General features: G+C 34.9%; 7 protein-coding genes and 7 pseudogenes across 7 annotated transcripts in view; 5 read left to right on the top strand and 9 right to left on the bottom strand.

The window, feature by feature from the left end:
• The first annotated feature begins 3,502 nt into the window (after positions 1-3,502).
• LOC120206646 (probable steroid-binding protein 3) lies at positions 3,503-4,718 on the top strand. Its single transcript, XM_039206228.1, has 2 exons — positions 3,503-3,938; positions 4,359-4,718. Exons 1-2 carry the CDS (start codon positions 3,664-3,666, stop codon positions 4,624-4,626), a joined length of 543 nt encoding a protein of 180 aa, XP_039062159.1. The 5' UTR covers positions 3,503-3,663; the 3' UTR covers positions 4,627-4,718.
• Positions 4,485-9,588, bottom strand: LOC120206645 (annotated as a pseudogene).
• A 4,985-nt stretch (positions 9,589-14,573) lies between these two features.
• LOC120206647 (protein MOTHER of FT and TFL1-like) lies at positions 14,574-16,988 on the bottom strand. Its single transcript, XM_039206229.1, has 4 exons — positions 16,750-16,988; positions 16,588-16,649; positions 16,450-16,490; positions 14,574-14,791 (listed from the first exon to the last, which is right to left on the bottom strand). Exons 1-4 carry the CDS (start codon positions 16,936-16,938, stop codon positions 14,574-14,576), a joined length of 510 nt encoding a protein of 169 aa, XP_039062160.1. The 5' UTR covers positions 16,939-16,988.
• A 7,306-nt stretch (positions 16,989-24,294) lies between these two features.
• On the bottom strand, positions 24,295-30,663 carry LOC120206648 (annotated as a pseudogene).
• An 8,809-nt stretch (positions 30,664-39,472) lies between these two features.
• Positions 39,473-40,991, bottom strand: LOC120206560 (protein C2-DOMAIN ABA-RELATED 4-like). Its single transcript, XM_039206181.1, has 3 exons — positions 40,797-40,991; positions 40,433-40,528; positions 39,473-39,790 (listed from the first exon to the last, which is right to left on the bottom strand). Exons 1-3 carry the CDS (start codon positions 40,905-40,907, stop codon positions 39,494-39,496), a joined length of 504 nt encoding a protein of 167 aa, XP_039062112.1. The 5' UTR covers positions 40,908-40,991; the 3' UTR covers positions 39,473-39,493.
• A 2,137-nt stretch (positions 40,992-43,128) lies between these two features.
• Positions 43,129-55,231, bottom strand: LOC120206643 (surfeit locus protein 1-like). Its single transcript, XM_039206226.1, has 7 exons — positions 55,037-55,231; positions 54,841-54,941; positions 53,481-53,719; positions 47,036-47,210; positions 46,667-46,950; positions 44,744-44,831; positions 43,129-43,528 (listed from the first exon to the last, which is right to left on the bottom strand). The coding sequence occupies exons 1-6, from the start codon at positions 55,197-55,199 to the stop codon at positions 44,762-44,764; spliced, it is 1,032 nt and encodes a 343-aa protein (XP_039062157.1). The 5' UTR covers positions 55,200-55,231; the 3' UTR covers positions 43,129-43,528; positions 44,744-44,761.
• Positions 55,232-63,865: 8,634 nt separating this feature from the next.
• Positions 63,866-69,285, top strand: LOC120206565 (EH domain-containing protein 2-like). The gene is made up of 5 exons (XM_039206183.1): positions 63,866-63,945; positions 64,053-64,253; positions 65,118-65,402; positions 69,168-69,205; positions 69,249-69,285. The coding sequence occupies exons 2-5, from the start codon at positions 64,119-64,121 to the stop codon at positions 69,283-69,285; spliced, it is 495 nt and encodes a 164-aa protein (XP_039062114.1). The 5' UTR covers positions 63,866-63,945; positions 64,053-64,118.
• Positions 69,286-73,361: 4,076 nt separating this feature from the next.
• LOC120206644 lies at positions 73,362-78,025 on the top strand (annotated as a pseudogene).
• A 27,042-nt stretch (positions 78,026-105,067) lies between these two features.
• Positions 105,068-106,926, bottom strand: LOC120206642 (annotated as a pseudogene).
• A 3,540-nt stretch (positions 106,927-110,466) lies between these two features.
• LOC120206639 lies at positions 110,467-112,330 on the bottom strand (annotated as a pseudogene).
• A 3,267-nt stretch (positions 112,331-115,597) lies between these two features.
• LOC120206638 lies at positions 115,598-117,697 on the bottom strand (annotated as a pseudogene).
• Positions 117,698-118,505: 808 nt separating this feature from the next.
• On the bottom strand, positions 118,506-121,384 carry LOC120206641 (annotated as a pseudogene).
• Positions 121,385-134,648: 13,264 nt separating this feature from the next.
• LOC120206637 (NAC domain-containing protein 86-like) overlaps positions 134,649-137,955 on the top strand; it is a 12,393-nt gene continuing 9,086 nt past the window's right edge. The window contains exon 1 of the mRNA XM_039206225.1: positions 134,649-134,654. The gene's annotated coding sequence lies outside the window, so the exon portion shown is untranslated. The remainder of the gene's footprint in view (positions 134,655-137,955) is intronic.
• Positions 137,416-137,955, top strand: part of LOC120206636 (short-chain dehydrogenase TIC 32 B, chloroplastic-like) — a 2,697-nt gene continuing 2,157 nt past the window's right edge. Inside the window, exons 1-2 of the mRNA XM_039206224.1 lie at positions 137,416-137,762; positions 137,843-137,955. The exon at positions 137,843-137,955 is cut by the window's right edge and continues 122 nt beyond it. Coding sequence (XP_039062155.1) covers positions 137,552-137,762; positions 137,843-137,955 — 324 coding nt within the window. The 5' untranslated portion in view covers positions 137,416-137,551. The remainder of the gene's footprint in view (positions 137,763-137,842) is intronic.

The raw sequence follows: 137,955 nt of genomic DNA, 5'->3' as shown, positions 1-137,955 counted from the left end.
ATGACTAGATTGATAACATTTAAATAATTAACTGATAAAATTAATAGATCGATAATCAAAATCAAAAATACTCGAAACTTGATAATTCTTACATTATAATCGAAACATTTTACATAATATATTATTAATTTATAATAATAATAATCAAAATAAACTATTTATTATAAAATAAAATACGTGTCTGCTGAGTAGGCAAAGACGCGTCCCCGGGGACGCGCCTTTCACACGAGGCATCCAACTCAGCGAAAAAACCGGGTAAAGCGCGCCCCCGGGGACGCGCCTTTGCCAACTCAGCAGAAAGGGTGCTAGTTTTGAAAATATTGGTGGAACGGTGTTAGAAAAATAAAAATAAAAACAAACGGTGTCAATGGGGTAAAAAAGCCCAAATGGAGATGTCAGAAAGAAAATCTTGTGGTTAGATTCTGCTGCACTTGTTTCAAGGGGTCTCACGTGGTAGTTTAATATACGATTAAATAAATGTGATATAGGTTTTGTTATTATTTTTTAATAAAATTATAAAAAAATATCACAAATATTATTATTTTTATGAATTTTGTTATTATTGAATACTTTATCGAGTTTGATAATATATTCGATAGAAAAACTAATGTTTTATTGGATATATTACTAAAGTCGGTAAAATATTTAATAATAATTTTAATAAAAATAATAATATTTTTGATAATTTTTATCGTTAAAAAAATAAAATTGGTAGGGATGGCAAACGGGTACGGTTTCGTGGATTTCGCATCGCATCCGCTCCAATTGGAGCGGGAATAGGTATAATTTTAGCGGGTAGTGGGCGGGTGTGGATTTATAAAGTGGTACCCGTCGTGGGTGGTGGGCGGGTAATGGGTTTGAGACATTATTCTTCCCGTATTCGTCCGCCCCGCATCCGCCCGTCCTACATCCGCCCGTCCAGCTAAATATATATTAAATTTTGGACCATTATGAATTTAGGTGTAATTTTAGAGACTAATTTATAAATTTTAATATTATATAATATATAACATATAATTTAACTAAATATTAAGGATATTTAGTCTTTAATCTGGTATTTAATTAGGGAAATATTCGGCTCTTTGATTAAACTCATAATCTCACTAACCACGTCACTTTCCATATTCTTTAGCCCATGTTGCCCATTTTGCCCATCCAAACACAAATTAGTCGTACTATAAGAATTAACATCAAAAGCAACGGTTTTCATGTTCTTTAGCCCCTCAAAACCCATATTAGGCGCACTATGAGCATTAACATCAAAAGCAACACAACAATCCAGCTCTGCGACTATATGCTCCCTATAATATGTCTCCATAACATTTGTAGAGCAACTCCTTTGACAAATTGAAGCATGCGTTGCTACCCCATCACGAACTGTCTGGGAACCAACTCCAACATCTCATTAGTTTGTTGTCAGGCGGGTCTAGATGGGTATGTCGCTAGTGGGTAGTGGGTGTGAGGATGGATTTGAAAATGTACCCGCGTGGGCGGATGTGGATTTGAAAATTTGTACCCATCATGGATGGTGGGCGGGTGGTGGATTGAAAAATAGTATGTGGGTATGGGGATGGGGTATCCGCACCCGACCCACCCGTTTGTCATCTCTAAAAATCGGTAACTCCAACCACCATTGTTTCAAAAATATGCCAACCATCACACATTGACAAAATAGAGATTGAGGTCTCTCTAGCATTTATTTTAGTTTTCTTGTCTTTTCAATTTTGTCCAATTTAGGTGTATGATTTTTTTATATTTTAATTTGAACTTGTATCATAAATAAGTGTTTAAATATATCTATTTTTATTTAAATATTTAAAATAATTTTTTATCAAAATAAATGTTTAAAATTATTTTTAATCAAAATAAGTATTTAAACTATTCAAATTGTTTTATCTAAGTTTTGGAAATGTTGGCATGTATCATTAATTAAAGAATATTATAAGTATTTAGACCAAAAAAAATTTTAAGTATTTTATTTTAACCAAAAATATTTTAAATACTTATTTTGATTAAAAATATCATTTTAGGTGTTTATTTTGATAAAAGAATATTTTAACTGCTCAAATGAAAAGGATAATATACTTTTAAGTATTTTGTTATTAAAGCCTTTAACTCAACTAATTTTAATTGTTAATATATAATTGTGGTTAATTTAAATAGTTTTATTAAAAACGAGTTACCCATTATTTAGTACATAAATGATTAGAAAAGATAATGTATTTTTTTATTGTGATTATAATAATGGTGTGTATTATTATGTTTATCATGGATATCATAGTTATGTAATAATGGATTTAGACATTTTTACTGTTATATAACGATTGTTATTCTAATAAACAAATTGTTATTTAAATTCTTAGTTGAAAGGTTTATTAGGAGAATAAACTATGGTATTCTTAAAGAAGATTAAAATATGTTTATTACTTGTAAGGTTCATTTAAGATTATTAAAAGATAATATATTTTATTTTTTATTTTATAAAGTTATCAATTATGTTAAATGACTAATATAATAAAAAAAATGCTGATATGCATATGTTTTCTTGTTTTGAAAATTTTATTTTTCTTTCAATTTGTTTTGATTAATTTAGGGTGTTATAAAAAATAACATTTAAAATATTATAAGTATTTAATTAAAAAAATATTTAAAAGTGAAACAATTGAACAATGAAAATTGTAAAAATGTATAGATTAATATATATATATATATATATATATATATATATATATATATTGTGAATAGTTTAATTTAACAAAATAAATAAATTTTGAGGATTAAAATATCATGAAGATTTCAAAAAATTCATGTCAACGTGATGAATTGGAAGGGGTGATTTTGTGAAGAAGATTAGATCAACTCTTTAACCAAATTAATTAATAGTATACTAATAATATTACAAAAATAAATGAATCAAATTATATAAAGATAAAATATAAAAATTAAATTTTAAGCTACAAAAATCAAAACTATAATTTAACACAAGAAAAGTCGTTGAAATTAGGTTTAGGATTAGAGAATTTGGCTTTATTACCTAAAGGTATAAAAATATTATTATGTAAATAACAATAAACTTGTTTGATGGAAAATGTCTTTCATATCATAAAATTACATAAGGTTTCTTCTTTGGTCAATAATTTAGGTGTAATTTAAAAAAATAATTAAAATAAAATAAAAGTGATTATTGAGATATAGAGTACCTTAAAATAAATTATCGGAAGAATTCAAATATTTTAAAATTTTCAATGGAACTGGTCTCTTCTTTAATTCTTTTAATTAAATTAAAATAATTATAAAATAATATCTGTTATAAATAATTTTGAACCATCAATCATCTTATAACAATCATTAGTATTCAAACTCGTGATCTCGAAGAAGATCAATAATTCTTTTAATTATTTAATTATTGAGATAAATTAATTCGTACGTCTCCTCTCAAATTAAAAACATTATAAAATATATTTTTTATAGCTAAGCCAACCTTCAATACAAGAGAGGTACCGAACCACGAAGGTGGTGGTCGGTCGGGTGGGTCCATTGGTGAATTGGTCAATCCTTTGGTAGGTGAACTTTGATCCCCTTCATCTTACAAATTCCTGCAAATAACTCGGAACAAAAGGAAACCCAGACTCGTCAGCCGGAGAATTTCAAAGAGAAATCAACATGGGTATTTATTCGACGGTGATGGAGACGGTGACGGAGGTTACAGGGTTATCCCCGACGGCGTTCTTCACGATCCTTGCGATGATGGTGGTTGTCTACAATTTAGTGAGCGGCATGTTTTTGGGTCCCGAAGATTTCCGTCAAAAGGAACAAAAAGAGACGATTCAGGTGGGAGATATTGCGGAATCAGAGTTAAGGGCTTACGATGGTTCCGACCCCAAAAAACCTCTCCTTATCGCCATCAAAGGCCAGATCTACGACGTCTCTTCCTCCAAGTAATAATCACTCTAATTATTATTCTGATTTCTATTTACTCGTTCAACTATTTAAAAAGGTTAAATTAGCGATAGTATAAGTGAAATCTAAATGAAAAACACGACTTCAATAGTCAAATGATTATTGTTATTGCTTAATATCTTAGATTCGAATATTGTAATATTCTGCATTTAGGATATGAGCTTCATTGTTAAATGATTAAAAATCTTTGAATAGATACTTCAATGTATTCACTCAAAATCGTAAAAGAAAATTGAATGACTGAAACAGAACAAGAACAAAGTGACTAAAATATAGTTTACCTTGGATTGAATTAACATGATGATCAAGATTTTGCAGATGGGTTTTATGTTTGTGAATTGATGATTGTTTGATTAGGGGAAAATGTGATTTGAAGTGGTGTTATGGATTTTTTCCAGGATGTTCTATGGGCGTGGAGGTGCATATTCGATGTTTACGGGGAGGGATGCAAGTAGGGCGTTGGCGATGTTGTCGTTCAAACCCGAAGACCTGACGGGGAACCTTGAAGGATTGAGTGCCGAGGAGCTTGGTGTGTTGGATGACTGGGAATCTAAATTCATCGAAAAGTATCCCGTTGTTGGTCGCCTTGATACTTCCCTTAATCCCTCTGAAAATGGAGATAAAGTCCAATTTCTAGACAATCATAGAAATGAACACATCGATTGATAATTGAGTTCAAGCTTAAATACGTTTTGTTATAACAATTTGTGATCATGATTCACAGTTCCTAAAGTTTTGGATCAGGTCACAATTAGTATTTACCTGAGGTCTGGATTAGGTGGCATTACTCTTGTGACGCTAGTAAATAAAAGTAATAGTTTGGGCACTACATGTGTAATTCATCCAGAAATCTCCCAATATGTATCAATCACCTAAATATCCAATCCATTGATCAAATAATTTAAATCAAGCACGGTAAAAGTTCATTAAGACCAAATCTCCCAATAAATAATCACAAAGCAAACGCAAAAGAGGGATGAAATATTCCATGATCAACAAAATGCATCGAACGAAACAACTGTCTAGTGTTTACACATACTTTGAGTTGGCAGGAATTTTGATGTTAAATTGATAATGTTTACCAGTCCAGTCCTATTCTTGTAAAGAATACAACTGAGAAATTGAACTACCACAACTGGGGAAAAAAACCCTCTAATTTTCTGACAAAATGTTTCAGCACAAAAAAAAAAAACAGACAAAAAGGTATTGTACCTGGTGGGTGCTTCACAAAGGGTCGTTTTCATCAGCTGCTACTTGAGCAGTATCCACTTTGCTCCTCTTGCTACTTTTCGGTTCACAATCAGGTAGAGGATTATGTGAATCGTCTTCTGCATCAGCTTTTTCATTTTTTGTGCCAGGTTCACCATCACCAGTATCGTCTGTATTTTCAACCAAACCATTCATATGTTCCTCACTCAACTCCTCTGCAGGCTCTTCATTCTCGTCGCTCTTTTGTTGAAGTGACTCAATCACATCCATCAATTCTCTGTTGACCTGATATATAATTTCAGTAAACTTATTCAAACCATCTTTCTTGAAGCAACAGAAAATCATGCCTTTTTAGAGTTAAAATTCCCCCAAAGCAAAGCACAACATAATGCATTCTGAAAATTAGAAATGAAACGTAAGTTCATGCCAGACCTGAAGATGTTGAAGAAAATCAGAGATATCATTGGGGCAAGAAGGACAGTTAAGGACGTTCTTTTGGGTTCTAAGAGCCCGGCCTCCTTTGTTCCTCTCTCTTATAGCAGTCTTACCAGCAAATGCAGCCTCAAGACAAGACTTGCAGAAGTTGTGAGCACAGGGAGTTGTAACCGGGAGATTCATAACTCGACGACAGATTAGACAACCAAACTCTGCACATATAGCATATCAAGTCAAACTAAATGTTTTTTCAGGGGTGAATGATGCTCTCTCTGGTCTCTGCTCCTCTATTGCTCTCTCCTACTAATGCCATGTTAAAAATGAAAACAGACTACAGAAGACTATTAAAGGTACACATTCATCAAAATCCAAAATCATCACTGATACATAAAATGGAACTCAATTTATCTTCAGCCACCCACCAGTTTAACCTAGGAATAAATACATATCAATGGATCATTTAATCACAAGGAAACTCAATACATGCAGATATTGACAGGGAAATCAAGAGTAACCTTTCAGGAGTCTTTCTTTTGTATTGCGTGCTTTCCTTATAGTTTTCCCTGTCCTTTTACCTTCCTCAAGATCAGCTCCATTTGCTGGCTTTTTGCTAGGAGGTGGTGCTTTTTTCCATTTCCATTGGCTACCTTCTTCCTGATTGAATTAAGAATTACATAAGCACATCAGAAAAATATGAAGCCTATGGAAAGAGGAACCAAATTTAGGTCATACTGAAGATCAAACGCCAAAAAGATAAAAGATGTTCACTGTTTAACTTCACCAGTAAACAATGTTCTAAGATATCTTTTCTAGCTTTAAATGACATATTGTGCTCAACACGACATGTTTGTCTTAAGATTGACTATTATCTAAGAGTTAAAACCTATTAGAAACAGAACAGTCGAAATATAGAAATCTGAGTGCAAACTACATCTCTTACATCGTAGTCCCACGATGGATTCTCCTTTCTCTCATATATGTCAGTTGCCTGTTTCAGCTCAGGAATAGTTGGTAGGGGCCTAGGTCGATCCCCATGTTCATCACTACATTGAAGTTCAACAAATTATAGCGGAGTTAAAGAAGAGAGGAAAGGAGGCCATTTAAGCATATGAAAGGCAAAAACCTTGTCCACGGGGCTGGCTCATTGTCACATCTGACAAACAAATATCTGCAAACTTTAAACCCCTAAAGGAGGAAGGTCATATCAGTAAATTAATTTACAAACGCTCAACGTAACCAGTAACTTTGATGTATCTGATAGTATGATACCTGTATTCCAACCTTTCGCCAACATTTTTCAATTCTATAGACTCCGTCATATCTCACCCCTTTCTCCGGAGCATATGAAGATCGTTTTTCTTTGTGTGACCTACACATCAAGAGAAAAAAAGCTGTTAAAAAGTAAAATATCATTAAAGTAGCTGCTATGAGAAGACTATTGACTCAACAAGCAAACAAGTAACAAGAAGTGACCCCGTCAACAAGGTAAAATAATCATAGCCACTTGAACCATAAAACTAAAATACAAACCCATATTATTGAAGCTTCAGTTGCCATTTGCACTTACATGCACAGACCATTTATAAAAACAAACAGAAATCAAGCTTCAAGTGATGAGACTTACCTTACAACTCGAACAGGATAACCCTTTTTGCAACTTACTTTCAATGCTTCATTCATCTTCTCAAACTTTTGATCAAAAGACTGTTCCTTGTTCGTTCGTTTATTTCCACTAAGATCTCTACCACCACTGCCATCAACACCCATAAAAGCAAAGAATAGTCAAATATCTGGCTTGAATAAATGTCAATAAAAAAATTCACTTACATTGAAAAGATGACAGGATTATTGGATAATGTCATAATGATATCTAAGCAGCAAAACTGGATCTGTAAGTTCTTCTAAGGCCCCAAAATAGAAAGTAGCAACTACAAACATATAGCATGTACAAAAAAGCCGCACAAACATTGTTTTATCTACCACACTTCATGGTCATGTACCCATTTTTCATTATAAAGTACAATATTAATTTAAAAATGACATTAAATATTTAAATGTTTGAAAGGACAATGAAAATCTACATGTAGGCCTCCTAGAAACATCCTTACAAGAGTTATAAATTTGAATTCACCATCCATTTCAAAGAATTGAGTTTCCTTCTAAAGTTGAGATAAAAGATAAGAATTATGCTAACACCCTATACTGATTATTCTTGAAACAAAACATCAATCTACTTAAATTTATAAACATGTGCAATGAAAATGATATGATGGCATACTACTAATACATCTAGCCCTTGAAACAAACCTTCCTGTGTAGAGAAACCACTCTCCATGATCCTCATCGTCCTCGTAACCTCCTGAGAGTGCAACTGATTGAGCACCATAGTTAGACTGACCAGCAATGCCTGCGACATGAGGAAGGTGAGCACCCCACTGCCGGCATTCTAATCTGTCTTCCCAACATTCACCAACAAGCACACCTTGATTCCTAGCTGGGTCGTTTTGGGCTGTAATTGGTCCAAAATGATCAGGTGGAACAGTCACAAATATCTTCCCACTAGCAGCATTTGCTTTCCCAGCTTTTTGCTCGCTCTGTAGTGAAGGCCTTGTCAGGTCGATCTTGGTTGTGTATAAACTGGAAAACTTTCAGAGGCCCTGTAGCAGCATTTGATTTTGATAGTTTTGCCATCCTGATAACAGATACAAGCGTAGAATTTATACGAGGCTGGCTCGCCATTTTTGGGGAATTGTTGAGCGGCATTTTGCACAAGTGCGTTTTCCTTGACCTATCCACTTCTGGAAGCATTTAAGGCAGAAATTGTGGCCACATGGTGTCTGAAACAACATGCAAAAGATACACATATCAACATTCAACGTGATAAAACAGTTGAGCATTTAACCCTCAGGGGAGATGGTCTAACTGCGTTGCCCAGCAAAAGTATAAAGTAAACCTCCATTGCCATTTAGATATCACCATAAAATATGTACTAAAATTACACAATAATCACATTTAATCGTACAAACGAACAGAGTAGTTCAAATTAAGTAGTCCAAACATGATAAGAGATGAACCTCAAAACAGTAGCGTCACCTCAAAACAGTAGCGTCACCTATAATTGCAAACTAGATTGCCTTCTAGTGCTAAATATTTAAGTGGGATTTGAAATAAAATAGTTTCATCATGTAATATAGGGTGAGATTGAACATGTTTAAGCACTCATATAATCCAATTTATGGGGGTGAATAGGGGCTTGATTAGTATATGCATTGTTACAAAAATTGTTTGTTAAAAAAATATAATTTGCGTCTAAATAAAAAATGTTAATTTAAAAAAACAAAAATCAAAAGGTAAGTAATCAAAATAATAACTAAATAAATCTTTAAAAACGGATCACCAAGGAAAACGAAAAAGTAGCTAAAATGCAATAGATAATGAACGAGGAAGGAACCTAACATTTCTAAGCAAAACATTGAAAAGAGAAAAGCAAATGAGGAAAACGAACCGTAACAGGCCTGTCAGGTAACTGCATGCAAAACGAACAGTTTAAGCTTCCATCAAGAACATCCAAAACAGAACTCTTCTCCTCTTTTTCTTTCCCTCCGTCTTCTTCGACAATCCCGCCCAACAGTTCCTGTCTCTTCCTGGCCTTCTCCTTCTCCGTCAACGACTCATCCGCCTCAATCGCCTTTATCGCTGCAAAAAGCTCGCTAGAGCTCCCATCCACGGCGGCCGCTGCTGAGTGAAGAGCGTCGCCGGAGCAGTCAGGGCAGTGCCATTGCAGAGTAGAAGCCAACGTTTCGGGCTTGGAAATCAAGCAGGCCGCATGCCAAGGAGTAGCGCACGTGCTGCAAGTGAGGGTCTGCTCCGCCGGAGGGGCGACTTTGCAGCGCATGCAAGCGCCGTCGTTACCGCAGGGAAGCTGGATACTATCGTGCGCCATTGGCAAAAAGAAAAGATGTACAAGATCTGTAGGGCGTTGAATTTTGGAAAGCGGAGAAAAGATATCCAGGGAGGGAGAAGAGGGTTTAATTTCAAAAGATCAAAAAAATGTATTGACGATATTATTCTAATCGATTCAGCTTTTTTACATTCATGCCATTCTACAGGTCTCTTACTTTTTGGCTACTGAAAGGGTTTGAGGCGTGGGGGGTTTATTTCGGAGTCGAGGGGTAAAACGTAATTGAGGATCAATCCGATTTGACTTCCCGCTCTGCTCAACCACTTCATAATAATAAATCAATCTTTATTGGTTAGATTAATAGGACTTTTGATGCTTTTCAAAGTAAAGTTTTAATTTTAGGGTAAACTAAACTTTTAGCACTCTAACTATCATTTTGTTTTGTTTTGGTCATGTAATTATTATTTTTTTCAAAATCATATCTAATAGTCTCCCACCTTTAAAAGTCAACAGAAATACTAGCGTAATATTTTTAATTTTTTTTCAAAAATAATGTGATATTATCTTATGGTGACAAGTCAATATCACTGTTAATTTTTTAACGGTGAATAACTAAAATATAGCATTAAGTATGATTTTGAAACAAAAATAGTTGAATGACTAAAATGGAACAAAAATGATAATTAAGGGTATTAAATATATACTTTACCCTTAATTTTATTGATTAAATAACAAAAATTGATATTTTTAAGTACTCCGTATTTTAAATTTTAGAAGTAGTATTGATAGAGTTTTTTATACTAATTTTAACTTATCTTAATTTCAAATATAATTAAGTTTTAATGACTATTATTCTGAAAATATTGGACCAGAAAATATATATTATGATAATTATTTTTATTTAAAATTAAATCTTACTTAATTTTTACATAATCAAAATTTAATGGATTGATATGTATAAATAGAGGCTACTTGGGAGACATTAGAGTCGTTGAAAGATTAGTTTCTGCATCTGATCAGATCAAGTAAATTTCAAGGATGAAATTTCTTTTAAGGGGAGAGTTGTGCTAGATTTTTCCTTAAGTTAATTTTCGGATTAAGTTTGAATTTCGGTTAAGTCAGATACTAAAATGGAATTTCTGCTAGATTCAGATCCAACTCTGGAAATATTGAAAGATCAATGGCCTATGGAATGATTTTTCTATTTTCCCAAAATTATATCCCATAAAATCTGGACCAAACCCTTTTTGGAAACCTACCCCCTTTTTTCGTTATTTTTTCTCTCTCTCTTTCCTATTTTATCTTTCTTCTCTAAGCCACGTTCAAACTTTGTTTCGTGGCTGGCCATCGCTATATTTTCAACAATGCCCCTGCCATTGTGTTTCTCTCATCATCTTGAGTCCACAGATACCGATTTCGAACCTCCATTGTCGGCTTATGAGGAGGTGAGAGTGTTTAAACTTTCGGTGACGCGTAATTGAGTTCTCCATCGTTCACCATAATGAAACGATCTTGGTAAGTGACTTTATTAGCTTGAAAATATTTTTTTAATTAATTTTATAAATTTTTTCGGCCGCCCTAGCCTCTGCACACGCCCCTTCGCACCGTCGCTGTGCGTAGGGCTTGTTCATGCTTTGAAAGTCATCTAGAAGCGGGTCAACCTGACCCGCTGACTTGCTCGATCCGCACCTGCATCTGAACTAACCCAAACCCATTTCCTGAACTGACCCAAGCTGAACCGCACTGTGTTGCGCCTAGACATCACTGTTTGACCATCTCGTTTGACCGCTGTTGTTGACTTTGATTGGCGTTGACTTTTTTCTAAAACCTCTATTTTGACGTTTTTCGACGTCCTAAGTTTGATTTTTTGGTCTATTTCATTAAATTATGATCCAAAACCTTGATTCAAGCTCGTTAATAAAAAAATGCTTACTATTTTTAGTATTTTTGCTTTTTTATCTAGAATTTGATTATGAATTTGAATTTTGATTATATTTTCATGAAGGTACTCGTATTTTCTCTGACAGAGGGTCGAATAGATCAGGTGCTTCCTGTCTGACTGATCAGCCTGACGTACGTTCTTCGAGGTCTAACTGTATGTTTTTGTAAATTACCTATTTAGGGTTTATTATTTATTACTAGATTTGTGACCTAGTTTTTTGATTTTTATGATTTAGCATTGCCATCGACCATGATAGGCAGACTCGTTAGTAGGCTACCGTACTAGATTTCTCATACTGATTCAGGTGTGTTCCTAGTTTTAAAGTACCGTTTTTAAACTATATGTTTGAACTGTTTTAAAATTATGATAATATTTAATATTCAGAGTGCATGACATCTGTTTACTGCATCTCTTGACTTTTGATATATGGTTTCTGTATATTTCTGACATGATATCTGGTTACAATATTTTTGTATCTGATTTTGGATTTTGGCATTATTTAATGTTTTGTAAACTAAATTATTGCTCTCACTATCATTGGGTGGGTATGATTGGAGGAAATGTTTCAAGCATAATCTATGACTACTAAGACCTTATCGTAGGTACCGCTACTTTGTGCACAAGCTAAGACCTTACTGCAATACCTTATGCTATCAGTATAAGGTCCTTCTAGGCGTACATGTGGGTGTATGGTTCAGAGGAACCTACACATTTCGGTGTACGAATGGGGGTAGTGATCATGTTTTAAAAAATATTTATCTTAATGTTTTATGTACCGTAAGGAGGCTTTTTTTACTTTTCAAATACTATATGATAATAGGTTAGCAGATTTGGCAAATGAAGGATCGACCGTTCTCCCTTTTGATTTATGTATATTTTTATATGCCTCTTTTGATATATTTGGTGACATGTGTTTCACTACTTCCTTGGTATATTGTATTACCGGAATTTTATTTTCTGATGATGGTAACTTATTATGTTTATCGTATGAATATTACTGATGGTTAATTCGCACAATACCGAATTATTTATTTTATTTACCAAAGTGAATTTTAAATTTGAAAAAGAAAGTCTATATTTGATTTGTGATCTCCTAGATTTGGTCGTAACAGCTAGGCCGGGTCTAGGGGTTACACCTTAAATTTTCAAGTTAATATGTGAGAGTTTATGTAAGAGGCCAACCTCTTAATAAGAATATGTAATTATAATCATTTAGGTTAAATTTAGGCTTAATTGGGTGTTAATTAGGCTCAAATAGCCAGAAATGGGAGTTTTGAGTTAGAAGCAAATGAGGAATGACCTAGTGTGTGTGATTGAACCATGTGTGGAAATAAAAACTAAAATTCCTTAACGGTGGCTTATGTCGCACAAATAAAATAGGCCTAGAAGTATTAAGATAGAACACATAAATTTTGAAGTGCTACTTGTGTTTCCTAAATGTAATGCTTTGTTATTTGAATGAACATTTTGAGTGTTTTAAGTGTTGATGCATGCTTCAAATTCAAATTGTGTCATTTGTGTGTTGACATATGTTCTAAATATGATAAATGGTCCCAATTTACCTACACAAACTTCAAAAATGAAGTAGGACTTAAACAAACTAGAGTGTCTAAAGGGGCTCTAGAGTGATTTTCGAACTTGAAAGTGATCTTTTTTTTGCTTCGATATCGATATTCGAAGAATAATATCAGTACCTTTGAATATATAAAGAAATACGAGAAAAATGACATAGAGCATATGTACAGTTTATGACGGTATCAATACTAAGAGTAGGATATCGATACTAGGTATTTTATTAGAACTTTAAAGTTAAAAACGATATTTATACTTGAGTAAAGTATCGATGCCCAAGGGGTGAGTATCGATATTGATATAAGAGTATTTGCACTCACGAGAATTAATTATATACAGAACCTAAAATTGGTATTGATAGTCAAGGTAAGTATTGATATCTTAAAGTTAAGGATCGATATCCTATACTTGATATCGATATTCTCTACTTCAAAAGTTAGTGTTTGACTCCCAAAATTGTGTTCGAGGCTATGAGATTATTTGTGACACGAACATATGAATAAGAAATCTTCTACGTTAATAATAGTATATTACCATTGTATGTTATACCTATCTCTATCTGCTTATACTAAGTAGCTTGCTTATGTTTATGAATTAAAAGTAACATAGTGGAGTTGATGTGTATTATTGAGCTTTGTTAGCTCAATATTCAGAAGTTTCCATTCGTTGGTTAGTAGATTATATTATCGAAGAACATCATCATCATTATAGGTTTTCCGGCGTGCCCTACAAAACGAATATTTCAAAGATGCTTCCAACATGATACATCTTTGTCGGAAGCTTCTTTGCCAAAAGAATACTATTTTAGTAGATAAAGTTGTTTTGGCGTTATTTTGATAAAAAAAGTAATTAAAAAAATATTATTTGAGATTGAAAATGGTATTATTCCACGATAATCAGTTGGTCTAGTGAAATGAGACACTAGGTTCTTAAGCAAGGTCAGTGGTTTGAATCTTGGTGTTTGCGAATAGAGCAAACTGGGTTGGAGGGTCGCCCTCGCCTCTGCAGTACCCAATCTGAATTAATCGATCAATAGATCGGATACAAATGATTAATTCAAAGATATTAGCGATCGGATAGCAATGATTAATTCAAATATATTATCAAATTGTGTATGTTTACACAATGTATCTTTTAAATAAAAATATTTGTAAATTGTGTCGTCTATGAATAAATAATACCTTATAGTATTTTATAATATTAAAAAAATATTCAAAGATATCTAACGCTTTTAGATGGCTAAAGAATGTTAATGATTAACTATCGTGTTCATAGTACAACAAGCGCCCCAATATATTATATAAACGACATATACATTAAACTTTACCAAATAAAAAGGTACAATTTAAGGACTTGATTGACCCGAATCAGAACAAGGAAGACGAGTCGAGTATATAAGCCGAGCAAAGTGACATACAACTTAACATTACACTTGAGCGAACTACTTCACATAAAACTATACTTAACTACTACCATTGAACCACACTACTCTCCCATACAGTCAAACCAGTTTTATATTTAAATATATATAAAGAGAGCAACGGAGGATTCAACTCAACGCCTTCGGCTGATGGGCTCCTTTTGGGCGTTGAAATAGACGGTGGCGGGCAGTCCCAAGTTGAGGTGGTCGGCGAAGAACCGAGTGCTGAAGTTAGCCCGAGACGCCAGTTGCTGCACCGCACCCAGCGGACCCTTCTGTTGGAACAGCACCAGTATGTAGCGATGAATGCCTACCTGTGGCCGTGGCCCCATGTAAGCCAGCAGTTCCTTCCCTGAAATAATCATCACTTCATTATCAAATTTAAAAACTATATTATATATATTTGGTGGACAATATTTTTGTTATCGCAGCCACGAGGACAGTGTGGTTACATGACACGTGGCGCATAAGAATCCAAATCAGAGATGGGATGATACTTGTTGTTCAAACAACTAACCATGCGTCAGACCCGTGATGCATGCAATTGCAAATACAAAAGAAATATAGGGAAAAAAGTTTTCGTGTTTGAGAAACAGCCAATAAGGTTTTTAAGTGAATTTTTATATATCATTATTATACATGCAAGATGCAGTGGGTGAGTCACTGATAATTTAGGTTACATAGTGAGGGAATTTCGGTTTTGGACAACAACATTTGTTAAGGTTGTATTGGATCTTTCATCTTTACTTAGCAGTGCAGTCGCAGGCTGCAGCACAGATATTTCAACATGTACTCTGCTGCAAAATGTTTTCAAAACTTTAGGGTTGCATGCAAGAATTGGGTTAATCTCATAAAATCAAAGTAAACAAAACTGTAAAACGAGGGGAGGTAAGATTTTTTTTTAGAGAAAATAACTTCAGTGATCGAATATACGATTTTAACCTACTTTTTTTTTATTTGTGAAAATGACCAACAAATTCGCAACGCGAACTCCAATTTCACAACACAGGTTCCAAAATCGCAACGTGATTTTCAAATTCGCAACGCTAATTACCGATATAAGTAAACAGTACTATCGCAACGCGATTTTCAAATTCGTAACGCGATTTTCAAATTCGTAACGTTAATTACCGATATAGGTAAACAATACTATCGCAATGCGATTTTCAAATTCGCAACGCTAATTACAGATATATGTAAATAGTACTATCGCAACGCGATTTTCAAATTCGCAACGAGATTTTCATATTCGCAACGCTAATTACCGATATAGCTAAACAGTATTATCGCAACGCAATTTTCAAATTCGCAATGCTAATTACCGATATAGGTAAATAGTACTATGGCAACGCGATTTTCAAATTCGCAATGATAATTACCGATATAGGTAAACACAACTATCGCAACGCGAATTTCGCAAATCAAATTCGCCAATTTCGCAACTTAATTACCGACATAGGTAAACAGTACTATCGCAACGCGATTTTCAAATTCGCGACGCTAATTACCAATATAGGTAATCAGTACTATCGCAACATAATTTTGGAAACTATGTTGCGATTTACATATTCGCGTTGCGTATTTGGAAACTGTGTTGCGAAATTGGAGTTCGCGTTGCGAATTTATTGGTCATTTTCGCAAATTCAAAAAAAATTAGTTAAAATCGTATATTATAAGGCATTTTCGGTCACCCGTTATTTTCTCTTTTTCTTTTTTTTTATTAGTGTAAAAAAATATATGTTCAAATTTTTTAGTCGATTGACAATAAGAAAAGCATACACACTGCAAACGCAACTTATCAAATCCGATATCTCCTAGGATAATAATACTTCCTTTCAGTATCTACCACTTTCTGCTAAAAATATATTTTCCTTGCACTTGTTTCCTTACTGGAAATTATTATGCAAATTAATCATTTTAGGTTCATAGATATTTGAATGAAAAAGCTTTCAAAATATAAGCAAACTTATGCATATATGTAGGTGTATATGTATATATATATATATGTACCTCGAGTGGGGTTGGTTCCTCCAGGAATGTCAGAAACAATCATGAAACAAGGAAGAAAGCAATCGGGTGATGTTTTACGAGACGAAAGATGATGAACAACATGATTATAAACAAAATAATAGCTCAGAAAAAAGGTACCAGTGAACCCATTCACGCATGCTGGGCTCGCTGGGACTGGGCGCATCGGGGTCTGTCATCACCTGATTCAAAATCATCAGCATGCATCATATTCTCTCACTCGGACATATCAACAAACACTAATCGAACATAATTGATAATCAAGTTAAAAGGGAAACGAACCAAAGTGTAAAGCTGATCTGGGAGGCCATCGATGGCGACTTTTGGAGGGTTGATGGATGGCTTAATGTCACAGCCGTTGGTTACTTGCTTGGAACCGTAGTAGACGGACATCGTGGCGGTGGGAACAAACATGTCGAGTACATCGCCGATTACACGGCCGACGACGAGAGGATCGACGGAGGCAGCCATGGGAAGAAGAAGAAGGGAAGCGTCTGAAAATGGTGGAGTGGGAGGGGAGGGTTTATAAAGGGGGGTGTGTGGTTAGATTAGTGTGACGTAGGTGGCATGCATAGGGCAGTAAAAAGTGAATTCAGCCACAGACTGCCACGTGCTTCGCCTCCCAGCTGTAAAAATCTATCTGTAAAATCTCTCTTAACCATTATATTTATAATCTTTTTAATTAAAGTAATTATAGTGGTAGTATCTATATTAAAATCTCATAATTATATAATAATAAACGTTTAAATATTTCACGATCATTTATACTTAAACTTAAAATTGTTAGAAATAACAACTACTACTTTAATCATTAAAATTACTCAATTTATGCATGAGATTATAAATTAAATAAATATGTGAGATAAAATTATAAATTAAGATATGATAACGAAGACTGACAAATTTTATATAACATGAACTTAAACATAAAGATAATAATTATACTATAATATAAAATAAAATATGATGTAAATAATACAACCCTTTCAAGTTATATAGATAAAATAAATTATTACGACTTTTTAGAAATTTTAAATTTTAGTAGTTGAATCTATAATATATATATATATATATATATATATATATATTATCAATAACTAAATTTTTTAAAATAATATTACCTTATAATCGCTATAAATTATTAAAAATTATATATGTTCGTGGCAAGTGAAATTTGGGCCAGGTTAATATTAGGTATTAACATGGGTTTCACATAATTATACTCTTTTTCTCTTATTTTACTTACTGTAATTTTAATTTTTCTAATTTACTCATTAAACTTTTGAATTATTCTTATTTTGATCACTCTAAATTATTTTATTATTATTTTGGTATGACATGATATTTTTTATTATTTAATAAAAAAAACCAGAAGGTGGTCAGACACCACGCTGACCATCGTCAACCACCTTAGATGGTGATCGTTCAATCCCAAATTTCACAGGTCAGTTCGACTGAAACATTTTAGCTTCATTACTTTCAATCTTTAATTTGTGAACTTTAGAGCAAGTTTGACAAAATGTAAGTCGGATTCGGACTCACGGTGTTGAGGCGAAGCAACCCATGAAATTTGAAACCAAATGACAACCATCTATAATGGTTGACGGCGACCGACAGTGATGTCCTGTCACATTCTATTTTTATTTTATATTTTAAATTATTTTATATTAAATAATAAAAAATATCATGTCATACAAAAATAATAATAATAAAATAATTCAGAGTGATCAAAATAAGAACAATTCAAAATTTCAGTGATTAAATTAGAAAAATTAAAAATATAATAAATAAAATAAGAGAGAATACAATTCAATGAAAATTGTGTAATTTATCCTAACATAATTTATGTCAGTTTAAGTTTGATTTTAAAAGATGCTTTCAAATTTTATTCAAATATATTTATATTTATACATTATTAATTCAAATTCATTTTAGAAAGATTATATTTTCACATAACATTTTATTTATTTTTATTTAATATCTGATGGGGTTTGTATATTTTTCTGAAGTATTTTAAACATAGACAAACATATAGTAAATAAAATAAAAATAAAGCAATTATAGTCATAATATTAAATTATAGTTATAATGTAATTTGTTCAAAAAAAGTTATAATGTAAAAGAATTAGTTATAGTATTACGGTTATAAATATTATGAACGTTTCGTAACGTATAATGACTATCACGATCGTAATTGATATTTAACTTTTAAAAAGTAAGCAGTCATACATAAATCTATAACCATATATAAAAAGAAGATGCGTGAATTACGTAGATCTATAACGTTTGGATATTGATATGTTACAAGGCCTTTTCTTCGAGTAGTTACGATGTACGACGAATTAATTTAAGGTTAATTTAAGACGATTTTCAACTTAAATGTTATTTGATTCAACCTAAAAGGTTATATAAATTCAAAACATTTTCGGTTACAACGGAAAAAAATTAAATTTTGCGAGTTTTGGGTTTACAATAAAAAAATATATAATTTATAATATTTTTAGAATAATTTTTATTGTAACCGAAAATATTACGAATTACATAATATGTTCGGCTTTAACTTAAATTGTTACATTATCCAATCTAAAAAATTAGCGTTTTAGTAACAATTTCGGTTATAACTTATTTATGTATATTTTTTAATCTTTTATTAACAAGTTGTATTTTAGATTATTTTCTTCTTTGCCGTTTGTGTAAGCAAATATTAGGGTAGAAGCAGGTGGGAAAGAAAAGGAAATGGTGAGAAGAAAGGGAAGAGAAAATGGCTTTTTTATTATTTAAAATCTGGAAAAATTATTAATATAAATTTATATGAAGCATTTTTATTTTTAAATAATTCATGTGTTTGTCAAATTGGTATTTTAATTAAACTCATTCAATTGCTTGAAAGTAATAAATAATGTATTTAAAGTCATAATATTAAATTATATTTATAATATTATTCATATAATTTATAATGTTACAGTTATAAATATTACGAACGTAATGTAACGTATAATGATTGTCGTCATTGTGATTCATCTTTACTTTTAGAAAGTAAGCGGTTTTGCATAAATCTATAACCATATATAAAAAGAAACTGCATGAATTATTGTAGATATGTAACGCTTACATATTGATACATTGCGTGTAGGGATGCTTAATCAGTTGAATAGTTTGTGAGTTATTCGAATTCGACTCGGTCAAAATTCAATTATGTTTGATTCGGATTCACTCGGCTCAAACTCGAACTCGAGATCTTAACGAATTGAGTCGAGCAAGATCCAGCTCGACTTGATAAACTTGTGAACAATTCGTTAATTTTTTTCATAATTTTTTAGTTGTTACCTTAAAAATTATTACATCAAAAAAATCTAATTAATAATTTTTGATTTGTCAATAATTAATAAGAAAAATGCTAAATTACAAATTACTACTAATTTATTTTTTTAATAAATAACAAGAAAGATACTGGATTAATAATTAATTTATTAAATTTTATATATAATTTAAAAAGAAGGTAAATTTTTTAGTGAATTTAACGAGTAACGAGTCGAGTCGAGTTGAGCAACAAATTTCTTTAACGAGCAAGAGTCATGTCAAAGTTTATTAAGTTTCATGAGTAACGAATCGAATCAAATAACAAATTCTTTTAACTAACGAGTACGAGTCAAATACTATTCAATTCATGATTGGCACACTCAATAAACACCCTTAATTACACTCACCTTTCTTCTCTTTCAGTGTGTGTAGGTAAAATTAGGTCAGAAGGAGTGGGGAAATAAAAGGAAATAATAAGAAGAAAGGAAGAGAAAAATGTTTTTTTTTATTTAAACTTTTACATATTTATTAATAAAATTTATATGATTTTTTTTAAATAATGCATATAAAGTAATTAGCACATACTTGAACTCACAACTTGATTTAAAAGTAGCAATGGATTATTATGGTAAAAATCTTTATAGAAAAAGGGTAAGTTATAAATTTAGTAATTAAAGTTTGCTTTTTCTTATATTTCACTCATTGTAATTTAAAAAATTTCAATTTAAATATTGAATTTATACGTCGTATTTTTTAATCACTCTGACGTTAGCTCTTTATTGACATCATGACGTAGGTCAATTAAACAAAATTTTAATCAGGAACGAACAAATTCCATTTTGAGAGTAAGTGGTGACTTCTCTTTCTTTCTACTGAAATAGAAATCAAAGATTTGATTGAGTTGGTGGTGGCCTTGGCAACATCGAGTGGCTTTGTGTTTTTGAAATGGGTGTTGAAGAGCGTGAATTCGTAGGAGTATGAATCTCGATTTGTAATACCCTAAATCTCGGGTTAGTAGTTCGGGTTGACCCGAGACCCATAAATAGAGCTCAAAGGACTTATTAGAATAGTGTGGATCTAATTAAGTTAGAATTGGGCTTGGTTTTGGTCCAAGTGTTATAGAAATAAAAGGAAGAGGACCTAGAGTGTAAATTTCCCATTTTTCAAAGCAAGAGCTAAAACCCGCTTATTTTCTATGATATCAACGTGAACCACCCTATTTTTTTCACCAAACACTCTTCCTCTTCTCTTTATTCTCTCTCTTCATTTTCCTCTCTTTCAAGTGAAGCAAAGATTGAAGCTTTAAGGATTTCAACACTTAGTTTGGTTTATCTAAGGTAAGAAAGTTATTCTCCATTTTAAGAGCTTCATTTCAATCCTCATATATCAAGTTTTAGGCTTTGAAACAAAAATGGGTTTAGAAGTGGTTTAAGGACTTAGGAGATTCTAACTTGTTTTGGGGGTAAGATGAAGCTTAGAAAGTGTTTTTAGACTCCTAAATGTCCCATAATCAAGCTAGTAATACCACTTTTATGTTATGTTAGTGAAAGTGGTTGGAGAAGGTTCCAAAGCAAGGAGTAAAGAGAAGTTGACTCTTGGGTGAATTGAGAAGTTTTCCAGCTATCGAGACATTAAGGTAACACCCTTCTAACCTTTCTAAACCAATTGTAAGCCCTTTTTATGCATTGACGTAGCTTGCATTAGCTTTTGGAGGTTATAAGAATGTTTATGGCAAATCATGGATTTATGTGTTTCTAAGTGTTATAATGACTCCTTATGACTATAACAAACTCAAATAAGACACTAATAACGTTTGTGGACCTCCTTAGAGCCTCTAGAGTGTTTAGAAAGGATTCAATATGCCCAAACATGGCATTTTAGTATGTCATTATTAATACTAGAGGAATATTATCGATACTGTTCTCATGCAAGGCATGAAATTAAGGGGTTTTGGGTAGTGGTATCAATACTCATGCATAAAGTATCGATACTCAGTGTTTGGTTTCGATACATGAAGGAGTGGTTTCGATATCGATCTTCCAAAATGTAAATTTGGTTCTAATACTTATAGGAGTGTCGATACCAAGGGTTGAGTATCGATACTCCCCATAGGGGTATCGTTACTACCTCTTCTTTTATGGTTATATTAAGTTGTTTGGTATCAATACTCAAGGGAAGGTATCGATACCCTTGAGCTAGTATCGATACTGATGGGTTCAATATCGATACCTTTGTTTTCTCTCAAATAAGAAATTTGAGGAAATTAAAGACAAAATTGAGGGACCCAAACTCCAATAATACATTAAGTGAGAACAAAGATTAATAATATGAAATTTCACTTAGAAACCATATAACTTAGGGAATCATAAGACTTGCCTTGTGTGATGTTTGGGAAACAAGACGGATACCCAAATCACTCTAGAATATGGACATGATTGTATGCTAAGTTTTGGCCAACTTTAAGTTAGTGCTTTAGGTGCTTCTTAACTAACTGGGCGTAGATGCTCTAAGGCTCGACGAAGCAAGTTAGTCGGGTGTGCAGTTCTGATATAGAATTTTGGATTCCACCCTAAGTATAATAGAGAGGTGCTTGAGCTCCGAGATATAGCCCCTCAACCGTACCATGACGCCTACCTTTGTATGTATGATTTAGTTAGTATACTCGTATAATAACATTTATGTTATAAGCGTGTAAATTAGAGGATACATATAGTATAATTTTGTTATTAGTGTGGCACTGAGCTTGTGAGCTCAGGGTTTGAAATTTGTTTCCGTTCGTAGGTTAGTGGGAGAAGCTTTTGGGAGGAGCCATCGCCTAGACCTTATAGTAGCCACACGCTAGCTTTGAGTACATCTCAGCTTTTATTTAGTGGGCATGTATTGTAAATGAACTCGTGTATGTCGAGTCAAAATGATACATTTAAATATTTTGTAATTTTAAATTCAAGTCATTTTGGGGTCCAGTATTGTAAACAAGTATTATGTATTTATTTTGTTGTTTATGTCAATATGTGGATTTATGTGAAGGAATATGTTGTTTTTAAAAGAAAATTTTTGGGTTAACCACTCCGGTGGTTCGTGTGATGTCATAGTTCATTGATCTTCAGGTTGTACTGGATTAGGACGTTACACGATTGGGCTATTCTCTGCGGCTGGGAAATTTTGGTTGGCATATCATTGACAATAATTTCATCTTGTATATATGGACATTATCCTATTAGTTGTATATATGGACGATATTGTTAGCACTGAAAATGATTCTAGCATAATTTCATCTTTTAAGTCCTTTCTCCACACTTAGTTCCACACCAAAGCTTTGGAGATGTTAAAATATTTCTTGGGAGTTGAGGTGAACAAGAGTAAAAGAGGAATCTTCCTATCCAAAAGAAAATATGTGCTTGATCTATTGTCCGAGTCAGAAAAATTATGTGTTAAACCTTATAATACTTCAATGGTCCCCAATCTACAATTAACCAAAGAAAATGAATAATTTGATGATCCTATGATCCTGGAAGGTACAAAAGAGTTATTGGAAAATTAAATTATCTTATTGTGACGCGTCCTAATATTGCTTATCCGATGAGTGTTCTGAGCCAATATATGTCATCACCAGTTGTCGATCATTGGAAAGCAGTAGAACAAGTTTTGCATTATCTGAAGAGTGTTCCTAGACGTGGAATTTTATATGGCAATCAAGATCATACTAGGATCAAATATTTTTCAGACTTGGGATGCGACAAGATGCAAGGAGGATAGAAATCTACCTCGGGATATTGTGTGTTTGTGGGAGGAAATTTGATTTCATGGAAGAGTAAGAAATAAAATGTGATCTCACGATCTAATGGAAACCGAATATAGAACAACGATTAAGTTTGTATGTGAAATCATATAGATTTATCAGCTCCTCAATGAAGTAGGAATTAAAATTTCAGTACCTTCAAAACTCAGGTGTGATAATCAAGCTGCACCTATCTTTCAGGAGAGAACGAAACATATTGAGATTAATTGTCATTTCATTCGCGAAAAGATACAAAGGTTTGGTCATTATTGGATGTACGAAGATCGAAGAACAACTAGGAGATATCTTCACAAAAGCTCTCGACGGAATCCGAATCAATTATCTATATAACAAGTTGAACATGATTAATATCTATGATCCAACTTGAGAGACAATGTTACAGTTTTGTTACTGATTCCTAGACAGATTCTTAGACTAATTCCTATACTTATGTATTATATTAAATGTAATATATTATGTTACCCACTTTAGCTATAAAATACAAGCGAAATACATTCTTTACTGATTACTACGTTTAATTTAATTTTAATTAATTATATATTCCATGAATTTAACTTAAAATATTACACGTCAAATGTATATTGGATGATGATTTGACAAGAAAAGCTTTAAATATCTAAAACAAAAATGTAACACTTTAAACACCTATTTTGCAAATAAAACCATTGCCATTGAGGTTACATTGCAAAGGTTAAAATTTCAGAGCCTTGGAATTCAAATCTTATTCGACATAACAGCACAACCCATCTCCGTCTACATTATTTTCATCATCTCATTACAAACAAATACAAATCAAAGAAATAGGAACATAGAATAAAAACCAACACATGTGGGGCTTTATAGTTCCTCCTTTCAGCCTCCCTGGTTTCCTCTAGGGGGGGAAATGTCATATTTTATCACTGGTTTTACTAGTCGAAAGGCTTTCACAGGGAAACCGAACCGGAGCGGACAAAGGAAACGGCGGATAAAAACTTTTAAAGGCTACCTAGGAGGCAATCTGAGGAATCGGTTAGCCTCATTCAATTACCTGCATCTCGACTGTAGAACTGGTCGAGAGTTTGGCTGGTATACGGTGGAGAAGTTCGCGAGGAAATATGCGAAGCAGCGTCCATGCCAAATCAAGTGACTGGAAGATATTGCGGGTGTCGTATGCTCCTTGGGTGACGAATTTCCTTTCGAACTTATCCAAGAACTCCAAGTATAGCTGTTACGTTCAGGGACAGCACGTTAGGTTGTTTCTAAGCAATTACTTGACCAGAAAATGGTGCAAGAAAATTAGTGAAGTGGAAGAGAGCAAACCAGATCCTCAGAAGAAAGTGCTTCCTCGCCAACCACGGCTTTCATGGCCTGCACGTCCTTCCCAATGGCATAATTCGCGTACAACTAAAGGTTAAAGGATCGAGAAACGGAAGCAGAGTTAGATTCACTCATACAATGGAGGATTGAAATTATACAATGAGATCATACCTGGTTAGACGTCGGCATGATCCCTGCGTGTCATCCCCTCTCCAATGGCACTCTAGGAAAATATACATAACAAAAAATGGTTACAATTCATAGTAAGTTACTGTCCGTATATTTTTCGTCTCGACTCTTGACAGAAAAAAACTATCTTCCTGGAAAATCAAGAGCCTCAACTAATGAGTGCTATCCTCACCTTCATCAGACGGGACAGCGACGGAAGCACATTGATTGGTGGGTATATCTGTCCAATTCATAAGGGAGGAGAATTTATTAATTGAAACAAACCAACTAAATTGATGATCGTACAAAGAAAAAACCATATTCACCAAAATCCATTTTGAAAACAGATCAATACTGTAGAACTTGAATCAACCAGTTAAGCAAACAAGGTACATGCCATCCATCAACATCACACACCATGATGAGCCACATTCAACCCAATTCACCTTGAGAAATTCACTTATGCAATGCAATAATGGAGAAGATATAGTTCCCATACAAACACCGTATTGAAAATGAAATTTACGCATAAATTGATGGGAATCATGGTGTAATTTGAGAACATTCGTATCTCCCAGATACACAAGTTGATAGCTTGTATAGGTACGTTTAACATTACCTGCCTATTATAAAGCTGTCTGTCAATGTATATTTGCCCCTCTGTGATATATCCAGTAAGATCAGGGGTGGGATGTGTAATATCTGCCAAAAATAAAAAATAAAGAGAATGAAGTTATGAATCATAATTATCATTAAAGAAAGTATTGCAGCGCAAAAAGTTGATATAGTTAAAAGACGCATTACCATCATTTGGCATAGTAAGAATTGGAATCTGTGTGATAGAACCCTTTCCTCCCTTCAATTCGTCCGGCACGCTCATATATTGTGGCCAAATCGGTGTACATGTACCCAGGATATCCACGTCTTCCGGGTACTTCTTCTCGTGCGGCAGACACCTGCATTAGCAATAGTTTCTCTTACGCAAATGGCATAACACTATAAAACATGGATTTAAGATAAATAAAGATTAAACTTCTAGCATTCACAAAAAATCTTTCCAGAGCTACACAGATTTCTGGAATGCATGAATTAAATGTCAAGAATGTAAGATCAATCTGAATCATTAGAAATAGTGAAACATAAAAAATCATACATGGTTCCATGTATTTATGCTACGGCTAGCAGTCATAGACACCAGAGAGTTTGCACTAATGAGACATGGTTGTTTTTCGTTACCTCACGAAGAGCATCAGCATAAGAACTCATGTCTGTAAGTATCACAAGAACATGCTTCCCGCATTCATATGCCAAGTATTCTGCAGTAGTGAGAGCAATTCGAGGAGTAATAATACGCTCAATTGTGGGATCATTAGCCTGTAGAGAAGAAAGTAGAAGCTAATTTCCAGCTATAAATAATTTTTAAAATAGATGACTCCCAACCAACCCACCCTTACCTTAAAAAATAAATAAATGAATAAAGCCTTTGTATCTCAAATTGAATTATACCAGGTTTAGGAAAAGAGTCACTCTTTCCATTGAGCCATTTTCCTCAAAGTCACGTTTGAAGAACTGTGCAGTCTCCATGTTTACCCCCATAGCTGCGAACACAATTGCAAAATTATCTTCTTCACCATCCTGAAATCAGTGAGTGAAACAATCAGAATATGGAAAGGTAAAACAGTCACATCAAAGACAAATATGCATCATGTTCAGTAGTGAGAAACATTAGTGGAAACCGATAACTAGGGGTGAGCAAAACTCGACTTGACTTGAAAAACTGATTTTTTTTTTACTCGAATAGAAAAAACTCAACTCAAATTGACTCCGAGTTGTAATTTCATAAACTCGACTCGACTCAAAAAGTTTTCAAGTTCAAATCGAGTTGTAAAATACAACTCGAATAACTCGAAATTTTTAGTAATTGATAGATTGATTTTAGAAGTTTGATTTGAGTTCCTTGACTTTGTATGATATATGTATATCATACAACTGGGTGATGACATACAACGAAATTAAAATGCCAATTGAAAGAAACTTCATTAAAATTTCATAATTGATGCACATTAACTCATTACAATCATCAAGGATGTCCAGGTATGGACGCAGCCTGGATGTCACATTATTATTACGAGACAAGCAGCATTGGTGCATGAACTTTACCTCAAGAAGATCTCCTGCCTTCTCCAAACGTTTCACCAAACCAGCCTGACGACAAATCTGAGCAGCAATTTCATTATGGGGAAGACCAGCAGCTGAGAAGAGAGGGATTTTTTGCCCTCTAGCAATTGAATTCATGACATCAATTGTTGAAATCCCTGTCTGTATCATTTCTTCGGGATAGGTTCTCTCACTAGGATTAATAGAACTCCCTACAAAGTAAAAGAATAAAGGATAAGTAATGTAGCTAACAAACTACAGATGGCAGACAACTTATACTGTTCAATTATCGGTCATTCCACAACACTGCCTACCAGAGATATCCAAATATGCCTCAGGCAAGATTGGTGGACCATTATCTATTGGCTTGCCAGAGCCATTGAAAATGCGCCCAAGCATATCTGAAGAGACAGGAGTTTTCAACACCTACAAAATAGAGTTAGGAGAAGAATTACAGAAACCGAGTTCAAAACAGCAAAAAAAATCAGAGGGGTACGCAGAACATGATACCCAGTGTTTGTTTCCCTATGGGCATAAGAACAAATATGCACACAAATGATTGGTATAAGATGCCTATTTTTTATGCTTATTATGTCAAAAAAACCAATAAACATTAGAAGTAGTCTAAAGTCTTGATTGCATAAGCTTAACCTTGTAATTAGAAAGGCTGGAAGTGGAAAACCAAACATTCCCAAGAAACCAATATATGTTATGTTACTCAGATTCGAATGCAAGTGTCGGGTACAGGTATGATTCCAACGTGAGAATATTTATTTATTTTTTCTAAGTTTTTCCATGCATCTGTAAGATCCTTGGAGGGTCATATTGCTATTCTCATGTCATGATAAGCATTGGACAAACGTGTTGGACATGGATAGTTGACAAGAGTTAGAGCAGTACAGCAAATAAGTATCAGACTGCTGGTTATTATTAACGATCAGATAGGATGTGATAAATAGAATCAGTGGTTCCTCAATGGAGATGACATGTTCTGTGTTACATTCTTTTTAAAGATAGCAAATCATGGCGCTAAAAAAAGCATAGATACCTAATCGAACCATATGCTAAATCTGTAATTTGAAGTAAACGGAAAAAAATATTTTTATTTTAGAGGCCAATTTAGGGGATGATTTCATAACCCTACGAAGATAGAATATTACTATAATAACAGCCAGTATAATGCCAAAAGAGAACCTTAGCTCACGCAACAACATAAAATGTCTACAAGGTCTAGCAATAACAAGACTACCTCCTGGTCTACAGTCTACTAAAGATTAAAGAACCAGATATGTCAAGATTCAAGAAACAGCATATCCGCATGGCTTGTAATGTCTAAGCACATACAATCAGATAAATGATGCCAACCAGCTATCTTAATTAAAAATATCCCAACAGAAAAAGCAGAAATTCATTTATTATCCAGGTGTGTTGAAGGTAAGTTATTTTTATATCAAATTAGGAGATGCAAGAATAGGATTAAACATAAAAGACAAACGCAGGACTTTACATACCTCTCCTGTAAATTGCACAGTGGTATATTTGTTGTCAATTCCAGATGTTCCTTCAAAAACCTAGCCAATGTAATATGCAAGTAGAAAATATGAAGAATAAATGCATTTGCTATAACTGAAATTGCAGCACCGGACAAGTTGGTCTCATTCCTTTTTCCATGGTGTAAAAGTGCATATAACAGGAATTCATAGTTACAAAGGAAAGCTGGAGGATTTAAGACAGAAATTACCTGAACAACAGCCTTTTCTCCATCAACTTCAAGGACTTGACCACGTCTGGTTGTTCCATCCCCTAAACGAATATTAACAATTTCTTGAAATTTGGGTCCCTAGAAAAAGCATAAACCCTTAGATAATGAGTTGAAATAAAAACTAAACAAGCTTGAGAATGATACCACATAATTAGTGAGAAAAAGAAAACTTGCCTTCACTTTATCAAGGATTACTAAAGGCCCAGCAACTCCGGAAACTGTTCTATATTCTGCAATCAACTCAAGAAAGTAAATAATTATTCTTTTAAATTCACCAGTTTCTTCATGCATCACTTCCTGCTTGTCACAATGCATGTGACAATTTAACCAGAATCTTATCGCCAATTCAGCCCCCAAGATTAGACAGAATACTCGATTCACGTTAAAACACAATCCATTAAAAGAAATGCAAACACAGTTACTTATGATGATCATGGAACTAGTTTAAATCAAGCAGTTTACCCATGCCAATCTCCAGTGTTCCCTCCTCCATGCTGTTAATGTTTTCTGCCTTATCCATTTTGTAGTTCTGTCAAGAAAGAAAGCCACAATGAGATGGATAATTCATTTCAGGGAAGGAAATGTAAAAATTAAATAAAATATTCTTTTTAAAAAAAGGAAGATCGTCATTCCATTCTCAGACTCCAGAAAAAAGTTAAAAGGAAAAAAATCTAGAAGCTTGAAAATTTGTTAAACATTGACGGCTTTTACTATTTATTTCAGTTTAACAGGAAAGCAGACAGTAGACAGCAAAACTTGTAATCGATTAAAAATTATTAACTGTCCAAATACAAAAGCATTTATAGTATAAAGTTATTTATAAAATATAAAGTAATAATCCATTTTGTTCGCCTAAAAGATACATTTTCATTTTGAAATGCGAAAAAAATACTGGATTAGCATAAATGAAAACAACAGTAGAACATGGCCAGAATTCTCAACCTGAAAACTAAGAAGTAGAAATCAATAAACAAAATTAAAAACGAAACCATTGCTTAAAAAAAACCTTTCCCTATTTATGCAGGAGAAACGAATTCCACTCATTTCCAGATTCATCTCAATTTCATAGTTTGCTACACTTGAAATCTATTCAATAAAAATGGCTTCCTTTAATCTTGAGCTATTCCTGATACACTGTTAATCTTCATCGGTATCGGAATCTATTGCTCACCGATATGTACTAATCACGTTATCCAAAATTCACAAAAAAACTATACCGTACTTCCATTTCAAGATGACTTAACAACACTAATGAGCTTAAGCAACAGATCTTGAAACTTCAATTATCAGAAATGGCTTAAACATCTTGAGAATTGAAAACTATAATTCCTTTCATATTTATTTCCCTAGTCCGAACAGAAACTAAGTACCGAAAGTAACATCCATTGCAAATAAGATTAAGGAAAACAGACATTCTTATATTAAAAAAAGGATCAAAATAAGAAAACTAAACAGAAAAAAAAAACCAACAACGTGAGAAAGTGGATCAAATTAAATTGGAACTGATATCGGTATGATTAGTTTTAAACAAACTGAATTTTAGGAAATTTAAATGAATTGAATGAAAATTGAGATTTTTTGTATAAAAAAGGCAAAATAAAAATAAAAAGAAAGAGGAATTTACTTTCTTTTGTGTTCTTCTGTTTCACGGGAAGCAGCGAAGGAGCGAGAGACAGATGGGGAATAAACTAAAAGTCCAAAAGGATCTGCGAATTGCAAATAATAATAACTAAATATATTTTTGAAAATAAAATAAATATGAAATATAGAAAATAGTATAATAATTAGGGTAAACTATACCAGAGACCACCGAATTATAGCCTCTTTTCATTTTTACCACCATTTTTGAATTCTTGTCAATCAGACTATCGACTATTTCAATGCATTCAATCAGGTCATTTATCGTTAACATTTAACGGAAGTGTTGATGTGGCAATTAATAAAATTAGAATAATTACATATTTGGTCATTGTTACTTATATATTATCTCAATTTGGTCCTAAATTTAATAAATTAAAATAAATTTAATCTTCGAATCAGATCGTACCACGTGCCACTAATACCAAATATCATGATACATGTCACCACCTGATTAGAGGATTTAATTTATTTTAATATAATATATTCAATGTGTAATGGGGCATTATGATCGGATAATTTATATTTATAATTCAGTTTTAATAATTAAATTAGAACAATTCATCTATGTAATTTTATATTTCAGATGATTTAAAGTTTATTGCGGTGTTGCGGTGTTACGTAACAGTTTTTTATGGCAACAATCGTGATGCGGTTCCCTTATCGTGTTGCATCGATATTGCGTCGCGGTAACCTTTAAAAATGTTACGATGCGAGCGTTACGCTGCGTTGCGACCTCAATTTAGTACTATGGTTGAGGTTGATCATTAGGCTTCTTTGCTTTAGACCCGGTGGGTGAGAACATACCCGTATTAGAGTCAGGTCAGGTTATTTTTAATCTAAAAATAGGGCGGAGTTGGGGCGGAGAAGTATTAGAATTTATCGGGGCGAGGTAGGGTCAGGTTTAAATAATACAATTTTGGGTCGAGGTCGGGCCGGCAAAAAATATGACTCTCCCCACCCTATGCCCATCCCTATTAATAGATTAGGTAACATGATATTTGGTATAATCACATATTTGATCCCTGTTATTTACATATTCTCTCAATTTAGTCTTACATTTAATAAATTAAAATAAAATTAATCTCCTATCGAATAATGCCATGTGTCACCGGTGCCATGTGTCACCATCCTTTTGGCCCCAATTTCCTTTGTTTTTGTTTTCCACCAATCAAAGGGTGTCACACTCTGATTGGTGGAAATAAATATATTAATTTGAAATAAAATTAGTCCTCCAACTGAATTGTAATATCCCAAAATCAGGGCTAGTGGCTAAAGTGAGAATTTTGAAAGTTTTGTGCTCAATTTAGAAATTAGTTAGAAGTTCAGGGACTTAAGTAAGGAAATTTTAAGAATGGATTAAATAGCATAAATGGAAGAATTAAAGGGTTATTTTGGTCTTTTATGCTTAAAGGATATTTTTCCCTTTAAATAAGGGTTAAACATATGGGTTTGGGAGAATTCTGGAAGCATTTTTCTTACTCTCTTCTTCTCCCTTCCCGTAGCTCAAGTTTAAAAGGTAAGTTTGATTTTAGTGTTGAATTCTTGGATTTATAAGTGGTTTTGATTATTTGAGTGTTATATAAGCTTAAGGAAAGCTTATATGAACTTAAATCATCAAGTAAAGAGAATAAGAAGAGAAATTCTATTATGGGTTTAGAAATGAACTTTTGATATAAAGAGGTTTTTAAAGTTGTAATGAAGAATTTGACTTGTCAGTAGTTTATTTAAGAGATATGAAATGTTAAAATTGGATTTAGAACATGATGAAATTTGAGTATGATTCTTGAAGCCTATGTAGAGGATAGGATTTGGAGATTTAAGATGTGATAACGAGTACAAATGGGCTTAAGTATGTGTGTTTGAGTTTAGGATATGAAAGGGGTTGAAGTATGGCATAATTGAGTTAGAATGAAGTGATTTTCGTGCTAAAATGTAATTTCTGGGCTGTGTGCATCGATACACATTCAATAGGTACCGATGCACTCTCAACGAAATAAACATCGAATGCAATGAGTACATCGATGCATAGGAAGTGCATTGATACACCCATTAAAATGGAAACATCGAATGTAAATTGTGTACCGATGCATGGGTAGTGAATCGATGCACCTGTTAAGGGATGCATCGATACACTGTAGAATGTACCGATGCACTTCAATGGGAAATGGAATAAATCTCTTTCTTTCAGTCTAAGAATTGATAGATTATAGTATATCAATTGGATACTGATAAGTATTAATACATGATTGTGTAGACATCGATCGAAAGCAAAGTTTGGATAGGTCGTCAAAGTAAGATACGCAAGAAAGAGAAAGAGCTTGGTAGTGTTATTGGTGATCAGGTGAGTACATGATATGAAGTGTAGTTATGTTAAGGAATTATGACTTGCGAGAAGTCTAATTCTGATATTAGGTAATATGAGTACCCAGATATAAGCAAGTAGTTATATGATGTTCAGAGAAATTCGAGTCTATGCATAGGTTTAGATGTAACACCCTAATTTAGGGGCTAAATTTAAGAAATTATAAAGTGGTGGATTTAATTGGTATTTTTGAAAGAAACGGGGGATTAAATTGTAAGATTTTAAAGTTGGCAGACCATTTTAAGAAGTACAGGAAATTCAGTGGCTAAACCCATGATTTAACCATTTTTTATATATGTTGAAATATAATCCCTCACCCGTGCTCAGTTTCTGGAAATTTTTCCAGTTTCCCTCTCCCGTCAACCCCTCTTTGAACTCCGATCTACTCGCCGTCCAACCTCCGATCGATGAGCCGAAACCACCATCGTGTTCGTTGTCAATCGAGGAACAAAACCCCTCAAACCTTTCGTCGTGAATCATCACCGTTCGTCGTGAATTTCAGTCGGAAGTATCGTCGGTAATAACTCGTTTTAGTTGGTTTTTCATCGATTCACGACGATCCGATGATCCGTTTACGACACCTCCCGCACCATCGTGTTCCTTGTGCCGTTCCGAGTCCACCGGTGTTCTCCTTTTTCTCCGGCGGCGGCAGCGCGTGTGGAGGTGAAGCGGTCAAAGTTTCCGACGTTTCAAAATCGAGCTCTCCGCCATTCAAAATTATGAACCGAGCTTTGTAAGTATCTCGAAATCGCTCAAAATAATTTTTAGAAATTTTTCTGTGAATTTTACGCTGCCGGAACAGTGCCCACGCGCCCCCACGCGCCGCCACTGCGAGTGGGGATAGTCTAAATGACCGGTTTTAGTGAATAGTTGACCGGTTTGACCGGTCACAACCCAACCCGACCCGTTGACCCGACATGTTGACCGTTGACCCGTTGACCGTTGACCGGAGTTGACCAAAACTTTGACCGGCTTTGATCGGGCATTAAACGACCTTTGACTTCGACCGAGTATACCTATCCTGACATTTTTCGACGTTCCAAATCTGATTCCGCTGTTCGTTTTTCAAAATTCGAACCCGAAGACCTCAAAATTACCGGTCAAACCCGTTGACTTTGATTTTGACCGAAATTTCCAAATTTCCGAAAAGTCATATTTTATGCTTTCGACGTCCTGAATCCGAATCCGAAGTCCGTTTCGCCAAATTCGAACTCAGTAAGCCGTCTTTCATTGATTTATCACCCGATTCGATCCGTTTATCGTAATTAAGCTCCGTTTCTGATATAATTTATGTTGATATGTATCTGAGGAATTATTGGAAGTTGAAATGAAGATCAAAGGCGTTCGAATGGAATTTTTATGGTCGATCAGTATTGCACGGAAATCGAGGTAATATTTTACTACATCTTTATGCTTTATAGAACATGTTGGTATTGGTAAATGCATGAATGGAAATGTTTGGTCTTATATGTGTAATAAATGAAGATCTACACTAGATATGAATACGGTAGAAAATAGATAACTGAATATGGCTCAGATGACTATTATAAGAAATTGGAGGACAGTTGGAATTAAATTACAAGTTCTGAAATTAAGTGATAAAAGAATCAATCATGGATTGTAGATTATAATTTATCTCATTAAAGGTACTTAGATGATAAATTATGAGAATATTTCGATTAGGTAAAATTACGAAATTACCCTTATGGTGGAAAATGACAAGAATTGTCTCTGGAAGTAGATTAATAAATCTGAAAAGAATTATTGATCTGCTAAAACTATTCATGTGCATAAGGAAATGTTAGTTTTACTTGGAAATTATGGATAACCGGTTTTTAACACCAAGAGGGCTTATGCAAGATACTATAAGTCTGTTAAGGAATCACTTCAAGATCAGAGAAGGTTCGGGAAAGCAATTAATCATAGGATCTCTAAATTATTATTTTCGTTAAAAGCTAATATCGAAATTATCTGGTTAAGAATTACAGAAATACCCTTAAGAGATCGAATAGTCTGAGTTAACCCTGAATGAGAAAATACTTAGAGGATTCGTACTTAAGTCGATTAAGTACAAATTTGATTGTTAAGATCATGACTTAGCAGGAAAATTCATGATATTCCGTTTGTAAAATTTGAAGACACTTGACTCGAAAATATCCGAATAATGAGTAAATACTTGAAGAATAATTTAATGGGGGTATTTTACTGTCAGAATTGTTCGAAAGGACTAAAGTAAAAGATATAAATTGGAATTAAATAATAAGACCGAATGGAGGAAAAAGATTGAAATACCGTGGATCTGTAAAATGACCAAAATACCCCTGTAATGAAAATGACTCAAGAATGTCACCAAGCTAAGGAATGATTGGATATCCTCGAGCTCTGAAATGAATGGAATAAAACTGAACATCAAAATTACCAAAATACCCTTATGGCCTAAAGTAAGTAAATGTCTTGGATTAATTAAAGAATCCAAATAAGCATAGGTATTGGCCTACCTTTAAAAGTAATGGAACACAATTTAAGTGAGTAGATCAACCCTAAAGCTATGTCAATACCTGAATGACATAGATATTACTGGAATGCGTGTTCGTCTTCTTAAGTTTGACTCGATGATAAATTTTAGAAGTATTCAACTTAGTTCAACTCTGGATCGCATTCAGTACTAAGAATTGGACGTTTGCACGACAAATCAGCCACAAAGACCAAATTGAATGTAACGGAAGTGCAGCATGTGTCTGAAAAATCAGGAACGCTTGAATTACTCTGGAAAATCCCGAAGTATCTTGAATGGACTTGAATGCTAAATAAATTAAGTAACCACAAGGACTGAGGATTGAATAAGTGAGTTGGATGAATCTGGAAATGTTAATGAACATATATGATGTAATGTTCTTATGGATTATGAATTACAAAATCAAGTACGTCAGTATTTCATGATATGGTGAAAACGTGAACATGAAATAAAGACATTAGAAGATTTATTCAACGTTAATTTCGAAAATGAAATATGAACAAGAATTTGTGGTATTAAAGGGTAAATACCCTGGAAGGAAAATGAATTGACCAGTCGACATAGATTGTTAAGGTTCTGAATCTTCGTTCTCAAGTTGTTCGATTATCCAATCAATTGACATGGATGCAAAGGATTCTGAATACCCTTCTGATTACGTACAACTTCTGAAAATTGTCCGAATAAGATATGATCCTGATAATTCACATTCTGAATAACTGATGATTCCGTCAGTTATTGAACTTTTTACAATAGTGATTCTAAATTCCGACATTCTATCGGTATACTGAAGATCCATATTTCTCTACTTTCTAAGATTATCCAGTACCTTTGAATAATATTTGTAAACTCTGGTGTGTTCCCTACTTATATGAATATTTTATCTGATTTCTGATTTGAATTCTGTTTTGACATCTGATCTGAAATCTGTTCTGATTCCTAACCTGGATTATGTTCTGATATCTGATCTGAATTATGTTTTGATTTCTGATATCTCCGTTTACCGACGGATAAATGTTTTATCTGGGGGTTTATTGTTGGAGGAAGATTATTTGCAGACTCCTCGGCTTTGTGCTCAGGGTCTAAATGGCATGTGTGGTTGGGTGTATGGTTCTGGGGAACCTACACATTTATGATGTGAACGGATGGGGGTATATATATATATATGTTTAAAAGATCTGTATCTTTTTACTGAATTTTTCGAGAACACACTAGAAAACCTATTCTGATCTCCTCAACTCAGTCATCCGAAATATTTCTCTGAACTGAAAGCTCATTGTCCGTTACCACCCGAAATATCAGTAGAATCTCTGCTCAGCATAAAAATATGTAAATGCTCAGAAGCAATAAGGAAATAAATATTTATCTGTATCTGCACGTTCATCAGCATCATCTGGTAGTTCTGTATTACTGAGCTTTCCAAAGCTCACTCTATTACTCACCTTTTCAGGTTGAAAGAATTGTACCAGTGCATCTATCGACTTCAGTAAGGGAGTTCGTCCGGCGTTGTTACAGAGTAGGGTACATGTGATTAGGGGGCATGTAATTGTATTTTGATTTATATACGAGTTTGGAAATATGTTTTATTTTTAAATAGTGAAAACTAATTTTATAAGTTACACGTTTCAATAAAAGTTTTAAATTTTCTGCTATTTTTACAATGGGTCGCTCCGGTGGCCCTAATGTGACTTCCCGGATCGGATCGGGCTACCCACATCGGTCTGGGGGGTTACATTAGATGTAATTGCTTCTCTATGTTTGTGATCTAGGTGAATATGCCTTGTTGCATTATATGTTATGAGATATGTGTTGTATGATAGTGATCTATGAGATATTGATAATAAGTCATAAGATTACATGCATATGTAATATAAGTTAAAAGATAAGAAATGATATGTTATATGCATATGAGAAAAAGGTATATGTGAACTATATGAAATGGGATAAAGAACTATGTGATGTGACTATGTGTGAAAAGGATGAATAATGTGAATTTCATGGAAAAAATTCTACGTGAAAGTAAACTACGTGACTATGTGATCATATGAAATGTGATAAAGAGCTATGTGAAAGAACTATGTGACACGAATATGTGAATGTGTAATGAGGTAAAAGATAATGCCCATGTCATGTGTTATGAGAGCTATATGTATAGTTGACATGCCAAGAGTCGAGGGTCTACGCGGTCCTTCGGGACATAGTGGTCCTTCGGGACATATGTGTTATATGTGGTCCTTCGGGAAAAATTCTACGCGCCCCTAGTGGGAATTATACGAGCTGTGGTGACAGCATATTGCACAACCTCTATGTACTCACATACCTTAAGTTCTCAGTAGTGTGCATGGGCTAACCAAAAAGATAACAATAAAATGTGAGTTGTAATGAGAAATGTGTTACATGTTTTATATGATAATATATGTGAATGTGTGTATATGTTACAGGAAAGAATGTGTGTTATGGGTTATGGCATTTGTTATGTGATGTACATGAATATATGTTAATGTATATATATGAATGAATATCAATGACTCATATGATGATGTAAGAACATGTTATAAGATATAGAATATGAAAATAAGAGATCATATGAACAAGAGATAAGAGATAGAAAGGATAATCATATAAGAGTATGAGAAAATATAAATGATGACATGTATGTGTGTATGTAATTGTTACATGAAAAAGTATGTATACAAGTATGACATTGTATTACATGATATGTACATGCATTTGATAATTTACATATGTATTTATATGTCTCACTAAATCTATGACTTAGCGTGTGAGTGTTCACACGTAGGTTCAGGAAAGCAGGAAGAGAAGCTAAGAGGAGCAAGACAGGTTAGTTTCTCCTTACCGAAGGTCAGATCAGAACCTAAATGAATAACATGTATTTTTTTATATAGAATCTAGTTGATATGTAGTTAAAAGATTTGTATTAGATACGCTCTGATCAATTTTGTAAAACCATATGTTTTATATCATAGAAAGTAAATGGTTTTATTAGAAATATCAAACTGAATCTTGGGTATTTTGTAAAAGTAAATGTTTTTGAGAAGTCAATGTGACACCTCAGACTCGTATCCGGGTCAGGTACGGGTTGGGGTGTTACATGAATGATGACATGTGGCACGACACATGATACCGATGACACATGGCATCAGTTAATTAGAGGATTAAATTTATTTTAATTTATAAAAATTAGGACTAAATTGAGATGATATGTAAATAACAAGATCAAATGTGCGATTATACAAAAATATTTAATGACAATTAACTCATAGTGATCACATCTTAATTAAATAAAAGCAAAAGTGATTATATATTATTTTTATTAAAATCAACGAGGAAAAATAAACAAAACACAAACATAGGTGATCAATTATATAGTTAATAAAATTATAGTGCACCCTTTTTCAAGTTGTATGTCGGTATGACTCAATTATGACGGAGATTTTTAATTAGTCACTGTCATTATCTTTCAAAAAAATGATTAAAGAAATTATATTTTTTCTATTTTATGAATTTTTATTTAATTATTATTAAGCCAACTAACCCTAAATAATTTGACCTATTATTCTCAATAAATTAAAAATAATATTATTCTTATAAATAACCTAAATGAGTGGGAAATGAATATATATGTATTGAAAGAAATGTTTACCAGAGATAGCTTCTGGAGTAACAAAAATAATAGGGTAAAGTACAAATTTAGTACCTAAACTATCACTTTTATTCCGATTTAGTACCTAAACTTTCATTCTTTTCAAAATCATACCTAATGTTTACTTTTTGTTTCATTGTAGTACCCTGCCGTTAAAAATTTAGTTACTAAAATGAAACAAAAAATTAACGGTGGGGTATTAAAATGAAACAAAAAGTAAACGTTAGGCATTGTTTTAAAAAACTAAAAGTTTAGGTACTAAAATGAAATGAAATTGATAGTTTAAACACTAAATATATAGTTTAGCCAAAATTATATTGTACATACTTTATTTGGTACCCAAAACCAATGGGACATTGATGAAGTTAAGCACGAAGACCTTTACAACCAGGGAGATCAATCCACTCGAGCTGAAGCTCCACTTCACCAGTCTCCACATTTCTCAATCTGAGGCAGAGGTCTTGAAGAACCTTGCCATCCCTCAAAACCACGGTGGTGGCTTCGGCCAAGCAGTTTTTCCTGCTCGGTTGCACCTTTGCCAATATGGTCCCGTCGGGGAAGTCTGCGTAATCCATTCTCAAGCCTTCTATGAAGGCCTTTATGTCGAACTCCGCATCACCCATCTCGTCATCCTTGCTAAATCTGTCATAGTCGTACACATTCTGCAATCAAATAACCAAACTTTGAAATTGATGGTATAAAGGAAATGGTAACTAAAAGACTTACGAGATGGGAGTTTTGTTGTCTCTTGAGATCATGGGGGTTAAATAGTTACCTCAATATAGTGTGATTTTAATGATTAAGAAGAATTTCGAAGAAATTCTAAGTTTAGTTACCGGAACTATTAGAAAAAGAGTAAAGTAAAAAATGATCATCGACTATAAGAAATGCTTATTTACAAAAAATGATCTTTCGATTATAATACGTTGCTTTGTTAAGTCCTTCAACTATTAAAAATTACGAACTAGTCATTCAATTCATATATTCTAAAATCGTCTTTTTCATTAAAAAAATTAGCAGTCGTCTGAACTGGACGTTAACCTGATGACTCATATATGATAGTTGTTTGAAATTTTGGGATCAAATTTTATCGTATTATTAGACTGTCATTAATTTTTCAGTAAAAAAATGACGAATTTAGAACATATAAATAGTCGAGTGACTATTTCATAACTTTTAATAGTCAAGAAAATTAACAGAGTAACATATCACAGTTGAAGTATCATTTTATAACATTTTATAATCGAGAGACTCAACAAAACAACATGAGACCACTTATGTATCTTATAAAAAAAGAGACTTACAAGTTGGATTGACATTTCGGGATCTCTTATGGAAAGAGTTAAATCTTCATCCCACACAGGATTAACATCCCCTTCTATTACTTTAGTCTTGAGTGACTGCAAGAAATGTAAGAATTAGAAAAATGTCCAACCATGAGTTACAGTAAATGACAAGTATTTAAATAGTTGTCCTCGATAGCAGTAGTGTCCACAATATAACGGTAACAGTACAGATCACGACAGTTATTATATTACCACGATACTCGTAGTCACAATAATAATGTCTTTCATATATATAATCACGATAAATATGATACGATAAAAAACACGACCGTAACTGTAATTTGAGTCGTGTATAAACAGGGGTTAAGTTGATCATTGAAACCTGATTGCCCATCCTAAAGTTAATGTAAGGATCGCTGGTACGGACGTCCCGAACCGCAAGGTTTACGCCCCGTTTTACGTGAATCCTCAATAAACCCAACAATTCCTCCATGCCTTTTATCTCCAAAAGATCATGTATCTTCTTCTTCTTCTTCTCTAACAATATAGATGTATATATTCAGACAGAGAAGGTACGAGGTTACATTGGGACCCACCAGATGTGTGTTGGATTTGAAATCTTGAGGGGGGTTAGATATTGGGGATGGGTGACCGGTAGAGGCGGTAACCTGTACGGTAATAAATTGGAGGAATCGGTCTTTCCTTCTCTATCAACCGTTAGAATAAGCTACAACCGAGTCGTAACTCACGCCTTTTGTGCATGAGCATGTGGTCTGAAATTACTAGTAAATATAAAGTGAACTTATTGTATAGTAATATACACAATAAATTCAGTTACTTATTAATATATATATATATATAACTATCAATTAATCTCGTATGAATCAAACGATTTCAATAATTAAAAAAAATTATTATTATCTTAGAGATCCTGAATACCGACAAGCATAAAAATATTTATTATTAATTAATTGAGAGTATTGGAATAAATATTATATTATATTTATATAAGAATTATAAAAAAAAGAAAAAGAAAATATGAGCGTTTTTCGTTTATTACTTCGTAGAGTTAAAATGGGAACAAAAACGGAAATTATATTATTTTCTCATTACATCCAAGAAAAATTAAATAAAAGTATTCTATTGAAAAGTTATGAATAATCTTATAAACGTGCACATTTAACTCACATATTTAGTTTTATTTTCTATTCTCTAATCGTTTCAATTTAAAATGATTTACTAAAAAAACAACATGAGATTAAACTACTGAAAGATTACAAATAATCACCTATCAAAATCGAACGCCGCAAAAAAAAATATCTACGAAAGCAAATCGCGTATCCAAGTCCAATCTGAAAGTCTAAAGTAGGGAAGATCAACAGGCAATGAAGATCAACATGCAATCTACAGTAATAACATGACAAATCATTTGTTATATTTAAATTATTAATTTAACCCATCTATCATGTTATCTATCACGTTATCAACCCCTTAAACTGTTACATCAGTGTTATAATGGTTAATGGCGAAAAATATTGACCAGTACCATTTTTTCAAGTTATAAATCTAATCCTAAACCTATCATTGCCATTCGTTTCCCATTAATATCTGCGTTTCTCGAATGTCTTTATGTTATATTAGTGTTCTTCGACCTAACAAGCTGCCCCATGTCAATTAGACATCAACACCACTTTCACGTCATGTACCAATCAGCAAGTCATAAAATTAATCTTAGTTTTTCATCTCTTCTTGCAGAAAATGTTAGAATGTTTGACAGAAGTAGAGCTGGAAGCATTGCTTGAACATGTTGAAGCAGACAAACAACAGCAAGCAAGTGAGAGCAGGTTAATTGAAGATATTTACATTCTAATATCCTTTTACAGGCTGCATAATATGTAATATTGTATATTTTCATCACTAGGCAGAGATTTCCCACAGCCAACATGTGTTGTAAGTAGGGATGGACACGAAACCTGAACTTAATGAGTTTTGATCCGACTCCATTGGATCGAGTTATTTTAGAGTTCAGATCAGATTAAGATTTTTTAGATTATGTATTCCAATTGGGTCGGGTCGGATTTATAGTGAAAAATACTCAACTCAACTCAATCGAAAATAATATAATTTTATCTTATATTTAAGGATAATTACAATGATACCCCTACTCTATATTATTTTTCAATTAGGTCCATTTTTCCTAATATAATTAATATTTTTATAAAATATTTATTTCAGATCTGATCAATTCAGGTTTTATCTCAAAAAGATGAGTCGAGTTTGGGCCAGGTGAAGTCATCCTAAACTCTGATCGAGTCTAATTTCGAGTAGAGGATACATATTTTCAAGTAGGATAAGATTAGCCAAAAACTCAACCGATGCACATCCCTAGTTGTAAGTCATGTAAAATTTACATGTATGATTAATGCAACGGGCATGCAAACCCTTACCATACAATTGAATTTTAAAACCTCCTCCTCAATCTCACAATCTTTGCATTCAACTCAATAACCAACAAAGAAAAAGAAACAGAAGTCGAGAACAAATCACTGGAAAACTGATAAGACACATTACCCTCTAAATGAAATAATTAAGATTCAAACTTCAGAGTCGACGTCATCGTCGAAAATGACAGTTACGAGCCTCGGAAATAAACAAGGCAAAAATAATCTACAGCTTAAAGATACATAGATGATCTATAAAGTTTCCCTTGTATGCTATAAACAATACATTCTCAGCTTTAGTGAACCTTCACATGCAAAGTTGAAAACAAATATAAATAAGTTCTCTATAGCACCAGACATTAATCAATCCTCCCTCTCTCTTCCTCTTTCCATTGTCATTTTACTTTTTCCTTGTCTTCTAGACTAGGAAAAATAGCAAAGGGTTCCTTTTTTTTCCAATTTTATTTTGTTTAAAGCCAAAACAAAATATCAAATGTAGCAAAACTCATCTGTTCCTTTCCACTGATCAAAATGCAGGTGGTGCTATCGGAATAGCCATTCCGACTACATTCTCAACGGCTCCACCCGCTTCATAAAGTATTCTGGTCTGCAAGCAGCAATGTCTCTCGAAGATTCAATGCTTGTTGGCTTGTCCCAGGGCCCCAGTGCAAACCTAGGTACAAAAAAGAAATACGAACTTTAGTCTTAAAAGAAAATGAACCAATAAACAAAAAGGGTAAAAAGTACACAAATGGTCTCCTGACTATAAGATGTTTTTTTTTGAGTCTTCGACTATTAAAAGTTACAAAATGATCATCCGACTATTCATATGTTCTAAACTTGTCCTTTTCCGTTAAAAGAATTATGGCAGTCTGAGTTGGACGTTAACCTACTAATTGGAATATGATAAAATATAATCCCAAAATCTCAAACAACTATACAACTTAAACGATTTTGGATCATATCTTAATCAATAGATTAACGTCCAGTTCAAACAATCATCAAATTTTCAATGGAAAAAGACGAGTTTGAAATATATGAATAGGTGGATGACCATTTTGTAACTTATAATAGTCGAGGGACTCAACAAAACAACACCCTATAATCGGGAGACCATTTATGTACTTTATCCTAAACAAAATATACAATCCATATTTTTTTTCGCCAATTCTTTCAAATGTAACTCAATAATGATCCGTACTCCGTAGAGAATTCTAGAAAACATGCATAATGACAGTATTTAAACTTGGCTCCTAATAAATATATGAAATAGTATGAATAATGTGGTTTGAACACAAATTTTAACGCTAACTGTCCAAATTGCTCTCTTGGAAAATTACTTGCACACAAAAGACACATTGGCCAAAAGAACCATCGATATTAAAAAGACCTGCTGAATGATCTATCTTCTCATCATAATACTAGGACTTGAGGCTAATGAGTTGTTCATGCTCTTGCAGATTAAATTTTTTAACTTATAAAGGATGAGAATGAGAAAGTAAAACACCATAAGAATAAAGGCTGCAAGAAGATCACATAATCCAACAAATAATTCCAAAATGAAGCAATAAATGGTACCATCAAATCATGGGGACTAAAAAACGGTGCCAACCCATTGTTGCACCAACTCTTCATTTTCCACGAAGTACCAATGTCCAATATGCATATGAATATTTGCGTTTCCGAAGATTCTCCAAGTACATGGAAAAACTTTTAAAAAATTGAATATTCTCACCCCGGACACATACTAGATGTTTATACTCGGATATAAGTGCCACCATATAAAAAATTTCTTGCTTCAATATGTAGGTTAGTCAGGGTTAAGAATATGTTACAATCAATATGCTTGAATGCACTTAAAAACAAGAATCATAGGAATAAATTATACCTCCTAGAGTAATGCTTGCTATCTCCTACTAATTTTTGGTTTAAGCCTCTTGAAAGCCATAAATGTAACTGCAGCAGACAGAGAATACCTGCAGAAAATGGGATAGATACCAGGTAACAGGTATGATAGGAGAAAAAGAATTAGCCTTAAAATTTTGAGATAAATTTGCCTTTTCACTAATGAGATAATGAGGTGACACCATGATATACTTCAGAAAAAGCCAAAAATGGCAAGAATGTTCTCAAAATAAAGTTTAGCAAAAGGCATACAGAAATCTAAATAATACGAACACTTGCATGTTTCCTTACCACAGTCCATCAAACGACCATATATACGTCTCTACCGATGAAAGTAGAAGGATACATGAACCATTATGACCCATCATAAGACATTTTAATGAAGCGAATTTTGCAAAAGAAATAGTTTTTGGCTAATGCAAAATCTTGAACACACAAGGTTTTACATACAATTCGTTGAGCTTTAATGGAGCTTTCTCAATTTAAAAACTACAAGAAATATATATATACACACACACACACATATACACACAGATATATATGTGAAAATCCTTGAGGCATAGCTGATTCTCAACCCAAATGCAACTAACCTATGCACATTTCTACAAGATTGCAATTTGCCAAGTAGCTCAAGAAAATAAACCTGAGACTCCCCCAACATATTCGCATCCTACTCAACAGATAATTATTCGGTAAACAGTAACCTTTTTCCTCTTTCACAGAATTGTTTAAGAATATTTGGCTGTCCAAACTGCAGAATTTTTTTGGCACTATATTGTTTTTCATATTATTATCAGGTTTGGCTTAAAGGTACCAGATACAGATAGTGTCACAAAATGAAATGCTTGTAGTCACTGAAGACGGAATTATGATGTAGTGAAACAGCTGAAAAATACTCCATTATGATAATCATATTATGATGTCGAATTTTAAGAAAAGGGAGCAAGAAGTTACCAGGAATTATGTGCTCATTAATAGAGTAAAATTCGTGAAACTGAAGCTAAATCATATTCTATTTCATATCAGGATGCTTCCTAACAAAACAATCTCAGAATGTATAATTATCCAAATTATCAGTAGTGGAGCCAAAATACATTCCTAAAAGTGGCAAAATCTCCCATAACAAATTGATGCTAAAAAAACAACCATGATAGCTAAGTAAACACACCAGCATCTAGACCTTAAACCTACTTCAAAACCAAGTAATTAGAATTGTACCCAGTCCAAAAAATTGAAAGGTTCCTTAGGGCATTTCCAAAGAGGCAGGCACAAATATTAAGTACATGTCTACTAATTTTAAATATAATGACAAAAAAAGGAATAGTTGAAGCATGTATAGAGGTGCGTGTCAATACACAGCCGCTTCAAGTTGCCTTGAGGCATAAAGAAGAAGGCATTTGCAGCAAGATAACAAATAATGAATGAAGAAAAAAGGAATTAATTTGCTGATGTTGTGTTAGACTAGACTAAATGCAGTTTAAAGCAACAGGCATGACTTCTCTTTTGATTTCCCAAAGAAGAGGCTGTCTTTGCCCAAAAGTTGCTAAATTGAATCAGTACAAAATTTATGCCACAGGAAAAATATAAAAATGATTATATATCTTTATAATAATTTATTAACATAACTGTTTTCATCAAGATATTTACATTGCTTTATTCAGTTCATATAACCTATTCATTATTTACATTTGCTAATTCAGATTTGTTTAAATTCTAATTACAAATAAAGTATTATATGCATAACCTTAACATGTTGTCCATTTTAAAAGAACAGATAGACTGAATGTTTGCTCTACTTCAACGCAATCACAAGAAATCAAAACTATTCTAATGCAGGAAGGACAGGGAACGAGCATGCAGAATAATATAAAATATCCTTTGGATCATATAACATAGTGACTCATACCATGTCAATGTATAATTTAGATGATCTTGAGGCATAACTGAACTGTGAATCAAGGAATTGACATCCTTTGGAATAGGATAAGGGTTGCTTGGATTAAAATTTTCATTGATGTCTTCAATTAAAAGAGTATCCTTCGGAAGCCCACAAGAAACAGCAATTGCTGGAACATCAACATAGAACCACTGTCCAGAATTTGGATCATTTGCTGGAACAAATATGCTTGGCTTTTCACTACCCCGGGCAACTCCAATAACTTCCACAGAAGTAATAGCAGAGGCTTGATCCTGTATTCCAGAAAAAAATTAGACTTTTTCTTCTAAGATATGCCATTGATATCAACCAAGGCATTAAGGGATAATAAGAGACAACCTTAACAGTTTTTTGCTTCTTGGACTGAAATATTCTCCACCAACTTTGTTCATTCGGTGGGGCAGGAACAGCATCCATACTTGAAGACTTCTCCCTGTCTTCTGGAACTTCAAAAGATTTGTCTCTCCAGCTGCGTGGGACCCATCCTCTATTTACAAGAACTGGTGATTGAACACTGAAAGTGCACTTAAATTAGTCAAATGGAAACATAGCAAGCAATCCCATGCATCAGAAAGGAACATGAAGTTCAGCACCAAATAACAATTTAACCTACCTATAAAGGGAAAATACCACATAACGAAGGTAAGGTAGAATCTAAAAGACTTCCCCATTGTAGCTTGCAGCTTAGCTCACTATTTTGCGACAAAAGTATAAAGCAAAGCAGGAAAAAAAACAACATTTTCTAGACTTCACTTTTTTAGTACTTTATTTATTTATTTATTTGTTTGTTTGTGTGTATGTGACATGTGAGTGTGTTTGGGTGTGCGGGGAGTAAAATGACACAAAATTGAAGCACCTAAGTCCCTTATAGTCGGGTTACTTTTGAAACATTTTAAAAAGGGTTTTAATACATGCCAACAAGCTTAAATAGGTTTAAGGGATCCTAGATAGACACACTAGTGAAAATGTCAAGCTTGTCCAGACTCCAGAAGCAAGGACTTTAGTTAAGAGATTCTGTAACACCCCAATAATTTCAACCACCCAATAATAAATCATATCTTATGGTACCATAGTGGGCTAGTGGGTCCTGTAAATTAAATTTGTTTTGTCTGCAATCTTCTTCGTTATCTCATAAAATAGTAGTACCAATATTTTATATTACATAGCATTCATAAAACACCAAAGCACCAAATCCCATTATATCTCCACTGTCTCTTTGATATTGTACATTTTTTCTTGGGGTTCGAATATTATTTCTTATTTTTTTTAGATTCAATTGTTTTGATTCTTTTGGAACCCAATTTTGTTTTCTCGTCTACTGTGAGTTTCTGATCTGATTCTGGATTTTATTTTCCAAGTAGAGTTTACGCAATTACTTCTGAATCTGCTTCCATTCATTGTTTATGGGCGTTTAAATGGTGGTGCAAAATCATGATCATTTCGAAGCTTACTTCAAGAAAACAGATTAGATGGAGATGACAGAATTAGTGGACCTGGGGCTATTGTATTTTCAAAGATCCGGTTTGTCCAAACAAGTCCTCGCGCAGTAATGATGATGACGTCCGGTGAGCGTCGACTGGGTCATTTGAACCTTGCCTGCAAACCAACAACCAATATCATTCGTAACGTCGGTGAGAGATGGGGGTTTGTATTTTAGCGTTTCAGACATCGATAGGAAGATCCGTGCTTTGGAAAGCTTGGAGTGGTTGTAAGGAACGACATAACTTGGTTTTGGCTTCATCGGACAGTAACTAGAAGCATATCAGATTGTTTTACTTTGAAAAAAAACCCGAATGGTTTTTGTAAGATTTGTGGCGATCGGTGATGTTTTTGGATGATCGGAGGTCGGATTCTTGATGAAGAGTTTGATGTGATTCAAACCATGTATGTTAGTTCTCGGACGACGACCAGTGACGACGGTTGATACGATGGTCGTCGGCGTTCAACTACCTATCAACGAGGCTTCCTTGTTCATCTGCAGAATATGGCCTGAAGCTTTAAAGATTAAATAAATGAATGAAAAAGAAATGGGGTCTGCCACCGCACGAGAATAGGTACTGGACAAAGAGTGCTTAAAAAACTGTCACTTGAATTATTATATGGGTATCACGTGGGTTTTTGTTGAAAAAGTGCAAAAGGGGAAATTACAAGGTAAGCCATCCAAGTTGTTAAAAGCTCAACCTTGTCTCTTAGTTTTTATGGTGTTATGATTATGGCATAATAGTTTTATTAAGATCGATTTAGTCCTTAATTTTAGTAATTAAAAATTATATTGACTCCTAAATTTTTAGTTTTAACAATTGGGTCCCCAGATTATTATTTGGATTCTAATAAGTTATTTTTTTATGACGAGGAAAATTGTTTGAAGACGTATTTGTACGATAGATTGTTCGTGTTCGTTAGAAAAGATTGAAAGCTAGAAATCAAGTTGGTGAGCTGGAATTCAATAGTAATATTTTAGGTTTTGTTGACGTCTTGAGTTCAATTCCGAAGTCCGTTTCGCCAAATTTGAACCCGGTAAGCTATTTTTCACTAATTAATCACATGATTCGATCCGTTTTTCGGAATTAAGCTCCGTTTTTTTTATATAATTTATGTTGATATGTATCTGAGGAATTATTGGAAGTTGAATTGAAGATCAAAGGCATTCGAATGGAATTTTTATGGTCGATCAGTATTGCACGAAAATCGAGGTAATACTTTACTACCTCTTTATGCTTTATGGAACATGTTGGTATTGATAAATGCATGAATGGAAATGTTTGGTCTCATATGTGTAATTAATGAAGATCTACACTAGTTATGAATACGGTAGAAAGTAGATAACTGAATATGGCTCAGATGACTATTATAAGAAATTGGAGGACGGTTTGAATTAAATTACAAGTTTTGGAATTAAGTAATAAAAGAATTAACCATGGATTGTAGATTATAATTTATCTCATTAAAGGTACTTAGATGATAAATTAAGAGAATATTTCGATTAGGGAAAATTACGAAATTACCCTTATGTTGGAAAATGATAAGAATTGTCTCTGGAAGTGGATTAATAAATCTGAAAAGAATTATTGATCTGCTAAAACTATTGATGTGCATAAGAAATGTTAGTTTTACTTGGAAATTATGGAGAACCGGTTTTTAACCCCAAGAAGGTTTATGAAAGATACTAGAAGTGTGTTAAGGGAATTATTTCAAGATCAGAGATTGTTCAAGAAAGCAATTAATCATAAGATCTCTAAATTATATTATTTTCGTTAAGAGCTAATATCGAACTTATCTAGTTAAGAAATTACGGAAATGCCCTTAAGAGATAGAATAGTCTGAGATGACTCTGACTGAGAAAATACTTAGAGGATTCGTACTTAACTCGATTAAGTACGGATTTAATTGTTAAGATCCCGACTTAGTGCAGGAAAATTTCTGATATTCCGTTTGTAAAGTCTGAGAAGACACTTGACCTGAAAATATTCGAATAATGATTAAATACTTGAAGAGTAATTTATCGGGGGTATTCTGCTGTCAGAATTGTTCGAAAGGACTGAAGTAAATGATAAGATTGAATTAAATAATAAGATCGGATGGAAGGAAAAGATTGAAATACCGTAGATCTGTAAAATGACCAAAATACCCCTGTAATGGAAATGACCCAAGATTATCACCAAGCTCATGAATGATTGGATATCCTCGAGCTCTGAAATGAATGGAATAAAACTAAATACCAAAATTACCAAAATACCCTCATGACCTATACCAAGTAAATGCCTTGGATTAATTAAGGAATCCAAATAAACATAGGTATTGGCATACCTTTAAAAGTAATGGAAAACAACTTAAGTGAGTAGATCAACCCTAAATCTATGTCAATACCTAAATAGCATAGATATTACTGGAATGCGTGTTCGTCTTCTTAAGTTTGGCTCGATGATAATTTTGGAAGTATTCAACTCAACTCAACTCTAGATCGCATTCAGTACTATGAATTGGACGTTTGTTAGTCAAATCAACCATGAAGACCAAATCGAATGGAATGGAAGTACAACATGTATCTAAAATTCAGTAACGTCTAAATTACTCTGAAAAACCCCGAAGTAACTGGAATGAATTTGACTGCTAAATAAGCTAAGTAACCTCAATGATCGAGGATTAAGTAAGTGAATTGGATAAGTCTGGAAATTTTGATGAGTTTATAAGATGTACTGTCCTTATGGAACATGAACTACAAATCAAGCACGTCAGTATTTCATGATATCGTGGAAGCTTGGAAATGAAATAAAGATCATTGGAAGATCTATTCAGCGATGATTCTGAAGGTGATCTATGAACAAGAATTTGTGGTATTAAAAAAGTAAATACCCTGGAAGGGAAATGAATTGACCAGTGGATATAAATTGTTAAGGTTCTGAATCTTCGTTATCAAGTTGTTCGATTATCCGATCAATTGACATGGATACAAAGGATTCTGAATACCCTTCTGATTATGTACAACTTTTGAAAACTGTCCGAATAAGATATGATCCTGATAATTCACATTCTGAATAACTGATGATTCTGTCAGTTAATGAACTCTTCCAATAGTGATTCTAAATTTCAATATTCTATCGTTAAACTAAAGATTTGTGTTTCTCTGCCCGATAAGATTATCCTGTATCTCTAAAAATATTTGGAAACTCTAGTGTGTTCCTTACTTATATGAATATTTTATCTGATTTCTGATTTGAATTATGTTTTGACATCTGATCTGAAATCTGTTCTGATTCCTAACCTGGATTCTGTTCTGATATCTGATCTGAATTATGTTTTGATTTCTGATATCTCTGTTTACCGACGGAGAAATGTTTTATCTGGGGGTTTATTGTTGGAGGAAGATTATCTGCAGACTCCTCGGCTTTGTGCTCAGGGTCTAAATGGCATGTGCGGTTGGGTGTATGGTTCTGGGGAACCTACACATTTATGATGTGAACGGATGGGGGTATATATATATATATATATATATGTTTTAAAAGATCTGTATCTTTTTACTGAATTTTTCGGGAACACACTAGAAAACCTATTCTGATCTCCTGAACTCAGTCATCCGAAATATTTCTCTGAAACGAAAGCTCATTGTCCGTTACCACCTGAAATATCAGTAGGATCTCTGCTCAACATAAAAATCTGTAAATATCTGAACCAATAAGGAAAATATGTTTATCTGTATCTGCACGTTTTTCAGCATCATCTGGTAGTTCTGTATTACTGAGCTTTTCGAAGCTCACTCTATTACTCACCTTTTCAGGTTAAAAGAATTGTACCAGTGCATCTATCGATTTCAGTAAGGGAGTTCTTCCGGTGTTGTTGCAGAGTATGGTACATGTGATTAGGGGGCATGTAATTGTATTTTGATTTATATACGAGTCTGGAAATATGTTTTATTTTTAAATAGTGACAAATGATTTTATAAGTTTACATGTTCTGATAAAATGATTTAAATTTTCCGCTATTTTTACAATGGGTCGCTCCGGTGGCCCTAATGTGACACCCCGGATCGGATTTGGTTACCCTTATCGGTCTGTGGGGGTTACAGATTCAGCTGTAAATACTTAGTGTAATTCTAATGAATAATGTAAAGTCTGAAATACCATTATGTAATTCTTCAGAACATGCTTATCACACAAAAATTAGGAAGCTTCAAAACTTTCAGATTAATTGTCTTACTTGAGTGTCATATAAAGTGTTACCTGGAATGTGGAACGGTCCAGTACGAGGAGCAAAAATTGAGACATAAATTGTTGCTTGTTTGAAATGTAATTATATAGGGGTAGTCTTCTTCATTTCATTTAGTAGGAACAAAATATGGGTTTTCAGTTCGTTTAGTAAAAACGAAATACAATTCATTGGAATAAAAAATGTTTTTTACATATTATATATTTCAATTTAATAAAAATAATTAATTTCCATATAGTTAATGCTTAAAATAATTAAGTTAATTTATTTTAATCAATAAAATATTAAATTACTTTAAAATTTAAATTTTAGTAATAATTAACAACTTTAAAATACCCATGTTTATTCAAGAAAGAGAGATCAATAGAGGCTGCCACGATTTGGTTTTGTTCATCTACCATAGAGCTGCTGCCCTCTTTATCAGTAATCATTTTATCTATTCCTTCACACATTTGATGAAACACTTAGAATTTGGTTTCGATAATAATTTTGTCAATATGCTGCAACAGACAATCAAGCATTTGCTCTATCTTTGCTCGTATTTGATCGTGCTCCTTTGCTTAGTTCTACTCGCCACTCTATCAACCAATATTCTATCATTGCTAAGGATTGCTGTCTCTTAATATCAAATTGTTAAGATTGTATGTTCTGGATAGATAGTTCAACTTATCAAAGGTAGAGTGAAAACTTTCAGCTCATCAAAGGGACACTAAAACCTTAGTACTCAAGTCCCTTTAAAAAAGAACAAGGCTCATTACATAAATAGAAAACCTATTCTAAAATGGAAATAAATTAACTGAAATAAAAATATAGTCCAAAAACCTAAGGAAAGAAATAAAAGCATGATCTTGGACTTGATTAAAGAACCAAATTAACAGCCTTTCCTGACATAGATCCAGTCAGTAACTTATATAATCTTCATTCCTATTCATTATCTTCTCTACTAATTCCAATAAATATGCTTAAAGATGATATCAATGAAGAGAAAAAATGAAATTAATGCTAAGGTGTTCAGGATATAACTGGAAATATAAAAATTGACGAGAATATTTATATAGAACAGAAAATTAACATTAATTACCTCTCAGCATCACCAGGGATTCGCATTAAGGGAGTAATGACATAGTAGCCATTTTCAGTCACTCCACAAATGCTTCTAGAACGAGGCCCAATATAGATTGACCTTCCATTGTCAAAAACTCCTTTGCACACAACTCGCCTAAACTCCAAAGTTTCCAATATCTCACTCGAATGAGACATGCCATTTAGTTTCAAAGGTTCCATTTCCAACCTTTTCAGTCTATAATCCAACACCTTTATCTGGATGAAGTATAATGAGAAAATTATAAGAATGCAATTCTGAAAAAAAAAACTGAAAAACAATCCTAAAGGGAACACAGATGAGAGCAATACATGCAGCAAGTTGAGTGCACATGTTTCTAAATGATGAAACATTCCAGTTAGACACAAGGAAAAGGATTTCCATAGACTGCAGCATAAACCAGAAAAGCACATGACTTTAGTGTCATGATCGATTGAAAATGACAGGTGACTATGCTTATAATGTATATGGTACATAAACAAAGAAGATTGGTGAAATAATAGATGTATGCCAAATTATATATCGTTCATTAATGCATTAGATTTCTTAGACTATTTTATTTATTCAAATGGTCTACCTATATCATGAAAGTACTTTATGCCAAAAATAAAAAAGTTGGAACATAAAATACGAATTATTAATCTTCCAAATTTCAGGTATAAATGTAAATAAGAGCACCTTTAGGGGTATGTTTCTAATAAAAAAACTATGGACTGCTATTGGCTGAGTGCTTAAGTTAGCTGGCCTTGGGCCTTGGGCCTTGGGGTGTCTGTCAGATATGAATATGTATATAAAACAAATATACTCAATTTATTTTAAGGTTCTCCATATATTTGGAGAATCGTATCCCATAAAGCATACCTATGTCTGAATATGTGTAGAAGAAGACGTAGAAACACGAGAACTTCTGAAAAGTCTAGGTAAAGTTGGCACATCTAATTCTAATTTTGTTCAGTCAACAAATTCGATTAAATAGCAATAGGGCAGTCTATCTTTTCTTGCTATAGAAGCCAAACAATTATCATTTATTTGAGCCCTGTTTCTTCAAAGAAGCAAATTCGAAAATTGATATTTAAACAATAAACAAAACTAGCATCAAGAGCATTTTAATTGATCAATTCCTAGAGCAATTCAAACTCACTAGAAAGGTTGTAAATGTTAAAATACAGAAGAATGGTTGGGGCAGACCCAAGCAATCAAGCATAACATAAAAAGAAAAGGGCACTGAAACAATGATAGAGATAGAATAAGAAGACATCAATACATAGGTCCTAGAGACTAGCAGAAAAATGCAGGGCAATGAATGGAATGTAAAAGAAAAGGGGTAAGAATAGTTGACCTTGTCTTGCCTTCTGAAAATCTGCCAAGTTCCAAGGCCGAAAGTGATAGCTCCGGGAAGGAAAAGAAACCATCTTGTCCATTTTGATCCTTTCTCTTTATCTGCCAAACATCAACAAATGATGATGGAAAAAATCCTATGTCATTAAACCCTACAAAATTCCACATGTGAAAAAACACGTGATAAAGTTAAATACCATGAGGAGATTGGGAAGAAGAAGAGGCGGCGGCGGAGGCGGCGGTATCAGCAGAAGAGGTGGAGATATAGGAGGAAGAAACGGCATAGAAGGCCCCAGCAGGGCGGGGTCTCGTTAGGGTTTTGGAAATGATAGCCGTCTTTGCTCTCAAATTTGAAGCCATTGCCAGCTACCTTCCACAGTTTCACCACTATGTTTTTGACCCTCTGGAAAAAAATTAAATTTTCAAGGGTTTTGGGGCCTTTAATTGGGAAACTCTCTTGGAAAAAAAAACTTTTAACTCAATGTAAAAGCTGGGCGTTCGGGTTGGATTGTTCAATTATTATTAAAAATTATAAAATAGTCCCTCAAATTATAAATAATTACTTTTTTAGTCTCTCAACTATTAAAAGTTACAAAATAATTGATTGGCTATTCATATGTTTTAAACTCGTTTTTTTTTATTAAAAAGTTAACGATTATCTAAGCTAGATATTAACTAATTAACTAAGATATGATAAAATCATATTTTTAATAAATTCTATTGGTATCGTCGTTGTTTTTCAAGCATCGGCTCTACAGTATAATGCTTGAAGCAATAACTCGACGATATAATGTAAATAGAGACTAGATCCATAAAATCTAGCTCAAACAGTTATGTGATTCATATTCCAGTGACAGGTTAACGTTCAACTCAGACGAATGCCAATTTTTTAACAAAAAAAAAAGATAAGTTTAGAACATATGAATAATCAGGTGATTAATTTTGGCAGACTTGATGTTGATTACATTGTCCAAGCTCTTACTTCACCATACGAGAGAGACAATTCTACCACATACACTGATAATCTAAATAGAAAATGATGTGATTAATGTCAATTTAAAGCTTTTAGATTCCTATACGCTCACATTGTTGCTATATGTATGCACATTAATATTAATCATAATCTTATGTTGATGGTTGTTATAGCCTGCAAACAATGCGTAACATATATAGTTATGAGTTTAAGTATCTCCTAAATGATACTATTGACTTGCAACAACTATTTCTAAAGAATTTTTAATAAACCCATAATTGCATAGAAAGTTGATGGTCGACCTGAATTTAACTAAATTCGTATTGATATGAATGATCCTCAAAGAGAGCAAAATCTACTAAAGTTTTGTGATAACTACAGAGGTGAAGGTCACAACATAAAGTATTGTTCGAATCATCTAAAATATCGATATGGACGATAAAATCTTCATAATTGTGTTTAGTTCATATTTTTATTTGTATATTTTTTAACTGTGTTTATGCACTTATGTAAATTTTGTCTTTAGCTTTATACTTTTCAGATTTTACTTTTTTATGTGTTTATGTTTTTTTTTTCATAAATAACTTCATTTGATACAATAATTACTTAATCAGTAAAGACAAGTTCATACATATATTTAAACCATCAATATTAACGTTTTTTTTAACCATTATTTTTTCAGCCATCTCTACAATTCGTTTACTACATCGGATTGATAAGTCTTCATATTTGTCTTTTGTCTTCTTCTTATGAAATTTTATACTATTGTTTTTATTTTTTTCCTCTCTCTCTACAAGTCATATGTTATGTTAGATTGGTAAGTTTTTATATTTCTTCTCGATTTTCATCATCCTATACAACTCTTCTTCAATTTTCTTCCTCTACTTATATTCCTCAACTACTGACTTTAACCACTCCTCATCTAAAGAGGAGTTTGAATCTGAATTGTCGGAGTCAGAGTTGTCAAACCCATAAATATCGTTAACCAAATCATACACAAATTAATCCTATCGATTCATGATTTGACAAATTCTTTAAAACACAATTTTTTCTTTATCAATAAATCATATATAATCCCTTAAACTCCAAACGCCTATTATACTGAGAGAAATTTATCACTTCGAGGTGATAAGTTTCCCCCAACTAGCCGTTTATGTAATACCCCCAACCCGTACCCGACCCGGATACGAGTCCGAGGGGTCACATTGACTTTTCAAACTTGGACTCATGACAAAAACTCGAGAAAATTTAAAACTTTCATTAAAGTCACATCGGTTTGTTTAACTCAATCAATTAGTACATGTCAACTATATTCAATATACAGAATACATCTAATTCAAGACATCTTTTCTAATCTGATCTTCGGTAAGAAGTAACTGACCGGTCTTGCTCCTCTTCACTTTTCTTCTAGCTTTCCGGAACCTACGTGTGAAACACTCACACGCTAAGTCGATGACTTAGTGAGGCATAACAACATATAACCACTACTAATGCATTCATAATCTATACTTATTATATCATACAAAATCATACATTCTGTCATGCAACCACTATCCACTTGTACACACACATCATTCACATATTCTTATAACAGGTTTCATAGCACAAAACATGTAAATCATATGTAAGGTATTTATTATTATCTCTTTATTAGTCTTATTTTCGTTATTTATCTTTTTGTCATATGTTATTGCATCAATTCCTCTTAACCAAGCTATATACACATCATCATATCACATATATCACTTCACACCATAAAGATTACAAACCAATCATATACTATTATGCAAGGTTCTTTTATATTATTTCCTTTATTAGCCCATGTACACATGTGAGAACCATAGATATGCGAGTCTATAGAGGTTGTGCACTAATGCTGTCACCACAGCTCGTATAATTGCACCGAAGTGCCACGTAGAATTGCACCGGAGTGCCGCGTAGAATTGCACTGTAGTGCCATATAATAATGTCCATAAGGACCACATATCATTCCTTAAGAATCATATACATATACTAGGGATCAAGTGTGTGTCTCACAAGACTTCACACATGTTCCAAAGAATATATATATATCCCGAAGGACTACGTAGACCCTCGACTCTTGGCATGCCAACTATACCCCAAAGCTCTCAAGACACATAACATGGGCATTAATATTTATGTTAACATACATTCACATATACACATAGTCTCATAGTTCTTTCACATAGCTCATTGTTATATAAATCACATATCACATATACATATAGACACATGATTCACTTACGCGTAGAACATTTTCATATAATTCACATATCACAAAGCTTATCACATATAATTGTATTCTTTTCAATATAATCACATAATCATATTATATTTCATATGACATATACTTTCTCTTTCATATATCTCATGTCAAGTATCATATCTTGTAATCATGTAATCATGTTACTTATCATCACATAACTTCTACTCATACGGTTCAACATCATTAAACTTAGTTCACTTTTTCATATTATCATACATTTATATAACCTTATATGTCCTATCAATAACCTATAAACTTACTCATATACTCATATATACTCTTTAATATAATTTGCATAGCAATGCTCTATAATTGTATCATATAATGAGTTTACCTAAGTCTTCCTTTATAAAGTTTATACTACAAGTTCAAATAGTCTCATTCTATCCTATACATAATTTCTACTTATCATATCTTACTTCCCCTTTCACTCACATAAATCATATATATACTAGTTTTATCTATTTATTTAATTCAATTTCCCATGACTTCTATAATACTCTTTCATAAAGTTTTGTAATTCTTCACTTTATAATTCATAAACTGTAGTTTCCTTTAAGTATATACATCTTCCCTATAAAACTTATGTATCATTACTTATGTTTATGCCCTCAAATTTATACTATCCTCGTAGAGTCTCTTAACCTTTCTCATGTAATCACTTATACCATATAATATGACTTATACTTGGTTATCTTATATTCATATATATATATATCAATGATTAATTAACTTGTAGCTTATTTCATATATTCATTTCAGTCCTTATGTTTTTATCATACAACTTATTTCATGTTATTCTATTATTACATAATAGTGTTTTACACAAATCATATATATATAAAGTATATCAATATCTTTAGTCATGCATACATACAATTAATGTAATACATATAATCACATATAATCATAACAAACACATAATCATGTTCATGACTTCATGCATATTACTCTAGGAAATGGACTCATCGCATGTCTTATTTCCATTAAACACTACATGTTACTAGTATGCACTCACCTAGCCTCACTAGTCAATACAAATCTCTTATCTTTCCCTTTTATCGATCTTACTTGACAATGATTCCGAAACTCGTTCAGGCTCTGAATCTACATAATTATACATTTTCAAGACAATTATTAGATACCTACATCTTGTAATTCGATACTAACAACTTAAACGAACTTAATAAACCAATATTCTTTTCTTCCTTTAGGGGGGAATCGGTTCCCTCCTGTGGGGGTATCGGTTCCCCCATGACATTCTGTAAATTCTGGTTCGTTTAAGGGGGTATCGGTTCCCCTTGAATGGGTACCGATTCCCCTAGCCCAGAAATCACATGTTGAGCTCGAAAATCACTTCATTTTCAGCTCAACACTTCATATTTCACTATATTTAATATTCCTAACTTTCATATACATACTTAAACTAATTAATTTTCATTCAATACCTATTTAACTTAAAAGTTCACTCATCCACATAGCATTCAAGAATTATACCAAATTTTCTATATGTTCTAAATCCAATTCTATCACTCCAAATCTCTTAATTTAACCATTGACAAGTCAAATTCAAATTCACAGTATATTAACTCCCTCTATTTCAATAATTCACTTAAAAACTCTTCACATTTAATCCTTCATAACTCATTCATTTTGGAGTTTAAACATGCTTTAATCTCTAAATAATCTTTCTTATCACCCCAAGAATCAAAACTAAGTTTAAAACTCAAGAATTAACCAGTTGAAATTAAACTTACCTTTGCCATGGAGCTTACGGGAAGAGAAGAAGAAGAAGGTTGAACCAAAGTCTCCAGACTTTTCTATTTTTCATCCCTTTCCACGTGTCATCTCCTATATAAAGGAGAAATAAAAATCTTTCTTATGGAATTACCATTATACCCTTCAAATTTTCCAAAAATTACCATTTAATCTAACACTGAAATTTTTCTATTTAAATCCTTGAACTTTTAACTTGTTTCGAAACCGAGCATATAGTTTTCAAAATTTGCAATTTAGTCACTGACCCTAATTTGGGATATTACAGTTTATGGCTGTTTGAATCTACTCGTTATGCAACGTTCCACTAACGACTATAATTTTCAAATTTGAGGTGGTGAGTTGTCGAATTAAGATTTTGATATAACAATAAATTATAAAATTAATTTTGAACTTAATAGAATTTATAAAAAAAATTATCGAAAATAAGTCAAAGCCCAAATTAACTTGAAATTTATGTTTTAAATGTTTTTCAACTTAGTGGAACCTTTTCAAAACCAAACTCGATCGTTTTTGTGCTTTAAAGTTAAGTTTCCAAGGATTTTTGGCTCAAAGGATTGATCACCTAGCAAAAAGGTCAATCCCTTTAACCAAATGATCGATCCCCTTAAAAAAGGGTTGATCCTTTGGATTCCAGTGAGTTTGGGATCGACCCTTTATCAAAAGGATGGATCATTCGAGAAAAAAGATCGATCTTTTCCCTTAAAGGATCAATCCCTTTGTTCCAACGGTCAAATTTTTTTGAAAAAGAATCGATTCTTCTCACCAAAAGATCAATCCCTTAAAATCCGAACATGGACTTGACCCACTTACTCAAATTATAATTTTTCTTTGAAAATGATAAAACAATAGAAAATAAATTTATATTAATGTTTTTGATTAAATTAAACAATCCATCTTGTACCGTGATATATTTAATTTAAAAAGATAAATTAACAAACTAATAACCTTTAAAAATATATTTTATTTAAAATAAAACATTCATAAAGATATTATTCATCTCCTATAGTAGTTAAAGGAATTATTGTTGTTTTTAGAGGTTATGGGTTTAAGCACCAGCGGCTGATTGAACATTCATTATCAAATAGTTGAAAGTATTTAAAATATATACTTCTTTGTAATTACCTTAGCTTAAGAATTGTCTGTCTAGCTCAGTTGGTAGAGAACAAGGCTCTTAACCTTGTGGTCGTGGGATCGAGTCCCACTGAGGGCAATTCATAACGGAGGTCTTCCACGAAAGCTGTTCTCAACCTGGAGTTGGGGGCAGCCTACTACCCTACCTCCCCTTTACCCCTATTACATATGGGAATAGGGTTAGCTAAGTTTGTAATTACCTTAGCTTAATAAAAATAATATGATTAGTTTTTATATTATCATTATCATATAATATTACAAAATCAAATAAAACAATATAATTTCAAAATTTTAACATTACCTTCAATAATGTAATATTCTCTAAATCAAATCCCATATTTATAGATGGGATCTGGGCAATTATTCCTATTGTATGATATAATAACTTATCATGTGTGCCCATGACACGTCACATGCACATAGAATATGTACATTTTACCACTACAGCAAAACTGTTCTGTAGCGGCATTTTTAGCGGCATTTGTTGATAAAACGCCACAAAAGTATTATATATAGCAGCGTTTTCAATCCAAACGCCACAAATTGAGACTTTAGCGGCGTTTTTTGTGAAAAGGCTGCAATAGAGTATAAATATAGCGCCGTTTTTATTAAAAACGCCTCCATAGGATGGTATATAGTGGCGTTTTTTTAACAAACGCCGTAATTAATAATAGTTTTTGCGTCATTTTTAGACAAACGCCACAGAAAGGTTAAACAATAGCGGCGTTTATAGTAAAAACGCCGCAATATAGTAGATATGTAGCGGCGTTTTAGCTAAAATGCCGCAATATATTTAACATTTAGCGTCGTTTATACCAAAAATGCCGCAATAGAGTAGTAAAATAGCGGCGTTTTTTGTATAAACGCCGTAAAAAACATGCGATATAGTGGCGTTTGTTAAAAACGCCGCAAAATGTTAAATATATTGTCCTCCCTTTTCTCCCACCCAAACCCTAAAATCATTTCAACTCTTCTTCCTTCATAGTTTCTTCTCTGGTACAACAACGACCCTCACACGATTCCAAGTGACGTCGTCTTTTGTCTATCCCGGTGACCAAATCGGCCCTCTCACCGACGAACTATAACACAATTCCACGGTTTGATCCCTCTTATCACTAATGATATTTTTCAATTTTGTTTTGGTTGGTATTCTGAAAATGGGGAAAACCCAGAAAGCTAACAACTAACATATTTGAGAAAAAAAGAACAGGTCTTGCCTTGAGTAAGAGAAATTATCGTCGGAATGTCTACGTGGCGTCTTTGCTCTGACGATGGATCAAATTATCGCTGGGAGGCTATCGGTCCGGTTTCGCCGTCGAAACTCGATGATGACTCGACAGGAACTCATATTGCTCCATACCCTTCCATGGTCGATCTCCTACTTGAAGGTAAAATTCTATGAATCTTTATGCCGCTATATTTCCCTTTTTGTACGGTCACTCAAATTTCATAGATCGTACGCATGTAGGATCTTCGAAGCTTATTGAGAATGATGATAGAGAAATGGATAAATACCCTATGTTTAGAAACGAATTTGGTAACTCTGTGGCGTTGAAAGAATCTTCAATTGGAAAAGCAGTATCGATCCTCAATGAAGACGATGTTGCCTCTACTGTTACTCCAAGTAAGCGTTTATATCATCTGTTTAAATATATTTTAATGTTTGATTCAATTCCCAAGCACCTCCAATCAAGTTTTATACTGTAGGTGGAGGGTCGTTATCTGTTTCAAGTGGAGGGTCGTTATCTGTTTCAAGTGAAGCACTAAAGCGTGCAAGGAGTCTTCTTGGTGAACCGGAGGTAGGAGATTTATTTGGTGAAATGGATGAAGAGTTTCTCCATATAGAATTTACACGAGGAAAAACTTAACGATGCGTCGTCAAACAAGGAAAACATCTTTCCTACGTCCTTTCCCTACGAAGGAGCAATGAAGACTAAATTGTACTGAACAATATGGTGAAGACTGTTTATGCATAAGTACTTTAATGTTTCTAAATTATAATGTATGTTGAAGACTGTTTATGCATAAGTACTTTAATGTTTCTAAATTATAATGTATGGTGAAGACTGTTTATGTATAAGTATTTTAATGTTTCTAAATTATAATGTATTTTATTGTTAAGTAGTTTTATGCATAAGTACTTCTGTCTTAATTAAAATGTATGGTTGTAACTTTAGGTTATGTATAGAAGAAATGAAATATTTAAAATATGTTAATCTTATATAAATAAAGGTATTTAGCGGCGTTTGTATCCAAAAACGCCGCTATATATTACACATTTTGTGGCGTTTTTAGATATAAACGCCGCTAATGAGTAGTATAATAGCGGCGGTTTTTTACAAACGACGCAATAGGTGTATTATATAGTCGCGTTCTTATAACAAACGCCGCAAAATATTTGTATTTTATTGGCGTTTTTAAATAAAAACGCCGCAAAAATTGTTTATTAATGGCGTTTATAACAATCGCCGCAATAGGTGTACTATATAGAGGCGTTTTTTACCAAACGCCACAATATATTTGAATTGTTACAGCGTTTCTAGACACCAACACCGCAATATATATGGACATTAGCTGCGTTTATTAAAAAAACGCCCCAATAGAGTATAACTCTAGCTGCGTTTGTATTACAAACGCCGCAATTGTTACTTAAATCCTGCGCGAGCATTTCCCCCTTCAAATCTCATTCTAAACCTAATTTCATCGAAAAAAATGCTCCCCGTTGCCATTCGAATCCGCCACCACCTACATCGTCGCTGGTGGTATGTTCATCGACCATTGTTTTCCCTCTTCCTTTCTCGACTTCGTTTCCCCTTTTAGAGATTTTTCTTCTTCTAGGAAAACAGCTCGCGTTTGTTTCTATTTCCTCACCTCTCCTCGATCTAACCACCAAAACACCGTGAATCCCATCTCATCTTCACTCTCCGTTTGATTCTGTACACTTTTTGAATTTTGTGTTCGAAATGTATTTCCTATTTTTTGATTCAATTGTTTCCCCCGTGTACTCAAGTTTGTGATCTGATCCTGGATTTTATTGTTCTAGCTTGATCTGGGAAAGTTATACGATTAGTTCGGAATCTGCTTCGATTCTTTGTTTTGGGGCGTTGAGATGGCGGGGCAAAATCAGGATCAATTCAGATCTTACTTCAGGAAAGCAGATTTAGATGGGGATGGCAGAATTAGTGGAGTTGAGGCTGTTTCTTTCTTTCAAGGATCCGGTTTGTCCAAACAAGTCCTCGCTCAGGTCCCTTTATCTCTCTCTCTCTCTCTCTCTCTCTCTCACACACACACACACACGTTTCATTTTCTATTAGAATCGGGATTTCTGGGAACTTACCGAATTTAGGTTAGATTGCATTTGATTGTAACATGGTGAAATTTCTCAATAAACGTAAACATTTTATAGCTGTTTTTCTCTTGTACAATTATCAGTCTGCTTCTTCAGATTTCTCTTGACCAACTTGTCCATTGCTTATGTGGAATTTGTTCCTTTTACTAGTTACTACGTCAATAATTTTTCAAATGGATAAGGTTTCGATTGTACTGAGATACATGTCTTGCTGGCTGAAGTTACAATTGACAATAGAACATAATTAATTCGTTATAGGAACTTTTTCTAGTTATTTTGTGACTATGTTTCTTATGGATGCTTTAAATGTTTAAACTTTCCTTTGCTAGCCGCTGAACCAGTGACCGTCAGTTTGTTCTAGATTTTATTAATGTACTGCCTGTTAAACAAAACTTGCATACAAGAAAGGAGAGGCTACAAGTCAGTGGTTTGTAGACCAGTACATTTATAGTTTGAAAGAATAGAAAAAAATGAAGAATCATTTTTAATTCTGATGAAATAACAGATGCAATGCCTTCAGCCTTGTTGTACTTTCTGTCGCATTTGGTGGTCGATGATGGATTTTCACACAGTGAATGGCATAGTTTAGGGATTAGAAATTTTAATTTCTAGATTTTTATGTTGGATTAGTACACATCTAGATGTTATACATGCTCTATAGTGATTCATGTACCCTATACCCCTTTTTTGTATTAATTTATTAAAGCAAGGAGTTTAATATTATGGGTTCATTCATATTGTTTTATCCAATGATTTCAGATATGGACATATGCTGATCAAAGCCATAGTGGTTCCCTAAGTAAGCCAGAGTTTTTAAATGCTCTCAAGCTTGTGGCTGTAGCACAAAGGCGTGAATTAACACCAGACATTGTTAAGGCAGCATTATTCGGTCCTGCTGCAGCAAAAATTCCAACGCCACAAATTAATTTTCCTTCTACATCCGCTCCACAGATGGGTGCAGTTATGCCAACATCCTCTTCAATTCCTGGGTTCAGAGGACCAGGAGCTCCAAATGCTGGTATGGGCCAGCATCAGTTCCCTTCTGTTGAAAACATTTTGATATTTCGATATAACAAATTAAGTTAAATGAATTTTAAGATTTTCCAAAATGATTTTCTAAAGTATGTTCGATAAATTTATTCGAATATAAAAACATTACTCCAAATATTTCAAAAATCATTTTTAATCCTTACTTAAGTGTAAAATTAAGTTTTAATCTTAAAACAATTTCAAAATAATCTTTCAAAGTATTTCGAACCATTTCAAACCCAAAATTTCCAGATTGCTCAGAGGGAACCGATTCCCTCCCATAGGGGGTACCGATTCCCCCCTGAATGGTTTGACTCCGAGATTTCCAGAATGGAAATTTGATAAACTTTTCGAACTTGAACCCATTGTCTATCATCAACTTGTTCGTATCTTCTACTGTAATGCCGTTTGTATCAAAAATCGTGACAAAACCAAAACCATAGGAGTGCGTTCCTACCTCCTAGGTCAATATTTCCATCTTGATCATGATTACATAGCCAATGCCTTAGGCTTGGACAATGAAGGTTTATCAAACGAAAAACAAGTTTTAGGCTCACGATATAAACGGAATGATAGTGCAAGTGTTTTAGATCTCCATGAGCGTTTTCTTCATCTTATGATCACTTGGTGGTTTCGACCATCCGGGGGTCGTTATTCTACTCTTAGAGCTTTAGACCTTTGGTGGTTGCATTGTTTTGAAAACAATATAAAAATAAACCTTTCCGAGATTATCTTTGCTGAGATCGTTGAAACCGTTAACTTAGTGCCAAATAAGAAACTCTGTTCTTCACTAGTTTACGGTTGTATCCTTAGTAATCTCTTTTCTAAAGCCGAACTCCGAGTTGGTCTAGATGCCTCATTTCCTCTTAAGAAACAAATCAATCTTCTTTCTTTAACAAGAGCGGGATGGGTCAAAAATAAGGAAACCGGTGCATGGGTTCGATCTTCTACTCCGGGAGCTAGTTCTTCACAAGCTCCACCCGAAGCTGACGAAGATCCCGAGTTTGAACAATTAATGAGGGATATCGATGAAGCTGAAGAAGAACCTGAACAACCCGAGGAGCACGCACAACAATCGACTCAAATGCCTCCATATTTTCAATCCTTTATGGAGACATTTGATTTCCGTTATGCGACAATGGATTCGCGCTTTTCCTCTATAGAGTCTCATTTATCCACAATGGGAGCTCAACAATTAGAGATTCTTCAGGAGATGCGTGCAAACAATGAAGCAACCAATGCTCGTATTAATGAACTAACTCATGAAATAGCTGCTATGCGAGCCCGTTTTCCTCCTACCGATCCGGATGCTTGATTTTGTGTTTAGCTTTAAAACTTTGAACAAAATGAATATTGTTTCAACATTTTGAATTGTTTGATTTTGTGGATTGTTGGATTTTGGATTTATGGATAGTGTGAACTTATATGTTTGGTGTGTTTTATTCGTTATTGCATCATTATTAGCAATATGACCAATTTTGCCATATCACATTATTTATGAATATTGATTACGGAACTAATGGCTAACGTTTCTCTTAATTGTGATCTTAGCAGCTTATGCATACATATACCTAATCAAATGGCTTAATATTTTTCACGTTTATTTGAATCTTTTTGATTTAACAAAAAGGGGGAGAAGAAGTGTGTTTAAGTATGTGTTTTTAAAATGATAAATGGGAGAAGTGTTAAAGTGTGTGTTTTTAAAATGATAAATGGGAGAAGTGTTAAAGTAAGGGGGAGTAATTTCAAAACTTGATTTCAAAATCTTAAAATTACTAAAATGTTTTGTTATATCAAAAAGGGGGAGATTGTTGAAAACATTTTGATATTTCGATATAACAAATTAAGTTAAATGAATTTTAAGATTTTCCAAAATGATTTTCTAAAGTATGTTCGATAAATTTATTCGAATATAAAAACATTACTCCAAATATTTCAAAAATCATTTTTAATCCTTACTTAAGTGTAAAATTAAGTTTTAATCTTAAAACAATTTCAAAATAATCTTTCAAAGTATTTCGAACCATTTCAAACCCAAAATTTCCAGATTGCTCAGAGGGAACCGATTCCCTCCCATAGGGGGTACCGATTCCCCCCCCTGAATGGTTTGACTCCGAGATTTCCAGAATGCTCGGAGGGAACCGATTCCCCCATAGGGGGTACCGATTCCCCCCTGTTCAACGGTCGAAATATTTGAATTTTACACTTAGGGAACCGATTCCCCCACGCTCCAAGCTGTTTTATTAATTGTTTTCACACTAAAACGGCTATATTATCTTCATTAATTATCCCCAACGTTCAGAAGTGATTCAATGTGTATTTAAACAAGTTCTGAAGCCCTTGATCAGCAAGAAATCATAGAGAAACAAGAGAGAAAGCATCAAACACAAAGTTTGTGCAATTCAAGCCAATTTTCATTCAATATTCATTTTGCTTTCAAAGAACACTTATTGTGCTCATTTGTAATTTTCTTTGAGTGTTCTTTTCTTGTTCTAGAATTGTGCAAACATCTTACCTTGTGAGGTTTTCTTGTAAGTTTGCAAATTTGTAATATTCTCTTTGGGAAAAAGAGTGTTCTCAAGAGTTGGGGTATACTCTTGAGGGAATTGTAAGGTTATCTCTTTGGCCTCAAAAGAAAGAACAAATTAGTGAATTTGTTGGAAAATCCTTAGTGTGGATAGCTAAGGTAGTGGACGTAGACTTTATTTGAGAGAGTCGAACCACTGTAAATCGCTGTGCAATTACTTTCAATTTTCTGCAAAAGCTTCCACAAAAATTTTAATTGCCAATTCACCCCCCTCTTGGCCGATTCCGTCAATCGATTAACTCAACACCTTCTCAACAAAACATGTCAATGAGACCCCCACAAACCATGCCTACTGCACCTGCCCTGCGTCCTCTTCATCAACACTTGCTATGGGTTGGCTAGATATCGTGGTATGTGTCTGACAAACTAATGTGGTTTTATAGCTTAATAAAATTATGAAAGCATGTTAGGTTCTTTTTTTTAGTGGAATTTTATGATTGGATGCAGTTTTATATTTTCACATGCAAGTTAAAATGTTGAGCTTGCATGGATCTTATCAATTAGATCAACTCAGCAATCGCGAGGTTGGTAAGAGATTAATTATTATGCATTGCATCCAAAAGATGTAGCTCTATTTACCTTTAGTTTCATTGAAACATTTTAATAGTTAAGAGGTTCGTGCAAGTCTTTGTTCAGTTATTTGACTAAAATGTGTTTTAACTTGGAAACGATTGTTGTTATTATGCTAGTTCTGTTTTTGGTTGTTTCAACTAAGTAGTTCCATATATTCTTTGCATTTCCATCCGTCAAGCTTTTCACCTATTCACTTTTCTAAAGGTGTTCTGGTTTTAGTGTGCTCACCAGTAGACTCATCAGGGTTTAAGAAGTATGTTACAAATAATGTTGGGTAATGCTAATAGTCTCTGCTCTGTAACATGCCATTGGATAGAATTGTATATTTCTCACTTGTTATACATCAGACCATTCACAGTGGTATGTACTTTCCTTGTATTACATATCTCGTTTATTTATTTTCTTCTGTTAGGGGTTAGAAAGCATGTACAGTTTGGCACAGAAAAGCATTCAATTGAAACAAATGGCCTCTGTACATAAGTTGATGGGGCTTATAATTAAAATTCTTGGGGAAAATACTGAGGTGACAAATGGGGATAAAATATTAATTTACAATCTACGTTAAATTCTCTTTTTGCTTCCTTATCTTTAAGTTAGATTGTGCTTTTGTCTGTTCTCAGGTTGTTTTAGCAGAATGCTTGAAAGGATTTGGTCCTTGGTAAGCTGTCATATTTCCATCTTTATATCTTTCTGTTTGTTAGGAATGCAGTTTTGGAGCCTTTTTCTGGGTGCTATTGATTTAAAATATGTTTGGTCCGATAAGTTGTTAGAAGTTATCATGAAATTCAAGCTTGGATGTTTCTGGACAATTATTAAGATATATCTCTATATTTTGCTTATCATCATGAAGGTTGCCCATGCCATAGAGTTGTTGACTGCTGGGACTGACCATGCAGAAATGTGTTGTTAACTTTTTTAACGTAAGATATAATGGATTTTCATATAAACTGATGATTTATTTGGATATGAAACTAGAGATCAGGTTTGCATTGCCATGGATGGGGCCTTTTCAAGTGGCATTCCAATTGGAGTAAGACCTCATGAAGCAAAATATCTGTGCAAGAAATGACAGGACGATACTAGCTCTGCATCATTGTTTTCCCATATAAACTGGATTTATCTATTTGAATTTAAGCGCCTCATTGTGACGAAGAGTTTTGAAGAATGTGTAAGATTAGAAACAAAATATCTTAGATATTATTGTTTATTATAGTTAATAATGTTGAACTACATTATATTTTACGTTAATGTAAACTTTGATTTATTATTATGGATTTCATTTTTCTTGTTATGGATTTTAAGTTTGTTGTTATGGATGTCAAGTTTATTGGAAAATGCTACAGGTTAAATTTGGGTAATAAAAGAGTAGAAAACAACATTTGACAAATTAGTTTTAATTTGCAAAATCAATTTCTTTTAGCTATAGAGAGGTAATTAGCGGCGTTTGTATCTTAAAACGCCGCTATAGATATGATATTTTGCGGCGTTTGTTCTAAAAAACGCCGCTATATACCAGATCTTTTGCGGTGTTTGTGAGAAAAACGCCGCTAAATCTGAAGACCTATTGCGGCGTTTGTGGGAAAAACGCCGCTAAATATTAACACCTATTGCGACGTTTGTTGGAAAAATGCCGCCAAATATCAACACCTATTGCGGCGTTTGTCCAACAAACGCCGCTATATATCGTTACCTATTGCGGCGTTTTTTGTTACCAAACGTCGCGAACTTTAGCGACGCTATTTGCATCGGCGCTTTTTGCGGCGTTTGTCATAGCGCCGCAGGTTTTTTTTGCGGCGCTTAAAAACGCCGCTATAGGTAAAAAAAACGTCGCAAATGTACAGTTTTGCTGTAGTGTACGTAAATTTTTAGATAAGATCAATTTATGTGTTTATCTATACATATAAAATTCTAACTAATTGTCGCTTAAATCGTAAATTGGTGTAGTAAAATAAGAAAGAAAAAGAGGATTGTATGAAAACGAGAAGAAATAATTGTATTATTATCTCGATTTGAATCGTGTATAATTTTTTTTATGGTGAATAAAAGTAAAACTTAACTAGATCAAAACTAACAAAATCACGAACTCGTCTTTGCTCCTTCTTCCTGGAGAATTGATTGAATAGCCTCTGGAGGCGTTTGGAATATTCGACCTGCAAATTCCTTCTTTTGTGCCATCTTTGCTAAGCTGTCAGCTATCTTGTTCGCATCCCTTCAAATATGCTTTATTTCTACCATCCATTGTCTCTCCAGCAGATCACGTATGTGCATGATGATAGTAGGTGACGTTGCCTTTGGCGAACTCCGGGTTAATAATCTATATTCATCAGCAATATCCGTCTCTAGTATCACCTGTTTTTTTCAAATGCACCCCAAAGTTCTGCCTCAAGAGCCGAACATATCCCCACTGCTTCTGCAAATCCAATCAGCCAGTCTCCATTGCTATCTCGAATCGCTCCCCCACATGCTGCATAACCATCTTGTATGTCTCTTGCCCCATCTATATTGGTCTTCAACCATGCAGACGGTGGAGGTATCCATTGAGGGTCGCTTTGTTCCTTCCAGGTTCCCGGTTGCTGAGCATTATTGGCCGATTCCCTTGCTCGTATGCTTTCCTGCTGTAATCTTCTACCTTGGTCTAAAACTGAAAATTCGTTTTTCTGGTTCGAAAATGTGTATATTCCTGTGTTTCCAAAGAGCCCATACTATGGAGCCAAACAAAAGGTCTCAGTCTTTCGCATCTATCGCAAAACGTTCTTGTTTTTCCAAATTTCCAGGGCTGTTGGGCACATTCGTAGAACATGGTCGATTGTCTCTTCCGCCGCTCCACATATGTCGCAATTGGCCCGTGTACTCATATGTCGACGTACTCGCTCACTATTTGTGAAGACGCTTTTATTAGCAATAAGCCATAAGAAGATTTTTACTCGTTGTATTCCTCGATACTTGGGAATTGTTGTCCATGTTTTATCTTCTGCACTTAAGGTATCGTCTGTGTGGATATCATATGCTGATCGAACCGTAAATAGTCTGTTTGGATTCCATTTCCATCCTGGCCTATCGGTGATCTGGTTTTGTTTTGGTGGCATGGTTGCCATAAGTTGGTGTAGTATCTCCTGGGGAAGTAACGTCTCTATTAGCGGCCACTTCCATTGTCCTTGTTCATCCACCATGTCCGCAACGGTTATGAGCGGTTATTTCGATGCCAAGTTCGGATTACTTACCTGGTTTATTAAAGGTTCGTTATCACTTAGCCAAGGTTCTTTCCAAAAATCAATGGAGTTTCCATTTCGGATAATCCATGTCAGACTCGATCGTACATCGTTCCATATTAGACTGATTCCTCGCCACAACCTCGAGTATTTTTTTCTGGATATGTCCTCTCGAACCATGTCATTCCATTTATATTTGGTTCCCAGCACTTGAGCCCATAGTTGGTTCGGATATAGTACGAGATTACAAGCAATCTTCTTGAGGAAAGCATCATTTTGTTTTCCCAGTTTCTTGAAGCCGAGTCCCCCCTTTCTGCAGGAGAGCAGATTGTGTCCCATTTAATTAGACTAATTCCTTGCTTCTCATGTGTTTTACCCCATAAGAATTGACGAATCACCTTCTCAATTTCAGCACAAGTGCCTTTGGGTAGCATGGTGGATTGCATCGAGTAAAATGGAATCGTCGATAAAACGGCTTTAGCCAAAGTAATTCGTCTTGATCGGAACACAAGCTACCATCTCGAGTCTTGAGTGATTGAATGTAATTAGTTCTCCTTCTTGACATATCAGATACCATATAGAACTCCAAATCTAATGAACATTTAATATTTTTTTAATCTAAATACTTGAGTTTCTTAATTTTATTTATTATTTTTTTTTTATAAATTCTAAATATAATTATAGTTTCGTCTAGAAGGAAGAGAAATGATAAACTTTAAGAAAAGAAAAAAAAAAGGTAACGAACCAAATGTGCTTGCTCAATTTAAATTTATTATTATTATGATTGAATTAATTTTAATTTTATATAATTTATTTATCTAAATCAAGTAAATGTTATGTCCGTAAAATATAATTATTGCAACGTAATATTTTTTTAATGATTTATTTTATTAATATAGGATGGTTATAAGAGATATTATTTATTTTAAAGATTTTTAATTATTTAACAATGTATCTTTAAATACTTTGTAGTTGTTGGACTCAAACGTGAGATTTATAGGGATAACAAACCTATTTTACTTAAATTTTTGACTAAAAATATTTAAAAATAAGAATAAAACTGATAATATTTTTATTTAAGACTGACATCATTGGTTCTCCGCCGCATAAACCGTCATGTGCTTCGCCTTAGACATCCGCCACGTGTCCCATTAAAGTTAACGTTTTTCTTTATTGTTTTTATAATTCCATTCAGCCCCGGCCACCTGTAATTTCCAGAACCATCAATTTACAGAAATCCTTTTAACGTTTTTCAAAGATTTTCCCGACGACTTACGCTATGTTGAACACATTTTTTGTTCCGTCTACTTTTGTAGTGTAGTAAAAAACTTGAAGACAAATCCAAAACCAATTTTTTTATTCTGTTTCTTCTTCTCTTCGTTTTCGTTCCACCATAAATTTTTGCAGATAAGCTTCCAATTAAAAAAATATCAGTTTTTTCCATCACCATACACCTTGCCCTTATATTTGTTTTTCTGGGTAATTGTGTTTTAAATTGATTTCGTTTTTCCAGAACATTAGTGTAGAGGAGAAACAAAACTCCGGGTATTTAACCCTTTTTTTTCCTGTCCATGATCTGTTCATCAACTAGAACGATTGTGATACCCGGAGGAACTAAAATTTACAAACATTCTCATTTGCATGTGAAAACGAACGTTCTCCATTTGAAACCCAAGTTTGTATACAAGGATTTCAATCGTTTAATCTCGTCCGCTTTCAAAAGAATGGCGGTGGAGCCTTTAACCTCAGGCGCGAGTGGTCGTATAAACGCGCTGTTCTCTTTGCGTGCTTTGAGGAGTCTCTTGTTGGTTTTGAATGCCGTCGTTTTGATGCTTCTTTTGCCGTTCCGGGGAACGATACGTGCCTCCGTGATCGGTTCCGGGGAGAATGTGGGGAGGGAAGAGAAACAGGAGAGCCGGAGGAAAGGGTGTTCGTCTTCGTCGGCCGTGGTGAGGGTTCCGGTGGCGATGTTGCCACGTAGGAGCGCGGCGGTGGTTGTGGACCAGGAGGCTGCCGCGAGGCGGTCGCTGGCGATTCAGAGGGTGGTTCAGGACGATGATGACGAAACGGTGAGGGAGTTTTCGCTGGTCACTAGTGCAAGAGGTGACACGCTATTCACCCAGTCTTGGACTCCAGCTTCAGTCATAGTCAGGTCGGTTCCAATTAAAAACAGTAATTTGCTCACTTTTGTTTATGCTTATGCTAATGGTTTCTTCTCAATTTAATTTAATTACTTAGAAAATAGCTTAGGGATGCCGACTGAAGCCTGCAGAAATGGTTGAGTTTCCAATGACACTATTGGTTAAAACCATGGATGAAAGGAAATGTCTTGTTTCTATTTCTGCCCTATTAATCCCAGTCCCTGCAGCTGGAGGGTGCCCAAAAGATTGCTCTCTCTTTGTTTTTAATATTATGGTGTGATTACAAGGTATTATATGTTTTAATCTTTTTTAGTTATTGACAACTAACACACCTATAACCTGCTCAATCCCGTTTCGGAGAATAACCTTTCTTTTTATCGCGAGGCCAAACATTTCTGTTTTTCAACTCTCCTCTTTCCATCCTTTCACTTTTTTAATCAACCAAGCACACCCTAGACTTCTGGTTATGGTCCCCTACCTTCTTTTTCCCGCATATTGGTAGAATATTTTGGCAGTTGTTAAGGAGATAATATTTCCAATAGTCTCTGCCATAGTTTGTCACATATTTGTCTAAAGTCTTGCAAGTGCCTTACCATCTTCCAAGGGAGTTATCATTTGGCACATTTTCCTATAGAATTGGACTTATTCAAAAGGAAAATCTGGTAGCACAAAATGCTTTTGTCACTGATGGTTCCATGCGTAAAATTTATTTTATTTATGCTTAGTGAGTTAATAGGAATTGATATTCTTGTTAAATGCTTGAGAATTAGTTAATATGAAGCGAGAACTTTATGAAGTGTGCTGAAGACAATGTAATAAATTAAAATGAGCAAATGGGAATGTTGGAAGAGTTTTTACTATAAATGTAAAAGCAAGAAACAAAATCGAGCTTTAAGGGACTGAAATAAGAATATCCCTGTGAGAAAAAGTTTCAAATCTGTCTTTGCTTGAAGTGAATTCGACTGTATGTATAAATTAGATGTTTACATGGATGGTAGACAAAGACATTTATGCTTTGGTATTAAGAGTCTTTGTTGGCCGGTTTAGGCCATGTTTTCTGATATGCTCGATGGGAGGATAAGAATTTAAGGCGAACTGTGAAAATTTTAACTGATTAATATGAAATTAGAATAGTTAGTTTCTCGCTCATCCTTTGAAAACTAAGCAACTAATCGAAGTTTACTTCACGTAGACTAATTTATGGGCATTTTCGTTGATAAATGATCTACATAATTCATGTGCATTTCTTATATGATTTCTTTATATTTTGCATGCTTGTTTTCAAACTGGTTGCTTTATTATTCACTTTGATGGTGATGTTATTTGCATGTTTTTTTTTCAGGGGAGTAGTTGTTCTTTTGCATGGCCTGAATGAACACAGGTTTGTTTTTCAATCCGATGCCGTTGTAGAGGTCCTGTTCAATTGATTCTGTGGCCTTTTGTTTCTCTCTCTTACAATGTTTCCATTTTTACAACAGCGGGAGGTACAGCGATTTTGCGAAGCGTCTAAATGCTAACGGATTCAAGGTCTATGGAATGGACTGGATTGGTAAGTTCAATTTCCATGTAAAATCACATTCTTCTTGGCCCTGAATTCTGTCTTACTGATGTTGCGTGCCATGTATTTTTGATGTACATGAGTAGAATGAAAATCAGAGCTCATATTATGTGGTCAACTTGACCCATTTCTGGTAAACCAGTAGTTGTTTCTACATTTTATTTTCAATAATTCTTACCATCAAGAGTGCCTTTCATTCTACATCTATTGTTGGAGCCTCAAGGTCCCTCTTACTGTATATGAATTTTTATGGTGATTTCTTTTGGTCGTAATGGCGAGTGATAATATGATGCTGGCCTCCCAGTAGAAAGGAAATATTAGGATGAAGGGATATATTGTTCTTGTTATGTGCTCATAAATTTGTGTTTTATATATATATATATGTGCGTGTGTGTGTGTTTTCAGGCTTTGTATCCTGACCACTGCAACTAAGATTCCAACACTCACTTTCCTTGTACTTTCTCGACACTAATCAAGTCAATGTATCCTTTCAAGATAACTGTTAAATATTAAGGGAAGAGATCATGTTCAAAATGGAGTTAGAAACTAGAACTGGAAAAGTAAAGTTAAAAACGAAGGCAGCTTCTACCATTTTGTTGAACATCACGGACACAGAAAAATTAGGAAAAAAGGGGGAAGGCTTCATCATTTTTTGATAATTTCAACTATTTTTTGTGAAGTCTTTGAATTGCCAAAATACAGCTGCCTACTTATTTGGAGAAATGTGTTTTCAGCCTCAACATAAAAGAATGCTTTGTCTACAAAGGGCATTTTAGCCTGCTTATGTTTGTTGAATATACACTTTAGTTTTCGATGCTAGTGTAAAATCGATTTTAAAACAACTTTTTCCTTCATTCCTTGAGATAATCCTTCACGGGTTATCTTCTATTTAATGTTGTTCATAGTCTAGATTCTAGAGACACGTTTTCTTCATCGATGCATCTATATTTGGATGTTGCAGGGGCTTGAGTATTTCCATTGGGGGAAGCCCATTGGTGCCAAAAAAGTAACACTTGAAGCACGTCATAATAAGTAAGCTTACTTTTAAGTGTTTATAGTAAGGAAGATCTGAAAAAACAAAAATATCTTCCTGTTTAGATGACCTGTAGAAACACGACGTACTGTTTTTGATGATATTCTCCTCATTATAGGCTACTCAGATTTCAGTTTAGATAAATTTTCCACAGTACTTGAAAGTTTCCCTGGTAAAAAGATGTAAAAAACGAGAAACCTTCTTCGATGAATGTTGCATCTTGCAGCGTGGCAGCTTAAGCATAAAACAATATATCTCCAGAACCGCTATGATAAAATCAACCAAGACTAGTTGAAAATATGCTTTCTAACTTCATCTACCATCCCCCGGGTTATGGCTCGCAACTTTCTTCTTTTAAATGGAAGTTGTTTGTTGTAAGCTTTTATCTTTGGTGGTTCATTGTTGATGGTCACTTCATTTTGCTTTTGTTTTCAATATTTGCTCTTCATATCCTGCAGGACATGGTGGAAGTGATGGGCTACATGGATATGTTCATTGTCTCGATTATGCTGTTACCGATATGGTATGTTTTAACATATCGACAAAAGTATAATATTTGAATCGAGTATTGGATCAAATTAAACCATCTTTGTTTGTCTTCCACTATGCTGCAGAAAATGTTCCTTGAAAAGGTTTTAGCCGAAAATCCCGGGGTTCCATGCTTTTGCTTCGGTCATTCAACGGGTGGTGCGATTGTCCTTAAGGTAAGGTTTCATAAAGAACAGCAGTTCCCCTGTAAATTTTGAATGAAATATTAATATGGTTTGTTACTTTTCTTTAATGTATGTGTTCATTATTCATTTCTGTTACCGAAACAGAAAAGCAAAACAGTTCCGTCTATTTTGTCCCACTAAACTTTCAACTATTTTCCATTTTAGGCTGTACTTGATCCGAAGGTCGAAGCCAAGGTATCAGGCATTATAACGACTTCCCCAGCAGTAGGTGTACAGCCATCTAATCCGATTTTTTGGTAAGCATTTCCATTAGTCGTATCTTCTTTCCAACTGGTTTTCCGGGTTCGGAAGAACGTGGTTCAACACAGGCATTAGTTTAAAACGATGACGAAGCTGATGAGTAGTTTCATTCATCATCTCCTCGTGTCTTCTACCTATGACAGGTGCTTGCCCCAGTTCTATCATTTCTACTGCCAAGGTGCCAGGTCAGTGTTTCGAATAAGAAGGGCTTGCCGGTTTCCAGGGACCCGGAGGCGCTGGTGTCCAAGTATTCGGATCCGTTGGTATACACGGGACCCCTCCGGGTGAGAACTGGGTGTGAAATTCTTAGAATTACATCCTACTTGCAGCAGAATATGAACAGATTGAGAGTTCCTTTATTTATTCTCCACGGCATGGATGATACCGTAACCGATCCTCGATCCTCGAGGAAACTGTATGAAGAGGCTGCGTCAACCGACAAAACTATCAAATTGTTTGAAGGGCTGTTGCATGATCTCCTATTCGAACCGGAACGAGAAACCATAATGGATGACATAATCCAGTGGCTAAATTGTAGAGTGTAAAAGAGTTGTCTAAAGAGAGAGAACCGATGAACTCTTCAACTACCATAGATGGACAAAAATAGAAATAGGAAGAACTCCTAATGCAGTGAGCAATTCAAGCCAAATAAAGATTCTGGATTTTCTCTATCTTCATTTTCTTTGATGGTTGCTTTCTGGTCTGTGTTTTGTTGTATTGTTTACAGTTTAGTCTCTCTGCGTTTGTATTCATATTTCACGTTGTAGAAATCAAGTGTTTGTGACAGAGATCGAGTTGTGATAATTTTCAAATAAAATTTACATAATACAATAGGATTGGTCCTAACTCAATTTTTTTTTTCATTTGCTTTCTAAGAAAATTTGATTTGTTATAGATCTACATTTGTTCCATATAAATATGTGTAATTTTGAAGATGATTGCTTGATTTTCGATAGTAGTTTTAAGAAAGTTTCAATGTTATAGGGTATCGATATGTCCGAAGAGTTTCGATAATATCTTTCAAATTATTAGGTTTTGTATTGATTAATCCGGATCGATCTACATCACACATCTGATTTTGGTGGGTGCGTCTCTTAACATGAATTTTTTGCATACACAAAGATTCAAACTCAAGATCTTACTTAAGCGATATCAAATTGCTTACTACTTGAATTGTGTAGAGTTTTACTAGGTGTTCTGCCTTTTTAATTTTGTTGAAGATTTACGACACCTTTTGTTGATTTTATTTTTAGCATTTTAAAATAAGGTTTGGCTGCAATATATTTATTTTGTTTATATATACATGCTGCACTACTTACGTAAAATTAAGGCCACAATGTTATCGATTGCACATTGTCTTTAATGGGAAGGTAGTTTTTATGGTTAAATTACATGTTTGGTATCTAAATTATTAATTTTGGTCTGTTTTAGTATTTAGACTTTTAATTTTTTTCAAAATCATACTTAGAGTTTAATTTTTGTTTTATTTTAGTACATCGCCGTTAAAAAATTTAGTTTTTGTTTCATTTTAGTATCTCGTTCAAAAATAAAACGCTAAGTATTGAGAAGATTAAAAGTTTAGTACTAAAACAGAACAAAATTTATAATTTAAGTACTAAATGTGCAATTTACCCTTTTTTTATTTTTTAAATTGATGCTTTGACTTATGGAGTGGGCAAAGTAATTTTTTTTTATTCTTTTTGGGATTTAAAGGTGCAAGTCTCCCACTCACATGGCTTGTTTCTTGAGCCATCACTATTCAACTTTGGGGTAGAAATTTCAGAAGACACCAAAAAATAAAGGGACCCCCAACACCCCAATTGATGATTAGGGTGCGTTGATGATAGCTTTTTAATTTCCCATCAATTAATAGCTCATAACAAAGCCATTGGGCCTTTCATATCCTTTTTAAAGCATTTGTCAATTCATGGAAACCCATAATAGCTTCTTTTTGCCCCTAAATTTTTGTTTTTTTGGCTCAGTAAATAAGTTTTATTAATAATAGAGATTAATGACAAATATGCCAACAAAAAAGAAAAGCAGAAAGAACTTTTCACAACCCCAAATCACCTCGTTACTAATAGGTTCAACTTAATTCTGCAGGTGACGAACCAAGGCAAATCCTGAATCAATTTGAATATTTGATAGGGTTGATGTCATTCTCGAAATCAAGAACAACAGTTGTAACGACCCGATTTTTCTAAGTCAATATTTGAATGTTGAGCCAAGAATTTGTTTAATAGATTTATTATAGCGTGAAGATTCATTCGTTCGAATTTGAGTCCAATAGGATTAGAAATTAGCCTTATTGGAGATAAAAAGAAAAAATTTAAGCTTAAGGTGAAAGAGAAAGGACTTATTTAGGAAAAATATGACTGATATGGGCGAGTTTATGGCTAATTTAGGCGTGACTTTTGGGGTGGTCAAACCAATTCTCTTTCTTATTTTCCCTAAAACTCCTTCCTTTCATCTTTTCTCTTCTTTCTTTTCCTTCCAAGTAAGTAAGAAAGAAAAGCTTGCATCTTTATTAATCTACTTCATCCATTAAAAAATCCAAAGTAAGATTCATGATCTTTGGATCATAAGATTAAGGCGAGCTCACCATCTTCTTCAATGTTGGCTATGAGTTCATTCAAAGGTTTCGAAAGGTTTGAGCTTCAAAAGCTTTCTCCCGTGTTTTTCATTCATTTTTATGGCTTATTTTTTTTATTTAACAACTGGTATTCATCCTTTTTCATGTTAAAATTATTGTTGACTTTTGGTTAGTGGAAGAGTGGTGCAAGAACCCCAAAAGAGAATGGTCAAGCAAGGTTGGTTCTTGGAGGATTTAGAAAGGTATTTGGGTAGATTGGATGATGAGGTAAAACACTCTAACTCTTCTCTACTACTTCTAGTGCATAACATCTAGCGTTGCTTGCTTGTATGGGGTGGAAAAGCATGTACGGGCTTGGGTGCTTGATTAATTATTATAGACGTTTTGGACGTTACATTGGTGTCAAAATTATGTATGATGACCCTAATGACTTTCATAAGCTTTAATAATCAACTTAGGCATTAAAACAAGTGTTTGACATGAGTTTAAGGGTGTTTCCCAATGGAAACAATGTATTTATAGGTTTTAGCATCGGTATTGGATGAACAATATCGATACTTAGTTAACAATGGAAAAAATTAGGCTATTTTGTAAGGGTAGTATCGATATTGTAGAGGGTAGTACCGATACTAAATTAGGCTATTTTTGGTCATCTTCGAAACTAAATTTGTTACCGATACTCAAGGGTGTATCGATACTACTTGAAAGAGTATTGATACTAAGGACATTTTAGGAGAATTTTGAGGCTATTTTTAGTATTGATCCTCAGGGAGAGTACTGATACTCTAGAGTATATGTTGATACTCATTTAAAGGTATTGATAGTATCAGTGATGATTGTTCAATGGACTTTATCATGTGAAATATACTCAAGAGTAAAAAATTTAATAGAAGTTGAGATCGAGCACTTAGCTTAAATGTGAGAAATTACTAAATACCCTTAGAAGGGATGAAATTACTAAATTGCTCTCATGGGTCTAAGTGAGTGAAATAACGTAAATTAATAAGAGTTTAAGTTGTAAATTGATGAACAATGGTGTAAGACTCGAGTGAAGATTCTAGAAACATTATAATTGATTAATAATGGGAGGAATAATGATTCTAAGATAATAATTTGAAAGATTAATAGTGGGATGTTAATGATTTGTGATGAGATGTTTACTTTTATAACACGAGCTTGATAATGAAGACTCGATAATAATATTATGGTGATAATATGAAATGCATGATAATCATAAGAACCTTATGAGATAAGATTCTACAAGACTTATGTCTTTGTTTGACACTCGAGAAACAACAATGAAACCCAAGTTACTTGTGTATGACAGTTATCTATTGTATGATGTATGTATGATGGGTTATCCAAATATACTAAGAGTGGTTCTAAGGCACTATAAAAATGTTCTAGTTGGATGTTGCTCTAATGCATTTGTAACCTAGACTCATCCATTACTCTAGAGGAGTAGGCTAGTCGGATGTATGTTCTTAATGAAGATGTGACCCAGGTTTCACCCAAGGTATTGGCTATGTGGGACCACTAGAAGTATGTTCCTGATATGAGTGTGACCCATGTCTTATTCAAAGTATCTATATCGTAGGCTAAAGGGGTATGAGTCCTGTGATGTGTGTGTGACCCTAGACTAGACCATGATGTCTGCTTGTGTGTTGTTGACGAGAGTTCGAGCTTCATGACCCGAGCCTCATATGGAAAGTGTTTAAGCGCAGTGACCTGAGCCTCATCCTTGGTATTATATTGTGATTGGATGCGCGTGTGAGCTCCGTGACCTGAGCTTCATCCTTGTTGTTATGTTGTGATTGAGACTGAAACGTAGATATGCATGATATAGATGGCTAGATAGCATTAATGACATTTGTAGTATCGTTTCTCTAATTATACTTGTTGGCATGCATATGTTATGAATGCATGGAGTATAGTAAAGCCTATGTGTGGCGCTGAGTTTGTGAGCTCAGCGTTCAAAATGTGTTTCCGTTCATAGGTTACAAGTTATTTTGAGTGCGATGAGATAATGATATCATCGAAGGAGTCTCAATGGAGTACCAGACTATAGTGATTACGACTTGATGTGCATGTAGAGGTTATAATTTGAAAATAAATTAACTTGTAATAATTTCATTTTCGTAAGTTGTTATAATTTTGAACTCACCACATATAAATCAACAATAGCAGAAAATGAAATTAGAAATCAATCCACAACATGAAAAAAACCCGTAACTCCTAAATTTGACAATTGACCAATACCAGAACAATCACTCCATCGGACACGAGACTAAATCAAATTGATAAACCCTACCTTCAAGAAGACGCTTATTTGTTATCATGATGATCTTCCCTGCTTTGGACCCTCGGATTGATTTGTATACACATTTTGCGTTCGTGGATAGGTTTCTCACGTCGCTTAACTCTGATTTGCAATTTGTCTGTGGTCTTTCAGTAGCTTCGTCACCTTTTGTGGTTCTTTTACTGATGCAGTCAGATTTTTTCGCATCTTTATTTTATTCGAGTTTTTTGGTTAGATTTTTTTATCCTTTTCCTTCTTTGGTCTTTATGTGATCTAGGTCGCTAATTTTTGTCTCAATGATAATAAAAAATTATCATAATTATGTCGTAACCGGTTTTCGTCCGGACACGAATTTTTATTTGGCGGGGAAATTGATGTGAATAAATGGTTTTGAAAATAATTTGGGAGTCGCCATCGGCCTTTTGGGTCAGGTAGGTCGAATACCTAAAAATTATTTTTTTTAAAAGAGTTTTAAGAAGACACCAATTAAAAAAAAATGAACTGATCTGCATTTATAACCAAAAATTCGTTCTTTTTAATAGTAAAAAGGGATTCGTGGTCGGTTACGTTTAGGGAAGGATTAGCACCCCTACAACGCCCAAAATTGGTACTTTTTAATTATAAATTGTCTCTATTATTAAAATTTTAAAAATTCAAAAATATATTTAATTTATAATTCTATTATTTCAAAATTATAAAAAAATATTTTAAAAATATCAGAAAAGAACTTCTAGGTGCCTTAAGACAGCTCTTTTCTTTGATATTGATAAATATTAATTTAAATAATATTGTTTACTTTTTAATTTTAAAATATCAGAATAGGACATCCAGTTGTATTAAGACTGTCATTTTCTTCGATATTAAAAATAAATATTTAAAAATTACTATTTATTATATATATATTTATGAATATATAAAAATATTTAATAATATAATAAAATAACAATAAAAATACTACTAAAACAATATATTTAAAAACAATAAAATAAATGAAGACATATAAAATAACGGACTAAATTATAGTAAAAATAAAATTAAAAATCTAATTCATAATTAATCAAAATTATAGGGATTAAATATGTTATTTCTTTATTTAATAATTTAATGACTAAAATAAAATGATCTAAAATTCGGATATTATAATAAAATAAATTAAAAATATAAACTAGGGGTTAAAATATTATTTATTAAAATTAAAGGGATTAAATCTGTTATTTATCCTAAATATATTATTTTAATATAAAAGACTAAAATGAATAAAAATAAAATTTTGAGATCAAATTATAAATTATTATAAATTCAATTTAGTGACTAAAATTTAAAGTTTATAAGTTGGGAGAACTGCGGACGGGGTTTAACTATTGTTTAATTACGCGCATAGTCCTTCCCGAAACGACGTCGTTCGGGAAGGACTATAAAAGTCCAAAACCGGCTGGCCCGAAGGGCCAGCTATCTCATTTCTCATTTCACTCTCTCTCTCTAAACTGAGAGAGTTTTAAAACTCTCTCGCCTCTCTCTAGCTTCCCTCACCGGAGGGAAGCCGGTCACCGGACGGCAACCGTGTGCCGCCGTGATTGTCACCGCCGGCCACCGCATCCGGTGGCCGGAAAAAAATATTTTTACACTAATAGATAGATCGGACCGTCCTAAGGACGGTTCCGGTGTTATTTCCTCCTAAAAAGCTCCCAATCGGAGCGAATCTACAAAAGTACCTTCGGTGTTTCGAAGGTTCCGGTGAGATCCGGTGGTCGGGGCTTCCTCGGTAAGTTTCTTTTCTTCCTTTTTCCTTCTTTTTTTTTTGTTGCTTTGTTGCTGAGATCGTTGGTAGTATGTATATATTTTTTTTCTTCTGTTTTGTCTCTCTCTGTCTCTGTGTTCTCTGTCTTTCCTCATTCATTCTCTGTCTCTGTCCCCTTTTTCTTTTTCAGGTTGGGGTGGTGGCTTTTATAGCCACCACCGGTGTGGCCATCGGACCAGTCCGAAGATGGGGTCTCAGTGAGTCACCGGACTACCAGTGGTGACTCACCCCGTAGCCATGGCATGGACGGCTGGCGTTGATCTTCTGGAGTCTTTATTTGGGACGTGGCAGCGGCGGAGGCGGCGAGAAAGTGTCGGCAGCCGCGTGGAAACTGGGGCGGCGCCGCGTGGCCCTAGGGTATCAAACCCTAGGGTTTCCCTCTGGAGCCATCTGGACCGTTGGATCTTGCCAGATCCAACGGCAGCAAGCTGAGGCGGCTGGTTTAGATTAGGGTTAGGAAACCCTAACTGGAAACCCAAATGTTTAGGGTTTCTGGTTTGATTTGGACCGGTTCTGGTTTGTTTGTAACTGGGCCGGTCCAGTTGTAATTGGTCTGTAATTATTATTTATATATATGTTTAATATATTTAATAATAATAATAATAATGATAATAATAATAATAATAATAATAATAATAATAGTAATAATAATAATAATAATAATAATAATAATAATAATAATATGGATAAAAAATTAATATCTTCAGCTGCCCCTCTTTGCTCATTCTTGTGTTAACAAGAATAGGGCAAAGATGAAAAGATAATAAAATTTTTTATCCATTTTGACTTTACTTTGATCATAATGGAGATATTGAATAAATTCTTCTCTCTCTCCAGATAAGTTCTTCTTATTATGAACTTTCTGCTGGGGATGATGATGACCTCCTTTCTGTGATAGAGTCATTCAAAAGGTTGAATAAGCTCTTGATGAGTTCTTCTCATTATGAACTTTTTCTAGAAAGGCTGATGCTAATCTATCTCCTTCTGCGATAGAATTATGCAAAAAGTTGAACAAGTTCTTCTTATTATGAACTTCTTCTTTCTTCTTCAGATGAGTTCTTCTCATTATGAACTTCTCCGGAAAAGATAATCCATCAATTGATGAATTCAGGTAAAAGGTTGAACAAATTCTTCTAATTATGAACTTCTTCTTCCTTCTTCAGATGAGTTCTTCTCATTATGAACTTTCTCTGGAAAAGATGATCCCTCAAATGATGGATTCAGGTAAAAGGTTGAACAAATTCTTCTCATTATGAACTTCTTCTTCCTTCTTCAGATGAGTTCTTCTCATTATGAACTTTCTCTGGAAAAGCTGATCTCTCAAATGATGGATTCAGGTAAAAGGTTGAACAAATTCTTCTCATTATGAACTTCTTCTTCCTTCTTCAGATGAGTTCTTCTCATTATGAACTTTCTCTGGAAAAGCTGATCCATCAAATGATGGATTCAGGTAAAAGGTTGAACAAATTCTTCTCATTATGAACTTCTTCTTCCTTCTTCAGATGAGTTCTTCTCATTATGAACTTTCTCTGGAAAAGCTAATCCCTCAAATGATGGATTCAGGTAAAAGGTTGAACAAATTCTTCTCATTATGAACTTCTTCTTCCTTCTTCAGATGAGTTCTTCTCATTATGAACTTTCTCTGGAAAAGCTGATCTCTCAAATGATGGATTCAGGTAAAAGGTTGAACAAATTCTTCTCATTATGAACTTCTTCTTCCTTCTTCAGATGAGTTCTTCTCATTATGAACTTTCTCTGGAAAAGCTAATCTTTCAAATGATAGATTTGAATCTTTGCTAAAATCTTTGAAATTCCTGTTAAAAATTCAACAAGAATAAAAATGAATGAAAATGCACCTATTTTTGTAAACACCTAAAATATGATGCATGAATGTTAAGTTATTTGATTTCAGATTGGTGAATTGAATATTTCTTCAATTGTAAAAACCCAATAGATCTTTCTTTTTCAAATCAAAGAATATATCATCTTTGACAAATGTAGATGTAGATATAATGTCACAAAACCTCTTGAGAATAAAACTCAATAGTATAGGCTCTTGAAAAGCTTGCATTCAGGCAACATGTTGATTCTGATAACAATTCATCTGATTATGAAGTGACCTTTCAAGATGATTTCACAGATATCGATAGTTCTTCTAATACCGAGAAATCTTGAATTCTGATTCTGATGAGGAGAATAAACTGTTATACTTGACAAAAATGGGATTCTCATGGGCTGAAACTTCAATAGCCCTGGAGAAATGTGGTCCAGATTCATCAATTGCAGAATTGGCAAATTTTATATGTGCTGCTCAAATGACTAAGGCTGCTGATGCACTTCTTCTGGTAAAAAATAGGAAGTCATTATGCAATGATCCCAATTACAAGCAAAGGCGAAACTTGGGCTATGATTTTTGAAAAGGAAGAAGCAGAGGAAGCTTGAAAAGAAGCTTCTTAATGAAGATAATCATGCAGTTCATCTTTTAATTCCAATGATTGGTTCTGTAGTTCTTACCAGATCAAATAACTCAAAGAACACTTCCAGAAGATGCTATTGAGTATCCTTATTTTTACTATGAGCAAATTCATCTTCCAAATTCAATGATTGGTTTTTTGGGTTCATACCAAACCAGATAACTCAAAGAACACTTCCAGAAGATGCTATTGGCAAATTCATCTTCTAAACTCAATGATTGTTCTGTCCAACCAGATCAGATAACTCAAAGAACACTTCCAGAAGATGCTATTGGCAAATTCATCTTCCAAATTCAATGCTTGATTCTTTCCAATCAGATCAGATAACTCAAAGAACACTTCCAGAAGATGCTATTGGCAAATTCATCTTCTAAACTCAATGCTTGATTCTGTCCAACCAGATCAGATAACTCAAAGAACACTTCCAGAAGATGCTATTGGCAAATTCATCTTCTAAACTCAATGATTGTTCTGTCCAACCAGGTCAGATAACTCAAAGAACACTTCCAGAAGATGCTATTAACAAATTCATTTGTTCTATTTAATGTTTGGACTGGGATATCACAGTACTTATTCGATGTAAAGCCAGAATTTGTAGATTCGAAGCATTTCCATGCTGCTACACTAAAAAGGGCTATATTCTTAATTCTGCCAATTAAGAACAGATTTTCTCTTATTCTACTTCCTCCATGTGTTGATGCTTTTCCATTGACAAAGAAATGATGGCCTTCCTTTGAGTGTCCAGAAGTATTTTCTTGATGAGTGCTGAAAATGGAATCTAGTATGGGTTGGAAGGAATAAAGTTGCTCCACTTGAACCTGATGAGGTGGAAATACTTCTAGTTTTCTTTAAAAACCATACACAAGGATCTGTATAGAGACATATTTCCCAGTGATATCAATGTCTTGTTTCCTTTTGTTGGAATCAGTGCTGCAAAGATCACCTTCTATTGTCTTAGTATATTTTTGAAAACAGATGTGCAAGAACTGAATGGTGATCGGTTGGAGCAATTGATGAGTAGATTTGGCGGATTCGACTTTGTTGTCGGTAGGATCCCGTGTAATAATCTTGATGTTCATGGCTTTAAGCTAGTGATGATTTGCTTACTTTGTATTCCATGTATTCAAAAGTATTAACATAAATTGATATTCAGAAATCTTTAAATTATTTCAAAATTATGTTAATTCAATAGAAAAGAATAAATTGAATTTCCAAAAATAAATTGAATCTCAAATAAATTGAAATTGAAATAGATATAATTGTATTCAAAGTTATGGCAAGCATAAGAATAAAAATTCAAATGTCTCAACAAATTATAAGCATAAGTATTTCTAAATTAATCAAGTTGACACAATTTAGAGTAATGATGTAAGCTTTTGTCTGGAAGATCTCAAACGTTGTCAAAATGCTTGTAGATGTGAAATTTCTCCCAAACTGTCAAAATCTTAAGAGAGTTCAATTACCATATGCCTAATATCAACCTGCATTTGAGCCGCCTTTTCAGGTTTTCAACTCAAATCCTTCCTTTGGTTACAAGATGCCCTTTGCGGGTTTTCACCTTGACCCCCTTTTTTTTTTTTTCATTTTCTATTTTTTCTTTTCTTTCTTTTTTTATTTTCTTTCTTTTCTTTTTTTTCTTTTTTCTTCAAGCATAATACTTCTTGACAGAATCTGAGTTTATTGGATTTCTCAGAATTTTTCCATCCATTTCTGCCAAGATCAATGCTCCTCCGGAAAAGGCCTTTTTCACAACGTATGGCCCTTCCCAATTAGGCATCCATTTCCCACGGAAATCTTTATGTATAGGCAAGATCTTTTTTAGTACTAGATCACCCTTTTGGAATTCTCTTGGATGTACTTTTTTGTCATGAGACTTCATCATCCGTTTTTGATACATCTGTCCATGGCAAACAGCTTTCAATCTTTTCTCCTCAATAAGGTTCAATTGATCAAATCTAGCTTGGATCCATTCAGATTCATCCAATTTTATTTCTCTCAATATTCGAAGCGATGGAATCTCAACTTCAATTGGTAAGACTGCTTCCATCCCATAGACTAAAGAAAAAGGCGTTGCCCCAGTAGATGTTCGAACAGTAGTTCGGTATGCATATAGAGCAAAAGGTAACTTCTCGTGCCAATCTTTGTAAGTTTCAGTAATCTTTGTAAGTTTCAGTATTCTTTGTAATGATTCTCTTGATGTTTTTATTTGCTGCTTCAACTGCCCCATTCATCTTCGGACGATATGCCACTGAGTTTGCATGTTTGATCTTAAACTGTGCACAAAGTTCGGTCATCATTTTGTTGTTCAAAGTTCAGAGCATTATCTGTAATGATCCTTTCTGGTAGGCCATACCGGCAAACTATCTCTTTCTTTATGAATTTACAGACTGTGGACCTCTTAATATTGGCATATGAAGAAGCTTCAACCCATTTGGTAAAATAATCAATTGCCACAAGGATGAAGCAATGTCCATTCGATGCTTTTGGTGTGATTGCTCCAATGACATCTATTCCCCACATAGAAAATGGCCAGGGTGCTGTCATTACATGTAAAGGAGACGGGGGTACATGAATCTTGTCTGCATATATCTGGCATTTATGACATTTTCTTGTATAATCAATGCAATCTGTGTACATGGTAGCCCAATAGTATCCATATCTCATTATTTTTCTGGCCATGGAAAGGCCATTTGCATGTGTTCCACATATTCCACTGTGTACTTCTTCAATAACATTTCGAGCTTCACTGGTATTTAAACATCTCAATAGCATTTGATCATTGCTTCTTCTATACATAATCTCGCCATCAAGAAAATATCCAGCAGCCATTCTTCTCAAAGTTCTTTTATCAATTTCCGATGCATTTGGTGGATAACTTTGATTTTTGATATATTGCAGAATATCATGATACCATGGTTTACCATCTACCTCTTCTTCCACACTATAACAATGTGCAGGAATTTCATATACTTGCATTTTGATTGGCATCATATCAACTTTCTTAGTTGCTTGAAACATAGCAGCTAATGTAGCCAAAGCATCTGCCATTTGATTTTCTTCTCGAGGGAGATAATTGAAGGTAACTCTCTCAAATTCTTTCACTAATTTGAGGGTAAAATTTCGGTATTCCAACAATTTGGGATCTTTTGTTTCTCATTCTCCTCGCAATTGATACACCACTAACGATGAATCTCCATATATCTTGAGAAATTTGATTTTTCTTTCTATAGCTGCTTTCAACCCCATGACACAAGCTTCATATTCCGCCATGTTATTGGTGCAAAAGAACTCCAGTCTGCTTGTAAAGGGATAATAAATATTTTCTGGAGAAATTAACACTGCCCCGATTCCTCGTCCCAAAGCATTAGATGCTCCGTCAAAATAAAGCTTCCAAGTTGCAAATTCATCATTTGTTCTGACTTCTTCATTCATGGATATGCACAACAGATCTTCATCGGGAAAATTAAAGTTCAAAGGCTGATAATCATTTGATACACGACTGGCCAGAAAATCAGCTATGACACTTCCTTTTATCGCTTTTTGGTTGACATATACAATATCAAACTCAGATAATAACATCTGTCATCTAGCCATTCTGCCTGTCAAAGCTGGTGATTCCATTATGAACTTTAAAGGATCAAGTTTGGATATCAACCAAGTAGTATGGTATAACATATATTGTCTGAGTCTTCGAGTAGCCCACACCAGGGCACAACATAATTTTTGTATTGGTGGATATCGAACTTCACAATCAGTAAATTTCTTGCTCAGATAATAAATAGCTTTTTCTTTCCTTCCTGATTCATCATGTTGTCCTAGTACACATCCCATCGAATTTTCGAAGATCGTCAAGTAGAGAATTAATGGTCTATCAGGCATTGGTGATACTAAAATTGGGGCATTGGATAAATATTTCTTAATAATATCCAAAGTTTCTTGACATTCTTCATTCCAGACTTCAGGATTGTTCTTTCGAAGTAATTTGAACACTGGATCACATTTGTCAGTTAATTGAGAAATGAACCGAGATATATAATTTAATCTTCCCAAAAAGCCTCGAACTTCTTTTTTTGTATTGGGTGGTGGAAGATCTTGAATTGCTTTGACTTTATCTGGATCAATCTCGATTCCTTTTTTGCTGACCACAAATCCCAAAAGTTTCCCAGAAGTTACCCCAAAAGTGCATTTTGCGGGGTTGAGCTTTAATTGATATCTCCTCAATCTCTGGAAAAGCTTTCTCAGATTTTGAATATGTTCTTCTTCAGTTCGGGATTTGGCAATCATGTCATCTACATATACTTCAATCTCTTTGTGCATCATGTCATGAAACAAAGTTACCATGGCTCTTTGATACGTTGCCCCTGCATTTTTCAATCCAAATGGCATCACTTTATAACAGAATGTGCCCCACATGGTTATAAATGTCGTCTTTTCCATGTCTTCAGGATTCATTTTTATCTGATTATATCCTGAAAAGCCATCCATAAATGAAAACCATGCGTGCCCTGCAGTATTGTCCACCAATGTGTCTATGTGGGGTAAGGGAAAGCTATCTTTCGGACTAGCTTTGTTGAGATCTCTGTAATCCACACACATTCGAACTTTTCCATTTTTCTTTGGTACGGGAACAATGTTGGCTACCCATTCTGGGTATTTAGATGCCTGTAGGAAACCTGCATTGATTTGTTTCATCACTTCTTCTTTGATTTGCAATAACATTTCTGGCCTCATTCTTCTGAGCTTTTGTTGAACCGGTTTATATTCTGGATTGATTGGAAGCTTGTGTATCACTATATCTGTGCTTAAACCGGGCATATCTTGATAAGACCAGGCAAAGATATCTTTGAACTCTTGAAGGAGATTTATCAATTCTTGTTTTATCTGGATTGTCAGAGTAGTACCAATTTTCACCTCTTTTATTTCTTCATCTGTTCCCAAATTCACAGTCTCAACCTCTTCTTTGTGGGGTAGAATTTGTTTGTCTTCTTTTTCTACCAATCTTAATAGTTCAGTAGGAACATCACATTCCAGTTCATCCTCACACCCATTGATTTCTTCCAGACATATAGGCTGCTCTAAATTTATCACTGGATTAAATTTAGGAATGCACATGCTATTAACATGGTGACACCTGCAAATTTAAGTCGGACATATTTCCGAAAGAATATAGTAAATTTATGAAAATAATAAATTTTAAAAATGTAAGAAAATGTAAAGAATGATTGCCATATGAAAATTTTAAAGAAAATTCCTTATATTTAACATAATTTCATTTACAAGATAACAAAAAGTTTTCATATTTTTGAGCTAAACATAAAGATTAGTTCTGAATATTACTCTGCATTAATATTAAAAACTATAGGAAGATCTTCAGTGGTCCAATTGGTGAGTGTTTCTCCAGGAAGACATGGTCGAATCCTATCCAAGTATTTGCCAGTTTTGTTGTCATTCATGATCATGTTGATAAATAATCCATTCATAGCTTCTTCAACTATGTCTTGATCTTTCATCAACTTTTCTTCTTTAAAGGCTTCAACAAGCTGCTGTTCTACATTAATTGTTCCCCCTGATCTGAATGTGGTCTTCAACTGTGGGAAAGACATGTGTTTCCAAAGGATTTCTCCTCCTTTCAATTTTGCCTTTCTGTCTTCACATCTTCTTTTCATCTCTTTGTTCTTTTGCTGAAGATTGGGCTTAAACCCTAGCCCAAAACGGTCTTTTTTTCATCTTTATACTGATAGGAACTGAAATCCCTTGAAGATTCTTTCCTAGACCTCTCCCAGTTTTAGCTCCGATGCCTAAAGTTTGTTGTACCGTCATCTTGGTGCAATCAGACAATCTGGGATATGGAATTTTGCTTCCTTCTGCAATAAAGGTTGCATTTACAAATTCAAGAGCTCGAAAAGAGCATTCAAGAGCATCATCATTGGTGTCGATATATGGAACATCGTTGGTTACAGACGCAATGATTTCTTCTTCAGCACCGACGCATATTAATTGTCCATCAACAACAAATTTCAATTTTTGATGTAATGAAGAAGGAACGGCTCCTGCTGAATGAATCCATGGCCTCCCTAATAGACAATTATATGTGGGGTGGATGTCCATTACCACAAAGTCAATATTGTACACGACTGGGCCAATTAACAACGGTATTTCCTATTTTCCCAAGCACTTCTTTTTGAGTACCATCAAATGCTCGCACTACATTCTGATAACTCTTCATGTGTGATTGATCCAGAGGCATTCTTTGAAGTGTGACTAGAGGCATCAAGTTGAGAGCAGACCCATTGTCAATCAATACTCCTGGCAACACATGACCATGACAATGTGTCGTGATGTTCAAAGCTTTTACTGACCCCATTCCGCCTTCCGGTATTTCATCATCTGTGAAAGTTATGTAATTGTCAGCGGCTATATGTCCCACAATTCTGTCAAGTTTATTGAGGGATATATCTTCGGGGATAAATGTTTGATTGAGGATTTTCATCAAAGCATTTCTATGTGCTTCTGAATTCATCAATAGATCAAGAATAGAAATTCTCGCTTGTTGTTTGTGTAGTTGTTCAACCACACTATACTCACTATGTTTCAAAAATTTCAAAAATTCTTGAGCTTGTTTTTCTGTCACAGGTTCATTAAATGCTGGAAGGGATTCATCCTCAAATACCTTCTGAGGTATTGCCATGGCTTTTCCTTTTGTTTTCACTTGTTCTGAAGCATTGGATGTTTCGGGAGAATAACATCTCCCACTTCTTGTAAAGAAACCGACCTCGCTCACTGCTTCAGACGTCGATGTTGTACCCAAACTCTGTATTTTCTCTTCTGTTTAATCTAGAGAAACATATCCTCCTACCATTGAAACATTGGTAGTATAATTCTAAGGTACCCTGCGGGTATCTTTATATGGAAATGGTAGAGGAGTGGTGATAACTACTTTCGGCCTTATTGATGCAGGAATCACCGAAGATGATCTCACATTAATGATCACAGGATCATTTATTCTTTGACTCGGTTTAGAATCCTCTGATGAGCAAACATCATCTTCTTTTTTCCTTGGTTCTTCTTCAAAGAATTCTATTTCTCTATTGTTCATCAATTTTTGCACCAAATCCCTAAATTTAGGACATAGTTAAATTTTATGCCCTTCCTCCTGATGATATTCACAATAACTCTTGCCTTCATTCTGCTTTGGCTTGAATTGTTGTGGAATCATACCGGCTAAAAAAAGTTGTTGGAATATCCAAACAAACAGAGATTTAATTTCAGAAATGTCAGTTTTTGCTTTCTTTCTGTTCTCTTCCTGAATTGCATTCACGTTTTTATCTCCATGATTTGGCAATGGATGATTTGATGCAGATGGTGTATTAAATTCCAACTTCCCAGTGTTGATCAAATTTTGAACCACCCTTTTGAATGCTAAACAGTTTTCAATAGAATGACCCGTAATTCCTTCATGGTAAACACAGTGTGCCTTTGTATCATACCAAGGAGGGAATGGTGGTTGCATGGGAACCAAGGGATAAGGCCGTATAACATCTGCTTTTAACAGCGAATCATAGATCTCTGCATACGGTACTGGTAAAGGCGTAAAAGGCAACCTTTCATTTTCCTTTCGAGATCCTCTGGACTCTGCTCGATTAGTGTTTGTTTCCTCTTTCTTAACCCTTGGCTGGGTTATTGTAACACTTTTCGATGAATCTTTACTGTAAGAATTTGCATTGTTGACTTCATTCTCCTTTTTCCGGTATGTAGGTCTTTTGGAACTAGACCCATCATTCGATTCAATCTTGCCGCTTTTCAAGACATTTTCAATGAGTTCTCCAGAAATGACCAAATCTGCAAAATTTCTGGTTGCATTCCCCATTAGATGGTTTAAATAAGGAGCCTTTAATGTATGGACAAACATTACTGTGGCCTCTTTTTCTGACAAAGGTGGTTGAACTTGGGCCGCAGTGTCACGCCATCTCTGGGCATACTGTCTGAATGTTTCATTATTCTTTTTCTCCAAGTTTTGGAGAGTCCATCTATCAGGGACCATGTCTGTCACATGGCGGTACTGCTCTAAAAATGCTTTAGCCAAATCTTTCCAAGATCTAATGTTGGCTTTGGTCAATTGAGTATACCATTTTAAAGCCGGTCCTGTCAAACTATCCTGAAAGCAGTGAATTAACAATTTCTCGTCCTTCACATATCCTGCCATTCTGCGACAAAACATAGTAATGTGGGATGAAGGGCATGTAGTACCGTCATATTTATCAAATTCGGGAGCCTTGAACTTGATGGGAAGGATTAAGTCTGGAACCAAACTCAACTCACTAGCATCAAACCCATAGAATGATTCAGTTATTTCCACGGATTTCATTCGTTCTTCTAAGCTCTTGATCTGTCTAGTCAGTTCTTCATTTATTTTTTGTTTCTCATTCAGCTCATTCAAATCTGGGATCAAATGCTCAGTATTAAGATCCCCTATTTTCACATCTGATATAAGTGGAATTTTGCTTGAAGAGGCAGGATCCACTTGTTGATCTTCATGTGGTTTGGCTTCTTGTAATGCAGATGTACGAGCATTGATTTGTATAGGTGTAGTACCAGAGTGATAAATTGGTTCTGGTGAAAAACCTAGAGGATATATGGGTTCTTGGTCGAAAGATACAGGATTTTCATGCATTTTTCCACTGATAGCCTGCCTTTTAAACATGTCCTCTATTTTCTTCATCATACTGTCTTGTGAATTTGCAATACTGGCTTCAATTTTTTCCAACTTCATTCTCATTTCTTCTTGTTCTTTATGATGCTGTTCCTCAATACGCTGTATTTTATCCTCCATAATTCTCCTAGTAGCTTGTCTAGTACCGTAGTGATGTTGTATTTCTCTTTTGGCCAGAATAACTGCGATTGAGAAATCTTTTAATATTATTATTTTTCAAATTTTAATTAATAAATTTTATCTTAATAAATAAAATAATAATTCATAGCGAAAATTATGAAATGAATGATGAATGTATGCAAAATGCATGTATGTAAAAACATTGATCCCAAAAAGTTAACTGTCATAGAACAACTTTCATTGGTATACAAAAGTTTCTTTATAATAGTTCATAACTACAGATAAGGCATAGCTTTCCTATTAAGCTCTATAATTTCTTTCATTAACCATGACACCTTCTTTCCACATCTAGAAACTGGATCAACTTGATGCTCAATTATTTTGGCTTCAACAGCTAGTTCCCCAACATATTTGGCAACTTCGCTCATTTGAACCATGGCCTCGAACACCATATTACTTCTTTCTTCACTTCTTTCTACATAGAAATTAGTTGACTTTTGCCATTGTTCATTTGTTTCTTCAAGAGTTTGCTCTAACTCAGTGATTCTGACTTGACACTTGTGCAGAATTTTTTCAAGATCTCTAATGCGTCTTCGCAGTGAAGCATTTTCCTCATTACTTTCTTTGAGATCATTAGGTCCTAGACGAACCTTTTCTTGAAACAATGATTCTTCAAGTTGCAAAATGTAAGCATTAAACTCTGAGTTTTTATTTCTAGACTGATCCAAATCTTCTTCAAGTTTTGTTCGTGCTTCTTGTGTTCTTTGATTAAGCTTCTGGATTTGAACATCCTTGTTTCTGCATCTTTGCATCCAATTGCTAGCCACCTCCTGCTCTACCTCAAGTCTGGTGTTGAAATTTTTTCTTTCTAGCTCCCATTTTTCTTTTTCAATATTGGATTCTTCCATCTTTTGGTCTCTGACTTCAAGTTCGGCAATCAACTGGTTCATTTCAGATTCAAATCCCTTGAACATGATATTTTTCTCGCCTTCAAATTTAACAAAGATGTCATTCTTCATCTCTTCTAAATCTTTGGCTCGATCTCTTTCTCTTTGCATTTCATTCATGATCTCGTGGTGTTCAGCCTTGTGTTTTATAATTCGCTCTCGTCTGTCAACCTCAAAACCTTCCATTTTTTGCTTTCCTTTTTCCAGGCTTTTGAGTAGACGGCTATTCTTTCCTTTCAGATCTTCAACTCGTCTTTTCTCGATGTTCAATTCTCCGGTAATCTGTACCGTCGATTGGCTGGGTCCTGATGCTTTTCGGGATTTATATATAACTCCTGGTAATTTTTCTGTAAGGCTCTGTACTCATCCTCACCTTTTTCTTTATCTTTTCTCAATATTGCACATTGTGATGAATGAAAGTCAATGTCAACCCCCAACATAGCTTTATCTTGTCTCATTTGCTCTAATTCTTTCGACCAGCCTTCTCTTTCTGCTTCAAACTCAGCTCTCAAGATTTCAATCTCTGACGGAACCACCTTAATGCGATCTTCCATAGAGATATCCTCATTTTGATCTGATAGAGGAATATTTTCGTTTTTTCTGACAGATCTCCATTCTTCATAATCAGGAGTTAACATTTCTTTTGCTGCTTTAGCTCGGATGCAAAAAGTTGTTTTCCAAGCTGTAACGGCTTCCATGATATTTCTTTTATTTATTTTTGCTGTGGAATGCGAACTCAGATGACTGTAATCCAGCAGTGACAGGTACAAATTGACGACCTTCATACTGTCTTATAACCAGAAGTGGTGCATATCCAATTCCTCCCCATAATCCAAGCAGCATTATCCAATTGTAATCACCACATCTGTAAAAGAATTCCCTTTGGATTTGCCACGGGGCGCGCCAAACAACGTCATTGCTTTGCAGATTTCGAAAGGCATTAATCCACATATCTTTCTTAATTTCTTTCGGCCATTCCTGCTCTAGAAATTCTTTTAATGGTGAGTAATCCGTATTAAAGCGTCGGTATGAAACTTTTTCTGTCCTCCAGAAATGACTACGAATCCAAACATATAACAACTGGATACACCCTGAGAATCGTCCACCTCCTAGCTTTCTACAAGCATTTAACGATCTGAAGGTCTCTGCTAGGATTGCAGAAGCAGGATTAATCTTTTTCGGTAGCTGTTCAAACAAATCTATCACTGCAGCTTCAACATATCCCAATACTTTTGGGAAGATGACCATACCATATATACCCAGAGCAAATAGATCGAATCGTACTTTAATATCTGGATGGTTCTGAATAAGTTCTCTGATGTTGGTCCAAGCAATGCCTTCGCTTTCGCCTTTTTGTTTTGTACGAGATGCTACCCATTCTTCTCGTACCTCGGCAATCTTTGCTAATTTAACTCGAAAGGGTTGAGTTTTAATTGACTTTGAATATATTCGATTTTCCAAAGCACCTTCAAGATGTAACAAAGTTGTATATTCTTCAATAGTAGGGACCAAATCCTCCTTATTGAAAGTGAAGCAATTGTACCCTGGATTCCAGAATTGAACTAGGGCTTTGAGTAATTCATCATCAATTTCAACATAGAGCAAATATGGGATATCTCCGTAAGTCTGATAAAACTGCAATTTTTTGTTTGAATCCCAACTTTCCCAAATGCTTCGCAAATCTTGCATATCATTTCTTTTTAGTGAAACTGAAGCATAACTGGCCAAATCAGATACATAATCATCCTGCAGACTGTCTCCTTCTTGTCTTTGTAAATCCTCAGCCCACTGTCTTACTTCTGAGTTTAGAATTACTTGACTTGAACACTTTTTATCCATAGATGAAGGCTTTCCAATGAGACAATTAACACAAGGATCAATGTCTTTTATCCTGTATGATGCTATGCAAACAGAAAAATAAAGAACACACAAAAAGAAAATAAATTAGTTTACATAATAAAAAATTCAATAGTAACATTTACATAAATATTCTTTATTTAAACATGCTTTTATGAATTTAAATAATTTAAATAAACATGTAATTTAAACAATAAATTAATTAACAGGAAAGTCAGAATTCATTTCTCCTGTGTGTACACCTATTTTGGACAAAATTTTGGCATGACTTCTGATCGGAAGAGTTTCTAAGGTTTTTTTATATGCAAGGTTTCAGATCTAAGAATAAAGGTACCCGAATTGTCCTTGTTAGTGCCCCATTGGGTTGCTAACCCTCAATCCTAGTCCATCACAGACTAAAGTGGATCGAGTTCAATTCGAGGGGATACATTTCTCTATGCCTGACACGGAGAATAAATTCTCACGAAGACAGAGAGCATATGAACCCCGGAAGTTACTTGCTAGGTCTGACACGGAGAATAAATTCTCACGAAGACGTCGCTTTCACTCCCACTTAAAAGGGACAACTCAATTTTAGAGATTTATGTTATGCAATGCAAGTGTTGTGTGTGAGGAGAAATATTCATACCTCTGACAAAATAAATAATGAAATAAAATACTTATAAATAAAACATGTAAATATTATGAAAAATAATAAGTAAATATAAAAATTTTGAAAAGAAAGAATTAAAAATTAAATATATAAATTTTTAATTTTTAATTTTTAATTAATAGAGACAAATTATAATTGATTTTTAAAAGTTTGACCAGCGTTCCCCAGTGGAGTCGCCAAGCTGTCGTAACCGGTTTTCGTCCGGACACGAATTTTTATTTGGCGGGGAAATTGATGTGAATAAATGGTTTTGAAAATAATTTGGGAGTCGCCATCGGCCTTTTGGGTCAGGTAGGTCGAATACCTAAAAATTATTTTTTTTAAAAGAGTTTTAAGAAGACACCAATTAAAAAAAAATGAACTGATCTGCATTTATAACCAAAAATTCGTTCTTTTTAATAGTAAAAAGGGATTCGTGGTCGGTTACGTTTAGGGAAGGATTAGCACCCCTACAACGCCCAAAATTGGTACTTTTTAATTATAAATTGTCTCTATTATTAAAATTTTAAAAATTCAAAAATATATTTAATTTATAATTCTATTATTTCAAAATTATAAAAAAATATTTTAAAAATATCAGAAAAGAACTTCTAGGTGCCTTAAGACAGCTCTTTTCTTTGATATTGATAAATATTAATTTAAATAATATTGTTTACTTTTTAATTTTAAAATATCAGAATAGGACATCCAGTTGTATTAAGACTGCCCTTTTCTTCGATATTAAAAATAAATATTTAAAAATTACTATTTATATATATATTTATGAATATATAAAATATTTAATAATATAATAAATAACAATAAAAATACTACTAAAACAATATATTTAAAAACAATAAAATAAATGAAGACATATAAATAACGGACTAAATTATAGTAAAAATAAAATTAAAAATCTAATTCATAATTAATCAAAATTATAGGGATTAAATATGTTATTTCTTTATTTAATAATTTAGTGACTAAAATAAAATGATCTAAAATTCGGATATTATAATAAAATAAATTAAAATATAAACTAGGGGTTAAAATATTATTTATTAAAATTAAAGGGATTAAATCTGTTATTTATCCTAAATATTATTTTAATATAAAAGACTAAAATGAATAAAAATAAATTTTGAGATCAAATTATAAATTATTATAAATTCAATTTAGTGACTAAAATTTAAAGTTTATAAGTTGGGAGGACTGCGGACGGGGTTTAACTATTATTTAATTACGCGCATAGTCCTTCCCGAAACGACGTCGTTCGGGAAGGACTATAAAAGTCCAAAACTGGCTGGCCCGAAGGGCCAGCTATCTCATTTCTCATTTCACTCTCTAGCTTCTCTCACCGGAGGGAAGCCGGTCACCGGACGGCAACCGTGTGCCGCCGTGATTGTCACCGCCGGCCACCGCATCCGGTGGCCGGAAAAAAATATTTTTAAATTAATAGATAGATCGGACCGTCCTAAGGACGGTTCCGGTGTTATTTCCTCCTAAAAAGCTCCCAATCGGAGCGAATCTACAAAAGTACCTTCGGTGTTTCGAAGGTTCCGGTGAGATCCGGTGGTCGGGGCTTCCTCGGTAAGTTTCTTTTCTTCCTTTTTCCTTTTTTTTTGTTGCTTTGCTGCTGAGATCGTTGGTAGTATGTATATATTTTTTTTTCTGTTTTGTCTCTCTCTGTCTCTGTGTTCTCTGTCTTTCCTCCTTCATTCTCTGTCTCTGTCCCCTTTTTCTTTTTCAGGTTGGGGTGGTGGCTTTTATAGCCACCACCGGTGTGGCCATCGGACCAGTCCGAAGATGGGGTCTCGGTGAGTCACCGAACTACCAGTGGTGACTCACCCCCGTAGCCATGGCATGGACGGCTGGCGTTGATCTTCTGGAGTCTTCATTTGGGACGTGGCAGCGGCGGAGGCGGCGAGAAAGTGCCGGCAGCCGCGTGGAAACTGGGGCGGCGCCGCGTGGCCCTAGGGTATCAAACCCTAGGGTTTCCCTCTGGAGCCATCTGGACCGTTGGATCTTGCCAGATCCAACGGCAGCAAGCTGAGGCGGCTGGTTTAGATTAGGGTTAGGAAACCTTAACTGGAAACCCAAATGTTTAGGGTTTCTGGTTTGATTTGGACCGGTTCTGGTTTGTTTGTAACTGGGCCGGTCCAGTTGTAATTGGTCTGTAATTATTATTTATATATATATGTTTAATATATATTTAATAATAATAATAATAATGATAATAATAATAATAATAATAATAATAATAGTAATAATAATAATAATAATAATATTAATAATAATAATATGGATAAAAAATCAATATCTTCAAATTATATTTTAGATTTACAATTATACTTGTAAATTTTCATTGTACTTTTGGATATATTTTTTATTTTTATTATAAACTAACAAAAGCTTTACTAAACTTACTACAATCTTAACCTATCGCACAATGTCAAAATTAGCAATTGATGTTTTTACCAAAATGATTATTTTGGTCTTTTAACTTTTTTAGAATATTTTGACACTCAATGTTTGATTTTAGGGTTATTTTAGTAAATATTAGGGGCCAATTTTGTCATTAGGCCATTTATAAAGATAATAACCTGCTAGTTTAAATTTCTAGCCACATGAATTGCCCATGAAATTTCTACCGATTATCATTATTTTCCTACTGATATATTGATTAACTAATCCGAATAAGATGGTAAAGAGACAAGAACGATCCTCCCAACCCAATTTACTCCATTCGTAATCGTCAGGATTCGAACTCTTAACATTACTTAAGAGATCTAATGCCTTATCCCACTAGACCAACCGATTTTTTTCCTTTATCTTTTAGTTTACTATTTTAACTTTTCAAAGCTGCTTCAATAATTCTCCACTAAATTACGGTCACTCTCACTTCCACTTGCTTAGTTAATTCATTGTTGTTGCATTTCTTTCTAGGCCAAATTACAAATTTGATAAGTGAATTTTATTCTCTCTTATTTCACTCATTGTATTTTAAATCTTTTTAATTTTTGTACTGAACTTAACATATTGAATTTTTTGGTCACTCTGCCGTTAAATAGTTAACGACTTTAAAATGGGTTATTATATATATGCAAAACGACGTTGTTTTGGTGAAATTTTTGTTCTTTTTAAAATTGCATCGTTTTTAACGCCGTTAATTATTTAACGGTAGAGTGATCAAACTAGGAGAGAGAGTAAAGTTCATTGATAAAAAACATAATTTATTAAGTTTAGTGAGGAAATTGAACTTTTTTAAAGTTCAATGAGTAAAATAGGAGAGAGAGAAATTTAGCGATGAAATTTATAATTTACCCTTGTTTCTATTATGGAGCTTGTTAAATTGGCTTATTGCGTTTGGGAGTTTGAAACTGTAGGTGGACTAAATTTCCAAGAAATTTCTTTCCAATACACCATTCTTTTGTTGAGTATTGACAACTCTTGATTGATATATCTTGGCAGAAAAGGATATTATCAACTGCCTGACTTGTAAGAGGAGTAAAAAGCATTTTGTACTAAAGTTAAATAATATATATAAATTTTTTTAAAAAATAGAAAACAATTGACATGTTTGAATATGAATTCTTTTTCAATAATAAGATATCGATTCCACAAGGAATGGTATTGAGTTGTTTAATAAAATCTTAACAAACAACGAGTCGAGTCGAACAATAAATATTTTAAACAAATACGAATTCAATACTATTCAACATTCAAAAACTGAAAAGGCGAGTGTAATATCAAGAAGTGGAGTTTGAAGGGCGTCGAAAGTGGTTTATTGTGTGCAAACCCAATGTGCTGATTCCAATGAGAAAGGGATGTATCGGCGAGTAGTGAGTGAATGGAGTTTGTTTGCAAACGATGAGTGGAAGGACCGAGTCTGCCATTAATCCTTACAGTTCATGACGTTGCACTGAAAAACATGGCGTTTTTGCATTTATGAAATAATGGGACCATCATATTCCTCTCTCTCCCTCGTGCCCTCTGTTTGCTTATAATGAGGGGTTTTTTTTTCTAATGGCTTAATGATATGTCAAACCCACAAAATTTTCCAAACAAATGAATGTGGTTCTCGAATTATTCTTTATACTCTATATGACTCTCAAACTCGAAAAAAAATAATGTATGTGGTTCTTTTGATTATGAGCGTGATCTGCACCCGACTTGAGAACGACTTAAACCCAAATTGAACTTTGATAATATGATAACTCAATCCAACCTAATATGAACCCAAACCTAAATTAACTTAATAAATAACTGATATTACCCGACATGTTATCAATTTGACTTGTAATAGACTCAACATGTAAATTATCCAACTTGTTATTGGACCATCTGATATTGACCCAACTTTGTTTTTACCTGACTTGTAAGTTACAATTGATGAAGTGGGATTATAAAATTATACTATTATGATGTAACAAAATAATTATTCACTATTTAAGATACATGATTAACTGTAATCATTAAATTAATACGTTCATTTATATATATATTCTAAAGTTCTATTATTAATAATTTGTGACAGACAAAGTTAATAATAAATAATTCTTCACAATTTAAAGGAAAATATTAATTATATTTGTTAGACTAATAAATTTAATTATGATTATTAGATTAATAAATTGTTTTTATATTAATTATGATCATTAAATTAATTTTGTTAAATAATTCATTTATTGATTATTAATTTTATTAGATTAGAAATTAAATTATTTAAAATGATTTTAAATACCAATAATCTCAAATCATTATTACGAGGTAATAATTGATTAATAATTTAAATATAATTTAATTTGAAATATATATATGTAAACATGATTTTACCTATGATGGCATTAGAATATGAAGTTTATAAAATTTAGTAACTTTATAAATACCGAAACTAACAAAATTTATAAATGTAAAAATTAAATTTATTACAACTTAGTTGATTAAAATTACAATTAAATTAACTAAATAAATTTATGTTAAAATTTAAGCTTTGGTTTCTTATAACAAAGTTTCTAGAATTACATTATTCGTAAAAGAATTGTTATTATTTATGGAGGTATGAGGTTTGAACATAAGAGATTATAGATATTTGAACGTTCATTATTAGATGGTTGAGAGTTTTTAAAAACTGATGCTACCACTTGTAAACGCCCCAAATTAATAAAAAAGAAGAATTACATTATTCTTACCCATTATTTTTATCCATATAATGTTGATGAATTATTCAAATCTTCTAACCTTTAAATGAAAAAATAATTATATTTATAATTTTTTTTAAATATAATAATAATAATAATAATTAGACAATGTAACTGACATATTACTTGAAGAATATATCACATAAATAAAGAATTTTATTAATTAAATTTTATTAAATTTTATCTTTCTCGAGTAAAATGAAATGAATTCTTTATTGCAAATTATACAAAAAAAAAAAAAAAACTCACATTATTATGAGAATGTATAGTCCCTGGAAAAGAGATGGTAATAAGATTTTCTAGTACCATAGCACCCTTAATCTTAAATTACATAAACCAAATGTTTAAGATATATTAGGTAAGTAAGAACCAACTTACATAAGTGGTTAAAAGTTAAAAGAATCATTATTATTCTTAAAAGTCACGGGTTTGAGTACCAGTGATTGCAGCAAGATGATTAACGTTTATTATTAAATAGTTGGAAGTATTTAGAACATATATCACTACCTATACAGTGATATCAAATACAAACTTTATCTAAAATATTTAATATTTTATCTTTTTTTAGGTGAAAGATGATAGGGTACCTAATAAGGTATTGTTTTCTATTGAGATTTTAGGTTAATAAAAGAAAATGAGAGATTTTAGGTTAAAAACTAGACATTGGTAATTACTAATATTTAAAGCAGAAGGGGAAGGGCAGCCCCACCATCATTCAAACATGTCCAAACAGTCCAAACACAAAATCCAAATGAAAATTCGTTTGTGAGTGTTTGTCCTTGTTCATTGTAACAGGAAAACCTAACAAAATTTCCTGTATATTGAATGATAAGATGAACGCTTGATAAAAACACAGACCATCTTCAAAGTCCAACATTATCTCTCCCCATTGAACCAAATTAATGAAGAAATTACATCACAGAGATTGCAGGATACAACACTTGCACCAAAACAACCATTTTTTGGTTTATACAAGGAAGAGGTGTATATATTGGTTTATATGTTAGTATTCTTTGTTAGATTTGTTGGGATATCGTCTTCAACTTCAACTTGGGTTATAGCTGATGAAATGTAACTCACAACAAGGTAGTTATCCTCAGCTTGAAACCGCTGCTTGCAGGCATGGCAAGTAATTTGAAGAATGGTGGATTTGATTTGATTTACTGCATGCTTCTTTAAAGCTTGAGCCTTTGCCAATTCAGCTTGTGCTTGTTGCCTGATTCTCTTTGCCCTCGCAAGCTCATGCTCGGCTAATTCCATCTGGCTTTTCGCTTGCTGTCTCGCGTCTTCGGAGTAAGCCTTTTCCGCCATCGCCAACCTTAGCCACGGCACCACAGCTTCTTCTTCTCGCCTCGCCGGTTTCTCTTTTGTTTCTTCCTTTTCCGAACCGATATTGGATGAGCCGATCGAGAGCTGTAACTGGATGGAATGATGATCATGGTTTTTATGGGAAACCGAGACCTCAGTTGGATTCGGTGTGGTTAAGAGCTGAAGTTCCAAGTGGTGGTAATGCGGGTTTCTAGGGGAATTATCTTTCGTAGGGCTCAACAACAACATGGTACCTGCTGTTGTCTTTTCCGAATCCAAACTAGGCCATGGAACTGTACTGAAATTTATATCATGGACGGATTGAGGCTCCAAGCTGTTCGCGACAAGCAAGCCGGTCGCGATGCCTGTGATTCTGGCCGGCCACGGCTCATCTGGCAAGCATCTTGATGTTCAATGAAGCTCTCAACCCTACAAAAATCAATAATAACTCAATGGCGCACACACACATATTTTAATATAGTTAAACTGTTATGATTGTATGTGGGAGAGGAACAAAGCTTGCAAGATGTTGGATTAAGGTTCCATCAGTCAAAAGAAACAAAGTAATATTATCATTTTTCCTTTCTTTCTTACTTTATGTCCGGCAGTGTTTTTTGTTATTCCTTTCCAAGTCAAATCTCAGGTCATCAGCATTAAAAAGGAAAGGGCCTGAAATTCAAATGTGTAATGATCATGGTTTGGGGCTGGTAAATCTTTTTTCATCCTAAATACTTTCAAAACAAAAAAACACAAAAGAATCTTAAAAAACCAGAAGCGTGACGTAAGAGGCAAGGATTTAAGTAGCAGTCCGCAATCACAATACCGCCTCTTATATAAAATACGATGGCAACCGCAATTTAAATCCTTGAGTGAAGAACTCAAACCTGGAGAAAACTCTGCCGCAGTCACAAGAATGGCCTCGGGTGCCACAGGTTTTAAGATGGGCTTTGTAATCGGACTGAACAGCATAGCCCTTGGAACATCTCTGGCACACCCTTGCTTGTGGTTGCTGTGCTTCCGCCTGAAGTGTTTCTTGATCCCCACCAGATCGCCAAGAGCGTGGCAAGGGTCGTGGTGCAGGCAACTCGGCTCGGGGCACACGAACACCCGCTTCCTCGCCACTGGGGTCTCCCTCTTGAGCAGCTTCCATGGAACCTTGTGTCGCCGCCTGTGCATCTGCAGGTTTTGGTCCCGTTGGAACCCTTGGTTGCAAAACTCGCATATGTAACGATCTGATTCCAGCAGTGTTTTCGGCGACAGAGAAACCACCTCCGCATCCGGATCTAATTACATATTCCGATTTAAAACACAAACCAATCATGAAAACATATATACATGTAGTCATATAGATACGTACCAGGTGTTCCTGCAGGTCTTCTTTTCTTCTTATTGTTGGTAAATGGCTCCAAAGAAGGAACTGAAGAACAATTATTTGCCAACATGGATGAGCTGCTTCTGATTTGAGGATAGAGAGGAAGAGAGAGAGAGAGAGAGAGAGGGAATTAGAGGTGGAAAGAGAAGTAGAACATATCAGATGGGATGAGAAGAAGGAAAAGAAAAAAAAAAGAAATTAAAAGTCGTTTTCTTTCTTTCTTTTAAAGGACTTTAAACCATTCAGCTTTTCAATCATCTTTTTGCTTTGCTCTCTCTTTATATCTTCATCTCCATGGGGTTGTGTCGAGAAAGTGTAGAGTGTCGATGAAAATTGCGATTACCTTCGGTTTTCAATTGCGATTACTAACATAACTGACGTTATTGTAATAATTACAAATATCGTAACCATGTAATAACAGTTCGAACGACATCGTTACCGTTATATAACATACCTATTAAATTTCTAATCCCACTGAGAGAGAGAGAGAGATGAGATGGCCAAAATTAAGAAACATCCCACAAGAAACAATCGCATTCATCACGTTACATATGATACTAAAATACAAGCCATCCCTTCCTTTATTTTTCCAAATACTCAAGCCAATGCACCTTCCTAATTTTCTAACCCCTTTCCCAAGATATGAAAAACAATCTGTTTTATTGTATATGTACTCTATTACATCCTTTCCTTTTGCATATTTTATTGTGTGATGTGTTTCTTCTTTAATTGTTTTTAAAAGTTATATATATATATATATATATATATATATAAACTCATTTTTTTCAACATGAAAAAATAAGTGATCATGCCGGAAACATCGACACCCGTGTGTAGTTCTGTAATTTATTTGACAAAACTACACATAGGTGTGTTTAGATGACAAAAACTACGCTTAGTTTTTGAATTGTAATTTTATGGTCTGTCCAAAAAATACTAAAAAATAAAAATATAAAATAAATTATTTTAATCTAAAAACAGGTTAAATAAATAGTGAAAGACTTAGACTGATAAGAGATGGTCAAGAAACTCGACAACAAAGTATATGACTCTTTTTTAAGAAAGTTGTCTCTTGCCATTAAAACTTGGTAAATGTCGGAACGAAATACATTACAGCAACCTAAGCTTGTAAAGAGTTATTTTGAATAATTTTTTTATTGGAGTTAATTCACAAGCAATAAAGGAATGTTCTTGGATGTGATAATCAAAATAATATTTATTTAGTTAAAATTTTGGTCATCGTTATTGGAAAAATTAATATATATTTTTTATAACTATCAGTATCTGATCTATTGATCGATTGGGTAGTATAGAGACAAAGGCGACCCTCCCAACTTAGTTTACTCCATTAGCAATCATTAGGATTCGAAATTTTGACATTGCTTAAGAGATCTAGTGTCTCGTCCCGTTAGACCAAATGTATCGGAAGAAATTTTATTTAAACTAAATAGTTTACACTAATGATAATTGGTCCAACATAATGACGAAAATAATTTCGATCAAAACGTTTAAAGAATGTTGTCAAAGATTCGATTTGATCATTCCTTCCCGTTAAATTTGAAAGAGGGAGATTTTGGATTTTCATTTTGAAAGGAAAATAGACTTTATTAATCGGTTAACATCACTAATCCTGAATAAAGGAAAAAGAGTGCAATGTAAGGATGTTAGAACGGCCAACACAACTAATTCCCAAATCCAGAACATCACGTATGACTCACAAGAGCCAGTCATACCCATTGATCGTCCCTAGCCAAACTACCATATATTTTATACACCCAATCAATTACAAGGCTGCAAAGAATAAACACTACCATAAACATGTTTAAATCACGAGCTATTTTGCAGCTTACTCCCCTATCATTAGGGATGGACATGGGTCGGGTTGGGTCGGGTTTTTGGTCCACTCAACCTGATCCGAGAAAAAGGAATCCTCCACCTAAGATCCGATCCGACCCGACCCGACCGAAACAAGATTTCACCCGACCCGAAGACAACCCAACCCAACCCAACCCGATATATAACTTAAAAACCTAACCTGACCTTAAATAATAATAAAAATATTATTTTTATTCAATAAAAACAATGACTTAATTGAAAAAATAAAATATAGAGGGATATTATTGTAATTATTCCTAAATATATAAGATAAAAATTATTTTTTTCTGGGTCAGGTCTGGTTGGTATTTTCACCTAAACCCGAGCCCAACCCAACCCTATCCGAACCCGATTTTTTAAAAAAATCGACCCGACCCTATCGGGTTGGAACCAGTCGGATTCAGATTCGATGCTCATCCCTACCTATCACCAAGAAAGACATTTGAAACCTTTGGTCTCGACGCTTTTAGTCGTAGCATCCTGGGAGCTTCACAATCAAAAACTGAGTCCCAAGGTCCTAGTTCCTTGTTCCAGATCATTGACCAAACTAGAACTCCAAGCTGGCTCGATTAGCCTACAACCCATTGACAGTCCGCCACACAAAAGATACGATTCTGCCTATCCCCTCTTGAGCCAATTTATGCGCATCAATGTTCCTTTCTCTATATGCAAAACGAATATTTCAACCATGACGCATACAAAAGTCTCTACATTTACTCACCAGGTCAGCAAAAACATTCGATGCTAAAATAGGGTTAGAGATCCAACTTACAGCCAATTTACAGTCGATCTCAATTGAAGTTGGACATTACACCACTTGGATAAAGAGAACAACTCACAAGCTTCTAGTACTGCATCGAACTCTGCACCCAAAGGGTCAGACATACCTATAAATCTTGAGAACCGAATAAGAATAGAGCCATTGTGGTCTCTAAGGAACCCCCCCCCCAAGTTCGATGCGCCAGTCCATCTAACGCAATCCCTGCTCACGTGATTTCTAGACGCAATGTTTATAGCACTTAGGAAGATTAACTTAATCAAGGAAGATGTATCACATGTTTTTGGGATGTATGCTCATATGTATGTCATTATTATTTTTTAATCAAGAGTTAATTGCATCACACGTCTTCAAAGTATGATTCTCATTTTAAATTAGTCCCTAAATTTTAAATATTTCAATTTCATCCTTAAACTGTGACTGTCATTCTAAACTAGTTCTCAAATTTGAACATTTCAATTTCATCCCCAAACTATGATCTTCATTCTAAATTGGTCCCCAAGTTTTTTGAACATTCCAATTTCACCCCAAACTATATGTATCTACTAATCACATCCATTGTTAATAATCGTTAGCCAAGTTACATTATTATATGTTCGGAAGAAGAAAATTTAGGTTAAACTATGGTTGAAAACTAATTATATATTTGGATGAATTTGGGGATGAAATTGGAATATTCAAAAGTTAGTGACCAATTTAGAAAGAGGGTCATAGTTTAGGGATAAATTAGAATGTTTAAAAGTTTAAGGACTAATTTAGAATGAGAGTCATAGTTTGGGGATAAAATTAAAATATTCAAAAGTTTAAGGGCTGATATAAATTGAAAGTTATAGTTTAGGGATATATGATTCAATTGACTCGAAAAATAATGAAAATAGAGGAAAATCTAAATTTTATACTTATTTAAAATGGAGACGATTAATTTGCTTTTGAACATAGAGTGATGATCTTACACTCCAATTTAAGCATCAAGGCTTAAAAAAATTCATAAAACGTAAATAAAATGTTTATTTAAAACAATATAAGGTGTAAAGCGTTAGGGAAGCCAAAATGTGGATGAAGAGCCCTCGTCGTGGTAAAACCAAGATGATAAATCAACAGACACCCGATCTCTTGCGATCAACAAGGCGCTTCCAGTACCTAAACACCTCTTCCTGAGTTTCCCTCTCCGTCTTCTTATGCGGGAGGCCGCGACCAGGCAGCGAATCCATTTCCTTCAGGACCAGCTCGATGTGTTCAACGAGTCGTTTCGCCAGGCCGTGGCTGAAATCCTCGCGGATCACAGCACGCAGCACCGCGATGTGTTGCGCGTTGGCGGGCATCGTGTAAGCCGGAAGGATCCATCCGAACCTCCGCAAGTTCTCGGCGATCTCGAACACCGTGTGCTTGCTGCCGTCTTTTAGACTAAATGCCACCAGCGGCACCCCTATGTCCTTGGACACGATGTTGAACCTCCCGGTGTTCTCTATTCCTTGTTTGAGCACTTTCATGTTCTCCATGCAGTTCTCGATTATGTTCTTGTAACCCTATTAATCATTATGTAGCTTCAACAATTTCACTCGTGTACATATAATCATCGAGACGGACGTAAGATTTTATATTATGGTCGAATTCATTAAAAATTACCTCAAAACCGAGGCGTAGAAACTGGTAATACTGAGCGATAATTTGACTGGAGCCTGAGATTATAGGCAAATTATCATTTGTGTAAGGCAAAAGATAAAAAGAAAATGTATGAAATACCTTTGGAGAAGTTTAGGGTGAATGTTGGTTGATCAGACCCGAGGTAGTTAATATGGAAGACAAGATCATCAGGCAAATCCTCTTTGTTCCTCCAAACAATCCAACCAACACCGGCATATACGAGCCCGTATTTGTGTCCGCTAACGTTGATGCTTTTAACCAACGGCAGCCGGAAATCCCACTCGAGATCGGGGTAAAGGAAAGGAGCGATGAATCCTCCACTGGCGGCGTCTACATGAATCGGGGTGTTCCAACCGGTCTCCTCATTTTTCTTCATAAGGAGGTCGTTCAACGTCTTCACGTCCTCGAACTCTCCGGTCAACGTCGATCCGAGGATAGCTGCTACACATATGGTGTTCTCATCCACTAGTTCCACTGCTTCTACAGGATCCATAATGTAATATCCCTCTTTCAACTTTACTTCCTTCAGCTCTACCTCAAAATACCTAGCAAACTTCTCCCAGCAAACCTGTGCATACAATTTCATTAGCCTTATTTCATGTTCGACACATATCTCGAAGGTGTCGAACATTTATCATGGAAGAATATAATCTCACCTGTACATTAGCTCCTGTGACTATGTTGGGTTTCTCGGTCGATTTCCCTCCGTTCTCATCTTATGTTGCCACCTTCTTTTAAAAGCTAATCCGGCCAGCATTATAGCCTCGGAGGAACCGACCGTCCCCACACCTATGGCGGTCTCTTCTTCCCCAACCGGAGCATGGAACAGGTTCGCAATCATGTTCACGCATCGGTTCTGCGTAACCAATACGATCGTGGATTAATTCGACGAATGCTGATCAAGATATTGACCATGAAAGTGAAAAACTATAGGATACCTGGAGTTCAGTTGTGACAGGGTATTCATCCATATCGACATAGTTCTTATTGATGGCAGCCATGATAAGGTTATCACACTCGGGTTCCATCCATGTGGTAACGAACGAGGCCAGGTTCAACCTCGGGTTTCCATCGAGCATAAGCTCATCGTGAATCACTTGATAAGCCGCATCCTTGGGCATCGTCCTTTCCGGCATACGGAACCGGGGAACAGGGCTGCGTGTATATCTAGAAGCAAAAGTGGAGTGAACATGCTCATCTGTAGGGACTGTAGCAGCCAACATTGTTTGTAACTTTTTTTATTTTCTTCCTTTTCAGTAGAGAGCTGGATGTGTTGGAACACATGTATATTGGAGTATTTATACTTCAGGGGATGAAGATGTAAAGGAAGATTAGAGGAATACCGATCCACAACGCACTGAAATGATCCGTTTTGTTCGGAGAAGTTAGAGGAACACCGTTACAGATTTTTACCTGTTCTTGTGAAAGAAAATATTTATGTTTTACTTGGCATGTCATTGAGACATATCATCGTACACCTGCTTGTTTGAGCGCATTGTAATAATTCCAACCAACAAAAATCCCCTAACCATAAACTACTAAAAGACCATCGACAAACGCAAATCATAGCCAAACATCATAAAAAAAACTATCTACGAATGCATGCTACATATCAAAACCTAATTCGAGAATCCGAAATAAGAAAAATCAACGGGATAACAAATGAGTACCATCTTGATTAGTCACAACGATGTCAAATCCAATCTTGAGAAAAATAAATAGTCCAAAACATAAATCCGTGTCATAAAAAAAGAAAGAAAAAATAACCTCAGTGACAAAAAATACCTTATAATATACGATTTTAACCAACTTTTTTTGGATTTGCCAAAATGACCAACTAAATCGCAATACGATCGATAATTCGCAACGCGATCTCCGGTATCGCAAATCAGTTTCCAGATTCGAAACGCGAACTTCGTTGCGATAGTCCAAAATCGCAACGACTGGTGGTATTGTATTTGTTTTTTTAAGAATTTTCTCTAAAAAGATAGTATTCGCGCGGACGTGTCGAATACACGTATTACCACGACCACGACCATGGCGGCGGCGCGCGAGAGTCCCCCTTGTTCTCTATCACTCAACAAGGAAGTGAGAAAGCCAAGCCTTAAATACCATTCTCAATAGTGTTTCCAATACTATGTGGGATTGAGCATTACCAACACTTGTTTCCAATACAATGCGATTATTCAGGAAACAATTAACAATCATGCACCTTAAAACAATTGAATCAACAACCAATTGCATTAGTATTATACGATTAAATATGTCATAATTAAAAGTCAATCTACAATCAATCGCGATTATTGCAATTTTAAGCAAAACATTCAAAAATAATATCACTATTTAAGGCTCAATCCCACATAGTATTGAGAACAAGTGTTGGTAATGCTCAATCCCACATAGTATTGGAAACACTATTGGGAATGGTATTTAAGGCTTGGCTTTCCCACTTCCTTGTTGAGTGATAAAGAACAAGGGGGACTCTCGCGCGTCACCGCCGCCGCCGTCCCGTCTCGTCTCGTGGTCGTGGTAATACGTGTCTTCGACACGTCCGCGCGAATACTATCTTTTTAGAGAAAATTCTTAAGAAACAAATGCAATACCGTCGTTGCGATTTTGGACTATCGCAACGAATTTGGAATAAATCGCAACGCGAACTTTGACTATCACAACGAACTTGGACTATCGTAACGAATTTGGAATAAATCGCAACGCGAACTTCGACTATCGCAACGAACTTGGAATAAATCGCAACGCGAACTTAGACTATCGCAACTCATTTGGAATAAATCGCAACGAATTTGGAATAAATCGCAACGAATTTGGAATAAATCGCAAAGCGAACTTCGACTATCGCAACGCGAACTTGGACTATCGCAATGCGAATATGTAAATCGTAATGCGATAGTCGAAGTTCGCGTTGCGAATCTGGAAACTGATTTGCGATACCGGAGATCGCGTTGCGAATTATCGATCGCGTTGCGATTTAGTTGGTCATTTTGGCAAATCCAAAAAAAGTTGGTTAAAATCGTATATTATAAGGTATTTTTGGTCACTGATGTTATTTTCTCAAAAAGAAAACGCATGATAAAAATAGAATTATTAAAAATTAAAAAAAAAAAAGAAGAAAATAAGGTATAAGAAAAGCAACTAAAGAAAGTAAAAAAAAATATTGACGAAAACAATCAATACCAAAATTAATGATATCACTCTTTATTAACCAAAGATAAGAAAGTAAAGCAATATGTTATCGTACTTATCTATTACAAATCAAATATATATTATAATAATTATTACAATATTTTATAAATGATAATATACTGTTATAATCAGTTATAAATTAATGTAATTATTAAATATATTTCTCTTTTGAATTTCCTTTTAATATATCGTTGTAATTACAAAGATATATTAATGATATCATAACATAAAGTTGTAGATTTAATATATTGAAATAATTACTACATACATTATAACTTCTTCAAAAGTCATTAAATTTTAACAATTTTTTCATCTGAGTTTCATTTTAATGTATTATACTAATTATGATACTACATTACACATATGATAATATTAAGTCTAATATTTATTTATTTATGGTGATTAAAAAGGCAAATATTTATTATATTATAGTAATTATATAAATCATAATATATTATCGTAATTCTCATAAAAAATATTAAATTTAAATACTTTTCATTTAAATTTATTGTAATAGCGATGAAAAAAAATATTATTGATCTAATAACACTGAGAAAATGCGTATAATTTAATGGGAGAATCATAAATGAAGTCAAACACTTAACTTGTTCAAAGCAATTCAATCACTATTGAAACCATAAAAGCCCGACTTTTTTCTCAAATTTTCGTACATTCCGATTTTTTCGTATTATTCATTTATTTATTCATTTTATAAAAAAAATATAGATCTAAACTCACACACCTGTGCAGATTATACTGCTCGAACGGATCATTAAGGGATACCAAAATTTCCTTAATTACTTAGACCAATCCAAAGGTTCTATTTAGAAAAATTATATAGATTCATTTAAATATGACCAGTTTAATTAGAATCTGATTATCTGAACCGACATGAGACTTCATATGGATCCGAATATTACGACTTAAACTTGATTTAAAATTCAAAACTCAAAATAAATTAAATTTTAGTCGGACTGATATAAATCGTATCCAATTAAACACAAGACGAGGAATGGACAGTGTTCGTGGATAATCTGAATTAGAGAGTTTCAAGGAGAGCGTTAAGGGAACTCTTCTATTACTGAGATCAAAGATTTCCGGCATCAAAGTTGAAACAATTACTGAGATTCTCTGTCATAAAGCTAACACAAATTTATTACTATAACGAAAACAGTAGACCGCATCAGCCGATATTGAATGAGATTAACTAGATTTAAACATGAAAGAGGAAAAAGAAAAGTTTGCATTTTGACTTGCATTGTAAAACGCAGTTGAGCTTCCTCTGTGATGTGTTTGTTCCTCGACTGAATTAGAAAACAATAAACACGATCGAATACAGAACTTCACTCCATGCAGCAGATCCAACTCCGTATAGAAATTTATGGGGGCACTAACACTAGTATAAACAATGAAAACAGGTATACATGTGAATCACACTAGTCCAAGGTCAGAGCTTGCTTGAAGCTCTTCATGATATCCATGCTAAATTTCGAGCCAACCGATCCTCCCACTATTTTATCCTATGAAATCCTTGCTGCTCCGCATTCCAAACTTTCAAAAGAGTTAACCAGCGAGCAGGTACAAATCTCACATCCCATTTCTGTACGATGAAAGTAAAGCTTCTGAAAATACTTTTATATGTCCTTACTTCCCTCTTAAACTCAGACTCTTCCGCTTCTGATTCAAGGCAAAACGTCTTGCCATAGCAGGATTGTAAAACTTCCTCATATGTTCAGAAAGTTTGTGGATAGCTTGGAGATTACCGATAGCTGACAGCTGCATCAGAAATGAGTCAAACTTCGGGTACGGCAATTTCAAACCCTTGTTTACAACATCTTCCAAAATAGAACAGCATCTTCCAGTTTATTGCAGCTGAAAGGCCATCTATCATGATGCAATATGTGTCTATGTCTTGAGCACTCCCCTCTTATCCATCTCTTGCCAAGTCTCAAATACCCCATCAATATCACCCGTCAGAAAGAACATCGAAATCAACATTATAGGTTTGCACACTAGGCATACAACTCGCATCCATCATTCTTTGATATAGCCTCAAAGCTTCATCACACTTTTGATTATCACAAAGGACCTTGAGGAAACAATTGTAGTAACTATATCAGGTGGGTAACCTTTGTTTCCCATCTCTTCCAAGAACTTGTAAGCTTCTTCAATCTTCCCTGCCGACAACATCCCTTCTATCATTTCTTTGAATGTTGAGACATCGGGTAGGCAACCACTACTTAGCATTTGACTAATAAGCTCAAAGCATTCGTCCATTCTGTTGTTATGCATTAAAGCCACGATCATGATTGCATAAGTTTTTGCAGTGGGAGAAGACATGGTCGACCCTTTTGTTCTCATAAACTCGAAAAGTTCAGCTGCCTCCGTCACCATTCCCGCTTTGCAAAAGGTATCAATAGCAGTAATGTAAGTAAAGCTATCAGGCGAATGGCCCAACTGGATCATTTCTTCAAGAACCCTCATCCCTCTCTTGGGATTCCTAGCTCTACACCAACCGAAAAACAATACATTGTACGAATTTGCATCCGGTCTACCCTCCCTTTCATTCTCCTAAACAGAACCTCAGCATCCTCAACCAAACTACATTTACACAAAGCATCCAACAACAAGTTAAAGGCATTAATCTCCGGCTGCGTCTTCACTCGTATCCGCTTCTTCTTAGCGAATTTGTGAAGATGGGTCAAATGCTTTTCGGTATATCGTCTCAAAATGTCGAGCAAAACTTCGGTAGGGACGGAGTTTCTGTTAGACCTCTTCATGTAATCAAGCATATCACAGATAGTTCGAAACTGTTTAATCTTATACTTTGTACTGGACAAAATATCAATCATTAGATTATAAGCTTGGGCTGGTGAGCATAATCTTGTTGATTGGCAGCCCATGTAAAAAACCTGAAAGCTAGCTTCTCCTCAAGAGAAAGCCTCTGTAAAAGCTCAAGAACCAAAGGAGTGGTTAACTGGAGACGGAGTTGGTCAAGCGATTTCTCCAAGTTATCATAGGCATTGGAGTTGTCCATTAATGTCGCATACAGTTTGGCCACATCGGTGAGACGGGAATCAAACGCTGTTGTCACATTGGAGCAAAACGAGGGGGGAATGAAGTGTGGGTTAATGGGGGTTCGTGCTGAAGAGATTAAATTCGCATGAATTTGGGGGTTGTGTTTGCAATTAGGCAGAAAGGAGCTTGGGGTTTTGAGAGCCGGGAAAAGATATGCGAGACGAATTCTTCTCATTTGTGGGTTGAAAATGGGGAAAACTGGAATCGAAAGAAGTGGTCGATGAAATTAAAATATTGGGAAGAACAGAAAGGGAGATTACCAGATGGAATAGCGATGAAGGAGCAACGGCGGCGCCCGTAGCCCAGAAGAACTCACCACCAATTTCAGAATCTGCAAGTACTACACCTACACATCAGCTGCCTGCTTCTTCCCTTCGATAAAAATGCTCATATTTGAGAATAAATATAAATTTTAATTTGGTAAGCTATTCAAACTATTGGAGGATGCTTTCGTTGAATCCTTCGATTATAAAGTTACGAAATAATTTTTAATTATTAATATATTTTTTGAGTTATATTTTGTGAGTTGAATCTTTGTTTACATCATGTCATCGAATAAGTGTTTAAAACATTATGTCGTTAAATTTGTGTTTGAAAGTAATATCGGGGCTATTAGGTATTTAAAATATAATTTTACCATATCTCAATTATTACATATTTTTAAAGAAAAATGACGAATTTGAAATATATAAATAGATATGTGATAATTTGTAACTTTTAATAGTCCGTAAACTCAATAAAACAACATCGTATAGTCGAAAAACTGTTTTGTAACTTTAATAGTAAGGAACTCAACAAAATAATACTCTATAATCGAAAAATCATTAGTGTACTTTATATTTTTATTAAATAAATATATAATACATAAATTATGTAAAATTTACACTCTATGAACATATCAATTTAATATCATACATATTTATGAGATCATAACCATTAAATATTAACTTGAATATTTTTACGGATTCATTAAGTTTGTTTCAATTGTAAAAAGAGTTGTTTTTTTTTCTAAAATATACGAGTTTAAGCAACTGTATCAGGGTGAGTGCACAATGTCAATAATTTAAAAAGATTTAAAATAAATACTACTTTATAATCACTATATACTATTTAAAAAATCTTAATCTAAACAATAAAAAAACCAAATCCTAAATAAAACGGATGATATCAACACAATCTCCCAAGTTCAATCATCAAAATACAGAGTTAGGTCCTGGCAAACTCAACCGAGAAAAAAGCAGCATAGAAACCTTAACTGCTTTTGCTCTCCTCACCATGGAAAACCTGTGTTCCAAGGTACCCCAAAGTAACCTTTTCAATATGCTTCAATCATGGTGATTTCGAATTCCTTTCCGTCCCGAATCTGAATCTGCTGCAGACTGTAACCAAAATATGCCAGATCGAATGCAGTCTTCTGAAAAAAATAACATGTACCTACAGTTTCACCGACCCTAACACGAAATGCAATCCGCCGCGCTATGTCGTCCTGGTGGAAGAGTAGAACCTCATGAGGAAACTCGAGAGTGACCAAATGCAGATAACCCCAAGGCACTGGAGGACGTTCAAAAGTGTTCCCAGTGAGTTGTTTATTGCCAAGTTGTATGTAGTCATTTCCGCACCTCTCACTGTGTACGACAGGGCTGTCACTAGTTGAGCAGCTCTATTCAGTTGATGCAATCTGTAAACCTGTTATAGCGCAAGAGATGTCGACTAAGATTAATAACATCCGAAACATATTTATAAGGACAATAACTCATCTCCCTTTAACAACAATACTCGAAGAAAGGGGGTCATAAATTAAGTCAGAACGGCCCTTACTTGAAAGGTTATCGGGATGACAGGCCAAGAAGGTGACTTCTTATATCTAGCATACTGCTCAAAGGCAAACTGTACAACAATACCAACCAGGTATGGAGCTAGAGTAGCGGATGCCGCGGGACCAGTCCAAGGCCATACTAGACCCATTGTCACCATGGGAATTATGAGACTAAGCACAAGAGTAGCAACAGAAGAGATACGCTGACCCAAGTGAGGGGCCAACGTTTCTGCTGCAGAGTTTGGCCCAGTAGGTCTCCTTAGACGATCAATTAGCAGAAGAAAAACGGCAACACCACAATAGAAAAGTGCTTCCGTGAAGAACAATATGAGAAAATCTGTAGCAGAGAGGAGCATGCTATTTAGAAAAGGATTAGCTTTACCTCTGTACAACAGGAAAACAAGGAGAACCAGTATTCAAGTTTAACATATCATCTACACATACATCTATAAAACATCATAGCATCAAGTTTTGTTTATTTTCAATTCTTGTGCCTAGTCTATGATCTTAATGTCAGTTTACCACATCAAATTGCGCTTCAACTAACAGATTAACTGCCATTGGTCAACAAGAGAGCCACCGAGTTTCAAATAGCTCCATTGCTCTCACCAAACTATCAGTGTTCTTAAAAAGCTACCTTGAATATAATGGCATGTTTCATTTTGTCCATTTGGTTGCCTAAGTGGCTTAATATCAAATGTAAGTCCAGAACAAGAGGAGGAGCAAAAAATGAAAGCAGAAGTCTCCACACATGATATTGCACTCACCTGTTAGTAGGGAGTCCTCAAATATGATTGATATATTTTACGTAAATAAAGTGAGGGTAAAATGAATGATGCCACAAGGACGGCGGGACCAATAAACCATAGCAAGCTGTTCTGATTCCTCTGCACATTAGAAATGACTTCAGTGTCTCTTTTGTATGGGCGATTATAAAACGACATAAAAGCTGGCCTTCCATCACTTCCCCCAAAATGAATAGATGGTAAGCCAACCGGGGTTATCTCTTCAGGATCAGGATCGTCTTGTAGCAGTTCTGAATCAACAGGTTTGATCCCATTGTACTGAGATTGGTCCTTGAAAATAGCAAGAAGCACATTTTGTCTCCTTCGAAACCCTTTAGACTTCAGCACTACAAGTAAGAAGTGACAAAAAGTAATAACTGATTGCAGGAGTCAATTTTCAAAATCATTACTAATACGACCTGATTGTATTTCTATTCTAAACTTTAAAATGGGGGACAATCTGAAACTAAAGCTATAGTCAACTAAACATAGGGGACGAATATGGCTGGATTTTGGGCAGTTTACAATATGAAACAAAAGCACTTCAAAGTTCAAACAAAACCACACTCCTTGAGGGAAAATTTCAGAGATACTAATTTGTTCTGAAATTAGTTACAGAAACTACCTTTAGCATTTCCGGGCTGCTCGGTCCTTCCTCGCTGGTCATTATAAGGTCTTCCTAACAAACTTTTCTGGATAGCAAAACACAAGATACCGAAGGAGGAAAACAACAATGGACTTTTCAACTAAGAGATTTATTTGAACAAGTTCAACAACCCTAAAATGGAACTGTAAAATGGAATTGCAGGATTTCAAATTTAACAAAATTAATTGAAAAAAAACATATATTTCTTAATTTCAATAGAAAGCCTCAGACAGATAATGCAAGCATATATTGAGCTAATTGTATTAAAAAATTACATTCACAGAGATTTTATATCAGCAATTAGACAGAATCCCTTTTTTTCCCTTCATTTTTAAGGCTAAAAATAAGTTCAAGACTTTCCAGGTCAGAATATCTACTAAAATGCAACACAAACACTATGAATCACACATTATTTTTTTTATCATTTCAAACCCAGTAAATTCTTGGCTATATTCGCAGTGTTATACATGGGGGGAAAGTGAAGAAAGTAAATACCCGGAACTGAAACGAAGAAGAAAGGGGAGATGGGACGTGAGAAATTGGAGCAGAACACCTAAAAGCCATAAACAAATACGTATGTACTTGTATAGGAAAGGCAGAGAGGCTAAGGCTATGGGAATGACAGAGTCAAGCACAAGCAGCGCATGTTGGTGGATTCTGAGAAATACCCAAATGAATTGAAGGGAATTTAAGCAGACCCATGGCGATACCAAATGAATTGAAGGGGTTTGGAGAAAATCAAGTAACGTAATTTGATTGTGTTTGGAAGCAGGAAGCAGGACGCAGTGAAGGTAAATAACGGGTTTGGCTTTTTTTTTTTACCTTTTTCTTTATCCTTCAAAATGCATTCATTTATGATTTTTTTTAATCCAAAAATATCACGTAAATAATATTTTTTATTATTATAACATATTAAATAATATATTCAAGGAAAGCGTTTATTTTTTTGGAAATTCATTATATACTGGTTGTATCGTGAATTACAATACAATCAGTCTCATCATAAAAGAACTAATAAGAATTGAGATTCGTCAAAGCCCACTGAGCGAGAGATTGAGCAACCTTATTAGCCTTACGGTTGATATAAAACACCTTAAGTTGACTGTTAGAGGTTAGAATCTCTTTAGTAACAATTTGATTGTGCAGGCGTCCTTGTTAACATTGACGAGCCTATTGATAATGGAGATTGCATCGCTTTCAATGATCGTATTGTTCCAACTATTCTCGACGGTAAATTTTAACCCCTGGGTGAATGTTTCGACTTCGACTGATTCCGCAATGAACCGGGGGGGTCGATTTACTCATTCCTCCAACCACAAGGCCATTGTTGTCCCTGGCTACCACTCCAAAAGCTGCGTCGTTGTTGACTAAACTATATGTTCCAACCACGTTGATTTTAATGATGGAAGTCGGGGGTCGATTTCACTTCAGGACGTAATAATTGGACTTTTGGTTGTGCGTCCGCAGCTTCAAGAAATTTGGAACATAGATACCAGGCCATGATAACAACCTCTGTGTTCTCTTGCAGTCGTCCATCATGAACAAACTTGTTACGGCTGTTCTAAATGGGGGAAGAGAGTAAACTCAATCCGAACAAAAACACTCCTACTACTACTACTGATAACAAACATAAAACCTAATTGTAATACAACGAAAAACAAAACTGGTGACAAGCTGCCAGAAATTACAGCAGCCACAACTACACTGCCCAACCACAGATCAAGAGCACAGGCTTGACAGCAAGCACACTTGCACACGAGAACTCAAAAACATTTCCATTACCATTTTGATGGAAATAAACTTCGCATGGACAGAAAAATAACCCAAACAAGTCATGAGAGAAAGGATCATATTGCATCCGAGACACTTCGGAGGACATCTCCACACTCTACGCACCCCTCTTTAGCCGCTCCATCAACATAAAAGTTAACATAACTAAATCAAGGACGAATCCACTCAGAATTTCTAGGACAACATCTAGGACAGCCCGCCATTCATTGACATTAACTACTAGAACGTCTTTTAAATCTCTCAACCAAAACAGAGATTACAAGTTAGACTAAGAGTCTAAGATACAATGTCCTTCATAGTAAGTAATTTCTCCTAAGAAACCCTGACATTTCGAGCTAGCTAAAACTCCATAGCACTGTCGCAATTGAATTCAACCACACTATTCTTAGTATTCCATAGAAACAGTCTATTCAGGTAGATTTTCAAATGGCATAACTGATTCAAACAGCAGCCTCGACACTAAAGTTACACCCGCTTGTCAGAACAGACTCTTCTACCAAAAGATAAGCATCTCACGCATCACCCTGACAATAAAACAATCCTACCACAATACAGAATACACACAGACGAGAGAGCTACCTCCAAGACTAGCTGACTGATATACAACATCATCGCAACCACCAAGCTTTAAACATTGTTGGTCTCTACAAGCCATCCTCCGCCATCCAAGGAGACATCTGCTGTAATTTATTTCTAAAAGCGAGAATTAAGTTTCCAAAATGTTTTGACAAAGAATCAAATTTCAATCAGGTTGGTCATAACTTTCACAGGCAAAGAAGCCGGTTCTCGATCCAATTTATCACCACCAAAATGTCTATTCCCACCCACCTAGCTTCCGCAAACACTAACAATGGACAACAGGCAATTTTACATAATCAATGGCATCAAATTGGATAATTTTTGAAGAAAAAAACTGCTTTAATTACGCCTTGTTAGAATGAAGGACCCCACCACAGCCTACACGATCCTCACTCATCACACCATCAATACTGAATATAACGACCCCTGCAACTCGCGACTACCAACCCGACAAAACTAAATGGGCTACTCAAGCTCTTTTGGAGCCATTTGTCTTTCACGAAAAATGAAATCAACCAAGAAGATAGTTTTATCCCACACTAGTTTCATATAGTTTTATCCCACACTAGTTTCATACCCTCAGAACACCTTCCTATAGGAAAAACCAAAAAATCGAATATATCGACATACCAGAAATTTTGAACTGCCTACTCAAGCTCAACCAGACTTGCTTTCTTGGATTCTTGCAATAGCAACATTTCAACCTCCTAAGGACTCACAATTTTTTGGAGGGCTACCTGATGGCATCAGACCCTAAGCCCCTCACGATCCAAGTGACATCTTGATGCAGGGGGATCCGAGACAGATGATGCTGAGCTGTCAGATTGCACGTTGATGGCGCTGAGATACCATGAGTTGGCAGATCAGCGCAAAGGCGGGAATTGATTGTGACATGTTCCTCATTGGGGTCGTTTTGAGTATGTTTCAGTCTTTTGGCCATAACTTTGGCTACAGGTGTCAGAATCGCGCATAAGACCCCAATCCGGAAAGCTCTTTTCGACGCACACGCTCTCCACATGAGCTACGCTCTATGTGGCCTTTTTTTCAACCTCAAATTCTGCCGTTTTCCCCTCCGAATCACTAGATTTAGTTATTTTTTACTATTTATGGTAATATTTCGATTGTTAATTAGGAAGTCAATTTAAATCCGATTTAGGCCGGATTTTTGGGAGATTGCTTATTTTATTTCGAATTTCAATTTAGAGTGATTTTCGGGATTTTGCTATTTTTGGCAAAATTCGAATAAAGACGATTTTTTTGCTATAACAGTCCGGCTTGTGGACTGCTTTTTGATAGTTTTAATTTTATAATATTTTATTAAACCCTAGAGACTTTTTCTCTGGTTTTTGGGCGAATTTTCTCTTGGGAATCGTCTGTCGGAGCTAGCCTACAGGATAATCACTATTCTGTCTGGCGTCAGTTGGTATCAGAGCTTCAACATCTTCTTAGGAAATTTCACCAGTTTCAATGGCTGGAGGTCGTGGTCGTGGTCGTCGTGAGCAGGTTCCGAATGAGGAAGCCCAACGCCGTGATCGCTGCGTTCATGATGTGATGATTGCGGATTTGCAGAGGCAAGTCGCAAAATTAACCCAGCGCCTGGCGGCGCAGGATTTAGAGGATCGTGATGCCTCTGATCACGATACCAATTCCACTTTCGAAAACCCATATCACAATCGCGCAGGATTCCGGGGCGCAGGATTCCGGGAGCACCGTGGTCGGGAGGAGCGTCATGGAGACCTCGGTTTTCGGGTCGATCTCCCTGAGTTTTCTGGTACATTACAGGCCGAGGGATTCGTGGATTGGATTAATGAAGTGGAGCGTATTTTTGAATATAAGGAAGTCCCCGATCGTGTGAAAGTGAAACTGATCGCCATCAAACTCAAGGGCAGAGCATCTGCGTGGTGGGAACAGTTACGACGTTCACGAGAAAGACAGGGCAAAGCCAAGATCACTGATTGGGAGAAGATGAAAAAGAAGATGAAGGGCCACTTCCTTCCCTTCGGCTACACGCAAACCTTATTTCAGCGACTTCATGCGTTGAGGCAGGGCGCGCGATCAGTCGATGATTACACGGAGGAGTTTTACCAATTGGTCGCCCGGAACGATTTATCTGAGACGGAGGAGCAGATGGTGGCGCGATATTTGGGGGGTTTACGCCAGCCCTTGCAAGATATCCTCAGCCTTCATTCATTGTGGAGTGTTTCGGAAGCATACCAGCGTGCACTTGCTGTTGAAAAACAGCAAAAGAGGAGACCAGTGATCAGGAGCGATCACAACAGTCGACCAGTTCGCCCTCAAGAGTCCCGTCCTGCTCAGCAGCCACCGCAGGGTAATTCTAACCCTACTATTAGATGTTTTCGTTGTGGTGAACAGGGCATAGGGCGACTGATTGCAGGAAGCCTGCTAGTCAAAAGGGCAAAAATTTGTTGATTGAGGAAAACGTGGAAGACGAGACTGAGGAGATTGGCGAACCCATGTATGACGATGATGAGACTGATGATGTGCTGTATGGAGATGGTCATGAGACTCTGGTCGTTCGCAAGAGTCTACTTACCCCCAAGGGCGATTCAGGGGACGATTGGTTGAGAACCAATATTTTCCACACGACTTGCACAGTTGCAGATAAAGTCTGCAAAATGATCATTGATAGCGGCAGTTGTGAGAATGTAGTGTCCGAGGAGGTTGTCCAGAAATTGCAGTTGAAGACGGACCGTCATCCTAAGCCATACAAGTTGTCATGGCTAAATAAAGACAGTGAGGTAACAGTTGATAGGCGATGCCTCGTGTCTTTTTCAATTGGTAGAAAATATTTTGATAATGCCTGGTGTGATGTTGTGTCTATGGATGCGTGTCATATATTGTTGGGTCGACCTTGGCAGTATGATCGCAGTGTCATTCATGATGGACGGAAGAATACATATTCCCTTAGCATCAAGGGAAAAAAGATTGTGTTGGCACCCCGGCGGGAAGGACTTACTGATGTTGTGTCTATGGATGCGTGTCATATATTGTTGGGTCGACCTTGGCAGTATGATCGCAGTGTCATTCATGATGGACGGAAGAATACATATTCCCTTAGCATCAAGGGAAAAAAGATTGTGTTGGCACCCCGGCGGGAAGGACTTACTCCTACCCCAGTAACCCATAATACTAATCTGCTTTCTATGTCCAGGTTTTTAGATGAGATTGAGCATGGCGACGTGGTCTATGCCTTGCTACCTTGCGAGAACAATGCAGTAGACGTGGATACAGATTTACCAGTAGAGATGCAGCGGTTGCTAGCAGAATTCTTTAACTTGATGCCAGAGGATCTTCCTCCTGGACTACCACCTATGAAGGATATTCAGCATCAAATTGACCTTGTTCCTGGGTCAAGTTTGCCAAATCGACCAGCATATCGCCTCAGTCCCAAGGAGGCCGAAGAGTTGCAGCGACATGTGGAAGAGTTGTTGGAGAGGGGCTATATCCGAGAGAGTATGAGCCCATGTGCAGTCCCTGCTCTGTTAGTGCCAAAGAAAGATGGTTCTTGGCGTATGTGTGTTGACAGCCGAGCGATCAACAGAATTACAGTGAAGTACCGGTTTCCAATTCCCCGTCTAGATGATATGTTGGATCAGCTATCTGGTTCTAAGATCTTCTCAAAAATTGACCTTAAGAGCGGTTACCACCAAATCAGAATAAGGCCTGGAGATGAGTGGAAGACGGCGTTTAAAACGCCACAAGGGTTGTATGAGTGGATGGTCATGCCTTTTGGGTTATCCAATGCGCCCAGTATATTCATGAGATTTATGCATCAGGTCTTGCGGCCTTTTATGGGGAAATTTGTTGTAGTTTACTTCGATGATATCCTCGTTTATAGTCCGACATGGACTTCACACTTCGATCACCTCCGTGCTGTTTTTGAGATGCTGAAAAAGGAGTGCTTGTTTGTCAATCAAAAGAAGTGTTCTTTCTTCACTACTTATGTGACTTTTCTTGGTTTTGTTGTGTCTACTGATGGTGTTCATGCAGATCAGTCAAAGATAGATGCAGTCTTGGAGTGGCCCAGACCAAGAACCTTACATGACATCCGAAGTTTCCATGGCTTGGCGTCTTTTTACCGTCGATTCATTAGAAATTTCAGTACTCTGATCGCCCCTATCACAGAGTGCCTCAAGGGGCGTGATTTCCAGTGGTCTGAGGAGGCAGAGGCCAATTTTCAACTGGTCAAGTAGAAGATGATCGAGGCTCCAGTTTTGGCACTTCCAGATTTTGACAAAGTGTTCGAGGTAAATTGTGATGCATCTGGCGTTGGCATTGGTGGTGTTCTGAGTTAGGCAGGTCGTCCGGTTGCTTTTTTCAGTGAGAAGCTATCGGGATCAAAGAAAAATTATTCCACTTATGATCTGGAGTTCTATGCCATAGTTCAGTCCCTGAAGCATTGGCGTCACTACCTAGTACAGAAGGAGTTTATTCTGTTTACCGACCATGAGGCCTTGAAGTACATCAATGGCCAACACAAGCTGAGTAGACGTCATGCCAAGTGGGTAGCATACTTGCAAGAATTCACTTTTACGCTGAGGCACCAAGCAGGGAGTTTGAACCGCGTCGCAGATGCCCTGAGCCATCGTACCTTACTTCTCACCACCATGAGTACTAAAGTTGCAGGATTTGAGACGTTCACAGATATGTATGCAGCTGATCCTTCCTTTGGAAGGATATTTCAGGAGGTAACTGAGGGTCACCGTCATGATTTTGTTTTGCATAATGGGTATCTGTTTCGTGGATTACAATTGTGCATTCCAGATTGTTCATTGAGGCATCAAATTATAAGTGAACTCCATAATGAGGGACACTTTGGCCGAGATAAGACATTGGCCCTTATCTCTTCTGAATTTTATTGGCCCAAGTTGACTAGTGATGTGGCCCATTATGTGGACCGTTGTTATGTGTGCCAGCGGTCTAAGGGAGTTCTCACCAATGCGGGATTGTACACTCCCTTACCTGTTCCTGAAGCTCCTTGGTTCGATGTCAGCATGGATTTTGTACTAGGCTTACCCGCACCCAAAGGGCCTCTGATTCTATCTTTGTTGTGGTTGACAGGTTTTCCAAGATGGCTCATTTTGTAGCCTGCAGAAAGACTATGGATGCTGACCGGATTGCCCATCTCTATTTCAAGGAGATTGTGCGTTTACATGGTGTTCCTCGATCCATCACTTCAGATCGTGATACTAAGTTCATCAGTCATTTCTGGAAGAGCCTGTGGGGGAAACTGGGAACGCAGTTGAATTTCAGTAGCGCCTACCACCCCCAGACGGATGGCCAGACTGAGGTGGTGAACCGAAGTTTGGGAAACCTTTTAAGGTGTTTGGCAGGAACGAAGCCGAAGCAGAGGGATTTGGCATTGCCTCAGGCAGAATTTGCCTACAACAGATCAAAAAACAGAACCACAGGTTTAAGCCCATTTGAGATTGTCTATGGTCAGAACCCATCCGGGGTGTTGGACTTAGCCCCTATTCCACGTATAGGACGTTTCAGTCCTAAAGCAGATGAGATGGCAAAGTATCTTCGGGTATCCATGAGCAGGTGAAACAGACCATTCATGAGAGCAATACCAAGTACAAGACTCGGGTTGACAATCATCGTCGTCAGGTACTTTTTGATGTTGGTGATTTTGTTTGGGCTGTATTAACTCGTGATCGTTTTCCTGTTGGTGAGTATAATAAGCTTAAGGATCGGAAGATTGGACCTTGTGAGGTCGTGCAGAAGATCAATGATAATGCTTACAGGTTGCGACTTCCCAGTCACTTGAAGACTTCTGATGTCTTTAATGTGAAGCACCTGAGTCATTGTTTTGTGGATCCTGATGACACTACTCTGAACTCGAGGACGAGTTCTTTCCAACCCGGGTGACTGATGCAGGGGATCCGAGACAGATGATGCTGAGCTGTCAGATTGCACGTTGATGGCGCTGAGATACCATGAGTTGGCAGATCAGCGCAAAGGCGGGAATTGATTGTGACATGTTCCTCATTGGGGTCGTTTTGAGTATGTTTCAGTCTTTTGGCCATAACTTTGGCTACAGGTGTCAGAATCGCGCATAAGACCCCAATCCGGAAATCTCTTTTCGACGCGTACGCTCTCCACATGAGCCACGCTCCATGTGGCCTTTTTTTCAACCTCAAATTCTGCCGTTTTCCCCTCCGAATCACTAGATTTAGTTATTTTTTACTATTTATGGTAATATTTCGATTGTTAATTAGGAAGTCAATTTAAATCCGATTTAGGCCGGATTTTTGGGAGATTGCTTATTTTATTTCGAATTTCAATTTAGAGTGATTTTCGGGATTTTGCTATTTTTGGCAAAATTCGAATAAAGACGATTTTTTTGCTATAACAGTCCGGCTTGTGGACTGCTTTTGATAGTTTTAATTTTATAATATTTTATTAAACCCTAGAGACTTTTTCTCTGGTTTTTGGGCGAATTTTCTCTTGGGAATCGTCTGTCGGAACTAGCCTACAGGATAATCACTATTCTGTCTGGCATCACATCTTCATTTCCTTGAAGCTCCACTCAATGCCTCTTCATTATTACGACCGCTTGCAAATCGATCATTCTTCGCCAAGCTAGCTAGCTAGTTAATCTATAACCTTCTGTTCATTCCCGACTACTTCAATCCCCAAACATTTTTCCAATTCCAAAGTCTTTTTGGCTTCCTTTGTCAAGAGACTCCACCTTGCCGCCAAATTTGAGTCCAAAACCGACCTTCCAGACAATTTTGGAATTTCCAGGTCTTCTTTTTTTCAACTTGTGCTTCTTGACCGCCCGATTTCTCCTCTTGCGAACCACTTCGGGCAACGCAGCTTCTTGCAGTTTACATTAAGAACCGTACTTTTTATTCTTCCTGCGTTTTGCCTTCAGTTCTGGGAAGAAGGACCTCTCGCTCCCATTATCGCTATCAGGATTGACACCAGCATTCTCTTTTTGATAAATTCCTGATAGAGCATTTTGCCCCAAGCCCTCACCATGATTATGGCCAAATCCCATGCATCTTAGATTATCAATAGCCCTTGACAATTGGATCGTTCTTTTATTACAAATCCATCCTTTTAGTTCTTGTCCAAACTCGATCCTTGGCTAACCATCAACTTATAGTAGTGTATCTGAAACTCAAAACATGGTTAAGTACAAAAGCGATAATATTTGTTTTGATCGGCAAAATTCTTTTATTTAAAGATTAAATCATGGATAGGGGTCTCGTTAAAAACCTCCCCTAAACCTAAGTGGAGGAAAGGAGTACCCCTAACCAGGTACAAAACAGCAACACAAGAGCCAAGCTCAACCACATTCACCAAAATTACACCCTAGGAACAACTCTCCTCTTGCTTACCACTCCATCAACATGGAAAGAAACAAAAACACAACTTAAAACAACCCCATCGAAACACCTACTAGCACAAACGCGAGCATCGATACCAATACCCTGCTAAACAAATAAGAGCAAACTCTAGACTTCAACAAATGATGACATGACCTATCAAATAATTGAAACCAAAGCAGCCACCAGGGACAACAACCGCACCACTACCAACAAACCGCTACAGCCTCTCCTCCCCCCAACCCTGTAGCTCTACCTAAACAACCCAAAACAAATCCACTAGAAGCTTCAACTCTTGGACCAAAAGCGATAATATTAGAGTGAAAATATCAAAGATGCGGACACATAAGTGTAGAAAATCAAATAAAATCCCTTTTGCATATGCATGAATTAAATAAGATGAAATCCAATGCAATTTAGCAATTAATATGTAATCTTCTACCTAAGAATGTACAAAAACCTAGACCTGAAGTATGCAATTATAACTCCTATCATGGAGTTATCATAACATCTTTCACCTCTTGAACTAGGGTTGGTGTCAACTCTAAGATCAGTTAAAATCCCACCATCCTCGTGCATACTCAACCTCGTGAATAAGGCCGTCAAATCTAACATTAACTTCTGATTCATGTTATTTGCCTTATGGTTATGTTATGATTGTCTGATATGTTATGGATTACCTTCCCTAGTTCAAGAGGTTGAGTATGTTCTTACGCAAATAAGATGATTAACATAATCCAATTGTCTGATATGTTATGGTAATCCGTAACATTAACAACACATCATTGAATGGCCTTGGGTGTGTTCTTATGTAAGAGGGGAAGGTACTGACTATTGCATCACGAAAACTTAAGACAAATAAGAAAAACTATCCTACCTTAGAATCTAATATTAACTTCCGTTTCAGTCTTTCTAAGTGAGCAAACACTTGAGACTCTTATGGTTAGTATAAATATAGCATTTCTCTCCAAAGAGGTAGTGCTTCCAAATATCCAAGACAAAGATCGCTGGAGCAAGCTTCAAATCGTAGGTAGGATAGTTTTCCTCATTTGTCTTAAGTTTTCGTGATGCAGTAGTCATTACCTTCCTCTCTTCTCTTGCATAAGAACACACCTAAAGCCATTCAATAACATGTTGAACAATACATAATGCTTGTCCAAGTAGCTACATGTACTGATTAGCCCACTTGTGGGGTCAATGTCTCAGCTAGCCTAGTAATCTTCTCAAACCTTAGTCATGATTTGTCCAAACGTAAATCTAAATAGCCTAAGCCCAATATACCTTGACCCATATTGACTCATCTCACTAATGACCAAGCCTAGACCTAAGAGCCTGACCCAGATGCATAGAGCCTAATTTAATTCTAGGCCTGCTCTCCGTCAAGGCCCATTTAGACTCTGCCTGAGCCCAGAAGTCGTCTAAGCCTAGTTGTCTTAACCCAGACTGACACAGTTAGATCAACAACCTTGACCCGGGATCGAACTTGACCCAGTAGCCCAGACTTGTGAATGCTTAATCGGCCGATTTGTTGGCAAGTACGCGTTAACCATGTCCATTGACCGTACTCACGGTTGTACTTGTTGATCGTGAATTATAGTTTCTTCCATTTTCTCTCGTCTCTCATGTAATCTATTACCTGTTGATCTAGCGTTATTTATTTTACTGTTTACAAATTTTCAATCGAAGTCAATTATGCACGGGTAAGAAAAAAAATTATGAAATCAAAATACATGGCTAATAATTATCTTACTCCACACCATGGACTCAATTTCAGTCACGTCTTCGGTCTAGTCACGTTAGTCACGATTGTAAACATAACAGGCACTATTAGGCTTGTAAGCGAACCGAACGCACACGAACGGATGTATGTTCATGTTCGTTCATTTAATAAATAAACGAACATAAACAAACATAAACATAAACGAACAAACTTTTTTTTTGTTCATGTTTGTTTATTAAGGAATATAACTTGTTCATGTTCGTTCATTTAATAAATAAACGAACATAAACAAACACGAACATAAATGAACACGAACATAAACGTTGGAGACCCTACCTAGGGGTGTAAACGAGCCGAGTCAAGCTCGAGTATTGCTGAGCTCGACTTGAACTCGAAAAAACTTTCAAAGTCAGCTCGACTCGAAAACTCGCAAGCTTAAAATTATCAAGTTCGACTCGAACTCGAAATATAATATAGAAATTCGACTCGAACTCAAAAAAAATTTAAGAGCTCGATTAAAACTCGAGACTCGAGCTCGATTGAAGCTCGATTCTAAGCTCAATTCAAGCTCGATTCATGCTCGATTCAAGCTCGATTCTGAGCTCGACATTGCCCCAAGCGCAAAGATGCTTAAACCTATTCTTCCCCATCTTCTTTTATATAAGTTACCAACCCCGAGCTGCTTGTTTACTACTGATGTGGGATTGCATAACGTTCCTCCACTTTCTTTCTTCCTCTCTCCTTCAACAACAGTCGAGATGAACATATATTGTGTTTCATGTGATTGCAGACCTTAATCCTTAGGGATCAAACAAACATGTCCTTAACTTCGTGCTATGTAGAAGTTGAAAATTGAGACTCCTCTTTGCTCATCGGATAACCAGCTGGTGGTGCAGTCACATAGAGTTCCGGCGCAGTGGATGTTGACGGTGTTGGGTATGCAACTTATGGATCGTTCAAAAAGAACTAATCCATGTTAATATTGTTGGGTTTTCCAAATAAAATTGGGTTAATTATGAAGTTGGTCATCAGAATATCAAATTAATTAATATTTTTAAGATACTTACAAATTGGTCACCAAAATTGATTTAAGAAGATTGGGTTAAACATAAATGAATGAACATAAACGAACATAACCGAACGAACATAACCGAACGTTCACGAACGTAAATGAACGAACGAGACCTATGTTCATGTTCGTTCATTTAATTAAACGAACACAAAATCTTGTTCATGCTCGTTTATTTAATAAATAAACGCACATAAAAGAACTTCCCGCCGCACGGTTCATGAACGGTTCGTTGAACGTTCAGTTCATTTACAGGCCTAGGCACTATTGTGGGGTTTGCGAGCATCACAGTCATATAATAACAGTCGCGGAGGGGATCACTACCGCTATATCTTGAGCACTATCACAGTCGCAGACTGCTATTTAAATCCCTGTTACACATGATTGTGAAAACCTCTTGAGAAGCCAAAATCTGAAGCAAACGTTAAGAATCAAACAAGATTTCATCGTATTATGCAACCCATCACTTTTGTTGCCTTTGAGCTTTGTCCTATGTAGAGAGACTATAGGAAAATAGCATATAAATAATAACCACTAAGGTTAATGGCAAGCACATTACACTGCCTTTGAATTTTTCACTTATGTTGTCAACTTGTCCTCCCAAAAGTAATTCACCTAATCACTAAGTTCTTAACATTAATGTCGGTAATGGGGAGGTATGTGTCCATATGATATTAATCAACTTCCCTAGTCCTTGATTAATCTATAATGCTCAAAGCTAATCTATATTTGATTATTATTGTTAAACTTGTTGTGAAAAAAGTTGCTTCTTTTCGGTTTGATTTCTTTTTTGCATGAAGAAAACGACAAGCAACCTTTTCTCCAAATCTTCCTACATGGATATTATCATGGTAAAAATTTAGAGCTAAATTCTTTAGGGCAAACTATAAGTTTATGTTTAGTAATTAAATTATTAATTTTATTCTATTTTAGTATTCAATTTTTTTAAATCATACGTAAAGTTTAATTTAGGTTTCATTTTGGTATCATGTCATTAAAAACTTAATAGTGATGTTGACGTCCCACCATAAGGTGTTGCCACACCAACATTGAAAAAATAAAAAAAATATCACATCAGCAGATCTATTAATTTTTAACGATGAGTACCAAAATAAAACTAAATTAAATGTTAAGTATTTTTTTAAATAAAGTTTAGGTACCAAAATAGAAAAAAAATAGTTTAGATACTAAACTTGTAGTTTACCCAATTGTTCATTGGTAAGAGGAATGATTAGAACGAGGAAGACAAGGGCTCGGTCGAGTCCCACTCACCGGCCTTTGGCCGTGATTGGCTCGTGCGGTGGAACAGCCAGCTAAAATGGGTGATAGCACGTGGGGTGTGGGCTTATAACACTCATGCAAAATGATTCAATATTAAGCCCTTTTGAAGCAAACTCTCGTGAATATTATAATGATTGGGTATATGGGAATTCCAGTGGCCATTTTAGGGTTCGCCTCCTATGCTGGACTTCTTTTTCCTGTTGGCTTTGTCGACTTCATCAATTCAGGTTGGAATACTTTGTTGTGAAGGGAGACAGTGCTGTCACACTAGCTTTTTAGATAGGACCTAAAGCTAATTGAAAGTATACATTTATTAATTTTACACAAATTTATGACAGTTAGATAATTAAAAGTATATGATTGAAATTTACAATATGAATACAAAGATTTTACTAAAAAAACGAGGAATTAATCTTATCCGTCTATTTACATTGTGTTTGTAGGATCCATAATCATTCTCATGCACTAGTACCATGTATATAGGATCCATAATCATTCTCATGCACTAGTACCATGTATAGTCAGATGTTATCTCAAATTTATCTCTTGAATATTTGGTTCATAAAAGGCGTGCATGTGCGCATCTTTCTCCTTGCCAGACAAAAACAAACCATGAAGACGACAGGACATGGACGTGAGGAGCTCATTTTGTCCGAAGGAATTAATATGGATACATCCATACATCATCAAAGACTAGACAAGAGACGTTGCTCGTTTCTGCAACTATATATATACCAAACAAGTCAAATCAACCCAATCCAATTATATATACTCTTTAAAACTTCCTTAAGTAATAAGCGTCGCGTTATAGAATCCGCAGCAGTTAAACAGGATCGATCGATGACCCTCTTTTTGTGTTTAATTTGGTTTTGGTTTCCCTGTCTTTCCGGACAACTACTAAGAATCGAAACAGAGCATGTTCAAGTTCGACCATGGCGGGACATTAATCAAACGCACTTTACTTTTTGCCTAGTCCCTTTCTCCTATTCAACACTGTTTTGGGCAATGGCATGTGTGTGAAGCAACGAGGAACACTAATGGGTGGTGTCTGCAGATGGGGAAACCAATGGGACCCAATGGTGGATCTAGGGATGGGCATGGGTCGGGTTAGGTTAGGTCGAGTTTATGTCTAACCCGACACAACCCAAAAAATATACATTCTCCCCCGAACACAACCAGAACATATCTTCTAAAAAACTTGACCCGACATTGATTTTTTTATAAAAAAAATGACCCAATAGGGTCGAGTTGAAACCCGTTGAGTTCGAGTCTCGTGCTCATCTCTAACCAGGTCAATCATATGCTCACCTTGAAATTTAAATTTTCTTGAATTAATTATCTAGGTTATTGGTTGTGTCTACCCTAAAATTTTAATTGTGATAACCTTATTCCATTTGTTTATGCTCATAAATATTTCTAGATTCGTCACTAATATTACCCATTTGTCTTTGTAATAAAACTTGGTTGAGGAGTCAACTTCATTGCTCTCTTTTACTACCTCAACTCCCCAACATTCAACATCATTTCTCCGACTGAAAGATAAGACTTTTGCCTATTGGAGACCAAAAGGCAACACGGGAGAAACCAAAAATAAAGCCACCACTTTTGTCTCAAATTTGTTTGTCGGTAGTAGTAGTAAAACGTTGAATACATGAGTAATCCTGTCCCAAAATTATTACTTGGATTGAATATGTATTTTGTGTGCACATGTGAGCATGCAAAACCAAACTTGTTGGATTTAGCTTCAATATTTCAACGTGATCTCAGTGAATAAAGAGAGTTATTCTTTTTTAAAGTCGTGTTCAAACAATCGTATTTATAAGGTATATGTGTGCTCGTCAATAATTCAAAAAGATTATAAATAAATATTATTTTATAATTATACCAAACTATTAAAGTATAGTATATATTATCCCCTATTTTGTTCTTAGTGAAAAACATGAGTTTAAGGGAATATAATCTTTAGCCAAGATTAGTTAAGGTTTTTGTCCCATTAATTATTAAATTCAATATGCTAATCACAAAGTAGATTGTGTTTCGTTAGTGAATCGTATTTGAAGAATAAAATATGCTTCAGTTTCTCCAAAATCCATGATATCCTCACTTAATCTAGATTTTAGTCTTGTCTTATATATACCCAACTAAGAAATGAACGAGCAAATATAAATAATTAACACCAACGAGGCTGGTTCAAGTGGTAAGCAGCTTGACATCAATTAAGCAATGTCTCAGGTTCAAGTCATTATGTATCCAAAAAATCTCCGTTGGGAAACTCACCTATCAAAATCAAGTGTGCGACACAAGTCGGTCCAAATTAGTCAAGACGAAGCCTTGGAACTAGAGTACAATCAAATATATATATATATATATATATTTGATTTACAAGCTGTTCAACAACTTCATTTACTAGCTAATTTATGAGAATAATATCTACTTAAAAATTAACAATCATAATAGCATTAAAAAATTTATTTTAAAAAATGATTTTCTTTTCGATAATGTAAGAAAAAGTGCGTTCAATTGGTCCTGTCTTACCAAAGCAAATCATTAAATTCGATCAGATATGACGAGCTGAATGTGTTTTTATCCTACATAATCGAAACAATGTCATTTTTTAAAATATTATTTTGATAATTAATCTTACTGATATTATTCTCATGATTTACAAGTTGATATACAACAAATAAATGACATTGTTATGACATCGCTAGGCTTTCTAAACCTAAAAAGTCAATAATCATATGTTAAAATGTCATAATCTCCGGTACATTTGAACCAATTTTAAATGGTAGAATTATTAAACCATAGTGCAATCTCTATGGTTAAATAAATTGTTGTTCTTTTTTTAGGTATTGGGTTCGAACAATTATATTGTACGATGTACGTGCTTTATCAATAACTGAGAAAAATCTTGAATATATACTACCTTAGGAGATCATAAAAACGATGAAGAGAACTGTGACTATATAGAAAAAAAAGGCCATCATCTACAATGGAAGCCACCCATGAAAGGGCAGAGAGAGAAATATAGAAAGGACCAAGGAAACGTTCACATATCAACGTTGCTTAATTGTTGAGAGTACAAAGTTAGTGTAGTGGGTGAAGTAGGAAATCAAACTTCTCAAAGGCTCTTCTCTCTACCAAGTACAAACTAATATATGTATACTATATATATCTTGATAGTACCTATTGTGCTTCTTTGGTGGTTTGAGATTGTGAGCTTGACACCTTCATTCATGAAGGGAACACTGAGATACCTAGCAAGCGTTGCCGGCCCCAGTGGCCACGGCTCGAAATCGACGGCCGAACAGGTCACCGAGAGTTGTTCTTACTCGATCGACACTCGCCGTTTAACCGCTATAATCACCGGTTAGTGATTTTGAACTCTTCATATCGCATGCACACATGAGAACATGTTTTTGAATTCTCGGAGTGTTGTTATTTCTTAGGGGCGACGTCGGGCATCGGAGCCGAGACGGCTCGAGTGATGGCGAAGAGAGGAGTGAGAGTCGTGATTGCCGCGAGGGATCGGAAGAAGGCAGCCGAATTGAAGGAGGGAATT

This window comes from Hibiscus syriacus, unplaced genomic scaffold (assembly GCF_006381635.1).
Source record: "Hibiscus syriacus cultivar Baekdansim isolate YM2019G1 unplaced genomic scaffold, ASM638163v2 tig00013960_pilon, whole genome shotgun sequence".
NCBI lineage: Eukaryota > Viridiplantae > Streptophyta > Magnoliopsida > Malvales > Malvaceae > Hibiscus > Hibiscus syriacus.
Note: the sequence above shows the minus strand (reverse complement) of the source record. Positions and strands in the feature narration are given on the sequence as shown.

Excerpts from the sequence above, each read along its gene's own strand:
- LOC120206646 (XM_039206228.1), top strand. The coding sequence starts at position 3,664 with ATGGGTATTTATTCGACGGTGATGGAGACGGTGACGGAGGTTACAGGG. Across the intron at positions 3,939-4,358 it reads TACGACGTCTCTTCCTCCAA|GATGTTCTATGGGCGTGGAG; the intron begins GTAATAATCACT and ends GATTTTTTCCAG.
- LOC120206647 (XM_039206229.1), bottom strand. The coding sequence starts at position 16,938 with ATGGCTGCCTCCGTCGATCCTCTCGTCGTCGGCCGTGTAATCGGCGAT. Across the intron at positions 16,491-16,587 it reads ATGCGTGAATGGGTTCACTG|GATTGTTTCTGACATTCCTG; the intron begins GTACCTTTTTTC and ends TCCTTGTTTCAT. Across the intron at positions 14,792-16,449 it reads AGGAACCAACCCCACTCGAG|GGAAGGAACTGCTGGCTTAC; the intron begins GTACATATATAT and ends TGATTATTTCAG.
- LOC120206560 (XM_039206181.1), bottom strand. The coding sequence starts at position 40,907 with ATGGAGGAATTGTTGGGTTTATTGAGGATTCACGTAAAACGGGGCGTA. Across the intron at positions 40,529-40,796 it reads ACTTTAGGATGGGCAATCAG|TCACTCAAGACTAAAGTAAT; the intron begins GTTTCAATGATC and ends CATTTCTTGCAG. Across the intron at positions 39,791-40,432 it reads CCGAAATGTCAATCCAACTT|AATGTGTACGACTATGACAG; the intron begins GTAAGTCTCTTT and ends ATTTGATTGCAG.
- LOC120206643 (XM_039206226.1), bottom strand. The coding sequence starts at position 55,199 with ATGGCTTCAAATTTGAGAGCAAAGACGGCTATCATTTCCAAAACCCTA. Across the intron at positions 53,720-54,840 it reads TTTTCAGAAGGCAAGACAAG|ATAAAGGTGTTGGATTATAG; the intron begins GTCAACTATTCT and ends TACTTCATCCAG. Across the intron at positions 44,832-46,666 it reads CTAAATTATACATTGACATG|GTATTCTCTGTCTGCTGCAG; the intron begins GTATGAGTCACT and ends CATTTTCTGCAG.
- LOC120206565 (XM_039206183.1), top strand. The coding sequence starts at position 64,119 with ATGGCGGGGCAAAATCAGGATCAATTCAGATCTTACTTCAGGAAAGCA. Across the intron at positions 64,254-65,117 it reads CCAAACAAGTCCTCGCTCAG|ATATGGACATATGCTGATCA; the intron begins GTCCCTTTATCT and ends CAATGATTTCAG. Across the intron at positions 69,206-69,248 it reads TTGAAAGGATTTGGTCCTTG|GAATGCAGTTTTGGAGCCTT; the intron begins GTAAGCTGTCAT and ends TCTGTTTGTTAG.